This window comes from Miscanthus floridulus, chromosome 2 (assembly GCF_019320115.1).
Source record: "Miscanthus floridulus cultivar M001 chromosome 2, ASM1932011v1, whole genome shotgun sequence".
Classification (NCBI taxonomy): Eukaryota; Viridiplantae; Streptophyta; class Magnoliopsida; order Poales; family Poaceae; genus Miscanthus; species Miscanthus floridulus.
Genome location: NC_089581.1, coordinates 122,550,706 through 122,694,884, shown reverse-complemented (window position 1 = coordinate 122,694,884; position 144,179 = coordinate 122,550,706). Strand labels below are relative to the sequence as shown.

General features: G+C 46.0%; 5 protein-coding genes, 2 long non-coding RNA genes, 1 other non-coding gene and 1 pseudogene across 14 annotated transcripts in view; 5 read left to right on the top strand and 4 right to left on the bottom strand.

Moving 5' to 3' along the window:
- The window catches only part of LOC136539545 (NAC domain-containing protein 105-like), a 10,796-nt gene extending 7,769 nt beyond the window's left edge, over positions 1 to 3,027 (top strand). For both annotated transcript variants that reach the window (XM_066531510.1, XM_066531509.1), the window contains one exon: positions 2,485 to 3,027. In XM_066531510.1, the coding sequence (XP_066387607.1) occupies positions 2,485 to 3,027 (543 nt within the window). The remainder of the gene's footprint in view (positions 1 to 2,484) is intronic.
- A 34,873-nt stretch (positions 3,028 to 37,900) lies between these two features.
- LOC136528916 (lysine-specific histone demethylase 1 homolog 3-like) lies at positions 37,901 to 47,042 on the top strand. The gene is made up of 9 exons (XM_066521920.1): positions 37,901 to 38,315; positions 38,484 to 40,055; positions 40,161 to 40,302; positions 40,589 to 42,913; positions 43,009 to 43,102; positions 43,671 to 44,161; positions 45,166 to 45,828; positions 46,088 to 46,162; positions 46,393 to 47,042. The coding sequence occupies exons 2-9, from the start codon at positions 38,503 to 38,505 to the stop codon at positions 46,459 to 46,461; spliced, it is 5,412 nt and encodes a 1,803-aa protein (XP_066378017.1). The 5' UTR covers positions 37,901 to 38,315; positions 38,484 to 38,502; the 3' UTR covers positions 46,462 to 47,042.
- A 1,349-nt stretch (positions 47,043 to 48,391) lies between these two features.
- LOC136539544 (uncharacterized) lies at positions 48,392 to 49,848 on the top strand. The gene is made up of 7 exons (XR_010779714.1): positions 48,392 to 48,625; positions 48,707 to 48,763; positions 48,901 to 49,129; positions 49,218 to 49,289; positions 49,378 to 49,457; positions 49,525 to 49,611; positions 49,711 to 49,848. It is a non-coding gene; the product is annotated as an uncharacterized lncRNA (long non-coding RNA).
- Positions 49,380 to 52,097, bottom strand: LOC136539543 (probable lysophospholipase BODYGUARD 3). The gene is made up of 3 exons (XM_066531508.1): positions 51,507 to 52,097; positions 50,906 to 51,434; positions 49,380 to 50,002 (listed from the first exon to the last, which is right to left on the bottom strand). The coding sequence occupies exons 1-3, from the start codon at positions 52,039 to 52,041 to the stop codon at positions 49,681 to 49,683; spliced, it is 1,386 nt and encodes a 461-aa protein (XP_066387605.1). The 5' UTR covers positions 52,042 to 52,097; the 3' UTR covers positions 49,380 to 49,680.
- A 24,857-nt stretch (positions 52,098 to 76,954) lies between these two features.
- On the bottom strand, positions 76,955 to 78,412 carry LOC136539542 (heavy metal-associated isoprenylated plant protein 39-like). The gene is made up of 3 exons (XM_066531507.1): positions 78,215 to 78,412; positions 77,933 to 78,008; positions 76,955 to 77,833 (listed from the first exon to the last, which is right to left on the bottom strand). The coding sequence occupies exons 1-3, from the start codon at positions 78,221 to 78,223 to the stop codon at positions 77,442 to 77,444; spliced, it is 477 nt and encodes a 158-aa protein (XP_066387604.1). The 5' UTR covers positions 78,224 to 78,412; the 3' UTR covers positions 76,955 to 77,441.
- Positions 78,413 to 109,282: 30,870 nt separating this feature from the next.
- LOC136536979 (uncharacterized) lies at positions 109,283 to 109,744 on the bottom strand. The gene has a single exon (XM_066529095.1). It carries the CDS (start codon positions 109,742 to 109,744, stop codon positions 109,283 to 109,285), a length of 462 nt encoding a protein of 153 aa, XP_066385192.1.
- A 15,584-nt stretch (positions 109,745 to 125,328) lies between these two features.
- Positions 125,329 to 129,548, top strand: LOC136536978 (uncharacterized; annotated as a pseudogene).
- Positions 125,831 to 125,968, top strand: LOC136541055 (small nucleolar RNA Z247). Its single transcript, XR_010780160.1, has one exon. It is a non-coding gene; the product is annotated as a small nucleolar RNA Z247 (small nucleolar RNA).
- Positions 129,549 to 132,172: 2,624 nt separating the features above from the next.
- Positions 132,173 to 135,750, bottom strand: LOC136539541 (uncharacterized). 6 transcript variants are annotated; one of them, XR_010779711.1, is made up of 6 exons: positions 135,373 to 135,750; positions 135,216 to 135,301; positions 134,850 to 134,976; positions 132,768 to 134,732; positions 132,608 to 132,661; positions 132,173 to 132,381 (listed from the first exon to the last, which is right to left on the bottom strand). It is a non-coding gene; the product is annotated as an uncharacterized lncRNA (long non-coding RNA). The 6 variants fall into 6 exon arrangements; XR_010779710.1 differs by having other exon boundaries at positions 132,608 to 134,013; positions 134,181 to 134,732; XR_010779712.1 differs by having other exon boundaries at positions 132,608 to 134,274; positions 134,369 to 134,732.
- Positions 135,751 to 144,179: the final 8,429 nt, after the last annotated feature.

Sequence of the window (144,179 nt, the reverse complement as noted above, 5' to 3'; positions counted from 1 at the left end):
GCCCTTGCCCTGCTCCAGTGGCCTAACCTAAACCATGCCCTGCTCCAGTGACTTGGATCTGTGTTCATAAGTGCTTGTGCTCCTTCTCTAGTGAACTGTGCCAGTCTAGCCCTTGCCATGTTGAATAAAAGTGGGCATGATGCCTTAGCACATCTCCACCACCTCTTCTGCCATTCCTTCTTCTTGAACTTTTTCCTCCAATTGGCATACAAGTGCCTTGCACAATTCCTATGCTCCGCCAAAGGAGCCCAGTGCTGTATAGCATTAAGTATTCCATGTGTACAATGAACCATGTGAGATTAACACTACTAATTAGACTCGTAGGGCTGCAAAATAAATAGTTGAGAATATCATACCTTCTGTTGATCAAAGATGAACACCCAATCTTCCCCAGTACCAACTGATAAATCTCTAAACAATATATCACAGAACCAGTTCCACGTGTCATTGTTCTCTTTTTCGACAACTGCCCATGCAATGGGATACATCTGATTGTTTGCGTCTCTTCCAACAGCACATAGAAGCTCACCATTGGTGGCGCCTTTGAAAAAACACCCATCAAGGCCCACTACTTTCCTGCAGCCTGCAAGGAATCCTTTCCTGCAAGCATCTAAGCAAATATACATCCTCTCAAATATAGGCATCCTTTCTTGTACCTTCACTATCATAGTGCTACCTGGGTTGCTTCTCAGCAGTTCTAACTAATAATAAAAAAGCCTCTGGTACTGACCCTTTGTGGCATCAAGCATCTTCTGCAATACAATTTTCTTTGCCCTCTTGAGCGTTGCAATGCTAACATCAGCAAACATCTCCTCTTGGACTGTAACCTTCATAGCTTCAAGACTCCAAGTTGGATTGGCTCTTATCATCTTCTCATATCTCTCTGCTATTCTCCTTCCAGTGACCATTTTGTTATCTCTCCTTGGTGGACATCTATGTTCACTCTTGTAGCTTGAAATCTGCCAACTAGTTGTAGTGGAATTTGTGGACAGCAAACAAACCCAGGGACAAGTTGGCCAGTCACACTTCGCAATAGGGCAATAGTTGAGGATGCTGTGCGACGAGAACAAAGAACACAAGATAAGCTTTGACAAACGCGTGAAGGCGTGCATGAACGCCGAAGGAAAATTTTCCCTGAGCTTTGATCGTATTTTTCCTTTCCTCCAAAAGTACAGTCTGTCTTGCCTTTCCTCTGGAAAGTTTCCCTTTTTCTTTGTTCTAAACGCATCCCCAACATTCCTTTCCTCTGGAAACAAAACCTCCATTTTTCCTACGTTTTTCCTATGTTCCAAACAGGAACTAAAGTGATTCCATCGAAATCCATGTCTACCGACAACAACTACCACCACATTGATGATTCCAGGGAGGAAAGAGACAACCAACTCACCTCTGTGTCTTAACCCTTAGCGCTCGAACTGCATCAACACCACGAGGAAGTCACTGCATCGAACTCCATGGATTGGACGTCGGCACTGCGGTTGCCAGCAATGAGGAAGGCATTGGGCAGTGTCAGGCGAGGATGGTGGGGTGGCGTCGTGGGGAAGAGAGCGGCGTCGCGCGGAGGACGGCAAGGCAATGTGGCATGGACCACGGTGGGGCGACGTGGCTCGGAGGACGGTGGGGCGGCGTCGGAGGGAAGAGGTGCAGAGGCGCCGTCGCCCGTCGCGTGGAGTGGCGAAGGATCGATCTAGGGTTCGTGGTGGGACTTGCGGCAGGAACAGGAATGCCTAATGGGCCGACGCAAGGGCCCTTTTTTTGCGACTCGTTTTTTTCGATTCACGAACTGTTGAGTCGGCGCACAATACCACGGTGGAACAGGGCAGGGGGGTCATGTGCCCGGTTTTGTAAGTTGGATGGTCTCTTATGCCTGGTTTCATAGTTGGAGGTCCAAATTCATACTCCTTTGTAAGTTTAGGGTTGAAAAGTGTACTTTACCCAAGCTGGGTTTTTTTTCCAAACAAAGTAAAATAAAATAACTTTTCAAGTGGAGCTTCTTAAACCCCCACTCTCATACGGAGTGAGTGCTCGATAATACTGAAAATATTAGCTTCTCATACCTCCCTCTCTCGTATCTACTAGGAGAAGTTATTTTACGAAACATTTTTTTTCTAAAATAGCCATAGCTTCACAAGTGAAATTGCTCGTGGAGAGAAGCCAAGAAAAACCATTCCACCGATGAAGCAAAGTTGTATTAAATGGCGCATTAGTATTATTTAGCTAGCTAGGTCGCTAAAATAACATTTGGAAACACACATCCGTGCAGGGCCACTTAATTTTCCCAACTTGTAAAAGATTTAACCAACTAGGTCAGAGAATATAAGGCTTCGAGTTTTTTTAATATTTTATTTAATAAAGATAAAAAAAGATATATTTGGTGGAATACAATTTTATACTGAATGAAATTGTAGCAGCACTTTAGCTGAATTCACCACCATTGATACGCTGTTATCAGGTTTTTGAGGCAAGAACTGTATATGCACGCAGGAAGAAGGCTGGGTGGTGTGCCGAGCGTTCAAGAAGCGAACAATGCACCCACCACGGAGCGTTGCTGGAGCATGGGACCCGAGCTACCCGTACTACCACGATCCCATCGTCGTCGCCAGCGCGTCGCGCTTCAAGCAAGAGTCGCCCGAGCCGGATGGTGCGGCGGCCGCCGCAGCCAGTGCCGCCCTCCTGCAGTACTCCAGCCGCCTCGCCGAGCTCCCGCAGCTCGAGAGCCCGCCACTGATGCCGCACCAGGGGAGCCACCGCCGAGCCGTGGCTGACGGCGAGGGAGACGCCGCGGCGACCACGGACTGGAGGGCGCTCGACAGGTTCGTCGCGTCCCAGCTCAGTCCTGACGAGGAGCACTCCGGGCAGGGGCAGGGCTTGCACCAGGAATATTGCGGCAAGCAGCCGATGGGGACGCATGCCGGGGACAATGAGGACGCGTCGGACATGGTGGCGCTGCTGCTCCTCGACGGCGTCCGGCACGGGGAAGCCGGCCTGCTGGCCTGCGTGGCTGACCCTGCGTGCCTGCACACATGAACGCGGCAATATATGGCATTAACCCTGAACCATAGATGCATGGCAGCACACTATGCCCCGTTCGTTTGGAGGAATTCTGGAGGAATCTGGATAAATCTAGAGGAATTTATGAGAGAAAAACATAATTCTAGATAGAAAAAAGAAATAGATTAAGTCGACTTTAAGGACACGTGAACGGGGTAGCTGAATGCTAGCCTTCAACGTCGTCCCATCGTTTTCGTTTCATGCATGTCTGGATCACGTACTGGTCGTCTGGTCGTCTGGCAGTGGCCGTAGCTTTTGCCCAGCGACGCACCGGCCAGTAAGATCCTTTTCACCTGTGTCGTCGTATATTGGTATATGGTAATTACGTGTATAAAAGATAAGATAAGACAGCTACACAAATCGTAACAATCATGAATAATGCAAGAGACCAGAGGAGCATTATTTTGTTAATTACTACTCCCTTCTTTCTAATGGCCTGTTTGGATGGACTAGCTAAACTTTAGCTGGCTAAATTTATTAGCTGCTAGGTATCCAAATAGCTTAGTTAAATGCCCAGTTAAAGTTTAGCTAGATTTAGCTATTTAAACCCAGCTAAAATTTAGTTAAGTCTATTAGTTGGAACATCTAAACACCCTAGCTAAAGTTTAGCTAGGAAATTTTTAGTTTGCTAAAGTTTTACTTTAAAATTTTAGCTAGCTAAACATTAGTTGGGTGCATCCAAATAGTCCCCACCTCCTAAAAGTGCAAAGTACACTTCACCGGATGTTGATCTAAAAGGAAAATCTAAGCATACTTACTCGAAAAGTGTATAAATGAATCAATTAAAGAAGAAATCAGTAGTAGCAAGTTCTGTATAATATATGGTTGATTAATCTTGAGATGAAACTAAAAAGAGCAAATGTTGCGGCAATAATTGTGTGTTCTGGCGTAATAACTTTAAAGGGATTTCTATTTTTTCCTTATGAGAGGGAAGATTTGTGTTTCTCTAGATGAGAGATTTTATGTTATGTTTGCAGCATTTTATCTAGGTCCTATAATACCATATATGTTGTGTGGCTAGAGATCTATATCGAAGTCTGGAAATCAGACCTCAAAACCCTATGCTGGACCATGGTGGCTTGAGGCACGAGGAGCTTCTCCTCAGCCTTACACTCCAAAACAGGGCCAAATAACACTCCAGAGAGGCCCCTTCAGAGAAAATAACGAGGCCCCATCTATTGCCCTCTCCCGAACACACACCACTAACACCACACAAAAAAACAAAATGCGATCTTTGTTGGCTCCTGGCTCACAATAAAATTGTCTTCAAAAAAAAAAATCTTTTGTTATTGTTTTATTATCTTTTCAAGTTTGGATAATGATAGGGTGTCTGAATATTGAAAATTTTGAGCGCTTACTAATATTTCTTCTTGATGTATGGTATAAGAGTTTCTCGTGCTATAGATATGACCCCTTTTATCACTATATATGGATTGAGCTATAGATTATGGCAGCATGAAAGAAAAGAGAGAGAACAAACTTTAAAGTACCGTACTAACATTAATTGGATATATTTGCATATTTTAGTGTGTAATCTTTTGGATACTACATCAATGTATACATATCTACTCACCGCCGCCCATATTTGATTTGGGTGTAGTTTACGTGTGCTGAACATTAATGTGCAGACTATGATATAGGATGCATTTTTGGTACTACCACATATCATGCTTCCTCCATTTTCAAATTACAAGTAGTGTTGACTTTTCTAGATACATAGTTTTTACTATACACTAAGATATACGTTATGTCCAGATACATGCTAGAGAAAACAGAATGGCTTCTGATTTGAAACGAAATGAATACCTTTCATATTTTTTCAAGTTAATTCAATCCTAAATACTCTTTGGTATTGCCACGTATTGTCCCCTTTCATATAGTTTCACGTTAATATAGTTCTATGCTTTTTTGGTGCTATCACATATTGTGCCTTATTTAGTTTCAAGGTAATACACTTGAATGCATTTTTTTTGTTTCCATATATGCTCTGCTGTTTCAAATCTTTGCCGCTAGATGTCATCTTAAACATAACTTTTATTAGATTTAAAAGCCCTTTGATTTAATAGAGACATTTCGCGAAAAACAGATTTCTCAAATAGAAAAGGTTGCATTCATAATAGCATTTATTATTAGCTAGATTGAGCATCTTTCCGTGAACTTTTGGTTAAGTTACATGAAACATGCGCATCAAGTTTAAATCCTTGATTTGGTATATGTGTTCCTATATTTATTTTATGATGATCTAATGGAACTATTTTTTATAGTAAGAGACATACTGTGGCAGAACCGTCTGAAATAGCACGCTTACGGAGGCGCTCGTCTTCCACCAGACACTAAGCACCCCGAAAACAAGCTACAGCGGGCGGTATCCGTCGGGCACACCCAAGAGAGAACCCGAAAGATACATATTTTTTCCAAGGATCCAATAATGAGAACGAGTTACAATACAGGTCCATTTTTTACATCAGAGTTTCTTAAAAATTATATTATTACATTACCAAATGTCATAGTGCGGAAAGATAAACAACGGAATTTAAAATAAACATCTAGCGATAAGAACGAGGATCCGTCTGAGCCCACCAGAAGAATCCTCCACACAAAGGTACTTCTCATGCATCATCTGCAACAGGGGTAAATAAACCCTGAGTACACAATATACTCGCAAGACTTATCTGACTAGTGGGAATAATTTCCCGAATTGAAGGAACATGAGAAGCTTTATGGTTTGCTGATTTCTTTTAGCAGAAAGCAATACTAATAATGAGTCCTTATTTATGTTATTTTTATCAGCCATATTAAGTTATTATCTATCCAGTCTATATAAGCACCTATTCTACTTTCAAGCAAGAGTTGAGCAATCAGTTCTATTTTCATCATCTTCCATGTTTCAGTTCTTACTACGGTGCTAAACCGCAGACAAGTCGTACCGAATTTTCCGGCGATTCACGAATCAATGCCTCTAGCTGGGTACCCCGAAAACACACGCCCCGCTTGTACCCCAGGCACAAGCAGGACTAACCCATTACCCTCCTGTCCTGGGTGTTCAGGTCTCCGTCCAAACTTGGACTTCAAGCCCCCACTTCTGAGTACCGGACTCAGTGTAGTGCAAGGACCTCCACCATCCCCGCCTCTAATCAGTCGGTCTAGAAAGAGACGGATCCAGGACAAGAGAGCAACGAGTCTTTCCTGCACCCATATCCAAGTATGTGCTCGGGATAATAAGTCTGTGACTTGCCTAAAGCCATATGCAACGACCGGTCCTTAATTTACACAGACATGGAAACAGTGTAACCGAGCTATGCCCTGTTGGCCACAGAACACAACCTGTCGGGGACCTAATACCGGGGTGCCCCAGAAGGTGGAACCAATAACCACCGAACGTGAAAAACTTTTGGACGCATAAGGGCGCCGTCATCCCTTGCTCGAGTGACAGGAGTTTGGTTCCACCTCGCCCGACGCCTTTGTGAGATAAACTCTGCCTCGCCCGAGGGCTCAGGATTAATCTCCGTCTCGCTCGATGCCTTTGGGACAGACTCGGTCTCGCCCGAGGGCCGAGAGATAAACTCCATCTCGCCCGATGCCTTTAGGGCGGGCTCGGTCTTGCCCGTGGGCTGAGGGATAGATTCTACCTCGCCCGACCCCAAAGGGGCGAGGTCGGTCTCGCCTGAGGGATAGGAATTGGTCTCCGTTTTGCCCGGCGGCAAGGAACGAGTCTCACCCTGCTCCGTATCTAAAGATTGGATTCATCTTACCTGACAACTTCTCCCCATTCCCTCAAGATGATAAGTACGGGGCAAGACAAGACGTTCGGGTCAACCGTGGCTCCAAGGACCATACCCTACGCCCTGGCAGAAAAAGTACTGCTAGGGGATGACATGACAAGTGCTTTAGACCCTTTCAGACGCCGCAGAGCCCGAAAGGTTGTATAGGTGCGTGCTCCTCGCCCTGTAGAGTTGTAGGCGCCGCCTTCAGCCCTAGGACACGGAACCCAATGAAGATATACGACAACCACTACGCTCTAGAAAAGGATTTACTATCTCCACGAACGACGGATTTTTCGTCACCACGCTATGGACCCAAGGGAGCGGCGCCCGCTTCCCGACCCCTCAGGTCTGCCAAGTCAGAAGGCCTTGACCACGGCATTACGCTGGATCCCGACCCCTCGTCCCTCCGACAAAGACTCACAAGAACCAGAAGGCGTGCGGAGCAAGGCTAGGGGAGGCTAATAAGTCAAAACCAATGTGCTACAGCCCATACCCTGCGCAGGGGCAACGTTCTATGATCAACCTGACATCCTATAGAGACATCGACAGTATTGTAGGCACTTATCTTCCTTCGCACTCATCAGAATGAAGAAGGAGGATTGGGTAGACGTGAGCCACAAGAATAAGATAGAGCCCTCATCCTTGTAAAGCTAGCCCCTTCATCTATAAAAGGGGATGTGCTTCCTCCATCAGGGGGATGGACTCTTGAGACCGAACGATACGACACACAGATACACATAGTCAAGTGGCTTCGAACCTCTTGACCTACCTTCAACCCTTTCATCAGAGACTTGGGACCAGTCCCTCTCTCGATTGTTTGTACCCCTTACTACAGACCATTCACGGTGCTGATAACACGAGCAGCAACAAACTAGATGTAGGGACATTTGGCCCGAACCAGTATAAATCTTGTGTCCTTTAGCGCACCATCCGAGCCTAATGTGCATTACTATAAATTTACTTGCCGGTGCTCGTACGAAACACCGACAGTTGGCGCACTAGGTAGGGGCGCTTGCGCGTTCCAAATCAGGCCTCGGATGGCCACCCATGCAATCAGTTGGGCCCCGGGCGCACACGTGCGTTTCGGTGACCTAGATTTCATCATCACACTAGGAGGAGAGCTGGCGCTGACTCACTCAGCCGCCCCATCTCTCCCTTTCATCAACTTCAGCCATCTTAGGCTTGAGGGCCCACCAAGCAACTCCCTGGGAGTCTAGTCACCAAGGGAGGCCTCTCACAACGCCACCCTATGTCCGGAAGGGTCCATTCGGAGCGCCCCGATGGCATTTTCGTTTGGTCTCCGCAACGCTGCGGCGACCGTTGGCCGCCTTCAGGCGCTACGTATGGCTCAGTCACCCACGAACATCGAGTTCATGGGGGCGATTGAGCACGATACGGAGACCCTCTATGGGCTCCTCCATGAGGAGCCAGGATCATTCTCTAGCTCGGATTCTAGTAGGGGGAGCCACCACCCTTCCCAGGAATGCTTCATGACGTAGACCCCCGAGGGTCACATCGAAAGTGCCTCCAGGGAAGAGGTCACCCCTATGAACAACCCTGATAGTAGATCCAGGGAAGAGACGACGGCTCCATCTCGCCTAAGGATGGAGAAGCTGAGGGCTCGTCAGCACGAGATCGATGAGGCCGGGCAAGGGCTCGTCCGGGAGTACGTAGACATCAATCGCGAGATTGAACGCCGCAAAGACGGAGGGGGGGGCGCGCGCGCCACGGCCCGCGCCGTACACCAGAGGATCCTCACCGACGATGGGACCCTTCCTCACTTTGCCCGAGCCAACCAGAACATCGCCGCAGCAACCGCCTTGCTGCATGGCCTTCTAGAGGCCGCGACAGCCGAAGATCGCCGGGCCCACAGGGAGATTCGCACGTTGCTCAAGCATGCAGCGGCGCAGCAGGCAGAAAGTTCGTTGTCTCGATGACATGAACCCGACACCAGCCAGCGCACCCCCTCAGTGCGTCCCACTAAGGACGCGTCCATTCAACAAACACCGCCAGCTGGCAGGTAGCCCTCCGTCGTCCCAGTACATCAATGCCTCGGCCATGGCCGCGACGTACGCAGCATCATCGATGCTCAGAGACGTGCCCACGGCGATGATGGAGAAGCAGCACGCCACGGCTATCATCCCTGATGTGGTGGATGCTACGACAGCAACGAGGACCGAAGCCCGAGCCTCGGCCTGCCAGGCCCTCAGGCCTTCGGCCGACACATCCTTGTGTTCCCCCTAAGGTATCGACCGCCTACCAACATCCCTAAATATTCTGGCAAAACAAATCTCGGGCTTTGGCTCGAAGACTATCGGCTTGCATGTCAGGCCGGTGGTGCGAGTGATGATAATTTCATTATTCGTAATCTCCCGCTGTTCTTGGTCAATTCGGTGCGAGCATGGCAGGAGCACCTACTGTCCAATGCTATTCAGAGTTGGGCGGATCTGACGGAGATCTTCGTGGGCAACTTCCAGGGCACGTACAAATGCCCTAGAAACCCATGGGACCTCAAAAACTGCCGCCAGAAGGCCGATGAAACCCTTCATGGGTACATTCGGCGCTTCTCTCGACAGTGCAACGAGCTCCCTAACGTCGCCAACGCCGACGTGATACAAGCCTTTCTATCTGGAACAACCTACGAATCCCTGGTCCACAAGTTAGGACGCAGGGGCCCGCAAACTACCAAGGAACTCCTGGACATCGCCACCAGTCATGCCTCTGGAGAGGAGGCAGTCGAAGCCAACTTTGATCGCTCCGACGAAAAGATGAGGTGGGATGAGGACGCTGGCGAAGGTGCCTCCAACCGTCTCGCCAAAAAGAAAAATAAGAAGCAACGGCGCGACAACTCGCTCGTGGCCGCTGCCGACCGCAAAGGTGGCCGGAAGCCCGTGGAAGGCACTCCGAACCACTTCAAGAAAATGCTCGAGGGGCCATGCCTAAACCACGCCTTCCCGGCCAAGCATCTATACAAGGATTGCGGCCTCATGCGCAAATACTTGGCTGGGGGCCTCAACAAAGGGGAGCAGGGGAAGGAACCTGTTCCCACCACAGACGACATAGAGGAGAAGGACGATGCCTTCCCAACGCCGATCGGCGCCCTCATGATCTTCGGAGGATCAAGGGTCTACGACTCCCAAATCTAGAAATGCCTCTACGTCGTCCTCATCACCAAAAGGAAGCTACGCCACTACTTTGAGTCACACCCCGTGATAGTAGTGACGTCATTCCCCCTCGGCGAGGTCATCCGTAGCCATGATGCTACGGGAAGAACTGCAAAGTGGGCACTTGAGCTGATGGATCAGGGCATTTCCTATGCTCCCCTAACAGTGATCAAATCTCAGGTACTAGCTGACTTCATCGTGGAGTGGACCGAGGTCCAGATGCCACCAGCGGCCATCAATCAAGAGTACTGGATAATGTACTTCGATGGATCGCTGATGAAGAAGGGCGTCGGAGCAGGACTAGTCTTTGTATCTCCCCTTGGGGTCCACATGAGGTACATGGTTCGGCTCCATTTCCCCTCGTCAAACAATACTGCAGAATACGAAGCGCTCATCAACGGCCTACGAATCGCCATCGAGCTGGGCATCCGACACCTCGATGTCAGGGGCGACTCTCAGCTGGTCGTCAACCAGGGCATGAAAGAGTCATGCTACCATGACGCCAAGATAGAGGCATACTGTCAAGAAGTTTGATGGCTAGAGGACAAATTTGATGGCCTCGAACTCAATCACATCCCCAGGCGCCTCAACGAAGCAGCCGACACGCTCGCAAAAGCATCATCCGGTCGAGAGCCAGTCCCAACTGGCGTCTTTGCCAGTGACCAACACAAACCCTCGATACGCTACGTGGGGTTAGAACAAGCCAACGATGGCCCTTCTAGTCCGACCCCAAGGGCCGATCCGCCAACTGCTCCGCCCAACCCTGAGGTCATGGAGCTTGAAGAGGACCCAGTAGTGGAGTCCGACCCTCCCGATGACTAGAGAACGCTTTACCTCGACTACCTCCTCCACGACACACTACCGGCAGACAAGATGGAAGCCCGTTGGCTCGCACGACGTGCCAAGTCCTTTGTTCTTGTAGAAGGCGAACTCTACAAACGGAGTCACAGCGGGATTTTGCAACTCTGTATCCCTAGCGAACAGGTAAAACTCCTGCTGAGCGACATCCATGGTGGAGTCTGCGGTCATCATGCCACACCAAGAACGTTGGTTGGGAATGCATTCCGACAAGGTTTCTACTGGCCCATCGCAGTAGCCGATGCCGAGCAAATTGTACGCATCTGCGAAGGGTGCCAGTACTACGCTCGGCAAACACACCTCCTGGCCCAGGCTCTCCAGATGATCCCCATCATGTGGCCCTTCGCAGTCTAGGGGCTCGACCTGGTTGGGCCACTCAAAAAGGCACCCGGGGGCTTTACCCACCTGCTTGTCACCATAGACAAGTTTACAAAATGGATTGAAGCTCGACCAATATCCATGATCAAATCCGAGCAAGCCGTGTTGTTCTTCCTCGACATCGTCCATCGCTTTGGAGTACCGAACTCCATCATCACAGACAATGGCACACAGTTCACCGGTAGGAAATTTATTCAATTCTATGATGAACAACACATCCGGATCAATTGGGCAGCTGTCACACACCCCCAGACGAACAGGCAGGTCGAGCGCGCAAACGGCATGCTTCTTCAAGGCCTCAAACCCAGAATTTTCAACCGATTGAACAAATTCGGCACACGCTGGCTAGCTAAGCTCCCGGCCGTGTTCTGGAGCCTAAGGACAACCCCTAGCTGGGCCACCGGCTACACACCTTTCTTCATGGTCTATGGTTCCGAGGCCGTTCTCCCAACGGACCTCGACTACGGAGCACCAAGAATTAGAGCATACGACGAACAGGGGGCCAAAGCATCTCACCAAGATGCCATGGACCAGCTAGATGAAGCCCGCGACATCGCCCTCCTCTGTTTGGCTAAGTACCAGTAGGCGTTATGATGGTACCACAGCCGACGGGTGCGGGGTTGAGCCTTCAACATCAGAGACCTCGTTCTCTGTCTTGTGCAGAGCAACAAGGACCGCCACAAACTCTCCCCGCCCTAGGAAGGGCCCTACGTCATCGCGGAAGTACTTCACCTAGGCGCCTACCGGTTGAAAACCATCAACGGCGAGGTCTTCACCAACGCCTGGAACATCGAGCAGCTACGTTGTTTCTATCCTTAAAATAAGCTTACACTCTTCCTTATCAGATTTTGTCATAACAAAACCCTGATCCTTAGTGACTTCCGACCCCTGCAAACTGCGAAGGGTCAGACCTCACTCGGGGGCTGGTATGTGATCGTAACATATGACATATGTAATACAAATATTACACTTGCAAAAAACCTCCTGTGTTATATTTACAAACATTCTCTAAATTTTCCATTCGCCTCATAAACGAGTCCCAAGGGCTAAGATTTTGGGAACCAATTCTGAATACAACTGGTAGGACTGCGAGACACCCACGCCCCAGCGGCTGCAACCTCTTTGCTCACCAGTTCAATCAAAATTAGTTCGCCCACGTTCCTAGCTTCTTATGACTTAGACCATGAGATGGGTCGGAAAGCACTAAAATCATTCCCACAAAAAGGAGAAAGATAAAAAATTGCTTGCCATAAGCAAAGGATGTAATTTTGTTCATTTTTTGCACAAATTCGTCACTTACAAAGCGATTTCATTACAAAAAGGAACAATATACTTATAAATTCAGAGGACTGTTTACTCGGTGGCTTCCCCACAAAGTTATTTCATTATAGTCTCTGCTTAGCTCTACTACAAGTACTACTGTGGTCGCCGTACCACGCTCTCCATCAGCGACGCCCGGGGCATGTACACGGGCCAGCTCGTCTACTGCGGTCGCCGCGCCACGCTCTCCATCGGCGACGCCCGGGGCATGTACACGGGCCAGCTCGTCCACTGTGGTCGCCGTGCCACGCTCTCCATCAGCGACATCCCGATATCCCACCGCTTCACTGGATCCTCGAAGGCGCTACCATCTACGATGCCTTCGCCGAAGCGTCCGGGGGCTACGCCATCGTCGTCAGCCGCAACCCCGACAGCAACGCCTCCGCTGGAGCATCTAGGGATTACGCCATCGTCGTCAGCCGCAACCTCGACAGCAACACCACTGCTAGGGCGTCCGGGGACTACGCCATCATCCCCAGCCACAACCCTAACAATGGCGTATGGGCAGGAAATGCCTCCCGCCAAAGGAGGAGCACAGCGGATGACAGCGTAGTCAACAACGTACGACGCCCACCGGCGCCTCTTCTCCTTCGGTAGCAGCGACTCCTCAGCAAGGGCGGCACGCACCATCTCATCTATGTTGGATAACCTCTGGCTCGACATCACGCTCCAGATTCATGAGCGAATCTATAAGTTTTCTCTCTCTTTGGCATTACTCTTCCTCACTTAGGAACTGCCGTGACGCACGAACGCATTCGGTGGAAAGGAAGAAGAAGAAGAGATAGCGGCTCGGTGGCAGAAGATGAGGTGGGATGAGAACTCCCCTCCCCCTCCCTATTTAAAGAGGAGCCAGTGCAGCTAAGTAAAGGCGAAAGGTTGGACGAAAAACCCTCTCCCTTCTCCTCTTTAAATACAAAATCAATGCTGATTGATACCTAAGGGGACGCATCAAAACTGATGGGATGCGCCCCGGTCGACGAGGCATCCTCCCTGGTCAAACTGAACACTGCCTGGGTATGGCCCGCCACTGACCCACTCCGACCACGGCAATTAAGGCGCCCACATAGGCAGACAACCCTTCGCCTCCCTATGTAGGACCACGGGATGATCCGACGGCACGACCTTTTTGGATCTCCTGGGCCAGCCATTTGGCCAGAAGAGACGACGAATGAACATCCAAAGAAAGATAAGCATCTCAGCTTTCTTACTTTATGCGTTAAAATTCATTCTCAAGCTTCCGACCCCATCAAACGGTGGGAACACGAACATCACTCGGGGGCTACCGAGGATGTCTACCAGTCTAGACATCCTTCCCACCTGACCCCCTCCGTACACTTGAAACTAAGGATGCGAAATATGGGCATAAAACTTTGAGTAAAAACCGGATGAACTAGCAGACCCTACACCTCGATAGCTATGGTGTTTCTGTTCACCAAAAAAATCATGCTCAACGCCCCTCGCGTCTCCAGCTTCGACGTCTGCCTTCTCAGGAAGGGTTCAGAGGGGTCCGCCTATAGAATCTCCCCCAAAGGAGAAGCTATCAGGTTGCCCAAGCTAATTAAATGGCTCGGACTGCCACCGAGATATGAAAAACAAAGAATAGCGATTCTTATGCAGGTTACTCCAACCTCATCGCGAACATCAGGGTCTGAACCCTGCATGGACACATTTGGTAGGAGCTTTTCGCCACTCATACCGCCACGGTAACATTACCGACCTCGCCTTCATTTCGATTATATTATACATATGCAAAACATCCCAACGCTTCGTGTTGCATCACGAAACGGCCGTCGCCTCATTCGATATAGGCGACCACAGGCTGAGGTTCGAAGGTCGGTCCATGAAGGGCTCGAGGCCGCCTCATGCCAAATAGAGCCAGGGAGAAATAACCGAGACAAGCCCCAGCAGCCCTGCCCGACTCTGCTCAGAAGCGGACAGGGACGTCTCGACCTTTTCTCGTTCGATTCTAACCCCGAGCCAAACCTACAAAATCTCCATCGAGGAGAGGCCATCGGGCCACCGGAGCCTATCGAACGGCTCGAGCATCTGCCGGGAGGCAGGTTAAGAAGTTGTGGAGTGCCACCAGAGGGCTCTGCCGACCCCATCAGCAAATGATGGACCTAGATTACACACGAACGTACCCATTAGTGAGCTCGTTGAGCACGATACTCGAGCCGTCGAGGCAAGTGTCATTCACTCAGCCCCTCTGATTGCGAAAACTGAGGACAGGGTAACATGCAAATAACGGCCGACCCCTATCAGACGCTAACAAGGCTCGGGGGCTTGAGCCAATCAATACAGGGACACAGGTTCGAAGGCCCCACCTTGCCGAGCCCATAGAATCCCCAGTTGGGGATTTCTATTAGAAGACAGGGCGGGGAATATTACGATGTCATCCATGGACTTTGTCGACCCTGTCACCAAAACCACAGTTCTGATCTCTAGTAACCCCCGACCCCAGCAAATGTAGGGGGTCGGACCTTACTTGGGGGCTGGTTAAGGTACGGCTACCTCCTTTCTTTCTTTTGAAACAATCTCCTCGCATCATGACCAGCGGCATAATTCAGGGGAACGGATTGGTAAGATCGTAAAAAATCAAACAAAACAAAGTTATGATGCAAAATCACGAAACCGCGTCCAGACTCGAAAAATACCGACACTTGTCCACATATTACATATAGGTTGTTCTCAAAATTGTTCGACTAATTACTCCCACAGAGGGAGAACCATCTCTTTCAGATTGTCTGCTAGGTTTTTCGCAAGGGGAGCGACCATCTCCTCCATTTCCTCCAGCTCTTCATCCTCGTAGGTGGATGGGAAGCCTTCGCGCATCACCTTCAGGTTGATTTCCTTCTTGTAATGAGCGTGGGTGACGGTGAAGGCCTGGGTAATCTCGGCGTGAAAGGCACTCTCCTCAAGCTGGCCCACTCGAGTCATGATACCTGCGACATGAGCCGCGAGCGGGCTGGTCTCCACTAGCTCCGTCACATTCAGAGCATTAAGGACCACCCCGACCGTAGCTTGTAGAAGATCATGTTCATCGCTCTCAACCTGAAGGGCCCTTTGTGCATAGGCAGCCTCTTTTTCTAGCTTGACGGAGATGTTTTCAGCACTCAACCTTCGGTTCACCATGTCACCGAGCTCCACCCGGAGAGAGCAGACCACCTCGACATCCTCGTCCACCTTTTGCTGGAGGGCCGTGGCCCTACTCTTGGCCTTCCGCCAGAGGTCCCGCTCCATCTCTAGCTCCTTTAGGACTTCGCCGGCCTTCTCATTGGCTGCGGCGTTCCTCTATAGTAGCTTGTCTCGCTCCTTTTGGAGCCTGGCAATCTCCTCCCCATCCAGCTTAGACCTCGCCGACAGATCCTCAAACATCCCGTGAGCCTCCTCCGCATCCTGACGCGCCTGGGCCTCCCGCTCCTAGGCGGTAGCAAGCTGGGCGGCCATGTCTGCTCACAGCCGGGCCTCCTCGGAGAGGTGATCCCACTTCGCTTTCTGCTCGCGGAGGAATTGGGATTTATTCTGGCTACGAGCAACAAGAATCTAAAGAGGAAGAAGTCTGGTATCAGAAATGCGAAAACACAAAAACATGTGAAGAAAGAAGAAAGCCCAGCAAATACCTGAGTAGTAGGGATAACGATCTCACGGAGGGCTCCTCTGGCCTGGTCCAGGGCATTCAGCATGGTCAAGATCCTAATGTCAAGACCCTCCTGCTCCATGCTCTCAGAATGATCGTCGAGCAAGAAAAGAGCCGACGTCGGGTCCTGAGCGGCCATCCACTGGAGCGACGGCTCCCCCGCATAGGGGAGCGGCTTCCTCCTGATAAAGGAGCCGAGGGCGGCTCCCTCCTGACCCTATGTGGCACCACCGCCGCACTCGAGGACCCTCCGGCTGGACCCTCCTCTGTCTAGGCCGCTTCGAGCGCCACGGGCGGATCCACCTGGGCCCCTGGTGGCGTGGATTGCACTACGCCCTTGGGCGCCACCACGACTGTGCCTGGCTGATCTTGGCTTGGCGCGGTCACAACCACCTCCATCAGCGGTATGCGGCCCTCAGCTGGCTGTTCCATGTCCGCCATGGAGGAGGTCGCTCACTTAGTAACCTCCGTGGGCGTAGGAGCCACCACAGGCGCCGTCAGGTCAGCCAACGCGGCCCCGACGTCGGCACCACTCCTGCTCGAAATGGGGGTGACTTCAGGCGACGCCGTCTATCCCACTTGAATGACGAGACTCTTCTTGGGCGCCAGCCCTAGGGGGTGACCTGTCCGCAAGAACCTGCATAAAGGTAATAACCATTAAGTCAAAATATAAATGGAAAAAGGATGAAAATAGGGGAATCAGCAGCTTACGTTGACGTCCTCGGCCGACGAAAGTGTTTTGGGGACGGATCCCCAGATCCCTACCCTGACTCGTCTTGGCGGGACCATTTCAAGCCTGCCCCCTACTCTAGGGCAGGGGGGTTCATCTCGTCGGGTGCGGCACCGGAGCCGCTCCCTTCCATCGTCTCATCAGGAGCGGCACCGGAGCCGCCCCCCTCCATCGTCTCACGGGGCGTGGTACCGAAGCCGCTCCCCTCCATCGTCTCACGGGGCGCGGCACTGGAGCCGCTCCCCTCCATCGTCTCATCGAGCGCGGCACCGGAGCCGCCCCCTCCATCGTCTCACGGGGTGCAGCACTAGAGCCGCTCCCCTCCATCATCGCCTCGGGGTTGGCGGCAGCAAGCCCGCCCTCCCCCATCCACCGGTCCTCGGCCAACACGCCGTGCGAAGTGGCGGACTCACCGGCCTCCACCGACCTCATAGATTCACTTCCCTCCATGTGGAAAGGGAAGGGCCCCTGCACAGATGGGTGGCCACTTGTTAGCGTGTCCTCGTCCTCTAGGATGCCCCAATCCACGCCGATGGCTACCTCATCATCGTCGTCGTCATCATCATCATCGTCATTGTCCTCACTGCTCACGTCCTCTCCCCGATCCCGTGCCTCCTGCTTCAGTCGTTTTGCCTTCTTCATCTCCTCCCTTGCTTTCTTGTCCCGCTCGGCCGCGAGTCGATTCGCCATCGCCACAACCTTGTTCTTCGGCAGTGGAACCAGACTATCCTTGAAGACCAGCCCCCTCGGCTGGTCCCAACATCACAAAGCAAGTGTTAAAAAATGGAGATCTAGGAAAAAGAAAAGAGCACGAGAGAAGAAGGCTTACGAATTCAAAGAATCCAGGCTCCGGCCGCATTAGGGGGTGTCCAGGCACCGGATACACAATGTCGAGGACCCTACCTACGGAATCCTTTGTCGGCTCCATCGCCTCCTTAATGCGCTGCGCCACTTCTAAGAAAGGGAGCGCCTCATCAATGAGCACCGTCCCCTCGAACGATATCCCGGGCATCATCCGATGCAGGGGAAGCACACGCGCCATCAGTGGCGCCACCCTCCTCGCGTGGTAGGCGCCGATAATCCCTGTCCCCTTTACACCCTGATCCTTTAGGTCCTAGAGGGCGGAAAGAAGGTCGGAGATGTGTTTCTTGTCTTTGGACTGGACGCCCCAGCCCCACGACTCTGGAACATCCACAATAAGACGTCCAGTGTACTTCGGTAGGGTGGCACTCACATCATCCCTAACATAAAACCACTGCAAGTGCCATCCCTTGTTGGATGTCGCCAAACGCATGTATGGGTAACCCCTCGACCGGGTATGGCGCAGATGAATGCTGGCACATCCCATTGGTGCGTTCACATCTTTCCCCCCCAATCTTTCTCTTCGACAAACTAATGTTAAAGAAATACTACCACAGATCAAAATGGAGATTGATCCCTAGGAAACCCTCGCACAGGGCAACAAACGCTGCCATGTGTTGAATCCCATTAGGAGTTAGATGCTGCAGCTCTACCTCATAGTAATCCAGTAGCCCCCGAAGGAATCTATGCGCGGGTACCCCGAATCCCCGCTCATGGAAGATGGCAAAAGAGACAACATACCCTTTAGGCGGCACCAGCTCACCCTCGTCGCTAGGTAGCAGCCACTCCTAGACGGCGGACAGTGGGCGGAGAAGGCCACGGTGGATGAGGCCCTCCAGACACCGGGAGGTGATGCTTGATCTGCCATACAACTCCATTAAAGCAATAGGGGAGGAGGGCAGGCGCGAACTTGATGGCGGCTGCAACACGAACGCAAGCCGGTCGACGGTGGCAATGCGGGCGCAGGAGGCTGGGACGATTGGCGGCGGATGTTTCAGAATGCAAAGGCAGGGGAGCGAAATACGGAACCTTGGGGGCCAACCCCATGGTTTTATAGGGGGCGACGGACGCGAGAAGGGCAACCGTCCACCTCGATCTCTGGGCCTGCCATGCGCGCCACCGCGTCATGTCGCGGGACACGCGCCCGCAGTCCCTATCCTCTCACCCCAAAAATCTCGGCGGACGGTTCGCCTTCCCTAGGCGAATCCAGACTCTCTACCCACCTAGGAAACGCAAGCCACAAAGGTCTTTTCTTTTCTCTTTGGCCCACCTAGGGCCCAGAAGCTCGGCGGCCGGCCCAACTAAGGAAGGATCCGCGAACGATCCAAAATCAAGGGCAGAAGCACCAGTTAGGTCAGCCCTAAATCAGTTCCCAGCGAACAGGATGCCATGACCCACTCGGAAAAATATCCGGTGGATGAAAAACTAAGTCCTTCAGTCTTACCCGTGAAGGGACCGATACAACCCCCTGGGCGACTCTACTTGAATCATCCGGGGGCTCGGGGGCTACACCCATCAGGTGCGCTCATGCGCACCCTCTGGCAAAGTAACTTCGACGAAGTCATAAAAAACACCCTCCAGGTGGTTCTATATGAATCACCTAGAGGCTCGGGGGCTACTGTCGGGGACCTAATACCGAGGTACCCCAGAAGATGGAACCAATAACCACCGAACATGAAAAACTTTTGGACGCATAAGGGCGCCGTCATCCCTTGCTCAAGTGACATGAGTTTGGTTCCGCCTCGCCCGATGCCTTTGTGAGATAAACTCTGCCTCGCCCGAGGGCTCAGGGTTAATTTTTGTCTCGCCCGACGCCTTTGGGACAGGCTCGGTCTTGCCCGAGGGCCGAGAGATAAACTCCGTCTCGCCCGATGCCTTTAGGGCAGGCTCGGTCTCGCTCGAGGGCTAAGGGATAGATTCTGCCTCGCCCGACCCCGGAGGGGCGAGGTCGGTCTCGCTCGAGGGATAGGAATTGGTCTCTGTTTCGCTCGATGGCAAGGAACGAGTCTCACCCTACTCCGTATCTAAAGATTGGATTCATCTTACCTGACAACTTCTCCCCATTCCCTCAAGATGATAAGTACGGGGCAAGACAAGACATTCGGGTCAACCGTGGCTCCAAGGACCATACCCTATGCCCTGGCAGGAAAAGTACTGCCATGGGATGACAGGACAGGTGCTTTAGACCCTTCCGGGCATCACAGAGCCTGAAAGGTTGTACAGGTGCGTGATCCTCGCCCTATAGAGTTGTAGGCGCCGCCTTCAGCCCTAGGACACGGAACCCGATGAAGATATACGACAACCGCTATGCTCCAAAAAAGGATTTACTATCTCCACGAACGATGGATTTTTCGTCACCACGCTATGGACCCAAGGGAGAGGCGCCCGCTTCCCGACCCCTTAGGTCCGCCAAGTCAGAAGGCCTTGACCATGGCATTACACCGAATCCCGACCCCTCGTCCCTCCGATAAAGACTCACAAGAACCAGAAGGCATAAGGAGCAAGGCTAGGGGAGGCTAATAAGTCAAAACCACTGTGCTACAGCCCATACCCTACGCAGGGCAACGTTCTATGATCAACCTGACATCCTACAGAGACATCGATAGTATTGTAGGCACTTATCTTCCTTCACACTCATCAGAATGAAGAAGGAGGATTGGGTAGACGTGAGCCACAAGAATAAGGTAGAGCCCTCATCCTTGTAAAGCCGGCCCCTTCATCTATAAAAGGGGATGTGCTTCCTCCATCAGGGGGACGAACTCTTGAGACCGAACGATACGACACACAGATACACACAGTCAAGTGGCTTCGAACCTCTTGACCTACCTTCAACCCTTCCATCAGAGACTTAGGACCAGTCCCTCTCTCGATTGTTTGTACCCCTTACTATAGACCATTCACGGTGCTAATAACACGAGCAGCAACAAACTAGACGTAGGGACATTCAGCTCGAACCAGTATAAATCTTGTGTCCTTTAGCGCACCATCCAAGCCTAACATGAATTACTATAAATTTACTTGCTAGTGCTCATACGAAACACCGACACAACCCCTTACACCCTCCAATACCCAAACCACATCCCTGCCCGGTCACCATTTTCCTTTCCAACATTTTATCATGAGCGATCATATTTATCACCTATTTGCGAGTAACGGCAGATTACTCACGCTACCAATATCCTGAGCATAGGAACTACTCGACCTATACTAGTAGGACTCATGGGTAGTGAAAGGATTAAGATGCCCAAGAGGAGGGGGTGAATTGGGCTAATTCTAAATTTCTTTACAATAATTAAATCCAATGGTTAGCCCAATTAACCCCTTGTGCCTAGAAAGTGTTTCTAATGTTCTACCGCACAAAAAGTCTTACAACCTAAGTTCCAATCCTAACCCACTAGACTCACCTAGGTTAAGTTACCTGTCCATACCCCCTTAATAGTACGGCCAAAGGAAAAAGCAAAGTCCTAAACTACTTTTAGTGTCTCTTCAACACCAAACGACACTTAGAACTAGTCCATCCTTAACCTTGTCGTCCATCATTTGAAAACCAAAATAATTTCCACCGTAGGGGCATGACCACCATGATAGCCCAATCGATCTCCATTACCATGACCTAACTTAATTATCTCTACAAAACACACGTTAGTCATAGTAATCACGTATCGTCATTAATCACTGAAACCCAACTAGGGGCCTAGATGCTTTCAATCTCCCCCTTTTTGGTGATTGATGACAATACCACCTCGAGTATATGAAAGAGTTGAGGTTTTTTAACATGCTTGGTTTATATAAGCTTTTGACAATAAGAACAAAAGAGTTAGGCAAGCTTATATGACCCAAGCCAACATAATGTACTCAAAAGATATAAAAAAGCATGAGTACAAGTAATAAAGCTCATTTGCATCAGAGTAAAACGCGAAAGCAAAGCAAATGAGTATAGCACAAGTGATATGACATATAAATAATTAAAAGTAGAGAGCACACATGTCATATATCATGATCATGTAGATATCACTATCACATAAATATAGTTTGATGCATAAAAGTAAACACACGAATGCATAATAGTGTATCACACATAGAACTCTAAATGTAATAGATAATCTAATAGATAAACAAAGCTCCCCCTAGATATGTCGCTCCCCCTAAGACTAACATATTCAATCCCTCTTCCCCTTTGGCGTCAAACACCAAAATCTAAGGGTCGGTCGGCGGGGCTACAGCAGACGAGTCGGGCACTGAGGTACGAGGAGCAAGCTAGAACTGAGTGCCATCATCATCTGAACCAGAGCTCTAAGTAGTCTAACCCTCTGTAGCTAGAAGCGACGCTGAAGCGGTCTAGGTCGGATCAACAACTGGAGCTATTGTTGACTGTGCAGGTATGACTGGAGCAGCCGGCTCTGATGATGCCACTAAGGAAGGGAGCGTCTCTATAGTCTCAGTAATAGGTGCAACTATAGAAGGACCTGGGACATACAAACATGGTAGAGTAGGCTACCCTATCAACTCACTAAAAGTTGCTCCAAGACTCCTAGAGACTAAGGTATCTGGCACTAGTAGAGAGGAAGTCTGAGCCGGCGTGAAGCTCATCTAAAGAGGTGTGAATTACGGGGGCTAACACTAGCGAGACAAACCACTAAGACACCTGCTCTATAGGTGAAGCAAACTATGCTGGTGGCTGTCCCTAACTCTGAAGCCCACTAGGCTCTAAAGCTAGAGTCATAGAAGTGGTGGCAGACTAACTAAGCTGGGGTGAAGGCTATGGCTGTGGAATCCCAATAGCTGTCACTACATGCTGCATAAATCCAAGCAGTTATTGCTACATGAGGAGTTGCTGCTGATGCATGGCCTGCTGCTGCTGCTGTATGGCCTGCTGCTACCACTGAAACTCATCCTGTCGAGTCTAAAACTGTGCAAAAGTGGCGACAGTCTCCTGAGCCTGGTGAGCCTGATCCTGCCTCATCCGCTCAAGTATGGTAAGTAGAGCGGGGTCTGTCTATGGTGCAGGTGGAGCTGAACTAGAGCTACCGGCCTCATGGTCATGTCAACATGGAGGCATCTGAGGAATGTCCCGGTAGTCCTCATCTGAGCTGTCACTAGGGTCGCTCTCGACCATCCCCTTCTGCTGAGCATCAAGCTCCTCCTCCTCTATAGCTGTTATGCCCCTGATAGTCTCATCCTGCTGAGCTACAGTCTCTGGCACCTTTGGACATTAGCTCAGCTGGCTGGATGTCCTCACTACACTATGTCGGATCATCTGAGTCATGTTGTATGCAGGGAACTCTATAGTAGCACCACTGTACTCTGCCAGCATCTCTGGTGGCCTCACAGTAACTGCCCTATGGATCAAGAATGTAATCCAATGAGCATACGACAGCTGCCTATGACCCCTGAACCCCTCTGCAATAGTATCCTCCATCTCTGATAGAAGGAGATCCTAAATGTCAAACATTATCTATTGCATCAGAGTTCAGTAACCATAACTGTATGCGAGTCAAGCCCTCGCGATACCCCATCCTCGAAAGTAGTGTCCTCCTCATAATGGCATCAAGCACTCTAACAGTGGGAGTGAGATCACTGGTTGTCCTGCTAGACCCCTCGCCGAATGGCTTTGTGAAGCAGTGGCGGACTAGATCTATAGGGGGCACCATACCGCCATGAGGGCATCTAGAGGGCGTTGTCTGTCTATAGCAAACCTCATGTAGCCGGATAGGCTACTCCTAAAGCTTGAGTATCTCTCTAACCCTAGTGCCCGTCAGTCTATAATCTCTATCACTAAATACAAAGTGTATAAATCTATGTTGTGGGTCAATCCAGAGTGTAGCATAGAACTGACGAACCCAAGATAGAACATATAAGCATGTCCATCCAAGTAAATATGTTAGCCCTGGCAGGTAAGATAGGTAGGGGCGAATGTGCTCTCTAGCTACTGCTATAATGGTCTCAATGTTACACACCCTCTGAGATCTGAATACAGCCCCACTGTTAAGATATGCATTATAAAAATCTTCCTACAGAGGTGTGTAGAAACCCTCTGAAGCATGCTCATCCCGCCTCGGTGGAAACCACTGCTCAAAGTACAGAAATCTAAGCTACTAAACCTACTTGGCCGTGGCGGCCCTTAAATCCAAGTGGGTCACTAGAGGCGGACCCTGTGGTCTAGGCGGTGGACGTGAACCCCTCCGCTGTGTCTCTAACCTCGGAGTGACTGGAGCATGGGTACGACCATAGCGGCGAAGCTGTGGCTGAGGTGCCTGCTCTGTCTCCATGGCCTGCTCTCCCTCCTGAGTCTACTCTGCTGACTGTGGCTCCTGCTATGACTCCCCCTGAGGTTGACTCTCATCTAAGACAACTCACCATCCCACAACCATGATAGTCCTAGCTAGACCACCATGACGGCGTTCAACCTGCTCTAGTGCAGCTCTCGTAGATGCAGAGAGCTAATCTGTGATCTAGACTCTAGTCCTAGCACCTCCTACCTCTGCACGCTCTGTTGCTGCTGCAACTACAGCTGCTCTAGCTGCATCTGCATCTGGATACTTCTGCTTTTTTGTTGCAAGCTTCTTCATCGCCTTGCCTCTTGGATCTGTAGGCTGGCGAGGTGGGGGCCTTGGATCCTCATCACCAGGACCACCTCCAACATTCTTGACACGAGCCATCTGATGGATCTAAAAAGAACAACTGCCGCTGACGAAGATCAACTACCAACTGTCACTTCTAAGGCTTGGCCTTGATCCGTACTCGCGAGCTTGGCCCTGAGTTGACTGACAACTGCAAATAGGACCACAACGGCACCGACTCGCTGCACGATAGAATAGATAGGATATACAAATAATTACAATATATCTAAAGATACAAAATCCTAAGAAAGCAAGCAGTTAGGTGTGAAATTAGAACCGAGGGCTTGCTACCTGACGAACCGGCGAAACGACTAGAAGAGGAATGGATCGGGGAACCACCGAGTCGGCAACTGGTGATTAGGGTTTGCAATGGCGTGGATCAGTGGTACTAGATGGAGATTGAAATCAATGGTGAGGATGCAATGTGGGCGCTAGGGCATGGTGGCAGCACTGGAGCATGGGGGCAGCGCTGGTGAGGCGGTGCTTCTACTATGGGGGCTCGACGGCACAAGGCGCGGGTAGTAGCGGCACGGGTTGCAGTGGTGTGGCAGGGCGTGGCGCTAGCAGCGGCACTGGGCATGGGCAGCAGCAGCGCGGCAGGGCACGGCGGTGGTGGTTGTGGGTAGGGGAGGCACGAGCGGCAGCGCAGAGGACAGGCGGCATGGGTTGCTGCGGTGCTTGGACGTGGTGCTGGCGCAGGAGCAAGGCGAGCACGGCGGTGTAGTGGCTCGGGCAGGCACGATGATGATGTGGAATATGATAGGTCAAACACGCACGTGGTGATATATAGTGGCCCCCACAGAGTAGAAAATGAAACGGAGAAAAGAGTTTGACTCCCGCACATTTTCTACTGACCGGACGCTCCGGTGGCAGCGACCAGACGCTGCCACCCAGCGTCCAATCAATTCTAGAGAGGTCCAAATCCCCTAGAATCACGACCAGATGCAGCCAGAGTTCGGTGCAAGCTGCCTTCATCATCTTCAATTGACCGGACGCTGGATCGCCATTTGACAGGACGCTGGGAAAACACTATTTTAGCGTCCGGTCACTCCTTCTCAATAGCAGTTCACCTCCTGTGAACTGACCGGACGCTGGACATCAGAGTCTGGTGCAGCATCCGGTCACCCTTTTTCCAGCAAATCTTCAAAGTCCTTTGTACTGCCTATTCCCAATCAAGTCTTAACTCCAATAAGATCCAAATAAACACCAATTAGGACTGATGTGAGTGACCTCTCTCAAACCCTCAAATTTTTTTTCAAAATATTTTACCTTAGGCTATAATTCTTTTTAAGAAAATAGGCAATAAGAGGGCAATTGAAGATAAACAACAAAGCAACATTCATGCATATGCAATGCAATACTTGAAATTAAATCTAGTTGCTTGTCAAGTTTGATCCAAGGTTAAGCAACATTACGGCGGTTATCTTAACCATGTTAGACAAGCCCTATATGCATTACCAAAAATTAAACATGTTGTATATTACAATGCAATGCAAGAGACAACACAAGCTCATTTTTTAGTGAAGTTACTAAAATCAAGAACATTGAGCTCATTCCGCAATCGATAAAAAGTCGCCTCATCTAGAGGTTTAGTGAAGATATCCGCTAATTGATCTTTGGTCCTTATACATTCTAGTGAAATATCCTTCTTTGTAACATGATCTCTAAGAAAGTGATGGCAGATATCTATGCGCTTGGTGCGAGAGTGTTGAAATGGATTATTTGCAAGTTTTACCGCACTTTCATTATCGCACAAAAGAGGTACTTTTTCTAGAATTACACCATAGTCTAGCAAAGTTTGTTTCATATAAAGTATTTGTGCACAACAAGCACCCACGGCAATGTATTCCGCTTCGGCGGTGGACAAAGCCACACTATTTTGTTTCTTGGAGGACCAAGACACAAGAGATCTACCAAGCAAATGGCACCCTTCGGATGTACTTTTTCTATCAACTTTACAACCGGTATAATCCGAATCAGAATAGCCAATTAATTCAAATCTAGCTCCTTTGGGATATCAAAGGCTAATGCTTGGTGTGTGCTTAAGATACCTAAGGATTCTTTTTACGGCAATCAAGTGAGTTTCCTTAGGATTAGCTTGAAATCTAGCACACATACACACACTAAACATGATGTCGGGCCTAGATACGGTTAAATATAACAAGCTACCAATCATAAAGTGGTAGAGAGTTTGATTAACCGTGTTACCTCCCTCATCTAGGTCGAGATGTCTATTAGTTGACATTGGTGTCTTGATTGGCTTACATTCATCTATCTTGAATCTCTTGAGAAGATTATTTATATATTTCTCTTGAGAGATGAAAATCCCTTCTCTCATTTGCTTGACTTAAAAACCAAGAAAGAATATAAGCTCTCTAATCATTGATATCTCAAACTCCTTCGACATCAATTCACCAAACTCTTTGCAAGAATCTTCATTTGATGATCCAAAGATGATATCATCAACAAGCACTTGATAAATGAAGATGTGCCTGTCAAGCTTCTTGGTGAATAGTGTGGTGTCGACCTTCCCAATAATGAAGCCATTCTCAATGAGGAAATCCCAAAGGCGCTCATACCAAGCTCTTAGGACTTGCTGAAGCCCATATAATGCCTTAGACAACCTATAAATATGATTAGGATATCTAGGGTCTTCAAACCTAGGAGGTTGATCAACATAGACTAGTTTATTAATAAAGCCATTTAAAAATGCACTTTTCACATCTATTTGATATAGTTTCATTTCATGATGTGATGCATATGCAAGGAGGATACGGATGGCTTCTAGTCTTGCAACCGGTGCAAAGATCTCTCCAAAATCTAAACCTTCAACTTGAGAGAATCCCTTTGTAACTAGTCTTGCCTTGTTCCTCACAATAACGCCTTGATCATCTTGCTTGTTGCGGAACACCCACTTTGTTCCAATGACTCTTGCACCTTTTGGCTACTCTTCAAGAGTCCAAACTTTATTGCGGGTGAAGTTGTTCAACTCTTCATGCATGGCATTTATCCAATCCGGATCTTGAAGAGCTTCTTCTACCTTGGTAGGCTCATAGCAAGAGACAAAAGAGTGATGAGCAATAAATGAAGCAAGTTTTTGTGAGTGAGTCATTACACCCTTTGATGGACTCCCTATGATGAGATCTTGTGGATGATCTTATAGTAGAGGTGTATTTCTTCTATTGACCACTTGAGGAGGAGGTTGTGGAGCATCAATATCTTGTGCTTGTACCACCATTTGCTCATGGGAGACATGAGTATCTTCATTTTTTACTCTCCTATCTTTATCATAATCTTGTAGCACACTTGATGAAGAAGGTGGATCAATTACTTGTACATCATCTTCATCATCTTTAGGCTTGATGTCTCCAACCGAAGTGTTCTTCATAGCCTCCCTCAATGGTTCATCACCTACATCATCAAGATTCTCATGTGCTCCTTAGGAGCCGTTAGATTTATCAAATTCCACATTATATGTTTCTTCAACCAAGCCAGTGGCATGATTAAATACTCTATATGCTTTAGACTTTGATGAGTAACCAACAAGAAAACCAATATCACAACGTCTTTGAAACTTCTCTAGGTGTTGTGGCTTCTTGTAGATGTAGCATTTGCAACCAAACACCCTAAAGAAAGGGACGTCTGGCTTTTTTCCATTGAGCAACTCATAAGGTGTCTTGCCAAGGAACTTTTGAAGGAATAGGCGGTTAGATGCATAGCATGCGGTGTTGATAGCTTTCGCCCATAGAGCTTCGGGGGTGTTGTACTCATCTAGCATTGTTCTTACAAGAGTGATCAATGTCTAGTTCTTTCTCTCAACTATACCATTTTGTTGAGGAGTATATGTTGCGGAGACCTCATGCTTGATCCCAACTTCATCACAATAGGTTTCTATGTTTGTGTTGTCAAATTCTTTCCCATTGTCACTTCTAATCTTCTTGAGCTTCACTTCAAATTCATTTTGTGCTATCTTGGCAAACTTCTTGAAGCAAGATGCAACTTCAGATTTGTTATGAAGGAAGAATACTCATGTGTATCTTGAATAGTCATCAACAATCACAAGATAATAAAGATTTTCTCCCAAACTCTTATATGTTGTTGGTCCAAATAAATCCATGTGAAGGAGTTCTAGCACTCTTGTGGTTGACATGAAAGCTTTTGTTGGATGAGTATTTGCAACTTGCTTGCCGGCTTGATATGCACTACAAAGTTTGTCCTTTTCAAACTTTACATCCTTTAACCCTCTCACCAAATCATTCTTCATTAGCTTCTTGAGTGAGCTCATCCCAACTTGAGCAAGTTTTCTATGCCATAGCCACCCAAGTATTGTTTTGGGAAATAGACATGTCTTCAAGTTAGCATCTTCGGAGGTGAAATCCACTAAATATAGGTTGTTGTATCTAAATCCTTTGAATATCACTTGATCATCATCCTTCTTAGATACAACAACTTCCTTCTTGGTGAACAACTATTAGAAGCCAAGATCACACAATTGTCCAACGGATAGCAAGTTAAAACTCAATGAAGCAATATATAGCACATTTGAGATAGAATGATCATTTAATATTGCCATTTTATCCAATCCTTTAACCTTGCCCTTTGAATTATCTCCAAATATGATTCTTTCTTGTCCATTTACTTCTTTATCTAGAGAGGTGAACATACGAGGATCATTGATCATATATTGTGTGCAACCACTATTAATAACCCAATGACTTCCACCGGTCTTGTAGTTCACCTATACACAAGAGATCAAGCTTTAGGAACCCAAACTTATTGAGGCCCTTCACCTTCTCAACAAGTGACTTTGCAACCTAAATTTTCTTAGCCCTATTCTTGTTGGGAGGTCCTAAGAACATGACTTTCATTTTTCCACTAGAATCCTTTCTAAGCATGTAGTGAGCATTGAAGGCAAAAGGTCTAGCATGCTTGGGCAAGGGTTATGGTGGTGGAGTTTGGCACTCATGGGCAAAGTGACCTTCTTGTCCACACTCAAAACATCTCTTTGGCTTTGGCTTTGACTTGTGTTGTTGTTGAGCTTGAGCCTTCTTCTCTTGGTTTACCAAATACCCAATGCCACTTCTATCTATCTTCATGATGGTGTTCATAAGTAGCTCACTTTGTAGATGCTTGCCTCTTGTGAACTTGCTCAATCTAATCTTAAGATGCACTTTCTCCAATTTGAGCTTCTTGTTTTCTTCCTTGAGAGCATTATTGTTTTTCTCTTCTTTGAGCTTCTCATTCTCAAGGATCAAATCACCATCATGATCAAGAGTTTTTTAGCACAATATTGTTATGGATTTTGATTTCTTCAAGATCTTTCTTGAGCTTTTCATTATCATTCTTGACCTTGACAAACTCATCATAATCATCGGCCTCAACCACTTGCTTGCCCTTGCTACTAGAACTTTGCTCAATGCTCTCAATGATCAAATCATCACATGATGTAGCTATATCAATCTTAACAACATCGTTAGTAGCATCATGTGGCTCGTTGGATAAGAATTCTTGAGCAATAACAAGATTATCATGATTGATCTTTAGAGTTGTATATTTTTCTTTTAGCTTGTTATGACTAGTGATGAGCTCATTGTGTATCCTCTTAAGTTTATCATGTCTATCTTTAAGCTCTTTCTTAGAAGATTTGAGCTCCTTAAGTTTGGATGATATAACATCATTTGCTTCTCTAAGCTCAATACTAGCCTTTTCCGCCATATCATATTTTGCTAAAAGTGAATCATTCTTAGCTTCTACCTTTTCATTCTTAGCTCTAGTCTTTATAATGATCTTAGTGTATTGTTTTAGCAATCTAGCAAGATCATCATAAGAAGGTGATTTATATTCATCATCATCACTATCGCTATCATCATTACTAGCATGTTCATCACCACTACTATCATCATCATTTGATATATTGTGTTCACCCTTGGCCATAAGGCATAGGTGTGTAGAGCTTGATGGCGGTGGTGGCGGTGAAGATGATGAAGAGTCAATAACAATGGTGGCCACCTTCTCATTGTCACTATCATCATCGAATGACCCACTAGATGAATTAATGTCCGTGAGCCAATCACTGATGATGTATGCCTTTCCACTCTTCTTCTTCTTGTGGAAGTCCTTCTTCTTGCCATCTCTCTTCTTGTATGGCTTGTTTTTCTTCTTCTCATCTTCTTCTTCATTACTTGAGTCATCTTTCTTGCCCTTATACTTGTTCTTGAACTTGTCTTTCTTGGGCTTGGTGCATTGATGTGCTAGATGACCAAGTTCTCCACAATTGTAGCAATCCATCTCGGAGATTGGCTTCCTTCTAGAGCTAGTGAAGAACTTCTTTTTCTTGTCATCGAACTTGATGCCACTCTTGTTGAGCTTCTTTATCATCTTGGCGGTTTTTCTCACCATGAGAGCACGACTTGCATCATCAACTTCATCATCACTTGAGCTCTCATACTTAAGTCTTGCTTTGCCCTTCTTTTGGCTAGCTTTGAATGCTAAGTCCTTGTCTTTCTTCTTGGTAGAGGATGAGCCATCTTGTGGCGTAATGTGCATATACATCTCATGAGCATTAATCTTTTCCAAAATTTGTGTCGGTGTAGCAGTGGAAAGATCACCTTGATGAAGCACGGTCACAATATGCCCATATTTGTCAATAGGGAGGACACTCAAAATCTTTCTTTCAACATCGGATGGTTGCATTTGAGTGAGTCCAAGCCCATTGACTTCCTCTACAAGAACATTCAAACATGAGTACATCTCATTTGCATATTCTTTAGGAAGCATCTCAAAAGAGTTAAGCTTTTTCATGATAAGATGATAGTGTTCCTCACGCTCACTCTTTGTTCCCTCATGGAGCGCACAAACGTCCAACCATAGTGTATGGGCGTCTTTGTGGTTCCTCACTTGGTTAAACACATATTTGTAAAGGCCTCTAAAGATGGTGTTTCGAGCCTTTGCATTCCATTTCTCGTAATTTACCTCATCGCCTTGTAGGTTTATAGCATCCTGAGGTTTTGGAAAGCCTTGTGAGGCGGCTCTAAGTATTCCAACATCTAGAGCTTCTAAGTACGCCTCCATGCGAATTTTCCAATATGGAAAATCATCCCCCTCAAAGATAGGAGGAGGTCCATCCCCGTGAGACATCTTTCTCTAGGCGGTTAAGCCTAAATACGTGAGCACGAGGTTCTGATACCAATTGAAAGGATCAAGATGCCCAAGAGGGAGGGTGAATTAGGCTAATTCTAAATTTCTTTGCAATAATTAAATCCAATGGTTAGCCCAATTAACTCCTTGTGTCTAGAAAGTGTTTCCAATGTTCTACCACATAAAAAGTCATACAACCTAAGTTCCAATCCCACTCTAGCATGACAATTCTATAAATATAAAGACAAGTATTGAATTGCTCAAAGTAAATGCTCAAAGTAAAGAGAGGAGGAGGAACACAGCAATATTTTGCCGAGGTATCGGAGAGTCGCCACTCCCCACTAGTCCTCGCTGGAGCACCCACACAAGGGTGTAGCTCCCTCTTGATCTGTGCAAGGATCAAGTGCTCTCTATGGGTTGATTCTTTAACACTCTGTCGCGGTGAATCACCCACAACCGCTCACGACTTGAGTTGGGTCATCCACAAGCACCGCCGGATGATCATCAAGCTCCCAATCACTACCAAGCTGTCTAAGTGATGGCGATCACCAAGAGTAACAAGCACGGACTCTCACTTGACTACGACAAGCCTAATGAGAAGGGTGGATGCACACTTTGCTACTCTTGATCTCACTAATGAGGGCTCTCTTTGGGATTTTCAAATCTCAATCACCTCACTAGGACCTTGCTCTTCTTGGCACTCTCAAAGGTGTTTCTCAGCTATTAGAATAAGCAAAAGTACCCCTACACATGAATGGAGGAAGTATTTATAACATGGGCTGAAAAACAAACCGTTATGTGCCTCTGCGGGGTGACCGAACGCTTCGGTCATGTTGACCGGACGCGCCGGTTAGTTCACCCCGAATTTCAGTGATCAAATGGTGACCAGACGCTGGACAACGTCCAGTCAGCACTGACCGGATGTGTTCGGTCGTGATTTTCCCTCTCTAGAACCTTACTGGAGTCGACCGGACACTGGCCCTCAGCGTTCGGTCACTTCACCTCTCAGTATCTGGTCACTTCTAGACAACTTCACCTTGATCAAATGAACTGACCAAACTCTGTGCCAGTGTTTGGTCACACCGAAGCCAGCGTCCGATCAGTATTTGACCCTCCATTCACTTCCAATTTTCGATCATACGTGAATGAAGTTTGCTCCAATAGATCTAAGGGCTTTTTAGGAGCTACCTAGTGCTAGGTTTAGCAAAAGTGCACCACACCTAACCCACTAGACTCACCTAGGTCAAGCTACCCATCCATACCTCCCTTAATAGTACGACCAAAGAAAAAAGCAAAGTCCTAAACTACTCCAAGTGTCTCTTCAACACTAAATGATACTTAGAACTAGTCCATCCTTAACCTTGTCGTTCATCCTTTGAAAACTGAAACAATTTCCATCGTAGGGGCATGACCTCCATGATAGCCCAATCGATCTCCATTACCATAACCTAACTTAATTGCCTCTGCAAAACACACGTTAGTCATAGTAATCACGTATTGTCATTAATCACCGAAACCCAACTAGGGGCCTAGATGTTTTCAGGTAGATACATTTATGCATGTAGTTTTCATAAAATGCCTGTAACTTAAATGCACATCACACACACACACACACACACACACATATATATATATATATATATATATATATATATATTAAGTGATCATAAAATATGAGTTATACACCGGGGCTTGCCTTGGGCAGGCGACGGGTCAGTAAGGTCAGCACCAAAAGGCTCCGGGGCTCCCTCCTGCACGAGGATCTCCTCCTCATACTCCTCAATGACTTTGTCATACTACTGTTCATCGATGGGCATGAATTCTATTAGCTCGTGATCTATATGTATGAAAATGACGATGCAATCCTTAGTAATATAGCAACAACAACTCTTAAAATAAAAGTACATCTGTTTAACTACTAAGCTAGTGCTACCGACTAAGGTACTAAGTTATCTATTGTTATCAATAACAAGTATGAAGTATGGCATACATTATTATAGCAACTACCGATATTCTTACTCCTAATGCTGATTTACGCTATATATAATAAAGCAAGGATAATAGCTACTCTATTTATCAACCTACTCTAAGGCTACAAAATTTATAGCAAGTACATAATAATCTAGTGGGCCTACTGTAAAATTTTCATAGCTATAGCTATCACCAATTTACCACAAAAATTCCTACAATTATTAATCTACATAATACTGAGCTCTCTAGTTTGAATTTATGACCCCATCATTGTCATAGCTCACTATAATCTAACTGTACTAACAAGTAGATGGTGTTTTTGTAAACCTAACAAAATTAGTTTCATTATTTTTGGATAATTACATAATTTACTATAATTTATTAAAGTTCGGGTAGAAATTATATTAAATAAACGTTGGTAATTTACTAGAGAATTGAAAAACGAATTCATCGCGTGGCCCACGAGCGACGGCTCGGCCCACCCCGGCTTTCCACCCACGTGCATGCGCAGCAACCGGCACGGCCCACTCGGCGGCGCACGACACGGCCCATCTTAGGCGCCCCACAGCGGAGCCACGCGTGGCTGGCTCTTTAGCAAAAAAAGCCCCCGTTCTCTACCCTATTCGCAAAACCCACTTGAGAACTATTTCACTGAGTCACTGAGTTCGCATCTAGGACCCTACTTCTATTCGAATTCACATTTTACGAAGCCCATGGCCGGACTAACAGGGTCGCGGCCTCGCCGGCCCAAACGCCGGCGAGCACAGACCTCTCCGGCACACACCAGCACCCCCATGAGCTTCTACGTGCCACGCGCAACAGATTGAGGTAACAAACGCCAAGAATGGCGCACCACACAGGCGTGGCCACGTGTTGTGGCGAGGTCTAGCCGCGGTAGCCCGACGCCGGCGAAACCACCTAACCGTATGCCTCTACTGCTACTCGGTGACCATCTGCAGGCTAAGAGTAACCACTTTGAAGCCCTAATCGAATCCCTGCTGTGCCCAACCGAGCTGGCCACATGAGCGGCATCAAAGCCAGCTCGTTGACGGCCGCCCCTGTGCTCCAGCAAGCCTCGACCTAAATTGACTCACCCATCTATCCTAGGAGTAGGAGGGTCTTACCAGCAATGCATAGGACGCCTTGGATGCGGTCGTAGGGCATGGCAAGGCGACTGGCCACATACGCGGGGTCGCTCTGGTTCCTGATGAGAGCGGCGACGACATTCCTGGTGACCCGTGGCTCCACCGGCGGAACCACTACACGAGCGAGGTCACCAAGTCAAACACTACGTAATGCACAACCTAATTGAAACAATGAAGCACCACGCGACGCCCTAGCCGTGTGCCCGCTCCGGCGGCCATGGCAGACCGCCGCGAGGGAAACGCCCCGTCTCACCTCATTGTAGGCCAAACGAACGTCAGGACGACTCCGATCAAAAGCTAACTATCCGAGCTCGTAGTGTGCACGGTTAATTGGAAAATGGTGGAGTATGCGAGGCCAATTTGCAGGGGCGACGCCTACGGACTTATGGTGGCCGGCGACGGTAAAAATTCAACTCAACACCCCTCCCTTGTACCACCGCAATAGTGCCCGGTTAGGCACGAAGCTGTCCTTCCACTCGACCACCAGACGTGCTCGGTACACGGAAAGGGGGCCAGCACATTGGTTGGCTTTGGCGCGGCTCGACCGCCCGACGACCTTCCAGGCGATGTGACTGGAGCTTTTGACGTGGCCTCGTGCGCAAGCGTGAGAACAAGGCAAGCAGGGCAAGCCTACGCGCCCCGCACAGCCGGCGTCAATGGGAGCAATAGCTGTGCGGCAGCGCCGGACGACGCATAGTACGAGTGACGTGACGATGAGCAGCAGCTTTGGGCAGACGCGATGGGAAGGGGCAGAGCAGGCCGGCCTACCAAGCCCAGCGCGCGTGCGTGCCGTGTTCTAGAGCGTGGCAACAACATGCAGTGGACGACAGCGCGGGCCAAACACCGAGAGCCAGGTGGTGACTGCGCACAGGCGCTGGCCTTGCTTAACACGTGACCTGCACGCTTTTTAAAGCTATTCAAAAACTCAAACCCGACGATTCCAAAGTCAAACTAGTTATTCTACACTCAAGAGGGTACCTAGGGCTGTCGAACTAAGCCAAAGCATCACGCCACTTCTTAACCCGATCGCTCTACAAAAATTGCCGAACATGGCTTCGTCGACCCATTTATAGACTTACGTGAAATGACTAAACCTCCAACGGTTTCGCGTCGAATTCCATTTTCGAGCTACTTGATGTACTAGCTAGCGAACCTCGTCCTCGACCGCACGTATTTCATCGTCGCCTATGAAGTTCGGGCTACCAACTTTACTACGTTCCGTCGATGCGTTTCGTAGCATTTCCGTCCGATAAAAATTCATTTAGAACCCTAAGTGATAATACGTGACACGAAATATAACATTCGTTTCTTGTTTTAAATGAACGTTTCAAGTTCCGAATATCTATCTATACCCTATATTACACACATCTACACACAAGTTTAATGCTCATGCAGTGTTTTAACAAAACAGTAAAGTGTAACACCAAGGGTGTTACACGTACCCTTCGCTAATCACACTTTTATCAATCTTAAGACATATTGGCTTAATTTTTCAAAAGTGATATGGGTAGGCTATGCTTGTGTGCACATATTTATATAGGTAAGTGCATATATGTACTTGTGAGCATCTACTTCTTTATTATTCCATATAATTTGGTTTCGATAGTATTATTATGATATGTATTGTCTGTTGTGTAGAGTGTTGGATTTTTTCTATGTTATGAGATGATGTAAGTTTAGTTTTTTTATGCAAGTTGTAGCAGTGTCCCCTTCCATTCAATGTTATGAGATGCTGTAAGTTGTAGCTTTATCTCCTTTCATCTTATGTTTTCTTTTTCGCAATTGCTTCTTTCTACACGCGCGTACGGAGACATTCGGTGTGCACGCACTAGAAGCCAAACAAAATTGCACACGGACTCACATGCTGTCTCCGTTGCTGGAGAAGAAGAAGAAGCCCGCAACGTTAGGGTTTGGGGTTTCGGGGATTTCCATGCTCTCCAAGCTTAGAAGAAAGCTTATGGGGAGGACGCTTGACCAACGACGGTAGTGGCGGTGGTCGAGACGGCGGTGGAGGGCAGGGCGGTGGGGGCACCGCTCGCTGGGCAGTGGGAGAGAGGCCGGTTGGACGGTGTCGGCGGCGGCAGACGTCCATCGGAGAAGAAGGGGAGAAGCTTGGGATTAGCATAGCGGTGGCGGAGGCGGCGGCACGTTGCCGGAGCATGGGAGGTGGTGGAGGCAGGGTTCGCTCACGCCGGATCTGGAGGCAAAGCTTAGGTTAGGATTGGCCATGGTCGAGGGCAGCGCGAAGGCAACATGGACGTTGCCGGAGTCAGACGGGGTGAGAAGGCTGCGGGGGAGCGCATGAGGAAGGAGGAGGTGTCTGCGTAGGGGGAGGAGGAGGCGTGCTGATGGAGTCGTGGGCGCCTACGCACGTGGGACATAGTAGAGTTCTTTCTTTCTTTTTATTAACATCATGACAAATATCCTCAGCCTCTCAAAAACAAGCTCTACATTTAATATTTACAACGATGTATAGCTCCATGGTCACTTGGTTAGTCCCTTGGTCTTGCCTTGAGGCTCCAACAAGAATTGATTGCCTACCACTTCTTCTACTAAGTGCTTACCAAGCGGTATATATAGCAATTTCCTAGAGTATAACCATTGTTGATATATTTATAGTTTAAAATACATGATGGGTTATGGAATTAAATGAACTTTAGCCTCTAACTTGTTGTGCTTTGGTCTATACTTTTGGACCTACATCACTTTTTTTTTTGCCCCGATGCTCTATTCCACGAGATTTGCACGCCTACAATCTCTTTTTGTCGTTTTATGCGCTTCTTTGGAGTATTAATTCTGCAAAACCTTGACCGATATATTTGTAAACATAATACGTTACGCTTGTCTCCTTTCTCTTCCCGCGCTTTACTACACATCCATGCAAAAATAGTAAAACGAAATCTTTCACTGTCTTCTACGCACATTGCAAGTTAACACGTCTACAAAGAAAGAACATCCACATTGTCACTATATCATCAAACACAATATTATCATTATCATATATAACATATAAACGTCTAACCTAAAACACCTCATAGTAGATATATACCAAGAACTTAAACCTATTATTTTTCTAGCAGAAATAGACACAAAGTAACTAATGCTTTTTGAAGCCATCTCCACACATATTGCGCTAACATATACAAAACCGTACACATGTTTTTTATTCGGAAAAAGCTGGTAGAATTGTGAAAAACAGGGTGTGTTCTCACACAGAATTGCAACAAAAACCGAAACACACAGCCAAAGCATAAACCGTATTAATCCCCCTCTTTTTTCCAGTCCTCCGCCACGCTTCCTTCCCCCTCCCCCTCGCCGAGCAAACATCCGGCCCTCGTCGTCGCTGCCGACCTCGCCCGCGCCGCCGCCGAGTTGGGGCCGATAAATAAAGGGGAGGTTAACGCGCTACCCGTCGCGACCTCGGGTAGCGCGCGACTGCTCTCCTCATCGTCTTCGCCGCCGCCCTCGTGCGCCCCTCCTACGCCGCCCCGAGGCCGTCCTCCCCTAATCGCAGGGACGCCCCCGCCACTCGCGCCGCGACGCCCCCGCTCACCGCTCTACTCCCGCCCGCAACTCCGGCGCCGACCTCGCCCCCCCCCGCCGCACCTCGGTCCACCGCCGTGTCACGGACACGGCTCCCCGGAAACCCCAGCCTTTGCCTGCGACGAGCATCTGTCAGGTATGCCCGCCCCTCCCTTCCCTTCCCGCCGCACGAAACCGACCACCCCAAACCCTAATATAAGCATTTTTTAATCGGATCTGACCCAATTGCGTTGTTATACATGTATTGTACCTAACAATGTTTTTGCTAAAATTATCGGGTGTACACACCCATGCCCTATACCAGCTCCACAGTGTCAGGGGAGATGGAGGACACCTTGGCTAGTATAAGGAAGAAATTGAAGAAGCGGAAGAAAGGCAAGGATAGTAATGACTTTGGTTCAGTGGCTGAATGTGGACCTGAGGTTCTGACATTGGTTCAACAGGAAGATGTACAGGGTGTTGTTGATATAGGTGATGGTGTTGCTGATGAGAAGAGCAATTTAGATGTCTTGAAACTGGAGGGGAGTGATGTTTCTGGGAATTGTGCTCAGGGTTTGGATGATTTAGGGTTGAAAGACTCCTTGTCAGTGCTGTTTACGAGATCTGGTCGGAAGTCATGGCAGGTCTCAGAGGAGGCAGAAATCATGGAAGTTTCTTGTTCGCATGATGAGGATGGTCTTAACAAGGGATCTGGTTTGGCCCCAGACACAGCTTCCAAGGGCACTAAAAGGAGAAGGCGGCGCACAAAGGAAGAGATGAAGAATGCTTGTGTACAGGATCGGAAAGCCTCATTGCCTCGGAAGGCAAAGGCAAAGGCAAATGGTAGCAAGTCTACTAGACACTTTAAGGTTGGTGCTGGTCCTGGGCAAGCTTTGGGAGGATTGTCTTCTGTTTCTCCTGAACTGGAAAAGTCTGTTGGGGAAGAGAATGCTGCAGATGATGGATTATTTCACCGATCATCAGCTGAAGAGCTTCTACGAGATGTGGAGGCCAGCAAAGCACTAAAGGATGGATCAATAAACTCTTTCAATGGGGTCACTGATCACTTTGAAATCTCAGCTTGGGCAAGCAATCACCCTGGGCTGGAATCTTATTCAGGAAATCTTGATGAAAAAACATCTTGCACAGCAGCAAATACAACCAATGTTGGTGTTTCTGATGCACACATATGTTCCCAAACGCTAGGGAAGGAAAGCAGCGACGATGTTGATTGTTCTCAAGGCAAGTCACCAACATCAACCATAAAAAGGAAAACTGGTCTAAAACCAAAACAGGTGCCTGGGAAATCTGTTCGACGAAAAGAGGGAGTGTTATCTGTTGAAGCTGATAATAAACCAACTGAGACAACAGAAATTATTGAAGCAAATACTACTATGGTTATTGAGGAAAATTTGGATCAGCTGCCTGTTATGGGGCCCAAGGATTCTTGTTCTTCACATGACATTGTTGGAAATAATCCTATGTGTCTAGGTGCAGACATGGCAGCACAACCTGTGAAAGATGTGGATATAGTTGATGTGGCAGCACCATTGGATTATGAAGTCAAGGAGAATGCATCAAAGGTGAAACTGAAACGTGTTACGCGATGTTCCAAAAAACGCAAACATGGTGACATGGCATATGAGGGTGATGTTGACTGGGAAACTCTAATGCAAGATCAGGGGCTGTTCTCAAATCCCTCAGCAGTTTTTCCAGATCAGTCAATAAAAACAAAAGATAAAATTAAAACTTCAGAAGTTTATGAGGGTGGAGGTGATACTGGTGTTGCTGCAGTACGTGCTGGCCTAAAGGCAAAGACTATTACACCGATTGAGAAGATAAAGTTCAAGGAAGTTTTGAAGCGCAAGGGTGGCTTTCAGGAGTACCTAGAGTGCAGGTAGGTTAATGTTTCCTTCTTACCATATTAATATCAAATTTCTGTGCTTGGTGGCATTAACCCTGCATCATGATTTTCCTATATCTGTTTCTTTTTGTATTCCAGGAACATGATACTAAGTCGCTGGAGCAAGGATGTTAAACATTTATTGGATCTTGCAGACTGTGGTGTTTCAGATGTTCCTTTGAAAGATGAGTTGCCGCATCAAGCACTTACTCGTGATGTGTTTTTATTCTTAGACCAATATGTAAGTTGAGTTGCCGTTAATCTTCATTATTTTCCAAAATTGCCTTACCAAATTAAGCCATCAACTTCCACCTACCATTAGCTGCAGCTATTGCACCTCTTTGATGACTTTCTGAAAATCATTGAGCATATGTTTCGCTTTTACGTGCAACCAGCTTATAGAGCTTATAGATGTCCAATTTACTACTAACCTTATTACCTTGTTAAAGATTTTCTTTTAGTTACTATGTTTTGCTGAATTAGAAAAGCGCCTGAATGATTGCACCCTATATGTCATCAATTTTCAGGGCTACATAAATGCTGGAATTGCATCAGATAAGGTGGCAAAGGGGCACGATGACACTCCGTATGAGGTTGTTGAAGTACCCAAGCTAAATGAATCACCTCAAATGGAATCAGTGAGCATTCAAAATAGCATTGTCTCTGTATCACAAAAGAATGAGGATTTTGAGTGTGGAACAAGCATTGAATGCTGCAGAACTGTAAGTGTTAAAAACACTGAATGTGCTTTGGTAGAAGCATCAAATGAAAAGAATTGTCCCACTGTTCACTGTGGTGCCCTGGAGTTGCTACCTCACTTGAAGTCTGAAGAACATCTGACGGAAAAAAATAATCTAGACATCTCAACTGAAGTTAGAAATGCATCACTGCCATCCAGCAATTTGGATATCCAATGTACGTTATATCTGGATAGTTCTGTTGGAAAAGCTGAAGTCCCTCATCAACAAGAAGCACGTGAAATTGAAAATAGTGGAAACAACTGTCGAAGTGACAGGGTTGAGTTTGCTGTGCATGGCAAAAGAATAATAATTGTGGGAGCGGGCCCTGCTGGTTTAACTGCTGCTCGCCATTTGCAACGTCAAGGTTTTTCGGTCACTGTTCTTGAGGCACGAGAAAGGATTGGTGGCCGTGTTTATACAGATCGCACATCACTTTCGGTTCCTGTAGATTTGGGTGCTAGCATTATTACAGGGGTGGAGGCTGATATAGCTACTGAAAGACAGGCTGATCCATCCTCTTTGATTTGTTCTCAGCTTGGTCTTGAACTTACTACGTTGAATAGTGCTTGCCCTCTGTATGATGTAGTAACTGGTGACAAGGTTCCCTATTCTTTGGATGAAGATTTAGAAGCTGAATACAATGGCCTTCTTGAAGAGCTGGCGCTGCTTTTTGCGCAAAATGGTGACAGTGCAATTGGTTTATCCCTGGAGGATGGACTGGAGTATGCTCTTAGGAAGCATCGTGCAACTCAACCTATGGATTCTGTGGAGCAGGATGGCCACTTGAGATTTATGACAAATTCTGGAGCTGTAGACATTTCCGTAAGTGCTTCAACAGGAAAGGAGATAGATCATTGTGGAAAGAATGATAAGATAGATGTCCTCAGCCCTCTTGAGAGAAGGCTTATGAACTGGCACTTTGCACATTTAGAGTATGGTTGTGCTGCAACGCTGAAATCTCTATCCCTTCCATACTGGAACCAGGATGATGTATATGGAGGATTCGGAGGTGCTCATTGCATGATCAAAGGTGGCTATGACACTGTTCTACGGAATCTTGCTAAAAGACTTGATATTAGGTTAAACCATGTTGTAACTGAAGTACTGTATGGACCTGAGGAGTTAGGTGCTAGCCGTAAGGATGGGAAATATGTCAAGGTTTCCACTTCAACTGGAAGTGAATTTACTGGAGATGCTGTGTTAATAACTGTTCCTCTTGGTTGCTTGAAAGCAGAGACAATCAAATTTTCACCTTCCTTGCCAGACTGGAAAGTATCTTCTATAAACCGGCTTGGGTTTGGTGTTCTAAACAAGATAGTATTGGAGTTCCCTGAGGTATTTTGGGATGATAATGTGGATTACTTTGGTGCAACTGCAGAAGAAACAGATTTAAGAGGACAGTGCTTTATGTTTTGGAATCTCAGAAAGACAGTTGGGGCTCCAGTTCTGATAGCTCTACTTGTTGGGAAGGCTGCTATAGATGGACAAAGCATCAGTTCTGGCGATCATGTTAACAATGCTATGGTGGTTCTCCGAAAGCTTTTTAGGAATGCTTCTGTACCAGATCCAGTTGCATCCGTTGTGACAAATTGGGGACTTGATCCCTTTAGTAGAGGTGCTTACTCTTATGTTGCAGTTGGAGCATCAGGGCGAGATTATGATATTCTTGGAAGGCCAGTTGAAAATTGCTTATTCTTTGCGGGTGAAGCAACATGCAAAGAGCATCCAGATACTGTTGGTGGTGCAATTTTGAGTGGTTTGCGAGAAGCTGTTCGCATCATTGACTTACTGAACACTGGCAATGACTACATTGCTGAGGTAGAAGCGCTACAGACTTACCAAATGCAGTCAGACAGTGAAAGAAATGAAGTCAGGGACATGTCAAATAGACTTGAAGCATGTGAACTTTCTACTGCTCTAAGTAAGAACTCATCTGATGCAATGTATCCAATTGTTAGCAAGGAATCTTTGCTGCAAGAAATGTTCTTCAGTGCAAAGACAACATCAGGGCGCCTACATTTGGCTAAGGAGTTATTGAAGCTTCCTACGGATGTTCTTAAATCATTTGCTGGGTCTAAAGAAGGACTAAATACGCTAAACTCTTGGATACTTGTAAGTTGATTAATAAGTTGTTTCTTTAAGCATTACATGACACTGGTACTTTTCCTATATTGAAGTTCTTCATGTTTGCATTTTGATTTTGGCAGGATTCACTTGGGAAAAATGCTACTCAACTACTGCGGCACTGTGTGCGTTTGCTTGTGCTTGTTTCCACTGATCTGGTAGCTGTACGTTTATCAGGTCTGCGCAAAGCTCATTGTCTCCATGTCCCTTTAAATGGCGTTAGGGAATGTCTCTCGACATAAACAGATTTGCATGTTCCTCCCTTCCAGCCTTATCTTTGGAAGGGTACAAAACCATAGGTTATCACATTCTTATTAGGAATCTAATTTACCTTACCAATTATCAAACCCCTTCCTAAAAAAAAAGGGCAGACCCAGTGCCAGAGGCTCCCACATGAGTGGGGTCTGGGGAAGGGAAAAACCGAGGCAAGCCTTCCCCCCCGCAAAATCTGCGGAGAGGCTGCTTCGAACCCGTGACTCAGTGAGACAGCTCTCACCACTGCACCAGGCCTGCCCTTCAGCAAACCCCTTCCTATTGTACTTTTTATGTATTTGTTTATTCACTAGTTCGATCAAAGGAGAACAAATAAACAAATATCTGACATTACTGAGAGAAGAGTATCTAAGTGCACTACTACATTGATCTATGTTTGTTATAACTAGTGTGTCCCGTGGATGTTTGTATAAGTTATTAGCCATTGTAGCCTGGCGACAAACCTGATTCTTCTTTTTTCAACTTCATGCAGGAATTGGGAAGACTGTAAAGGAAAAGGTTTGTGTGCACACAGGCCGAGATATTCGTGCTATAGCTCGGCAGTTGGTCAGTGTGTGGATTGAAGTTTTTCGTAGAGAAAAGGATAGAAATGGTGGACTCAAATTGCTGCGTCAAATACCATCAATTGAATTGAATAAGACCAAGAGTAAGGATCTGCAATCAGGAAAGCCTGCCTTACGTGTGCCAAATGAAACTTTGGACAATAATAAAGTAGTTTCCCAGCGCCAGCGTACAAGATTTGCAAGTAGTCGGTCACCACCAAAGACAAACAAGAAGTATGAGAGCAAGGAAATGAAATTGGAAACTGTGACAGCTGCTATGTCCAATGGCAAGTTGCTTTCCCAAAAGCAACCACATGGTATTGAATCTAAGGTGGAGTGTGGCAATCCTATGTCCGAGGAAGAAGCTGCTGCATTCGCTGCTGCCGAGGCTGCTCGAGTTGCTGCCATAGCAGCTGCACAGGTCTGTGACTAAAATTTTCTTTTGATTAAGATTTGTCCAACCAATCAGGTTTTAATATTGACCATTGACCATCCTTATCGTCTCTGATAAGAACATTATCCATAAAAAGCTGAGAAAGATTGTTATCTGCCTCTCTATATTAGAGCAGTTTCATTACCTGACACCACAGAGTTGGCTCTTTATATTATCACAATTTCATTACCTGCCACTGCGGACATAGAAATTTATGCTAGTTTAGTCGTTATTAAGAAGGTGGTCCTAGCTCAGTTGGTTGAGGGTATGCCCAATTTCAATTCCTCATCGAGGTGAATTTGTGTGCCTATTTTCTTAATATACAAAGCCAACATTGTTCCTCGTAGGTTGCTTTAGTTTTTTTAAGCGTTATTTATCTGTTTCAAAATTCAGGGCGTGTATTTTTTGCTAGACTTGTTGCATACTACATGGTGTGTTATTGTGTACTGTGTAGCTCTGAATGCAAAACTACAGAGGCATTTTCATTTTTTTCCTTATTTATAATAATCTGTTCCCCTTCTTTCTGTTCATTTATCACCAAGCGAAGCACTTCTCTCCAGTATTTTTAAAAGGAACTAGTTTGGTCATTTCCATGTTATTTTCTTGAATTTATAATCTCCTTATCTTGTGCATGTTTTTGGGACATACCTTGCATGCAACTATTAGAGCAAGTATATTTATCACTGTTGATCGAATATATCACTAAAAATGGAAATTTAAAAATTAAACATGGAAATCGGAGGTTTAGAAAATTCAAACTTGTAAGCAGTTTGATCTGACTAGTTTATCGTTTAGATTCAGTAACTGAGATAATCAATAGAAATTAGACAAACTTTGAGGTGGCCAATGGCCAGTTATGGTACATAAGGCTTGAATTAGAATTAGAGTTGCATATACAAATATTCTAGTTTGTGGTGTTGGTCCAGAATAATGAACATGTTCTACAAAAGAAAAGGAAAGCCGTCTAACTCATGACTCCTGTCTGTTTTTAGGCATATGCATCTGTAGAGGCAGAGATAAGTGTGCCTCGTGAGCTTCCAGAGATACCATCGTTCGAATCTTTTGTGATTCGTGATCACCATTTGGACGAATCCAATACAAGAAAAAGAGCATTGAAGGATAATTTTGGGAGACTTGAGTGCATATCAGAAAATGATTCCAAGAATGTCAAAGCTAAGGATTTGCCTGACAACACTAACTGCGCTGATGCTGACAGCTTGAAAATGTCTCGTGATAATTGTATTCAGCAGAACCACTCAAATGAGACAGCTTGCCTAGCAAACACTGATACTGGTGTTGTATACGGTCAGTTTACGAGGGCATGGGTGGATACTGATACAATCTGCATTGATGGTGTCAAGGATCCTCTAGCCATTGAGAGGTGGCAGGCACAGGCAATGGAAGCTGATAAAGAATTCTACAGTCGGATACGCATACCTGATGAAGATGATTCAAGTAGTCAGAAGCAGACATGCCGTAGTTCTGCCTCACAGGGTGCCGATAGCAAACCTGCATCTGAGCGGCAATCAAGAGGTGTGGAGCATATAAAACAGGGTCTCGTGAATTTTATAGCCTCGCTGCTGATGCCATTATATAGAGGAAAAAAGATCGACCGAGAGGGGTACAAATCAATCATGCGCAAATCTGTTAACAAGGTATTATACCATGTAGATATGTTTTAAAAATGTCTCTTGATTTTTGGGTTGACAACTTGAAAACTTAGTTTGGTAGTGGTAGTTGGTTCATACTTTAAAAGTGTTCATTTTCCACATAATGCTGCATGTGTTGCTCTATTCTCTTTTAGTGTTATTTCCATCATTGTTCTGGGATCTATTGAGCATTGTTGCCTCGTGAATTTAGGTGATGATCAGTAATAATACTGACAGTAGTCTCTGTTTTCTCTGGCCTCAACAGATCATTGATACATGCTCAGAAGGAGAGAAATCGATGACTACTCTTGAGTTTCTTGATGCTAAAAGGAAAATTAAGGTACAGCAGTGTTCACTTACCAAAGTTTTATAGTTCTATCCAGACCCTTGCTAATACTGCGTAGCTCTGTATCAATGATGAGCATTATTCTGTTGACTTCTGCCTTATGGCTTGGGCTTCTGGCCACAGGAGGAGCCATTCTGCACCGTGATAATGTCTTCTGATAATTCTTTTACATTAATTGGGACAATGTTATGTGTTTTAACTCATGGTGTTTACCATCCATGCAGATTGAATCCTTTGTGAACAAAATGGTTGACAAGCATTTGCATGTTGTTAGCAAGTCTGCCAAACCTTAAGATTCACATGTGTAGTGAGGTGTTTTGTGCAAAGGAATCTACTCTCTTTTAAAACACCAAGCTATCAATCAGTGATTGTTGATCCAAGTGAACTAAAACCTCACTTCAGAAGCCAGCGTGGCTCATCAGTGTCGCCGCAAGATCAGCAAGGGCACCTATTACCCAAGACTATAAGCGTGGTCCAGAAGAGCATTGACCAGATCAACACCATGTAATTCTGTACTTAGATAGGCATAATTTCCATCATCGTAATTATAGGTCAGTCAAAGGTTTAGACCTCTGTGCACTCGACAAGCATGTTGTGCATGCAGTAAGCTTGGATGCCAAGTTAAGTTTCTGTGGCTTGATGAAGTGGCATATGAAGATCCTGGATTCAGCGTGGTCTCATATGCAGTGAGGGCTTTTGCGCCTTTCATGGCGATAGTTGAGTCTAGCCTAGCGGATTAATCCTGTTCGTTGTTCAGAGTTAACTTCACCAAAGTAGATCCTCTTCTCTCTTTGTTGTACAGTTTTGCAGTTTCTAACAAGCGTTTAACTTATAGAAAGGCTGCAGTTTGGCAGAGATTTGCAGCCCTTGTATATCCTTGGTTGCTTATAATGAGCCCCCTTGATGATTCTCGAATGCTAAGTGATTGCCCCATAAAAAGATGTTTTGCCCCGAAGTTCCCCAGTTGATTTGCGTCTCTCCATATGTTATAATTGTATGATATGATTGATTTTCATTCGACTCTCCCAGCTGATTGAAGTTTTTCCAGAATCTTCGCATGGAGTCAAGGGAGACAGAAGTCTGTCTATTCAGTACACACTGCCGTTTTGTTTTACTTTTTGACCTTCCAGTATATTTCATGTTTTCTTTTATATACAAAGGCATCATGTTTCTATTCTTTTTGTATCATGTATCTGGAGCTCTGACGGTAACTTTACTTTCTCCTCTTGGATGTGCTTCAGATGTGCAAGTTCAGGATGTTTACTACTCCCTTCGTTTCAAATTATAAGATGTTTTGGTCTTTCTATAAGCATTGTTTTTACTATGCATCTAGACACTGTATATCTAAGTGCGTAGCAAAAGCTATGAATCTAGAAAAGGCAAAACGTCTTATAGTTTGGAATGGAGGGCGCAGTACCATGCATCAGGTTTCAGTAACTACATGACATGTTTGTTTCTCTAATATGTTTTGGATGTTTTCCCAAGCTAAGTATTGCTCTTTGTTTTTTCTTGAGACCCTGTAAAGCTCTTTGTTTTCTTTCTTTCTTTCTTTCTTTCTTTCTTGAGACCCGGTAAAGCTCTTTGTTTTTTTCTTCTGGAGACCAGGTAAAGCTCTTTGTTCCCAGGGTGTATCTGATACTAATTCCTATTGAAGTTCTTGTCTAAAATTTTTGGTCCCACAAGATTCGGTAGCATAATCTTCCAGAGCTGGTATCTAAGTTTTTTGCCCAGTGATTTCTTTTGACTTAGTTAATTACTCGGCACAGCTTTCTCTTGATGTATTATTTTTTATTACTGTGCCTTCTCACGTGTATCTTGTGTGCTTTAATGTTGCAGCAGTTTCCTATGCTCTCCCTGCTGGACAAGGGTTAATGGGCCAGTAGGAAACGCCTTAAGGGCTTAATTTCAATATGCTCCATAGAAAATCCGAGTCCAGGACTACAGGTATTGTGTTTCAATCTCCAGATCTAATCTGAACCATTTTATTAAATAGCTTCTGTAACTGATATCATTTACTTATCATTGCTTTTCTGAATTCTTGTGCAGGACAGACGTGTACTGAGGTAGCTGCTGCAAGTGTCATGAACGGCAGGCGTGCTACAGAGTTGCTTACTTGTTCTTATGCAGGCAGGAAATCTAGATGGTGCATAAGGCCACTGTCCAGGGCTTGTGGTCCGTCACTTGCCTTGGCTGGGTGGGGGGTGGGCACGGGAGGATTGATGGAACACCTATGGAGAGCACTTGTATTGAATGAGCAGGCTTAAGCTCACTGTAGCACATTATGAAATCTTACATGTCTGCCCTGCATGAGCCATTCATTTCAGTCAACTCTTGCTACACTGATTACCCAGTAAATTACTTGCTGTCGCGAGTTGTTTGGTTTGCCTCGTTCTGTTGTACAGGCAGGCTTGGGCAGCTGTAATAAATCTGCACAAGTACAGCAAGCTGTGGCCCGAGGTGGGGGACTGTATCTGCGTCTTTTATCTTTAATACGTCCTCCTGTGGTACTCCTAGGCTCTTATGATCTCTATATACCAGGTAAAGATCAGGAAAGCCGAGTGAACAGTTGATGGGAAGGAGTTGGACAGTGCGCAGGTATATTGATTTTGCTATGCTGTGAGAACGCATGTATAGTTATTTTTGGAGCATGTTGGGGCCATTCATAATTTCGTTGCATCATTTATGGAAACCATTGAGGCGACGATGAATTTCTTAGAACAATATGCTCACAGGGTACAGCAAGGTATGGTGTGGCACTGAATCTCTGCAGGTTGACGCGGAGACTTTATACTATCTCAGAGGCCAGATCTGAGGCGGACCGACCACTCGTAGCCACTGCATGGGATGATGGGAATAAAGTGGTTCCTTGGATCGTCTGTATTGATTGGGTTCTTTCGTAGGATTAGTACTGAGATGGAAGCATCGAGCATGCAAGACGTCAAAAACTCCTCTTCAGTCCTGGTACGTAGCGTGCGTGATTCTTAATCCTGCGTTTTCATATATGATTCATTTTTCATTGTATATTATTATATATTTTTATATCTTTCAGGAGTTCACGTGTAGCAATGCAGTAATAAGAACAAAAAAGGGGAGGAATAGACCAAAAAGCGGAGAAGAAAAGGTACAAGCTCCACAAATCGGATCATGTCGCTTTCTGTTCAGGAATTACAACTGAAACAACTAACCATTTATATCATAATTACACACAGGCCAGGCCAGGCAAGAATTTTTCTCGGCCTTCAATATGAAAACCTGAGAACGAGTCGAAAAAACAATGAACAAAAAAAAGGTAAATGTAATTAAGTACTCTTCACATTTCTCTCGAGCCCGTCTGCCCTTACACTTCCTTCCTGCAGCCTCCATTAGGAAACTCTCGTTGTTGCTTGTTGGCAGCCATCATCTTCTTCTACGAAGACCCATCCTTTTGTTAACCTGATTATGAGGTTTGTGGTGTTCTTAACACTCCTTTTTGTGGCTTCTTCACCATCCTATAAATTACCCGGCCAGCAATCTCACCGTTTCCTGTCCCATATCTCCTCCAGCTCCCTGGCCAGGTCCTTCTGGCGTCCGACGACAATGGTGACGTGGTCCTTGCCGTCGATGACCTTGACCTGGGCGCGCGGGATCTTGCACTTGACTGCGTGGCTGCACTGCACGGGGAGGAGCTCGTCGTCGCTGCCGTGGTAGACGGTGACATTGCAGGTGAGCTGGTCCCTGACCACCTCGAGGCACCTGTCGATCTTGCCCGCGCTGCCGCAAATGATGTTATGGAGGGTGTGCCACGACGCGATGTGGGTGTGGCAGAAGAAGCCGTCCATGAGGTAGGTCCGCACCCTGCCCGTAGGATGGAGCACGACGAATGGTTGGTTGGTTAGCCAAAAATATATAACCGTGTCTCTCAAACAGTCAAACCAAACCCTGCTGTGCTTGATTTAGTTGCTAGCTGGAGCACCCCGCTGGCTACATCTGAATATACAGAGAGATGAACTGTATCCACTCCTTTTATGGCACCCTTAACCAAATCTTGCTGGAAGCGAGCGTATTGGACAATTAATGGCCATTTCGTTTTTTTTTCTTACGCTGCTAAATAACCTTACCTTTAGGCATTAATACGATGATGAACCCTTTTCGTGAAAAACAGTTATTGTTCGTATGTTGGTTTTGGCTCGGGCTTATCAGCCAATCAATAGTGTTTTTTTCTCACGACAAACAAGCATCAGCCGGGCTTATGAAACCAAACGTTGAATCACCGAAGAAATACAAACAATCTTAAACCATATTCATGGTCAGTGGGTGGCCATGCGGCCATGCCACACGGCACCGGCAGATGGCCCGCCGGCCCACCACTCCAACGGCTGACCGCGGTCAACTGGTTCCTATGCACCCTATTAACTGCCATTGATCACATCGACGCAGCGGCGCAGGCTGGCCCCCGCCGGCGCTCCTAAATGCTGCAGTGCGAAGAGAGTGGAGTACCCTGAGTGAGATCCTATTGATGTGATCTCCTCCTTTGCGACCTTGATTAGTCGTAATAAATTCCGTAGGTTTGTGCAGATCAAACAAAATCAATGGAAGATGGCCATGCGGCCGCATATCGTGAACCAGTACCCAAAACCTCTTGCAGGATGCAAAGAAAAATGCCGTTGAGCCGGTCGGTCGCTGACCTAATTTCACCTCACTGAATTGGATGCGTTTTGTAAAAAATTGCCTTGGATGATTCACGTACGTGACACGTACCTGTAGAGGGTGAAGACGCGGAAGGCGAGCTCCCAGAGGCGGTGGTGCTTGCAGAGCACGATGCTGACGGTGCGGCTGAGGTGCTCGTACCAGCACGCCACGGAGGCGCCGAACGCGATGGGCGGCCACACCCGCCGCGGCGCCACCGTCCGGAGCACGTACCGCGTGCCGACCTCCCCGCGCGGCACGGGAAAGTAGGGCGGCGCGACGAGCGTGAGGGACCTGACCGCGGCGGGGTGCTTGACGGCGAGCGCGAGCGCGAGGATGGAGCCCAGCGAGTGCGCCACGATGTGGAAGGACTTGATCCCGTGGCGCTCGATCACGGACCGCTCGATCATCTCCACGTGCTCCCGCAGCGTGTACAGCGAGTCCGCCGGCTTGGGGCTGCGGCCGAAACCCAGCAGGTCCACGGCGAACAGCCGACGCCGGGACCGCGCCGCGGGGCTCACGTGCGGGAGCACCGTCTCGGTCCAGAACCCCGACGACGAGACGAACCCGTGGATGAACAGCACGTCCTCCTCCGTCGACGCTGCGATCGAGGCATGGAGTGTGTGTGGGTTAATTAATGCTTAAATAATGGCGGGAGGGCGGGCGGGCGTACCTTGCGGCGGCGCCTCGACGTGGACGAAGAGGCGGTCCGTGTCCGCCGGGTTGCAGTTGGCGCAGTGGCAGTCGGACCACCGCGGCGACGGGTACGGCCTGTGCTTGCCGTCGCCGCCGCCGACCTTGCCCCGCAGCATCTGCACGATGGCGGAGTGCACGGTGACCCCCGGCACCGGCGCGCGCCGCGTGGAAGACCCCGACGCCGCGGCGCACTCGAGCACGGAGGGGCGCGTGTAGAGCGTGTCGGAGATGTCCTCGAGGTGCAGCCTGGTGGCGGACAGCATGCTGACCACCTTGGAGCCTCCCCGCTCCGACACGACGATCTTGCCCGTGGCCGCCGACGCCGGGGACGCCGACCGCGAGGAGCAGTAGCAGGGCCGCCACGCGCCCTCCACCACGTAGTCCGCCACCTTGTACACGACGCACAGCAGCACCTCCAGCGCGTCCAGCAGCAGGAACACCACGAAGCTCACGGCCTCGTTCGCCGCACGGCCGGCGGACGCCAATGCCGACCGCGCCGCCGCGGCGCCCATGTCCACGACGCCGGCCACGCCGAACGAGCACCGAGGCCCGCCGCCAGGAACCAAGGCTCTAGCAGCAACGCAGTGGTGGACTGGTGGTAAAGAAGGGAGGCAGGGGATGCAGCGAGCGGTGAATTGAAGGTGCTCTGGCATTAAAGCGCAGGGGTTGGTGGTCGTTGAACTGACACGGCCAACTGGTGCGCGCGGGGCTTGGGCTCTGGGCCTCTGGAGCAACCGAGTGGAGTAGTAGGCGCAGGCAGGCAGGCAGGCAGCCCAAGTAGGCTCAGCTCTGCGCCTGCACCTGTTGGAGAGGCCATGCAGTATGGGGCTGTTTGGATTGATGACTGCCAGGCAAGAAGCTGCCCAGGCATCGATCTCCACCCCTAGGCGTCCAAAATCGGACGCCTGGGGGAGCTCCCTGCGCCAGGCAACTTTGCCAGGGCAGTAACCAAACTAGCCCTATATCTGTTGGTGCCTGGCAGTAAAATAAAAGAAAATTTAAGGTGAAATCAGATACTAGTTTCACTTTGGGACCTTTCACTTTCACCCATTCGAGGTAGTACTACTCCTAACTTGCAGTTGAAATTCTTTATAGTACAGCACTCCTTTTTCTCCTTGAAATCGGAGGCCAGGTCCAAGGAAACAAAACAACGAGACAGCGAAAGCACAAGCGCAACATTTTTGTGAGCCAGCACATTGTTGTTGGCGTCGCCGTTGACGCTTGTGCGCCGTGATCGGCAGTCACGAGGCGTAGCAACAGCAGCATCTGCCTAGGTTCCCCATCGGACAGGACTCTTTCAAGGTTCAGTAGTTGGTGTTTTTTTGTGTGGCCACATGTTCTGAATTTCTGACGGTATTCACACGTACGCACGCTCCGATCCAGCCTTTTCGTCTGCTCCATCTAGTGCTCGGTGTCCCCAATGCCCCAGCTGCATGCAGGCTGCTTTCATCGCAGACAAGCTGGTGCGGCGGAGTGCACCACCGCGGCTAGGCCTCGGCGACAGAAACTCGCCGCGTGTGCATTTCTGTTTTCTCGGATATAGGGGGCTCCAAATACGGTTTTCAGGTACACGAGATCTCAACCATATTTCGGCAGCGTACATTTCCTGAGGCGAATTTTGTCAGCGTACATTGCCGAGCATTTGCAGCGTTCTACGTACGCACATGGCTGCGTAGTGTGTGCAGTGTAGTAAATCTATGGTGTGCCTGCTGGACTGGACCGGAGGATCTTGGTACGAGACCCTTGTAGCCTGGGCGTCTAGCACATTCCTGATTGCACTAGTCCGAAAAACACGTGGCGCTGTGCTGTGCTCCAAGAGCAGGGGAAAAAAAAGAAGCAGCTTCCGTGCGGACACGTACAAGTAAAGCCATTATGCACGTACAGGTTTACTGTAGAGTAAGTACTTCTGTGTTTGAGTAATTGAGCGAACTCTCCCGTCTCCACAATCTCAACATCCTTATGTACATGAGCTACTAGCTCACTGCCAGGAGTTAAAAGATGGGGGAACCTGAAACAACCAGATTGACCGGATGCAACGAGCTGAACCAGATTAGAGTACCAACCGGTACGGACTAAGGACACGGTGATCTTACGTGATTTTACACTTGTTTAGTAGGTGAGCTAAGGCGAGAGGAAAGCTGAGACGAGCGGCCCGTGTAGGTGAGCAGGAGCAGGAATCCAGAGGCCCTGGAACATTGTTTATTGGGGGGAGCTTCGTCGACTCTAAGCTCAGCTCGAATTCAGATCAAACTGTTTCTAGATTTAGGTTGCCATGCGGCGAAAGAAAGTTGGCGCAGGAGTCACCGGCTGAAAGAGATCGATGGCATTGGTGAGCTGACTGTCCGTGTGCGGTATTATACTGCACCGCGAAGATCTGTAGGTAATATAGATGGAAAAATTCGCGTGATTCGTGTGTCTGCGTGTCTTGCGTGCAAGGCAGCAGGAGTTTTTGTCATTTTCAATTTGGCAATTGACGAATTGCTGCCTGTGAGTGAGCAGCGTCTAGTCAACCAATGGCGGAAGACAAAATAAAATTAAGGTACGGCGAAGTCAGTAACGTCACCGGCAACTATAGATGACCGAAAAGGCCAGGCACTATGGACGGGCATGAGCTCAACCCAAAAAAGCACGACACTAGCACGGCATAGGCACGAGAGTCATAGTGTTAGTGTCGGCACGGGCATAATCTTAGGCCGTGTCTAGGCCACAGGTACGACCCGCAATGCCGGCACGGGCATGACATGGTTAATGGGTCGACATGATAGTTGCCCAATTATTTTGGATCGTTGGATTGATTTGCATTATTTTTTGACCTTAGTTATAAAAGCAAGTCCCTCCTCGTTCTCTCTCATTTTTACCTCTCCCAGCCGCCGTTCCTTTTTGCTCGCTTCTGTCCCGGCTCCCCCCGTCTTGCTCCCGAGTCCCAACCGCAGAAACATCAAGGCACTCCCTCCCCTACTCGTCTTCTCCTCAAGGCCACTCCTTCCCCCACTCGTCTTCTCCTCAAGGCGCGGCTACAGTGGCGGCGGCGCGAGGCACTAATTCGGCGGCGCAACGGCGTTCGCGCGGAGCACGGCGGCGACGACGATGACTCTGGGGCGCAGCGATGCGGTGGCGCGGCGTGCTTGGCGCTGCGGCGATGAGACAGCCTCGACACGGCGGCCACAGGCGTTGGACGCGGCGGCGGTGCGAGTCGCGACGGCCTCGAGCTCGAGGCGCTGCTGCAGGCCGGCACGGGCACGTCGGACTGCCGTGCCTGGGCCAAAGACGACGGCACGGTGGCACTATCCGGCACGGCACGGCTAAGCTACCATGCCGCATAGTGCCGTGCCTGCACGTGCTCGTGCCAGTGCCGGGCGGTCCGGTTGGCCATGTATACCGGCAACACATGGTATATTGGTTTCATGCTTACCCTGATTTGTTGTGAAAATATTTTTTTGGTATAGTAATTCATCAATTTTTTTTGAATGAAACAGGAGGGGTTGCCCCCCACTGAGCTTTTATTGAATTTGAAAAACTTAAAAACAGTCTTACGGTGGAGCTCAAGAAACAAAAAAAAAAAAGAAACAAAGAAGATCTGACGAATTACACATAAACTTCTAGCCATTGAGTTAACAAAGGAGCTAAGCTACTTTTTGCTTTAAGTATAACTAAAGCAAATTCTTGATGAAAGATCCGCTTGCAATGATCAACAGAGGGTTGTACATGCTTGAAGATTGCATCATTTCGAACCATCCAGATTAACCAAGACATTGTCACTATAATTTCCATGAAGAAAGGCTGCTGTAACTGTGCTCTAAAAGAAGCTAGAGTACCAAATGGGTCAGAAGAGTTATGTATAAGCAAGCCCAAAGTGAACCAGCAGGATCTTGAGAAAGAACAATCTAAGATCAGATGAACCAGAGATTCTTCCATGGCTACATAGCACACAGTTATAATCATCAAGATGCAATTTTTTTCTTCTTAGAATTTCTCTGGTACTTAGCCGATCCTTCAGTAACAACGAAAAGAAGAACTTTCTTTTATTTTGACAGCAAGACTTCCACAACCAAGAATATACTAGATGAACTGGTTGATTCCCAATAAGATGCTTATATGCACGTCTGGAAGTGAAGGTGTTTGAATTCCAAACATAAGAGCATGAATCGAACCCCTCCTACAAAGTCACATTCTGCACAAGGACTGACAAATCAATAAACTACTGATAAGCTTCCTCAGAGAGTGGCAAATGGAAGAGAACATGAGGCTATGCTAACTGACAGAAACACTGAACAGTGATGAATTTATCTTTGGCAAAAGAGATTCCCACACAAGATTGACCAAGGGGATATCCACTCTATTAAAGAATTTGTGCAAATTGTTTAGTAACAAACTCTGATTATGTGTATGTAAGTCAAGAACCCCTAGACCACCACATTCTTTTGGAACACAAACCATTAGCCAAGCTGCATTTGGAGGTTTTCTATTTTTAACATCAGAACCATGCCATAGACAGTGCTTTCTGAACATATCTATTTACTTAACAACCGTTTTAGGCAATAGATAGGTGGACATTGCAAAGGTAGGAAAGGCACTGAACACTGCATTTGTTAACTGTAACCTGCCAGCTTCATTTAGGAAGTTAGAAACACTCACAAACGGCTTTCACATCTTAAAACCAGTGGCCAATAATCAGCCACAGTAGGCCTGGTTAGACTTAGAGGTAGACCTAAATAGGTGAATGGCAAAGAACCTTTTGTACATCCCAAAGTTTTTGAAAGGATTTTAAGTTTAGCATCATCAACATTGACAGGAACCATCATTGACTTTCCATAGTTAACCATTAGCCCTGTAGATTTAGCAAAAGAATTCAGTAAAGCTTTGGGAAAGAAAAGCTCTCTAGCATCTGCTCTCATGAAAATTAATGTATCATCAGCGTACTGCAATATTGAGAAATCTTGATTGTGTGGCAAAACTAGTGGGAGAGAAAGGAGACCATGTTCCGATAATCAACACCTTAAGCAAGACCCTAGAAGCACAAGAGAGGATCCAAGATATCCAGCAAAGTCCAAGCACGAAGATGGGAACCAAGCTGGACGCAAGATCGCGAAGAAACGAGCTCGGCAGAGGTGACCGAACGCGGCCCTATGAGGACCGGATGCGTTCGATCAGTTGCTTGGCAACAGCAGGAGTCAGCAGCAGCGACCAGACGCTGAGCGAGACAGTGAACGGACGCACGGACTTTACTGTTCATCGTCAACGACAACGTTCTCAGCGTGACCAGACGCGACGGTAGGACGACCGGACGCACCAAGAAGTAGTGTCCGATCATGTCCAGAAAGGTTCCAGTGCGGCGCCAGCGCGACCGGACGTGTCCGATCTAGTGAGACCGGACTCGGCCCAGAGTCCGATCAATACGCACGCTCCAACAGTTGGTAGGACCGGACACGTCCGATCGGGACGTCATCAGCGTCCGGTCACTAGCAGAAAGTTAGGTCTCAGGTCCAACGGCTTGTTCTCACATGTGGGGCTATAAATAGACCCCCAACCGACCATTTGAGGTGAGGTGAGCTGAGGAAACATACCAAGGGTGTTGATACACCATTTTAGTGATCTCCACTTGTATAGTGCTTAGTGATTCATTAGGTGATTAGTGTAGGTGCTTTGCGAAGTGCTTAGGTTGATTAGACTACCGCTTATGCGCTTTCTCTAGGTTTAGGCCTAGTGTTTAGTGAGGTTTGCATACCTCTTACCACTCAGTGCTTTCACGCACCATTGTTGTATATGGAGGGGCTTTTAGTCTTGCGAGATCACACCAACCGCGTTTATGGTGTGGCCGTCACCGTGTACCAAAGGGAACAAGGTTCGCGACGGTTTGGCCGGAAGCTTGATAGTGAAGACGACGGGGAGCAGTTCGGGAGAGGCTTGTCGGAAGGCACACCGGAGACCTACTTGTACGTGGGGAAGACCCAGGGCTATCCACGGAGTTACCCGACCGGGAGCTTAGACCTTGCGAGGGAGTTCTTGCGAGGGGCTCCAACGAAGACTAGGGAGAAGCTTGCATGCTTCTCGATACCTCGGTAAAAATACCGGAGTCGTCGACGGGAGTTTGCATATCTCTACCTTACTCTTTAGTTTCCTCATTTACATTACAGTCTTGGTTTGTGCAAGAAAATCTTAAATATGCTAGGGCTTGCACTAGCCAACAAAAGAAGCTAAAAATGTTGCAAGAAAAGCTAGATAGTTCACAAGAAGTATATAAAACCTTGCTTTAACAATATGAGACATTTGCTAATCTCAATATTGAACTATCTACTAAAATTGAGTAACTTGAGGCTAGTGCAACAACAAATGAATGCACAATCAATGATGAGCAACTTGTAAAGAAAAATAAAAAATTAAAAGAAAAGTTAGCTAGCTCACAAGATGCTTATAAAAGTTTGCTTGCTAAAATAGAAACCATGTGCAAACATTGTGATGAGCTAACTAATAAAGTTTCTAATTTTGAAACCGTTAGTACAACCCTCAACAAGGCACCTAAAAAGAAAAGTTCTATCTTTGACATGCTGTCGGGTTCATAAACCCGGGGTCCCTCGGGGACCGGCTTTCACGCCAAGGCTCGGCCCAAGCCGACAACACGTAACTCATGGGCCGGTCCAAGAGTCTAAAACAACAGGCCGGAAGGGCGGCCATGTCACCGACCGAAAGGTCTGGCCAAAGAGGAACAGCGCCAGCCCGTCGGCTGCTTCGGCCCATCTCTCCGACCGGAGCGTTTGCTTCGACTCTAGTCGCCACCGGACGGCCTCTCCGATCGGAAGGCCTCGCCCAAAACACTACTTCTAACTCCGACCCCGCGTCTCCGACCGGGGATCGCAGGAACCCTGCTCACCGCTCTTCTCCGACCAGCGCACTCAGAGCCGACTGGAGCCATCCGACCGGGGACGCCCGCTCGGTAGGAACCAGAAGACGTGCGGAGAAAGGCAAGGCAAGGCTCACAAGTCAAAACCACTGTACCAGGGACCATACCCTGCGCAGAACAGTACTCTGCAGCCACCCTGACACAAACAGTATTGTAGGCGCCGACATCTCTCTCTACAGTATTATAGGGGCCGCTAAAACTCCCACACGGTAAGGCCCCCCACGTGTCTCTAGGCATCGATAGCGGTATGGGCGCCATGATTTACTGTACCGGGTGAACATAGCGAGACTCCTCACATAACTCTAGGCATCAAACAATATTTGCAGATACCGACGTCCACCATCCCTGAAAAAGGCAGCACGACCTCTATGATATTCTACAGTGACATCAACAGTGTTGTAGGCGTCTACCATTATCTTGTACCCACCGGTGTGGGCAACAAGGCTTGATAGGTGTGGGCAACAAGGCTCGGTAGCATACGTACCCTCACCCTCTCACTTGTAAAGCCATCCCTTTTATCTATAAAAGGGGACGTGCCCCTCCAACAAAGAGGAGAGAGCCCTTCTTGAAGATAACCAACATCGATCAAGTTCATCAGCTCACAACCACTGAACCGCCGGGTTTGTATCCCAAGCACACGCTTGAACACTTAGCTCATAGCGTAGCTCCTGTCGCTCTTGGCCCTTCCGACCGGAGTTGATCGGACCTATTGTACACCCCTTCTTCTTCCTTCTCGTTTGTAACCCCACTACAAACTTCGAGCACCTATGCTTAGGAATAAAGTCACCGACCGACCCCAACTAGACGTAGGATACATTGCCTGAACTAGTATATATCCTATGTCATTGAGTGCTAGGCCACCTCCGATCACAACATATAGCAAAACTACAAATATTCACTAGTTGGTCACTTTCTACACCGACACATGCCTAAAAAGGATGCCTCTACTTCTTGCAATGATTTATGTTTAGATTCACCCTTGTGCAACTAGGTTTGTGTTGAGAAAGTTGTTGTAGATACATGCACACAAGAGGTCGCAATGGAGAATGAGTAACTCAAGCAAGAAGTGGCTTGCCTTACCAAGGACTTGACTCAAGTAAAAGGCAAAATGGAGCAAGCCCAACATCATCAAGATAACACCATTAAGGGAGTGAAGAAGCTTGATGAAAGACAAACCGTGGTTTGTCACATGTGCCACAAGGAAGGCCACAAGTCCTATGAGTGTAAGGTGAAGAATGGGGGAGGAGCTAAGAAGAAAGAGAAAAATAAAAAGGAAACAAGCAAGCTCTCCAACACCTACACCAATAAGGTGGACAAAAAGGCCTCCACACCTTATCTCTCTTGAAGAAGAAAAATGACAAGGTGGTGGCCATCAAGGTGAACAAGCAAGCCAACAATGGGGCCAAACACATTTGGGTGCCAAAGGAGATCATTTCCAATATGAAGAGCACCAAGAAGGTTTGGATCCCAAAAGGAAAGTGAGAAGTCCGATGGACTTCGGGAAATTTGGAGACTTGGTAAAGTATGGGTGCTTTTCATAGGGTGCATCATTATGGACAAGATAATTGCTAAGTGGGTTACTGAATACTATGAACCTAAATTCCCCTTTCCATGTTATGTAACTAGATTTAATTTCTTGCAATTTCAATTAGCACCTAGACCATTTTCATGCCTAGGTTTGTATTTACATGCTTAATCTTTTGTCTTGCATACACTAAGTATATCTTATGGGAGGCTTGCTCGGTTTCACTCTTAACCCTTGGAGCAAACCTACATGGTTTAATTGTTTAGGAGCACGACACATAGTTTGTTTTACAATTGTTCATCTAATATGTGCCAAAGTCCAAATTATAGATAATTTCTCCCGAATACCACTTTTAAAAATGATTCTCACATTCATGTGATGTCATCTTTCAAGTGATATTTTTTATTCTAAAATCAATGTGCATGAGACCTACAAGTATACCATACTTGTGTGCACAAATTTAGGGAGAGGTTACTCTACAAGTTGGATGCTTTGAGACTAACACCTTTTCAAGCTTATTATGTGTGTAGTAGTCTCATTGCAAGGAAAATAGAGTCCCTGGAGTTAAGCATCATACTTTAAATATCCGCCACCTATTGCAAGTGGTATAAATCAAATTGGTTTCCACATGTGGTACTTCTAAACCGATATCATCATATTGATTTCACTTTGGTATTTATATGCTTTCTCCATGCATTATATAGATTAAACTCCCTTGAGCATTAATTTGCCAATTATGCATAAACAACATTCTTCATCATATATATGCATATATTTAGGGGGAACTTAGTCTATGTAATGTGAGAGTCAAATTTGGTGACCTAGTCCACTCCACATACAAAGGATCACAAAGTTTGACCCTCCCTTGTGCTACTAATGTCTTCCTTTTCAGTGTTTGATTCCAAAGGGGGAGAATTTATAGGACCAAAAGCAAGCCCGATCATAATAATTTATAAGTGGTAATGGTCTGAGAAAGGAAAGATAGTGGATTATGGAGTTAGAGTGAGGCTTAAATCCATAATGCCACATGGGAACATTTGTAAGGGCAAGATAAGTTTCCAAAGATGTTTACGTGTGGTATCTTTTAGCATCATATAACCTTGCCCTTTGCATTGCATCCTAGCAAGTAAATAGTTTTTAAATTCCAAAATTTTTATTATTTGCTTGCTTTGGTCGTGTTGTCATCAATCACCAAAAATAAGGAGATTGTAAGGAAAATTGACCCTAGGCCCATTTACTTTGGACTTTGGTATTTGATGACCAACACAACCAAATTGCACTAATGAATTTATAAGTAATTGTTTTGTAGTTTAATAGGGTGCAAAAGTGACTTGGACAAAGGTGACATGGTGATCCAATGATCAATACTTTAAGCAAGACCCTAGAAGCACAAGAGAGTATCCAAGATATCCAGCAAAGTCCAAGTATGAAGGTGAAAACCAAGATAGACGCAAGATCACAAAGAAATGAGCTCGGTAGAGGTGACCGAACATGGCCCTATGAGGACTAGACGTGTCCGATCAGTTACTCGGCAACAACAGGCATTAGTAGCAACGATCGAACGCTGAGCGAGGTAGTGACCGGACACACAGACTTCACTATTTATCATCAACAGCAACGTTCTCAGCGTGACCGGACGCAACAGCAGGATGACCGGACACACCAAGAAGTAGCATCCGATCATGTCTAGAAAGGTTCCAGAGCGGCGCCAGCGCGACCGGACGTGTCCAATCGAGTGAGACCGGACTTGGCCCAGAGTCCGATCAACGCGCGCGCTCCAACGGTCGGTAGGACTAGACACGTCCGATCAGGACGTGATCAGCGTTCGATCACTAACAGAAAGTTAGGTCTTGGGTCCAATGGCTAGTTCTCACATGTGGGGCTATAAATAGACCCCCCAACCGGCCATTTGAGATGAGATGAGCTGAGGAAACGTACCAAGGGTGTTGATACACCATTTTAGTGATATCCACTTGCATAGTGCTTAGTGATTCATTAGGTGATTAGCGTAGGTGCTTTGCGAAGTGCTTAGGTTGATTAGACCACCGTTTATGCGCTTGCTTTAAGTTTAGACCTAGTATTTAGTGAGGTTTGCACACCTCTTACCACTCGGTGCTTGCGCATACCATTGTTGTACATCAGAGGGACTTGTAGTCTTGCGAGATCACACCAACCGCGTTTGTGTTGTGGTCGCCACCGTATACCAAAGGGAACAAGGCCTACGATGGTTCGGCCGGAAGCTTGATAGTGAAGACGACGGGGAGCGGTATGGGAGATGCTTGCCGGAAGGCACACCGAAGACCCACTTGTGCATGGGGAAGGCCTGGGGCTATCCACAGAGTTACCCGACCGGGAGCTTGGCCCTTGCAAAGGATTCCTTGCGAGAGGCTCCAACGATAACTAGGGAGAAGTTTGCGTGCTTCTCGATACCTCGGTAAAAATACCGGAGTCATCGATGAGAGTTTGCATATCTCTACCTTACTCTTTAGCTTTCACATTTACATTTCAATCTTTGTTTGTGCTTTACTTTCCTATCTTAGTGATAGGCTAGTTGATAGGTTTGGAACCTAGGTTGCATAACTCCTTTTTGCGCTAGAGATAACAACACACTAGCAAAACCATAGTTGTACATCTAGATAGTTTATCTTTTGCATAGGTTTTTGCTAAGGATAGAAAAAGAGGCTATAGTTTAGAGTTAGAGTTTTAAGTTGTCTAATTCATCCCCTCCTCTTAGACGTCATGGTCCCTAACAACCCCATTAAGTAGAACAGCTGAAGTGCCACTACTAAAAATTAGATTCATCCATGCTATCCATCTTGCTAGGAAACATTTCTACTCCATAATCCTTTTCATCAAATTGTGTTCAACTTTATCAAAAGCTTTTTCAAAATCCAATTTTAGAAGAATAATAATTTTATTTCTAGATTGATGGCAGAGATGAAGGAACTCCAGTGACCAAGCCAGACAATCTTGAATACATCTGTGCTTAATGAAACCATATTGATTGGTGTGTATGATTTTTGGAAGGAGCAGCTATAATATGTTGGCCAAGATATTTGTGATGATCTTTACAGAGGTGTTCAAAAGTAAAATTGGTCTAAAGTTAGCAACTCTGACAATATTTTCTTTCTTGGGGACCAAGGTGATTAAAGAGCCATTGATACTTTGTAAACAAATGTCACCATTATAAAAAGCAGTACACATTCTATAAAAATCTTCACAAATGATGGACCATCATCTTTTCACAAAGTCTGTATTGAAACCATCACGATCAGGAGATTTAACAGATGGTAAAGACTTGACTACAGAGTCAATTTTATCTTTGGTAAAAGGTAGCTCTAGAGAACTGTAAGGTCGAGATGGCGGACTAGAGGGAGGGATTGAATAGTCCTTTCTAAAATTAATCACGTCGGCTAACCAAAATAAGTGCGGAATTAAAACTATCGATCTAGCCAAGACTACACTCCTCTATTTATGTTCTCTAGCACCTTCCAAAGATACTAATTAAGCAAGAAAGGTGCCAGGCTAGCTAGAGCTAACCTAACTAATTCTAGAAGCAAGGTCACATAAACCTATGCCACTAGTACTTTAAGTAACAAGGGAGCTCCTACACATGCTAGTAAGCAAAAGCACAAAGTCAACTAAGCTCACTAGCAATGCTCAATAACAAGGCAACCAAAGCCAAATTAGAGAGCGTAAATACTTAGCTACACAAACTAAGCAATGTGACTAACAAGGTTACATAAACCAAATTAGCCATGCAAAGGAGCTATTTCTATGCTACACATAAAGATGGCAACGGGGCGGGTTCGGATCGGGTGGAGTGTCTGGGCACCCAAAACCGAAACCCGAACCTAAAACCCGAACCCGCCCCGAAAATCGATTCGGGTGAAAATCCATCCCCAAAACCGAAACCCACGGATCCCCGAAACCCGACGGATTAACCGAAACCCGAGGATATTGTACAGAACATGCAAGTAGCAGCTACATTTGTGTCCAGCCATTAACAGAACACACTGTCCAAATATTACAGTCCAAAGTGGCAAAGTCGAAACAAAAGATATTACACACATATACAGACGTACATGGTACAGAAGTTAGTCCAAAGTGGCAAAGTCCAAACATCCAAACAAATATTACAGTCCAAACATTCATCAATTACAGTCCAAACAAATATTGCAGCGCCACAAAGGTAGAATTGGAGAAGCAACCCAAGTTCAGTACAGTTCACATATTACAGTCCAAACAAATAACAGTACACACTGTCCAGATTATTACAGAGTTCATCATTCATCAATTATGTTGGAGTCATCTTCATCCTGTGAAATAAAAATAGAGAGTAGCTCATTACTTGAATGTTCAACGCATTGTAAATTCACAAATTGAATATACAAGGAAACAACAGCACTACCATTTCTTCATCTTTTTCATCAAGACAAGTCATCAAAGCACCAACAAAAGTAGAATGAGACCCTGCATTGATGTGATTTTCACAAATTAGTTATATAACTTATATGGAATGAAAACCACATACTTATAGAAACTGCACTTACCTAACATGTCATTATGAGACCATGCTTGCATACACATAAGTGCCTCAATCATTGATGGTGCAAGCCTACTACGATGTGGACTAATTATTCTCCCACTAGTGCTAAAGGCTGACTCGGATGCCACCGTTGTCACAGGAATAGCAAGGACATCACGTGCAATTTTTTGTAATGTTGGGTATTTGAGCCCTGCATGTTGCCACCACTGAATGATATCTAACTCTTGTGTCCTAGGCAGCAGTGGCTCTTCCAAGTACAAATCTAACTCTGTTCGCACATAGGTGGAGGTCACAGCTGGCTGTTTGGACATGTAGTCATCAAAAGTGTCAATCCAATCTTCATCATCCATCTGCTTTGCAGCACTTGGTCTAGTTTGAGCACCATCTGTTGTGGCAACATCCTCCATACAATCTTGGTATTCCAAAACCAGATTGTATAACAAGTCTTTCACTTTGTTGACAGCTTCCATAGCTACACTTTCTGACCCATGAATTTTGAGAAAAAGAGCATTCAACAATTGTAATTTAAACCTAGGATCTAGGACAGCAGCAACAGCCATCAAACCATGCACATCTGACCAATACTTGTTGAATTTCTCTTTCATTTTAATAGACATTTCTTCTACCTTAGGAATTTCACTGCTTTGCCACTTCCTAATTGTCAAAAAAATGTTGCATATTTTGGGGAAGAAAAGGTTGGCTGTGACATATTTAGTTCCTGATAGTAGCTCAGTTACATCATAGAACATCTTTAACCTATCACAAAGCTCTCTAGCAAACTTCCAATCATCTTGAGATGGAACACAAGGAGCACGAGAAGCAAGGCGCTCAAAAACATCTTGGTAAACTAGTGCAGTGCTAAGCATAATATAAGTAGAGTTCCATCTAGTTTTACAATCAAGAGCAATTCTTTTCTCATATTTTCCTTTCATTTGTGCTGCCATTTTCTCAAACTTCTCATGTCTTTTAGGAGTGGCCGACCAGTATGCAACACTATCACGCACATTATCAATTCCCTTCTCCATTACACTCATTCCATCTTTCACAATCAAATTTAAAATATGTGCAGCACAACGCATATGAATTAATTTGCCCTTCAACATACAAGAGAGGAGTGGTAACTTGCCTTCCACAGCAGCCTTGTTCTTTGCAAGGTCATCACCATCGGTGCCAATCAAGGTCTTCATGAGGCTATCATTGACACTACAGTTGTCAAGAGTTATAGTGGACAGATTCCTCTCAATATGCCAATCTAGGAGAACTTCATGAAGAACCTCTGCTATAACCTCTGCAGTATGTGGTGCCGGAACATAAATAAACCTACAACAATAAGAAAACTTTTTAGCTAATACGAAAACTTTTCTCTGGTGGTTTGCTGTCCACAAAAACACAAAATGATGTGATTTATTATTACCTAATAAGAAAACTTTTAAGCTTCCAATCTTCATCTAGAAAATGGGCTGTAACTGCCATGTAACCTTTTCTCTGGTGGTTTGCTGTCCACAAGTCCGTAGTAACAGCAACACGAGCACTCAATTTTTTGATGTAATTCACCATAGATTGCTTCTGCACTTGATACATATCCAAGATATCCTTCCTAATTGTGTTTCTAGACACTACCTTGAATGCTGGCTGCAATGCAGCACAAAACTTGCGAAATCCAACATAGTCCACCATGGAAAGAGGAAACTCATGGACAATAATCATTAAAGCAAGTTCTTTCCTAGCGACATCTTGATCAAACACATACTTCTCTAATGTGACAGTGCCATCTTGTGGGTTTGCAGATAATTTAAGAGTAGACTGTGTTAAACCTTTTCTAGTAGCTCTGTCCTGACATACAGCAATGTGATTCTTTAAGTGGGTTGTACCATTTCTTGTCTCCCCACCTAAATGTTTTTTGCACCATTTACATTTTGCTTTCCATACCCCACTTACATTAATCAAATCAAAGTCTTTCCATACTTCAGATCTTAGCTTCCTCTTACTACCAACAGGAACATCATCTTCTACCTCTACCACTGAATTATTACCTAGAGTTGCAGAATCAGTTGCCGGTGCTGCTGAATCGGATGGCGGTGCTGCTGAATTGGCTGTAAGACGTGGACGAGAACCCACAGATTGAGATGCAGCAGCAGCAGCTTGAGATCCACTTGAAGCACCAGGAGCCGACATTGCTCACTTCCTGACAAATACAAAAGGGAAATTCGTGATGAGCATAGACATAAGATGGGCTAACTTCTCAGCAAACTTTTCAATGGCTATTGACAATAAGAAAAGCATAAGAAAGTGGAAATCACTTCAATTTACGGCCATTTGCAGCAATGAGCCAATGAGAGCAGGTTTCAACAGAGCCAATTGCAGCAAATATGGAAAAAAACTTTTCTGAACAACATATGGAAAAATTGCATATATCCTTTGGTGTTAGCCAATTGCAGCAATGAATTCATTTCATGTATAGAGAGAATTGCAGAAAACAAAATTTCCACAAAACTGCACAAACATATATGCCAATTGCAAATAGCGTATAATTGAAGAATTTTACATCTTAGGGTTTCAACAGAGCCTTTAGCATGGCACCCATGACTCCATGAGAAGTACTATGAGCTTAAATACTAGACTCTGTAAAATATACCATCAGTTTGAAACCTGATGCCAGTGAGCAACATCTACGCTGACACCAAGAACAATTGGCATGCACGCCGCCTAGAATGAGACTTACAGAGAGCTCTCAACTATAGGCAGTAATCTGAGAGACTGAGACCGTGTCCATGCAAGTAAGCGCAACAAAAATCAAAATGTCACATCTCTATAGATCGATTTCATAAGCAGTAAGCGAAAGAAGAAGACGGCCGAGGAACCATACCTAAGCGACCGCATACAGCATAACAGCAGCAGGCGCGGCGTCGACTGCGGCCAAGCACCGGCACACCAGACGCAGCTCCGGATCAGCTCCCGCGCAGCCTCGCTCCAGATCTTGCCCCACCAGCGGCACCACAGATCCGGCGTCGTCCCCACGCCCCGCACCTGTAGACCGTGGCGGCACCACAGATCCAGCAGTGAGGAAGCAACGGAGAGGCGGGAAAACGAACGGATGGAAAGCGGCGGCTGAGAGCGAGGAGGGCAAGAGGACGGACGGCTCACCTCTTCTGGTCGGCGGAACGGCAGGAAGACGGAACTCGAGGCTGAACTCGTTGCGCGTGAGAGCAGGTTGGACTTGCCGACGCCGGAGTCGCCGATCAGGATGCGCCGCCGTACCTGCGTGCGGCCGTGCGGGGAAGGAACGAGCCGCCGACCCGCTGTCGCTCGTCGCCCGTGCGTGGATGTGGCTGTGCGGCTGCAGCGCCTGGGTGGATCCATGGATGCGGATGACTGGATGAGGGCTGAGGGAGTGAGGGACTGAGGGTTGGCCGGTTGGGGGCTGAACGAATCGTCGATTCCACGCTTATATACTTAGGGTTCCTAGGTGGGCTTCTGGTGGGCTGAAATTTCCGGAGCCCCGATGGAGCTCCACGGGTCAATTTTAATATCCGCCCCAAAACCGCGGTTTTTCGGGTATCCGAACCCGCAAATCCGTGGGTGAAAACCAGGAACCGAAACCGAAAACCGCGGACCCGAAACCCGCGGATATCCGCACCGAACCCGAACCGCTGCCATCTTTAGCTACACAAGCAAGAAGATAACTAGTGAGCTACATAAGCTAACTAATTACAAGAGCAACTACACAAGCACTATGTATATAAAAGTAATCACAAGCTTATGTAAAGGGATTCTAAACCAATGAGAAGAACAAGGTTGACACGGTGATTTTTCTCCCAAGGTTCACGTGCTTGCTAACACGCTAGTCCCCATTGTGTCGACCGCTCACTTGGTGGTTCGACGGCTAATTGGCATCACCCGCCAAGCCCGCACGTTGGGCACCGCAAGAACCTATCCCAAAAGTGAGGGTAGCTCAATGACACGCTCAACTAGAGTTGCTATTCATGGTTCCCGTGGGGCGAGCACAATGCCCCTCACAAAGCTCTTCTCCGGAGCACCGCACAAGCTTCTTGCGGGCTTCGACGGAGACCACCACTAAGCCATCTAGGAGGTGACAACCTCTAAGAGTAACAAGCACCACCGGCTTGCAACTCGATCACCTAGTGCCACTCGATGTAACCTCACGATGCAATCGCACTAGAATCGCTCTCTCACATAATCGGATGATCACTATCAAGCATATGTGAGATGGAGGACTCCCAAGCACTCTCAAGCATGGACACAAAGTCCCCCGAGGTGCTCTGCACCAGCCATGGCTGAGACCACCTTCTATTTAAAGCCCCATGGGCTAAACTAGCTGTTACCTCTTCACTAGGCGTTTTTTGGGTTGACCGGACGCGCCGGTCATATCGACCGGACGCTGGACCTCAGCGTCCGGTCAACGGATGCTCGCCACGTGTTGCCTCCGTTCAACCTTAGTTGCTTGATCTCAACGGTCAAGTGATGACCAGACACAGCTGCTCAAAGTGACCGGACGCATGACCCCAGCGTCCGGTCGTTTCCAGTAAGCTCCCAGAGCTGCCCAACCGCGACCGGACGCATCCGGTCTGTCATGATCGGACACAGCATCAGCGTCCGGTCCTTCTCTAACTTCTCTATGTCGCCTACATCACCATACTTCAACCTGACTGGACACACCCTATCAGTGTCCGGTCACTCCCAGCGCCAGCGTCCGGTCGAAGACCGACGCCTACACGCTCTTTGTAGCCACTATCCGGATGTAGGACCCCAGCGTCCGGTCACCACATGACCAGCGTCCGGTCACCACGTGACCAGCGTTCGGTCCACTTTGTGAGACCTTGTCTTTTCTATATAGGGCGCCGGTGGCATCATTAGACTGTCCGCACTCTACGGGTGGACACTCCGCCGGTGGAGTTCGAACCCTTGCTTCTGTTCCTTCGCCGAGTTGATCCATATCAACTCCAACTTCATCTCCTTTGTAAATGTGCCAACACCACCAAGTGTACACCACCATGTGTATGTGTGTTAGTATTTTCACAAACCTTTTCCAAAGGATTAGCCACTCAACTTGCCAGGCCACTCAATTCTAGCGACGATGCAAAGTTAGATCACTCGAGTGGCACTAGATGACCGATATGCAAACAAGTTTGCCCCTCTTGATAGTACGACCATCTATCCTAAACCCGCTCATAAACTTCTCTACACACCTATGACCGGTGAAATGAAATGCCCTAGGTTATACCTTTGCCTTACGCATTCCATTCCATCTCCTCCAATGTCAATGCAACACATGCACCAACACAATCAACAATGATATGATCCACTTCATATCATCACATGATCATATTGGTTCATCGATCTTGACTTCACTTGCTTTTCACTGTTGCCTTTGTCCATCGGCGCCAAGTCTTGCTTAAGCTTCACCGCCACGCGGTCCATCACTCCAAAGCCTCCAACCTGCCCTTCACGCTTGCAACCAGTCTATCAAGCCAAGTCTTGTCTTGATCTTCTCCACCTTGATCACATGACTTAATGTCATGTCTCATTTGCAATGAGCTCCTTCATCATCACATGTGTGAGCTTTGCAACATCTCCAAGCCATTTTCACCTTCATGGCATATGTTGCTCACACATATGAACCTGTGGACTAATCACCTGTGTATCTCACATAAACACACTTAGTACACCTAGGTTGTCACTCAATTACCAAAACCACACAAGGACCTTTCAAGAACGCAAATCAACAGTAGGCTGCATTAGATGATCAAGGTTGAAATGAATACTAGTGAACTCGACACATCCAATCTCTCTTTAAATGCCAGCCAAATTAATTGTGCCATCTGCTGATGATAAAAAATAGCCACCATTCTCATTCTCTAAGACTAGTGATCAAATTTCATATATACTTTATTGTAGCATGAGCATGAAAAAATTTAGTGCTTGCATCACTAAGAGTCACCCATTTAACTTGACCCCTTTGCTTCCAATAAATCTTCTGTGGTTTCAACAGATTTTGCAATTTTGACTCAAGCATACTTTTGAAATTCCACTCAGGAATAGACCAATCTTTGAATTCCACAATGACCTACGGGAAATCTAGCACAATTTTCACATTACTAATAGTGCTTTTGAGATTAGATAGGGTTGCCATCCAGACTTTAAGAGCCATTCTCAGATTTTTGAATTTTGCTGTCAGAATTTTGGCAGCATCAGAAATGTGAGTAGGGGCAGTCCAATGCTGCTGCACAACAAAGAAGAAATCAGGATGTTCCGACCAATGGTTCTCAGACCTAAAGATTGATCTTTTGGGGATTTTAGTGGAAACTGAGATGGCTTAGGGGGTATGGTTAGAAGTTTCCATGCTTAGAGGGTAAGCATAGGTGTTAGGATAAGACAGGGTCCAAGAAGGGGAAGTAAAGAACCAATCAAGTCTTTCCAATAGAGGAGATTGTTGCTTGTTGGACCAGGTAAATCTTGTACCTTTTAGAGGAATATCAATCAACCCCAGATAGCTAATAGACTCATTGAATAGATACATATCCACATTACCCCCAGGCTGATTTCTATCATCAGGTGATCTACAAAGATTAAAATCACCAACTATCAACCAGTCCACTACATCTGGCATATCAATATTTTTGAACCATTGGAGAAATTCTCTTTTTTTAGGATGAGAGCAGGGAGCATAGATGTTAGTTAGGATCCAATGAGCATTGTCATGCAAAGAATAGAATTCCATAGAAAGAGCAAACATATTTTGGAAAACAAGGTTGCCATTAAAGAAGACATATTTCCAAAGAACAATTATACCACCAGAAGCTCCCACTGAGGGGAGGTAAATATATTTATCAAAAGCAGGTGGATAGATGTTTCTTACAAATAGATCATCAAAGTGCTATCTCTTTGTTTCCTGAAGACACACTATATCACAATGACTTTCTACAATTCTATCACGGATTGCATTCCACTTTTTATCTGAATTTACACCACGAACATTCCAACACAAAATGACCCAATCTCTATGACTCATGTTTGAACAAAAGTAAAGAGAGTCAAAGTCCTAGGCTTAACAAAGGACTAGCTACTGATCTCCTCCCTTATGTGGAAGCTTGCTTGCCTTCTTCTTGGCTCCTTTCTTACCCACAGGCTTGGTGCTAGATGGCTTAGCATTGAGATTAGCATTAGAAAGATCTTCATGGTTGATGTTGTAAAAGGCAGCCCTAAGAACTCGAATTATTGAAGTAGAGATTGCAGGAGGAGTAGCTGAGCAGCCCAGACAACTCTTATCTTTGCATCCTGAGGTCTTGAACCCCTTGTTCAGCTTCTTGATCCTCAAGCTACGACGGACATAAACTTTAGAAATAATAGATTCTTTGCCTTTTCTGGTACGTGGGGTTTGCTTAGCTTGTGTAGAAGAAACAGTGATGTCAGTTATAGAAGAGGCAATAGCAGCAGCATCAGATGGTAACTCTTCAGTGACAACAGAGGTTGTTTCAGAGTTAATACAAAAAGAAATTGTAATTGCAGGGTAGCTTTTTGGGAGATGGAAAGAAGAAGAGTTACCTAAAGAGGATGCTTTGAAAAATCCTAGGCAGGGGATTGAAGGAAATCCTTGGCCCAATCAAAGGTATTAAGCTGCAAGAGATTGAAGGTGAAAAAAATCATCTAAGAATCATGAATTACAACTGAAGGAGATGGCACAGAGGTCTGGAAAAAGAATTTTACCTATAACCAAAGAACTTCAGGACTAGGCTTGAAAGATGGGGTGGGCTCCATCCATGGGAAGAGTTGAGGATCAGGGGTTGCCTGAAAAATTGAAGCAAAGCCCACATGCAAATTGTCTTGGTGGAAAGGATCCTGGACATTGTCAGGCTCATTCAGAAAGCCCAAAAGATCTTCATACTAATCCTCTTCTAGAATGAGAGGCTGCAAGTTCTCAAAATTGGGAAAAGAAACAATTTCCACTTGCTAAATTGGTAGAAGAGCAGGTTTTGGTTCATTCTCAGAAGCATCAGTTAAATCATCCATGGCCAGCACTTGAGCATCATCAACATTCTGAACCTGTTCCTCAGGGCCATCAACATTAAGAATCACCTCTTTTAGAACATCGGGCTACAGAGGGATGACATTTGGAACAGGATCCAAATCAGGCTGAAACAATAGACCCATCAACTTGAGCTACGTTCTGTTGATTGGGCCAAAGGTCCCAGCCCATAGCTTGAAGGTTCTCTTGATTTGGGTTTGGTGCTGCAAAAGGGTTGAAGTGTTGTGCTGGTGGTTGAGGAGGACCCTGTCCTGGTTGCCTAAAACCAAAATAGGCAAAGTTATTGGGCTGCACACCATTGTCATTATCATCAGGACCAGGTGGGAGATCTTCATCTTGTGGCAGACCACCAAGGAGTGTAGCTTGAAAAATTTCACATTGGACTGTCCAACTATCTTCAAGGTCTTTTGTAAATGTAAAAAACCAAGGAATGGACTCCAATCCACACACTCTAACTCTGAGAAACACTCCAGCCATATTCTGATAATCTTCTTCCCAAACTATTAACTTCCCAAATTCAGAAATAGCCTTATCAACCAAAGCATGACTCCACAGATCAAGATTGAGACCAATCAAACTCAGCCAAACCTCATGTGTCATAACTGTTGTCCTATTGTTCCAAGCTCTATCATGAACAATGAAAGAAATAGGTCCATTACCATAAGGCAGTGGGCTATTGTGAATCAAAAGGTCTCTCTAATGCATGTAAGTGAATTTGACATAAGCTTGTCCAAATAGACAAGGTTGGATGACTCCATATGGAATAGAATGCCGATTCAGAAAATCAATCAAGACATCTCTGATAGTGTCAAAATCAAACTGCTCTTGAGGTAAAGGATTGAAGGTTGCTATTGCCAAGTCATTATGCTATTTATGAAGTCTACCCATGATAACACGCTGTGCATCAGAGGTCTACCAGGTACCATCACTCGCTGAGCACTATGCGGCAAGAAAGGCTATGGATCAACAAATTGGAAAGCCATCCTCCCCTGTAGATTGGAGGGAGAGGTCGATGAAGTAACAGTAACGGGGGTTTCTTGAAACCACGCTAGGTGGCGACTTAAGAATAATGCCAAGGGATGCACAAGTGAACTCACCAAAAGAAGAGTAGACGGGTGGTGATGAGCTCGACGTCGCCGGTGATGAGGGCAGTGCCGGTAGCTCATCCTCAAACTCTGGAGCCGTGATCTTCTAGGTACGGCTCCAACAAACAGTGACGAGGGGGAGGTGAAAGTCCAAGGCAGGACTTGGAGAAATCAGAGAAAGAGGCGAAACATGCTTCTTTGTAGCCGGTTTTGGGCCTTGTCTGCAGCGAGTGATTGCTAGAAGGATTACCGGTGGAAGGAGCGCTATTACCAGCAGGTGTATTGAAGCGGCACGAGGATCGAGGAGGGAAGCCACACCTTCCAGGCTGATGACCAGAGAGACCACATGTTTGGCACGGATGGCCATAAGTATTGGCGTGTTGATGGGCTGGGCCAAAATTTCGAGGCTGTAAAGAAGGGCGCAAATAGGAAGGGGGAGGGCCAAGAATCCCCTTAAAGGCTGGATTTAAGACATTATTAACGACAGGCTTAATTCGAGTAAAGACCGACCATTTCGTTGTTGGGCAGCACGAGATTGAAAATTTGAATTTTGATGATCGTGAAGAACACGCCCCTGACCCAAGCGTGTTAGATTGGCTCCCGAAAGGGGATTAGAACTAGAATTCCTTCTAACAATCTCAACCCATTCTGCAGATTGTTCTTGTAACCAATTCTTATATTCCAAAGCATAAATTCGGACCACCACCATGCCAAAGGTGGAAGAAAATCTTAAAGCTAGCACATTCAAAGGAACGAAGCCGATAAATATGAAATCCAACTTCCTGAGAATGTACTGAGAATAAAAAAACACGGTCCCCAAGAGAACGGACTCTAAATTCAGAAGGGATGCCACAAATAACAGATTGCAGAATGCAAGAGACTGAACCCTTTGTTAGACGAAATTTGCATGTCCAACAGAAAAGACAAGGAAGAACTCCTTAGGGGAAAGAGATGGATCAAAATGGATCGGAGCATTGAAATAGCGGATGATTTTTGCTTCCACCACCCTTCCAGGCCGGCGATCGAGGACGGAGAGATCCATAAAGCTACGGATCACCAGGTGTTGTCATTGTCGCCGGTGGGTGAGAGGGGAGGGAGGGTGGGTGCGCTCATGGTGTTTTTTGTTCCAAAATATTATCACTTTCATGCGTATAGTAACAGTGAGCCATATTTGCAACACCACACCAACATCCAATTGTTGGATGGAGAGAGTAAATAAATACTCAAATTTATGTGTGCCTTTTTGTGTGCTTTTGCAATCTTCTTCTTAAAATCTATTTATGTTCTTCATACGCATTTTTCTTTTTGTTGAGGATATATAAGCAAAAGCAATCGTGCGACTTATCTTGATGTTAAACTTCTTACACCTTTCCTACTAAATTTTAGTTTAGGGAACAAATGATATTTACATGGAAACAAAAGATGTTACAACACGTTGTTTTCCTTTTTTTAGCTAAGTTATTACAGCACGTTGTTGAATGGACGCAGCGTGACATGCAATGTCTGAGGAGCCGGTTCCAGGCTATATCAATTATCACCTATCAGACGGACTGGGAGGCGCTGCCAACGCTGGCCATCTGGCCCATTAAGCGATCAATACGAGCGGCCCAATAGAAAGATAAAGCCCAAAGAGTACTAACGATTCGCCAGCTGCCCAGCTCAGCTCAGTGTCGTCTTCTTCCTTGTGTTTAGATTCTATCTTCCAACAAATCCATTTGACGACGGTCCTGATGATCAATGATCATTTTACTGTTGGAGAAAGACAGCATGCTCAACCGTCGTTGGTATGTATGATGAATTCCTAGACCCACTGCAGTAATCGTGCCCAATTTATTAGGACCTACAACCGGAACAGTTCGTTGTGAATTTGTAAGTATCCTTCCATTCCTTTTCAGATAATAATTTCAGTGCTCAGCTGCTACAGCATAAGGAAAGAGGCCAAGTAAATTTCGCAGCATGTTCAGTTTTAGGTTTTGATGCACCCCCCGCAAATGAAAGTTGACATTTGGCCAGATAAGCCTGAAACGTCCTGATCATCCGGGCTGACCGGCACCCAAATGTTTCAGACAAGAGAACGAGTGGTTTTGGTTGAGACCATCCAAATTTTCCTTCGTCACCTGACAGTTGCCACGCCTTCACCTGCACTCCATTTCGTGGATGGATGCAAGTAGGCACACCCGTGTGCGCAAACGCCCCTATCCCTTTCATCTCCTTGGTAGTATTTCCATGTTGAGGGCTTGTTTGGAACGCAGGAATTTCACAGGAATCGCACAGGAATTTCACAGGAATCAGTTCAATTTCATAGGAAAAACGCAGGAATGGGAAAAAAAAATCCCGCATTCCAAACAGGCACTGAGTGTTACCAAAAATTCCATCCCGTTCTTCAGATGTGCTGGACCTGATGGCTGATGTCAGAAGAATTGGTGAGCTCATGCATCTTTGTTGTTTCCTCTGAAGATTGTAGCAACAGGCATGCGAGTTGTACTAACTTATACTAAACCTTGTTGCGGCCATTAAACTACGGCTATGGACTAATTGATACTCTAATGTAAAATATGAGAAATCTAAGCCAGAGCATTCAGCTGTTTGAGACATTGAGTGAGCGGTCTTGCTGAAAGCTTTGGGCGAACCTGCCTGTGGAATACTGGGATGTGAATCTGGCTCCAAATGGGTGTGCTAAATGAAGTCAATAATACATATAGCTTGCTGATCTGATTGATGATTCGTATTATACTGGTTCCATGACATCCAATATGTTTGGCCACTACGTGATGCAATTTTCAATTTTCAAGTGAAAGATAGTAGAGGTGTGCGTGGGACGGTGGGTAGGTTTGCTTATCTACGAGACTATATGACTATGAGAGAGTGAGAGTGAGATGTGTGAGGTGTCGGCTTGGCACTCTGTTCCCAGTTGCTATCTTTTAGCATATTTGTGTGTGTTTTTTTCTCTGTCTTGATTTGAAACTTGCAATTCTTGTGTTCAACTTGTCGTAGACCAATAAGTCTCAAGAGAGGCCAGTGAAAAACATTTCTTAGTTGGCATTACGTGGCGTATCAAGATTCTGTTTCTCCGATAATCCAATTTTTGTTGGGCGGGCTGTGAATATCATGACCTGACAGGACTAAGACGAAGAACAAAGTTAACAGTGATTTTGAACATGCGACAAATTGCTCATATTACAGATATACATCACTTCTGTTGAAAAAAAAAGTAATACGGACAGGTCCCTAGCATATAGTCATAGGCCCTCGCAAAAAAAGTATAGAGTCATTGGCCCCACTTGTCAGTCTAACTATGGATTTTGTTTTCCATGTCATTCATGATGCTGCGATTGAGCAAGCGTCAACCGGTAATAGCATATTAAGTGAGTTCACATATATTCACACAAACATGCAAAAAAAAACAAAAAACAAAAAAAATCAATACTCTAAAATCCAAAATTGTAGCTACAAATCATCATTACAGCTCTGGTTATACCAGAAAGCAAAGTTTCACTTACACATACCCACGTCATACAGGTAATACAGACACGCTGGCAACGCATCCTCCATGTCCATGGCAGCATGCATGGCCACACGAGTAGGCGCTATGCCTATGCAGCAGCCTAGACCTCGATGTAGAAGTGAAATCGGCACACTTTTTCTTCTTACTACGCGTCACAAAATGCACGGTCCAACACTACCTTCACCTTCTTAGCTAGATCGTCCGTGCCATAAGGTGTGTACGCATATATACATGCACACAGCTCGTAACTAATAATCGGGCAAGCTTAGCTTAATTACCTCATGCAGCAGCCAGAAGCAGAATGGTTTAGCAGATGGTGCAGGAGTTGGGGTTCTCCTCCATGCTCTGCACGTAGTAGTGGGCGGGGGTGGTCATGTGCGGGTACGGGTAGTAGTACGCCCGGTACTGGTTCATCAGCTCGGCCAGGATCTGCTGCTCCGTCGGCGGCGCCACCTTCTTGCCGTCGCCGTCCTTGTCCTTGTCGTCGCCTTCCTTCTTCTTGTCCCCCTCGCCGTCCTTCTTGGCCTCGCCGTCCTTCTTCTCCCCTTCTTTCTTCTCCGGCTCCTTGGCCGGGCCGACGGAGTCGATGGTCGCTGACCACGACGCCTTGCGCAGCTTGCTCACCACGTTCACGGGGTCCACCATGCCGATCACCGTCATCTTGTGCGACGCCATGTCCACGGATATCTCGTCGATGCCTGCACAGCACACAATCAGCAGGACACGGTTGTAAGGCGTCGCTGCTCTCCTAGACGCGCGATCAGAAACAGCAGAGGAGAAGAAGCTGCCATGATTACCGGTGAGCGCCGAGACAGCCTTCATGGCCTTCTGCTTGTCCTTGTTGTCGTGCAGGTGCAGCTTCACCACGATTTTCTGCATCCAAAGTCCAACAGGGAAGCAGAGATGAGCAGAGTGCAAAAGCAGAGAGTCCATAAGAGAAAAGCGAAACGAATCATTTCTTGGATTCCAAAGCAGGATCCTCCCCATGCCTCTGGAAAGGCGACCAGCTTTGTGCACACGTACGAATGGCAGAAAGAAATCAGATCACGATCAATGCGAGCAGCACGAGCGCGCCTTACCTTCGACATCTCGCCGGTCGCCGGGGTGTGGTGCGAGCACTGGCCGGCGGCGCACCAGAGGAGGCCTGCTGCAGGCAAGGAGGAGGAGGGAGGATGGGGGTGGAGACTGGAGAGCAGGAGAGGAGGAATAATGGCGCGGAGAGGAGTACGGGGGTCAGACCGACATAAAAAGCAATGGTGGAGAGGGCGGAGGCAACACTAGAGTGAAGCTGTAAGTAAAGCAAGCATCAGCTGTGGCTCCTGGGTGTGTCACGTTTCAAAAAGAGAAAGGAAAATAGGGAAAGGGAAAGTTGGTGAGGAGCAAATCTTGGTTCTCTTCCACCCTGTTGGCTCTCTTTAGTTTTTTAATCACACCCACTAGTTCATCAATCTGTGCTTCTTTTGAAGCAAAATTACATAACATAACTACATAAGGGTTAGAAGTAATTGAATGAATTTAATACTTATAACTAATCAAATTATTTATCTTTGCGTGCTCTCTTTTAATTTTCTAACACAAATGCACATAGAAACACTCCCTACTACGTTCAAAAATGGTAATCATATTTGACCAAGGAAAAAGTCAAACTTTATAGATTTTGACCAACAATTAGTTGTATTGTATTAAAGCTTAGAGCGTGCCATCGATTTTATATTATATTACAAATTAATGGTCAAAATCAATTTTGTATGACCTTTTTTCTGGTCTAATACGATTACCGTTTCTAGACGGAGGGAGTACTTTTACATTATCTCTTATAATAGCACACGGATAATTTCTATGTGGCTACGACACATTTATCAAACATTATAGTTTTCCTTTCCTTTTGCATCACACATCAACGTGTCTTCAATATGTGGTTAGGTGAAATCTTAGCTTAAGTTATATGAGCTCTTATTACATCAAATGTATCGTCACATTGTGAGTCAGGATTTTTAGCTTTCAATTTTTTATCATATTAGTTTGGAAGAAGTCTATTTTGAGCAAGGAACTATCATCCGAGTTCAGTTTTCGCCATCAAAGTCTTAACCTAGGTATCTCTGGCCATTGAACTATGAAAACAAGATAATTGTGGCACTTGACTGGTTTCAAAAGTGGTTTCACCTATATCAATATTTATGATACGTCATAATTTATAGTACATCTATTTTGTGTTATAATTATTAATATTTTTCTGTAAATTTTGTCAAATAGTACAGAGTTTGACTAAAGATGAGTTATACTCATTCTTTTCATGACGGAGAGGTAAAGCTATGCACCAACCAAATAGAACATTCAACCTTTTTCATAGGCTACGTATAACCCAATATACCTTGATATGCTATCGCATACAGGACAGAGTTCAATACGAAGTGAGGCATTAAATGCCAAGTGATGAAAAATACTCCATATGTTCTAAATTATAAGATGTTTTGGTTCTTTAGATACATGGCTTTTTCTATATATCTAGACAGTGTGTATATATAAGTCCATAAAATAGACTATATCCTAGTCAAGTCAAAACATCTTATAATTTGGAACGGATGAATTATATAACATCTTTGCCTAACAGTGTAAAGTTTTAGTGAACGGTTGTTAGGGCACAGAGAACCCAACAAATATATAGGGTTTAACAAGTTGTCCTTGCGCACTTTGTTTCGATCTTAATCAAGCATTCCAGCAAAAACATTTGAGGTCTACTAAATTAGGTTTATCATACTATGTCGGTTTATTCTAAAGACTGGTTACTTCGAACAGGGGAATATACCAAACATTGAATATATGAATTATTTTTCAATGAGCTTGGTGGGCCTCAACACGAGCTAAAGGGTGTCCCCAACAGCTAGATATTTGACTAGCTATTCTAACATGAACACGAAAAATTAAGAGAGAGTAATCGCTAGCGAAGAACAAATAGCTGATCTATTTCACGTAGTCCAAAGAATCTAAGAGATGAATATGTGGGTCCAATAGTACAAAGAAAAATAAGAATATATAAAATAGTCTCTGCTTTTGTCTCTCATATTCACGCAAGCTAGCTACGTAGCTAGCACCGTTACGGATGCCCTAGACCTAGGCATCAGGACTTCTTGATGAGCATGATGCCAACGCTGTTTGCACACTGTTTTTCTAAACCTTTTCCCGCTGTCTCTCTCACCATATAGACTATAGTCCCTACCTTTTCTGACGTGGCATGATAACGTTGAGGTGGAGGGATTAGTTTGCCGTTTGCAACCTTATGTGCTGTTTGGATCCGGCCCGCACGGGCCCAGCATCAACTGGCCCTGCAATATGAAACGCAGCCGTGTTTGTGTGGATTTGTTTCGCCTCAACGGGAGTTTCAGATTCTCGTCATTCCTGCAGCCACTGGCAAAGTCGACGTAGCAAGTAGCATGACACGAACACATGGACCGACAAAACATGTATGGATGTTGTGGATTGTGTCCACTAGCTTGTGCCTTTCTGGAGTTGTACAATTTGAAATGTGGAAGTCACGGTGCCAAGAAAAAATGTATAAGGGCATCCGTTCCAAATTATAAGTCGTTCTAAATTTTTTTAGAAAGTCAAAGCATCTTTAGTTTGATCAAAATCAACTTTCATAGGATGGAGGGAGTAGCTATTTCCTCTGATTCAAAATAAATAGAAATAGAACTGTTTCTATTATAAAATTAACTTTGATAGTAGATATGAATAGCGTAGCTATATCAACTATGCAAATTAGATAATGGCCCAGTTCGCTTCGCTGAAAAAACAAACCGAAACACTGTTCCGGCTGATTTGTTGTAAGAGAAACACACTGTTCTGACTGAAAAAACAAGCTAAAAAAGACAGATTACAAAAGAAACGAACAGGGCCAATACAAATAAAGTTTGTAATAAGGCGGTATACACAGCCATTGCAATAAGCAAAAAAGAAAGAAAGGAGAAAGAATAGTGATACCCAAAAAGCTTTTAGCATTTGGGTCTCAATCAATAATCAGCTCAAGACCACCTGTCCACTACAATCTGGATACGGAGAAATAGTATGATGTATTTGAAAGATCTAGTTTGGTTTGGGTGAATTGATGAAACCATAAGTGCTAACCTAGTTTATCAAAATGATCAGAAGATAGGTAGCACATTCCAAGTGGTGAAGCAAATGAAGATTATGACATGATAATAGTGATGCCATGGTGATGATCAAGTGCTTGGACTTGAAAAGAAGAAAGAGAAAAATAAAAGGCTCAAGGCAAAGGTATAAGTGGTAGGAGCCATTTTATTTCGGTGATCAAGACACTTAGCGAGTGTGATCACATTTAGGTTCGATAGCCGTACTATTAAGAGGGGTGAAACTTGTATCGAAATGTGGTTATCAAAGTGCCACTAGATGCTCTAACCCATTTCATATGCATTTAGGATCTAGTGGAGTGCTAACATCCTTGAAAATATTTGTGAAAAAGAAAATGCTAACACACATGTACAAAGATGATACACATTGTGTTTAGCACTTGGGAGCAAAGGTAAGAAACTTCACCGGCGCCCTGTACAGAAAAGATAGGGTTTCACATAGTGCACCGGACGCTGGTCTCAACTGGACTGGAGCGTCTGGTCAGTGGAAGCAGTAAAGACGCTGGCGTCGGTCTTCGACCAGACGCTGGGTCACTTTGTGACCAGACTCTGCGCGGGCTGTGTCCGGTCCCGCTGACGTGGCAGCACACAGAGAAGACGGTGAGTGACCGGACTCGTCCGGTTAGGCGTGATCGGACATGTCTGGTCGTGAATTTCCACCTCTAGAAGCTTACTGAAAGTGACCGGACGCTGGGGTCCTACGTCTGGTCATGATCAACCGGACACGTCCGGTCGTGACTAGAACCTTACTGGAAACGACCGGACGCTGGGGTCCTGCGTCCGGTCACTTGGAGTAGCGTGTCCGATCACAACTTAAATATACTGATGACCGTTGAGATCGGGCGATCAACGTTTGAAGCAAGGGACACGTGGCGTGCATCGCGCGACCGGACGCTGGGGTCCTGCGTCTGGTCGTCCCGACATTTTAGAGAACACAGAGCTAACGACTCTATTCGTGGGGGCTTTCTATTTAAGCCCCATTGCCAGCTCTAGCTTACTCTCTTGGCCATTTATATTGACATAGCAACCTTGTGAGCTTAGCCAAAGCCCTCCCACTCATCTTCATAATTGATTCATCATCTTTGTGAGATTGAGAGTGAATCCAAGTGCATTGCTTGAGTGTTTGCATCTAGAGGCACTTAGTGTTCGTGTTTCGCTGCGGGATTCGCTTGTTACTCTTGGTGATTGCCGCTACCTAGACGGCTTGAAGCAGCGAGGATCATCGAGCGAAGAGTGGTGATTATCTCCGGCTCCGATCGTGGTGATTGTGAGGGGTTCTTGACCTTTCCCTAGCGGAGAGCCAAAATGTACTCTAGTAAATTACTCATGGCTTGTGTGATCCTCATCTTGTGTTGGTTGTGCGGCACCCTATTGAGGGTTTGGCGTGTGATGCCAATTAGCGCGTGAGCCTCCAAGTGAGTGAATCGCCACAACAAGGTCTAGCTTGTCGGCAAGCAAGTGAACCTCGGTAAAAAATCTTTGTGTCATCATTTGATTCCGAAGTGATTCGTCTTCATTCTTGTGATTGATATGTTCATTCCTCGACATGGTGGTATATCCATCTTGCTCTATCTCTTTACATTACCGCAAACTAGTTGTCAAGCTCTTTAGTGTAGCTAGTCGTGAGAGCTTGTTAGTTTGGTTAGTGTGGCTCTTTAGTTAGCTTTTGAGAGCATACTAACATAGTGTAGCAACATAGCTATTGTGTGGATAGAGACTATAAAATAGAATTGGGTAGGTGGCTTGCAACCCCAAGTTTAGTGCTAGCGCAAAATTCGCTTCGCCATCTTATTGACTAATTATTTGTCTTAGTGTTGTTGTAGAAATTTTTAATAGGCTATTCACCCCCTTCTAGCTATTAGGACCTTTCAGTATTTCCCCTATCCTCTTCTACCACAAAGTGTCGTGATATGGCCAAAGCCTCTAAAACTTTATCACCCTCCTACAATAGAAGGAAATGAATGTAAATCTAAATTCTAAAGGATGGTCATTGCTGTTGTGGAAGCCGCCCAATGGACTAGCTTGGTTTTCACTAGTGAGTCCCTTTCAATCCAGACACATCCATCCCCGCAAGACCGTTGCGACCATAGACATAACACTGTCGGCCAACTCCAACAGTTAGTGCTAGTAGTGCCATTCAAGATGTTGAGGGTTAGCCCAACTGCCACCATGAATAGTGGAGAGACGACTGGCAAGAGGAAAGCCCCAACAGTCATGCTATCATCACCAACACTTACTGAAGGACCATGCAAATGTACCGACAAGGCAACAACCAATTGTCACCAGATCTAAATCAAAGTACATGACTTAGATGTGGGGGCGAGGGAGAGGGAAACAAGGCAGAGGAGAGAGAAGGGATGTCCACTGCCGCTATTAATAGTAATAGCGACAATGACCATCTAGATTTAGTGTGGCATTCAATAGAACACGCTAAATCAACATGGTAAAAGGGTCTCTAGATGGATAGAGGAGGTGAATAGGCTAATTAAAAGTTCCATCAAAGTACAACACTTAGGCACTAGTTAGACAATGCGATGGACCTAATAAGCACTATGCCTAACTAGCAAGCAAGCCAAAGCAAGAGCTAGCACAACACAATCTAGTAGTGAAGCTAACAACTAGCAAAACAACTAGAACAACAAGCAAAGGCTAAGCTCAAGCAACCCTACACAAGTCTAGTGAGAAAAGGTAGACAACAAGCTAACACTAGAGCTAAAGCAACTACATAAGCAACAATAACATTTTGCAAACCACAAGTAGGCGATGATACAAGACATTTCCCTCAGGTTCGGTGACTCATCGATCACCTATGTCCCCATTGAGACATGTCCAAGGATCATCAATCCTCCACTAGCTCAACTACCCTCAAGGTAGGCTCCACCGTGAGTGCTAGACTATGAGCCTGTTCGATCATGAGGTATATCACAACCCTTGATTCCACTATAGTTGCTCTTTGTGTCCCCCGCATGGATGATCACAACAAGCCCCAAACAAATCCTCCTATGGAATGCCTCACAATCTATAATTGAGTGCTTAAACAAAGTCTCTGCGGCTCCGAGCTATCTAGGTGGCGGCAACCAAGAGTAACAAGAAACTCACAGCAACATGCTCACCGGAGAAAGGCGCCAGAAGCTTTAATGCCAAGTTCAATGACTAGTTGAAACTAGTCACTAACTGACCTTTTCTCTAGTGGTACTTCTCTAGTTGCATCGGAGTTTTTTTTTTCAGTGGCTTCAAAAGACACAAAACACTACACAGAGCCTTCTCTTGTTGTTACTCAGGCGATCTCTCTGGTGGTCACCACCGGAGAATTCCAGAGCTAAAAACAATCTATGCAGCATTGTTTTGGGGGCATCAAAACCCTTCAGTGGTATGCACTAGAGTTTTCGGTGTCCCCCTTTGAATCTCCTGCACATGCCTTTGTCGACGGCCACTACGTGTCTCTAACATATTCTCGGGTGCCCCTTCTTTGTTGAGCACTAGAACAGGAGGCTAACATAGTTAACTCTACTATTTTTTGGCATGTGAACCCTAAGCTCTAGTGCCCCTCACACTGGGAGCATCAAATTTTTTCAATGGCCTTAGCACAGTGAAAAACAACATTCAGACCAAGACAATCGGGGGCGCCTAGCCTCTTGCGACCCAACTCTATTAGTCACTCGACCTATCCAGTGAGTGCAAAAGCACTCCACCAAGAGCCCCTCCTAATTTTTTTTTCAAATGCGCTAACTCCAAATAGATTCCTATAGGAATACCAATACCTTTAGAACTGAGTTAGCATTTTCAAAACATTTTTCAAAGGTTTGCACTTGCTTCCTGACACTACCACTTGATCTAACACATATGCATTGTTAGTCCTCGCCTAGTGGCACTAAACAACTGTATTAGCCAAAGTATTCCCCTCTTTATAGTACGTCTATGTATCGTAAACCTGACCATTCACTTCTCTAGACACCTTAGAGGACAAAAGCAAAGCCCTCTAGGTTATAGTTTGCCTTCGGGCTCTTGCTTCCATACTTCTCTGATCCACCTCCATCATCTTAAATATCATGAGTGTTGACCTTCTCACCACATGTTCATGCCACCTCTTCTCCATGGCCATCACCTTGCTCAACACCATCTTGTGGACTAAGCACCTAATTATCTCATATAAAAAAGCATTGGTCCACCTAATGTTTTCAGTCAGTTACCAAAACCAAACCGGAACTTTTAACGGTGCAAAATAAGGGGATAGAGTGGTACTATATTGCTACATATTACATTTAGTACTCCCTCCATTTCATTTTAGGAAGAAGCTCATTCTAGATCCGTGAACAATGTACTTTGTCTCCTTAGCCCCATGAATAGAAGCTTCGCTTGACCCAAACAATTTCAATTGGTCCATGCTTTCACTAATGAGTTCTTTTTTCTCTTTTTTTGTTTCTTCATATTTTTATAAGGAAAGGTTTTATTAAATTTCAAGACAATTGTAGTGAGTTGATACAACCATCTTTGATTTATTTACATAAGTTGAGTTTTAAGTTCAGATTTTGAGGGGCGTACGTAGGATATCATAAATTTGTCAAAAGTACACTAATAGTTTACATTATTACTTCACTTGTTATGAACATATAATACTAAATTTTACTTTAAAGATACAAATTATATGAAAAGTAATTAATTATGAAAAATGTTAAACCTAGTTTTCTAACAAAGGATTCCATGTCCTTTATGAACTCATAAAATTTGAACTTCAACTCAACTTGTACGCAGAGAAATGAAATATAAATCTCCTCAAAGCATAGATTTGACTAATTGAAATTGTCTTTGGTAGTAAGTTTTGAGCTAGAAAATTCAGAAGTGTGTTCCTCCTTTTTATCACATATTTCACAAATAGCAATTAACCTAAGTATGTACTCCCTCTGTCCCCAAAAGAATGCAATTATAGAACAATGTCATGTTTTAGTATATCAAGTTTGACCAATTATAGATAAAAAAGTATAAATATTTATAATGTCAAATAAATACCATTAGATAAATTATGAAATGTATTTTCATAATAAATTAATTTGGAGCCATAAATGTGAATACTATTTACTAGAAACTTAGTCAAACATGAAACACACTAGCCGACACACAATCCATAGTTGCATCCTTTTGGGGGTAGATGTAGTATAATTTTGTTGCAAACAATTTTACCATTGGATTTGTATTGAAAAATAGTTTTAAATGGTTAGGATTTTGTAACTATAAATTGTAAAGGAAATTATTGTCTAAAATACATTTTTTCTAACAAAAAACTAGTTGTATTAACCCCATCAAACATATTTATTATATATTAGGGACCTATATATTATATTCTAATTTCCAAAACAGGGGGCAATAATTCAAAAATGATTTGCGCGCTAAAGCTACCGTGGTTCAATATTTATATAGTTTTATTTATACTAGCAAATTTGCCCGTGCGTTGCAACATAAAAAAACCTATTAGTTGTCAATGAAAAACAATGACCAAAATAATACATATATATATTTATGTTTTATCATTTTTTATAAAATTCCATGTCAATATATAATGACCGACATCTATAATACAAGTTAATATTAGCAATAATATGATAATGTTCTATTAAGCCAGTGTCAATTTAAAATATCATCTTAATAACTTTTTCTCTGTCGCAAACCACAAAAGTGCTTAAACTTAACTATAGAATAACTTTAATTTTCATAATATGCAGTGTTGCTATAGTTAAATAATATTGAGCTCTATGGCTTTCTTTGAGAGAACTCATAAAATATGTAATTCTAATATCTGATTAAAATCGATAATAATTTAGTTGATGACGTGTCAAGGATTTGTTTGTTCACCAGTGGCAGAAATTTTGGCACTTTAATATTATTATTATTATTATAGGTATTGATATAGATACACCCATGCATACTCTCTAGATACCTCCTGCATGGTACTAATTCAGTATACCTCACTCTACTGTGAACGTGTATGTACTCATAATCTACGTCTAATCATATTCCATATTCCCAAAACATATCTATAATAAAAAAAGAAAATGTATGAACGCGTATAATAAAAAAAGAAAACGTATGAACGCGTACGTGCTCCCATATATATATATATATATATATATATATATATATATATATATATATATATATATATAGAACTACTATCCTGTAGCTGGCTACAGAATAACTTATTCTGTAGCCACTTTAAGTTACGATAATTACTATGTTATTTTACGAGATTATAGTAACTCCTTACTAAGTGGTTTAATATAATGTTATGGTAAATATCCCCATGTGTTATAGTAACCTAACTATCGTAAATATGTATTTATATTATGGTAAATTAGTATATAAAATTATAGTAAATGGAGGTGGTTACAGAATAACTTATTTTGTAGCCGGCTACTGAATAGCCTCTCCCTATATATATATATATATATATATATATATATATATATATATATATATATATATATATATATATATATATATATAAAACTACTACTCTACAGCTGGCTATAGAATAACTTATTCTGTAGTCACTTTGGGTTACGATAATTACTATGTTAATTTACGAGATTATAGTAACTCCTTACTAAGTGGTTTACTATAATGTTACGGTAAATATCGTCATGTGTTTTATTCTGTAGCCACTTTGAGTTACGATAAATAGAGGGATGTACTGTTCTATAGCTGGTCGCAGAATAAATTATTCTGTAGCCACTTTGAGTTACGAAAATTACTATACTAATTTACGAGATTATGGTAACTCCCTTATAAGTGATTTACTATAGCATTATGGTAAGTATCATATTGAATTATAGTAACCCTTATATATATATATATATATATATATATATATATATATATATATATAGGGAGAGGCTATTCAGTAGCCAGCTACAGAATAAGTTATTCTGTAGCCATCTCCATTTACCATAATTTTATATACTAATTTACGATAATGTCAATATATATTTACTATAGTTGGGTTACTATAACACATAGGGATATTTACCATAACGTTATAGTAAACCACTTAGTAAGGAGTTACTATAATCTCATAAATTAACATAGTAATTATAGTAACTCAAGGTGGCTACAGAATAGGTTATTTTGTAGCCAGCTATAGAGTAGTTGTTCTATATATATATATATATATATATATATATATATATATATATATATATATATATATATATATATATATATATATATATATATATATATATATATATATGTGTGTGTGTGTGTGTGTATATATTCAGTAGCCAGCTACAAAATAAGTTATTCTGTAGCCACCTCTATTTACGATAATTTTATATACTAATTTACAATATATATATACTTACCATAATTTAATATGATACTTACCATAATGCTTTATTATTCTGTAGCCACCTCTATTTACGATCATTAGTATGGACATATACTCCCTAGCTAAACATGTACATGCGTCCACACATACTCTTTGTCGTAGGGCAAATGGACATATATACGATCATTAGTATGTGGTGCGGTCGTACTAATGTATGCAAATATATTTCATTTTGTTTTAAGTATAATATTCAGGTACACGTAAATATTTCTTTTTCTTGTGTTATGTATATACTAAATAAATACCATTTTTATATATGGCATGTAGTCATCACCTTAAAAAGGGGAAAAAGTGTGTGTGTGTGTGTGTCTATATATATATGTGTGTGTGTGTGTGTGTGTGGAGTGCCTGATCCTAATCCGTAGAGGATTTGGTGGTTGCTTTTGATAAACCCGATTAGAACAGAGGTCCCCGTGGTTGAGTAGATATGGGTGGCAGAAAAAATATCATGGCAGAAACTTTGCCAAGTAAAATAAGATTTTACCTAATTTATTGTCTATTTAAATTAGGATTCTTATTCATATTCGGTTTATTGTTCGGAGAGATCTATTTGTCATAATTATCTGGGGTCATATAAGTCTAGACGGAAGAAACTCTCGACAGGGGTGGTGGACGAAAAAAGGTCGAAAATTTTACCTCTCTATTATTAGTATATAGATACAGATATAGATATACTCGTTTGGTCGGCAATGCGTCGAGAACATAATCCAAGCAGGCACCGTACGCGTGCAGTATGGATCATTTTTTCCACGTTTGCATCGTGTTACCTTGTACCGTTGTAGGTGCCTATTGCTACGTACTACCTCTCGGATAAGTAGTCATCGATCGGTGTACGTTTCTGCGGCTTCAGGTTTCGTTCGTTCACCTGTCGCTTCTTCGAACAGGAGGCTGTGGCCTCGGTCGCCTATGATGATGTGATGATGATATATCCTACTAATTGAGTTCGGAAAGCAAGCAGGGACAGGAACGTAGATCTTCAGCTTTTGCTCACAGAAGAGGATGAAAGAGAGAAACCGTGCACGCTAACACGATGTCCACGGCCGGCCTACGATTATTTGCAAACCAAAATCCCGAAGAGATTGAAATTTGTAAAATTCTGAAAGAGAAGTATACATGCCGACGACACAATTAGAAAGCTCTGGAACCCGACGATGAGTGGGCCGGCGGCCGGCCAAGCTAATCGGCAGCCGTCCACTGAGTCCGTGCGTCCTTTCCGTCCTCACGATCGAGTCCGTCACCGTCGATTCGTCGCCGTTTTCTCTGCGGTCCCATGCATATGCATATATGCATGTCAACCTGGCCGTGGCCAATGCGTGGTGCACCGCGCGCCGCGCCGATTCGATCGGCCCCTGCTGGCGACCGGCCACGCAGGCGTTGCTCGTTGGGCTGCTGGATCCGGTCTCGGCTTTTGTTCGTCTTTTGCTGGTGCGTGTGAGCCAGCCACCAATTCACTTGTCCTCTGCCCGGTCTTGTACGTGCACGTTCAGTCAGGTCAGCTGTCGTAGACGTAGAAAACCTGTGTGAACCGTCGTCGCCAAGCTCGGATTCGCCATTTCGGCAACGGCAACGCATAGACTCAAGTGAAAACTAGAAGCTTCTTCTACTTATACTGCTATGGCATCCGATCTGACCACATGTCCAACTAATTAGTGCTTGGTTAACGTTAGGCTCCAGTGTCTGGCTATGCAGTTCTACTGATATTAGAGTGGAATCAGAGATATGCTGTGTGTGGCACTAGACTAAATTTGGGGGAGAAAATGACGTTTGCAAGCCGAGACAATTTTGGCCAACTTTCTCCTTTCTAGAGTTCTCCTAAAGTTTGTGTTTATCCTGCGCTACATATTTAGCTACGAAATGTAGGTTAGCATTTTACAAGTAGGATTCAGACCAGGAGGGAGGGCACTGTATCTCTCACTTTCACGTCTCCATCTCTCTCTTTTTTCTTCCAGGCTTTATCCCTTTGGGAAATATGCTCCGCATCATCCTGCAAAACGGGCAGGAATGGGTTTCTCCGGTTTCAAGCGCCTGATCCGACAAAGGCTTCAAGCGTCGGCTTTGGCATGCGTTGTGGCAGATGGTGTGATGACCCTATCCCACGTTTTCGTAGAGCAAGAGAAGAGCAATGGTAAAGGTTTTGAAAAAAAAAAGAGTTGCCTTTTAGCTGAAGCTTCACCTCGCTCTTCTCTGCCTATGTGGACAGCAGCTTTTAGCTGAAGCTAATGCTAGTAACGGCCCATGTTGAGGCTAGCCTAAGAGCAAGCCCAATAAACTTGGCTTATAGCCAAGCAATGTCATTTGGAGATATCTATAGACAAGGTATACAACGACTTGCCTTTTGTAGTATTCAAAACATTTTTTTTAATCATGTTAGACCCAATCCGTGAGCAAAAATAGGACCCATCTGACACAGTGCTCCTATGATCTTGGGAGGCGGTTACGGCAGGCCATGTTCTGGGAACTGCGCAAGCGCCGGGTATCGAAGCTGGCAACAAGTGCTTTGTCTTTCCTCAATTCTCTCATCCACATTGAATTTTGCTCAGTTGTCTTGGCTATAAGCATGCGACTTACTATACTTGCTCTAAGGACGTTCTTGACGGCAATCTCGGAGCTAGCTTACTTCCTACATGGAGGGAGAGAATAAGCGCAAATCTCGTTGCCAGTGACGAGTTCAGCGCTAGCTTGCATGGTTCCTCGTAGAACATCTAGCTAATGAGTTTTGCTTCTTTTTTTTTTATTGTGCTCCGTGCCATATCAGCTGGTGATTTGACCGGCTCATTGGGGACACCCTAAGGGAATGACCAGTAGAGAAATATAATAGTAATGGTTTCATTTAAAAGTAGTACATTTTGGTTTGTCATTAGATTTCTTGGTTCTAAAAAGTCTTCTCATTCCTTGTGAATCAATCTAGTTAATTTTCGTGCTATGGTTTTAAATACCCACATTTAAGTTTTGAGTCGTCCGAAGGCCTCACCGAGATTCTGAGTTCTTAGTTTAGTGTAAGTCCACTGGATTATATTATTCTATTTAAGAATTTTGTTTTAATTTCTACGTGTTTTTGGATCTCTCATACACTAATATTACACTAACTCTCATCAACTTAACTAGTCCATGCTTAATTAGAGTTAATGACTATGCTTCACACCTGGGGTGGTACACCAACATCGTCTGACATGACGTGGCGAGCTAAGGCGCTAATAGCATGAGCGACATGCAGGAGGAGATGTGACCTCGTGTTGAGGCTTATCGTGGAAGGAGGAGATAATGTGCAAATGATAGGTCTTATGTTTTTTTTTGAGTGTTTTGCCATGTCATTTCCACATCAACATAAACATGTGTCAAAATTGACATATCAACGTACGGTACATCATGAGAAAAACACATTAGAACATGTCAAGAAGATAATTTGCATGGTTTCAAAAATTAGGGAAGTGCTAACAACAGTTTTGTAACACCCTTGGTGTTACACCCTAACAACCTACTTAACCATGTCATGAGCATCATGTTTATGTGGTAATGCATGTGATAAAGTGTGTAGATAAATTTCTTGTAACCTAAAATGAATAATAAAAATGCTAAATTAAAGTTGATTCAATAGCTCATGAATATCAAGTAGAGTTGAAAATCAATTTTTATTGAGCAAAAACATTATAGAACATGTGTGTGGTACCTAAATAAAGCTTGAAGAACAAACTTTGTAGATGACAATGCAACCTTTGCTGTAGAAAAATAACATTGCTAGCCAATACTTCTAATAGCCTAGAAATGAAACTTGGAATCAAAATTCGGCTCAAAGACTTGGAAGATTTTTAAGTATATAGACTTCAAGACAATGCCATGTTTGGAAATTTATTTTGTGGAATTGAGTTAAGAGGTGGTGTCATGTTTTAGCACGGGTTGGTAGCCTGATATGCCCTCTTGAGCATGGTGAAGGTGGTTTGATTCTAAGAGCAACCGTTTAGTTTTTATAGACGCTATAAAATTCGTGCACGACATGATTTCGGGCTGGTTGGCCGGGTGGGCACGGTCACCACGTCCCGGGGGCGTGACGTCGCCACGCTAGCTCGCCCCGCGCGCACGCACGCTGCCGCGTGTGGTGGGCCGAGGCCGCCTCCGGCCTGGCCATGGCCTGGCTATATCCGGGCGCTACGGGCCGCTACGTTGCTGCTCTACTCGCCAAAACGCCGCCATCACCACCGCTGTCACCTTGCTGAGCTGCCAGGGCGCAGTCATTGCCGCCCTTGGCCGCTGTCGTGCGATGCTGCTGCCACAATGCTGCGCTGCTGCTGCTTGCTTTGCCACCGCACGCACGTGGGCTGTCCCAGCTGCTTGTGTCGTCGCCTCGCCTTAATGGCGCTGCGGCCGCGTAGGCCGTGCCCCCACCTGCCTCCCTACGCGCACACGTGGTTTGGCCGTGTTGTCGCGTAGTAAGTGCGCGGACACTGCCTCAGGTCCGGTTGACCGCTTGCCGTCAAGATGAGGACGGCCAGAGCTCGAACCCATCTCTTCTCCTTGCCGCTTCCGCCATCGGAGCCGCACCCCACGCAATTAGCCAGCGAGAGATCACCTCAACCCAATTCAGCGTGTCCGCGGTTCCATCATCAAGTCCTCTCGCTGCCCGACCCCACCTAGCCTTGAAGCGTGCACGACCAAGCTTCAATTTGGAGTCTTCCCTACCGCCGTGCCGATAAGGCCACGCTCAGCCATAGCTGAGGGCAACCCTCCACCTGTCCATCCCGAACCCATTCTAGTGCACCGCTAGCTTTGCTTCCATCCCCTCTTCACCCTGCGCGTCTTAGCCAAACCTCTACCGCTTCCTCGACGTCGCTAACGCAACCGTGTCACCGTGGTGCGTCGCCACCTGGCTCGGCCGCACGTGGCCAGCCCTCCTCCGTCATCCTCCACTCCAACCATCACCTCGGCCAAACCCGCGGTAGTCTCCTGAGGCTCGCTCGCCAACCACCTAGGCCTATAGTTGCCCGACCTCACCGGAGTAGTTGCGTCGCCGTCGCGGATGGCCGTGCGTCGCTATAGCCTTCCCCGATGAGTCCCGCTACCCCTCACCACCGTCTAGTGTAGCCACCAAGGTCGAGGATGGTGACCGACCCGATAGGTGGGTCGGCACAGGTCCTAGGTGGCCGGTGCGGCTGCGCCGTGTCAGCGTTCGCCGTGTCACCGGGGTGCGCATGGGGGAATTCTAGAAAGGCCAGGGAGTTCAGTGAGAGTGTCTGAGAGAGGGGGAAATAGTATTAGGACTTAGGTGTGATTTGTAAGGAAACCGAGGACTTTGTTGCAAAAGTGCCAGCGCTCGTGGACTCCCCCGCCGTGGGCCACCTCTCGCGCGGGCCGCGCGTCATGGGCCGCGCAGGGAATTCATTTTTCTTTTTCCTAGGGAATTAGTAATAGCTTTCTAATTTAATTTCTGAGCTAATCTTTGGTAATTAATATGAAATCATGTAGGTGTCCAAAAATTATGAAACTAATTTTGTTAGGATCCTAAATCATTGTCTACATGATAGTGTAGTTAGTTCATACATATCTATGTTGATGCGAAGGTCTATCAAATCATTTGAAAGTACTTAATATTAGTAGGATAAATATTGTGGGAATTTTTGTGGTAAATTGGTGATAGCTTTAATCCTAAATTTTTTATAGTAGCTTCATTGTATTATTATGTGCTTACTGTAATTTTTATAGCCCTAAGATAGCTTGTTTATTAGGGTAGCTAAATATCCATTAAACCTTTAATATGAATAAAAGAAGAATATTGACTTATGAAATAAAGCACTTGTTAGGGTGAGCTTGACACTTGATTTGATAGAGCTGATGGTTAGCTTAGTATCTTAGCCATTAGAGCTAGCTTATTAGTATAGCCTATGTGTTCTTATTTTAAGAGTTGCTATTGTTTAAATATTAAATTATTGCATCATCATCGCATGCATATAGAGAATGAGTTGGCGCACGAGTTCGAGGAGATCGTCGAGGCGAATGAGGAGTTGCAGAAGGAGGTCCCGGAGCCACCACTGACTGACATAGTTGACACCACGCCTACCCAAAGCAAGCCCCAGTGCATAACCCCTATTTTTGGTATACACCGTATATATATATATATATATATATATATATATATATATATATATATATATATATATATATATATATATATATATGTGTGTGTGTGTGTGTGTTGTGCATTTACGTTGGAGGAGTTTTATGGAAACCACATGCATATATATATCTATCCTAAGAGTCTTGCTAGTGCAGGTTTGAGTAGCTGCTATGCTTAGGTTGTCGGTAGCGTGAGTAACCTACCGTTACTCATAATAGGTGATTATTATCACTCTCATTTTAAAATGATGAAAATAAAATGGTGACCGGGCAGGGATATGGCATGGGTTATTGGTGGGTGTAGCAAGTTGTGTCCCACGACCATGGGGCTTAGCTTGGTTACACTGTTTTTCCTATCCGTGTCGATTGAGGACCGTCCATTGCTATGGATGGTAATCATGTCATAGACTTATTATCCTGAGCACATACTTGCTTATGGGAGCGGTAAGGCTCATTGCGCTCTTGTCGTGGGTTTCGTCTCTTTCCAGACCGATTGATTGGAGGCGGAGAAAGGTGGAGGTCTAAGCACCATACCAAGACCGGGTCTCAAGTGTGGTGGCTTAGGGTCCAAGTTTAGACGGGGACCTAGACCCCTCGACATGAGTGGAGTGGGTTGGTCTCATTTATGCCTAGGGAACAAGCGGGGCGTGTATTTCGAGGTACCTAGCTATGATACATTGGTTCATGAATCACTATTTCTATGAGACGGTACGACTTGGCTATGGTCTAGCACTGTAGTAAGAACTGAAAGATGAAAGGTGGTGAAATGGTTCTGATTGCTCAACTCTTGCTTGAAGGTAGAACAGGTGCTTACCTAGAATGGTTAGCTAATAAAGTAATCATGATTGCTAATAAAACTTGACCCTAAGGATGCACTATTAGTATTGCTTTTCGCAAATAAAAGAAATCAGCAAACCATATTTCCTATCATATCCTTGAGAGTCAGGAAAATATTCCCACTAGTCGGGTACGTCTTGCGAGTATATTATGTACTCAGGGTTTATTTTACCCTGTCGTAGGTGCAGCTTGAGGATTTAGCTCTTGTGTGGAGGATTCTTCTAGTGGGCATAGATGGATCCGTATATCGTTTTCACTAGATGATTATTACATTCTGCTGTTTAATTATCGCACTCTGAACTATGGTATTGTAATAAATAATTTTCAAGACTCTATGTTGTATGAAGTGGACTAAGTATTGTAAGCTCATGCTCATTATCAAAATCTAGATGTAAAATGTGGATTGTTTTGAGTTCTCTCTTGGGGTGTGCTCGACGGAACTACCCGTTTTAGCCCATTTCTAGGGTGCTTAGTGTCTAGTGAAAGACGAGCGCCTCTGAAAGTGTGTTATTCTAGGTGGTTCTGCCACAAGTTTAGGGAGTTAGAAAAAGACTTTTTAAACATTTTGTCATTGGAAAGACTAATAATAGGAGTACACCACCCAAACAACACACACATCATAGGACAATCAACCCACCCTACGACTACTAGCAAAGTCACATACATGCCCTTCTTTTCTGCCACCGCCTCCTCACTTCCCCACTGCTCTCACCCTCACTCGCTTTCCCCACCAGCATGAGCGCCATCGCTACCTCCTCCTCCTCCTAATGGGGGATTGAAGGCAGCGAGGAGGGACTAGCGTTGGGACCATCACTCGTATGCAAGAGGTTCCACAATGTCTTCGTCCATCACCTTAAAGCTAAGCACATTCTCGACGCTGTTGTCAACAACAAGGAGCAGACCGCGGGGGGCATGTGTCACCGTTGTTCATCTCCACCTCATGGCTCCTCATCTTATGATCCTCTGCACCTCTCTCTGATCACGCCCGCGCTGACACCCAAGACGCCCTCCTTCGCAATGTCTACATTGGGGGGAAACCTAGGCTACTTTACCAATTTCATAAGATGATCCCCACAAGGTTCCCTTAGCACGTGGAGCACGTCCGAGACACGATCAAGGTATATCACCTACATTTCCTACTATTATAGTATCACTTTTACTATATAAATCTCCTAACTTACCTAGCTAACCCTAGGTTTAGTTCATCCATCACTTGTTTGCTAGCTTATTACTTGATCAACTCTCATGTACTTTACCATAAACGGAGATAGGAGGGAGGCACTTACGTCCATGCCATGACCCTCCCCAGCTCGGACCATGACTACTTTTATCTAGTTAATTAATTAACTAGCTCTATATCTCTTGCTTTGTGAGCATGTTTAGCGCCTAATTCATTAGTGTACTTTGTCCACGTGCATGATCAACTTTGATGGTCCCAAACAAGAGAGGGGTGAGAGTGGAGAAAGGGAGAGGACCAAAATGAGTGGAAAGCCAGAGCCTCCCTCCACCTTCCCTCTGTCCTCCTTTATAGGAGAGGTGGGAAGGGAGGTTTTCATTATTTCCCTTGGGGCTTCAAATTACAAAAAGGTCTCTAGGGGCTATAATTGGGCCATAAACATTATCTCACAAAGTCCCCTAGGCTATATAATTGGGACCTCACACACTAATGGGGTCCCTAACATATGATACACCCGCAATAGTAGCCGCTCAACTATTCGATTTTGATTGGAAGTACAAAATCAAATAGCTAAAGACAACCAATTGTGGTCCAATTACAGTTCATACCCAACACACATCTCCTGCCTACTTAGAGATAGTCAAGATATGATTCAATCTTTGGCTAAACTTCAGCAGCGATCTGCATATGAACCTCCATGACCCCATCTTTGGCAGCTTGGAACTTCGCATAACCTTAAGCCCTCGATACCTTCCCTTCATAATTGAGCCTTTGTCAAAGAAATTGATGTAGTGGAAATAGGCGAAGTAATTGATGTAGGCGAAGTATTCGACGTAGGCGAGGTAGTTGTACATGATCATGACATGTCTTCAAGACACTCATGGGTGCTAGGCAAAGCCTTTGTCTTCGAATAGATTGCTTGTCCAACATAATCCTCACTGGCCCCACTTGGTTGGCACTTGTGAGAAATTATTTCATGTGCTTGAAGTTAATGATGTAGGCATGGTTGTTGTCATATATGTCATAGGTGGTGATCTCCTTGCTCCAATTGATGGTGAAGGCAAACTCGAAGGTGAATATTGATGTTTTACCACCGATAGCCTGCCACAGGGGTACTCGGGACAGTTGTTCGAGCTTCGACGAATAGTGGAACTCGGCGGTTACGCAAAGAGACTCACGATTTATACTGGTTCGGGCCCTCGACTTGGTCGAGTAATAACCTTACGTCCAGTTTGGCGTTAGCCTATTTGCGTCGTGTTGCTTTTAGTATTGGGTGTGTTCCAGTCGTTTACACGGGATATCCTCACCAGCCCTTTATAGTCCAGGTGCTAAGAGGAGTTGTTTGTGTTCTACTCGGATACAAAGCCAGAGTCCTAAGCTATGCTTTGGGCGCCTTTCCTTGTATAGTCCGAATTGGAGTTTTGGTCTTGCACGTTGCTTTGCTCCGTGTTCTTCTTGGCGATTGGGCTGTGGGCCTTGTTACCAAGGCCCACTTCCCTATAGTATGGTCTATGGGGGGCCCATAGGGTTCCCCATCGACAAGCCCCTGAGCATTTCATGATTGAGCTTCAAGGGCCGAGTTGTTGTAGACTTGATCTGGTTTCTTCTTGAGGTGAAATCTTGAGATGGTCTTCTTTGATTCTTCTTCTGACTGATGTGCACTTTTGCTGAAAAAAGTGCACTCAGTGAGTGTAGCCCCCGAGCCTCAGCTGTTTGGCACAAAAACCTAGAGGGTCTCTCTGTCTTGATGTCCTCCGAGTTCTTTTTCTTTGAGTGCAGCGAGTGCAATTTTTCATTGAGTGTAGCCCCCGAGCCTCTTGTTTTTGGTACAAAAAGCTGGAGGGTCAAAAAATTAAAAATGTACTTTTCTATGGTGGGTACTTGTAGCCCCCGAGCCTTCTCCGGGTTCTTCTCTGTTGAGAAGAAGCCGGTAGAAGATTCTTGATTTGTACTCCTTTGGTCTTTGTTGTTTGCTGGTCTTGGTTTGGAGGTAACTATATCAGTGTGCTCATCCATAACGTGGTTGTCTCCCTGTTCATAACCTAGGATTTGCTTCATCCTCTGTAGTTGTGATGTATCTAGGTTGTTGTTTATTCTGCTAGTTATATCGAATCTTGGTGCGAAGGGTTGCAACCTCTAATTCCACTGGGTTCTTTGCTGCCACTCTAGAATGATCTCATTTGCTTTCTTTGTTGAATTTATCAGATCTTGTACTCCATTATAATCTCAATGTTCTCCGAGTGAAAGAAATAATGAATAAGATGGTTTCTGCTGGAGTCCAAGTTGTCTATTACTGCATCCGAGGTCTTCTCTGTATCTGCATGCTTTGGCTGCAGTGTAGTATTGTTGCTGACTTGTTGTATCCTTTTTCTGTGTTGCTTCCTTGTGAATGGTTTTGGCATCTAACCGTTGAGATCTGAACGGACCGTTGCTTTCTTTTTCCGTTGTGCATGTCATTGATTGCGGAATGGTAATTTTTGGTGACCGTTTTCACTTGGGTCATGTGGGCCATGTATTTTTCCCTTTATAAAAATGACTGCCCTATAACTGTTGCTCCACTTGCCTTTGCTGTAAAAAATTCCCCAATCTCAGCCAAAACCCTAGCTCTGTTGTGCCTTCGGTCCCCTGTTATTTCCATCCAAATCTTGTCTTTGCTTTTCTAAGATGGTGGCGAAGAACAATAGCAAGAATAAGAACAAGTCTGTCGATGAGGAGGCGGCGCTCAAGGTGATCGAGAACACCAAATTTGTTGCGATGCGGAAAATGCAGAGGCAACTCCCCAAGCCGTCAACTTCGGAGGCGGAGTTGGATCTACTTGTTGCTCATGGCCTTCTTCAAGAGAAATGTCTCTCTAATTTCTCTGGTCCTGGTGAGCATGATGTCTCTTCTCCCACTCTGAATCAATCTGTTCTTTTTGTTCCTTTCGTGCGGGCGGGGCTCTGTTATCCCCTGTCCGATTTCTTGCTTGAGTTTCTTGGATCCTATGGGATTCAAATCCATCATCTTACCCCTAACGGGGTTCTTTTTCTTTCTACCTTCGTGCATTTTTGCGAGGTTTTCGTTGGAATTCCTCCAAATCTTCTTCTTTTTCGTCATTTTTTCCATGTGCGTTTGTTAGACAGAAATAATACTCCTTTTCTCGACTGCTGCCTTATCCAATCCCATCAGGGAGTTTCTTTCCCTTCTCCTACCCTCTCTGATTCTATCAGGAATTGGGCAGAGAAGTGGTTTTATATTTCAAAACCTGCTCTTTCCTTTTCTCATGATCTCTCTATTCTTCCCATTCCCCTCCATATCTAGAAGGATAAAATCTCTTCTGCTGAGCGTGCTGCTCTAAAGCCTGTGCTCGCTCGAGTTGCAGTGCTTAAATAGGCAAGCTTGACTAGCAATTGTATAGTTGCCAGTTTCTTACGTCGCCGGGTGCAACCTTTTATGCAGAGGGTGCATTACGGCTTTGAATATACTGGGCCCTCAGATTCTTCCTGACTTGTTCCTGATGTCGAGTTGCCTGAGGAGGTCGTTCTTGAACGCCTGGGGTGTATTCTGTGTGGGGTCTCTGTAATGCCTGCTCGTGTTGAAGAGTATGATGCTGCTCATCCTCCTCCTAAGGTAAGTGGTACTCTCCTCCGAGTTCTTTTGGGTTCTTGCACTTCGTATTCTTTTTTTTTGACTTCTTTCTTCTTCTCTTGTAGGGTTTTGGTCGGGCCTTTAGGCTCGAGGTGGCTATTGTCGTAGCTGGAGAGGCGGCTGCTGAAGAGCCCGCCGAAGAAGGAGATGAAGATGATGATGCTGTTGCCGGTCCTATGGTAGTTGCTGCCATCGGGCTGGGTTCTTCTTCCGCTAGGTTGTCTACTGGCTTATTTGTAGGTCAACACTCCTATGTTGAGTATGTTCCTGATCCTCGGATTGCTCAATATATCTTGTTATCTAGGAAGCGGTGGACTGAGGCTACTTCTAAGCAGTCGTTGCCTAAGAGGCGACGCTCAACTCATCAACATCCTCCAACAGGTAATATTCTCGTAGGTGAGCTTGTGCTGAGCTTTTCCTGAGTTGTTTTCCTGGCTTTGTTTTGATTTGTCTTGCTAATCCGGGCTCTGTTTGTTGCTTTGATAGATGGTCACTTTGTTATTGTTCATGAGGAGGAGTCTGATGATAACGTTCCCCTTACTCCTTGCCCATAAGTTTTCTGCTGTAAATTTCCTTGTGCTTGTCTTTTTACTTATTTTCTAAATAACTGAATTGCTTTTTTCAATATAGTCATAAACCGGCACCCTGTGCCCCTTCTGTGACAGTTGTGTCTGCTTCTGTTCTAGAGGCCATCCCAATCCCTTCCTTTGAGGTGGTTGAGGATGATTTGTTCAATGTGCCACTTCCGAATCTTGGCTTCTCGTGGGTGGCAGGTAGCTTCAAGAAGGTTATCAAGTAAGCTCTGACTTCTTTTCTCTTTGTCCTGATAATTTTTGCTTCTGTCTTTGATTAATCCGGGTTCTTTTTCAAATACAGGCCTTCTGAGGATGCCTCGTCTTCTCTAGCCCTTGGTGTTGAAAAAGCTTTACAAGAATCTGTTGTTTGTGAGCTCTTGTTCTGCCTTGCCTTTCTGTCTCTTGTATAATTTATGTATTCTATATCCTTGTAGACTTATAATTCTGCTTTTTGTAGCTTCTCCTCCTCGTGTTGCTCCTCTTGAGCCACATGTTGAGGAATAGAATGTTGGGGCCCTGGTGTCCTCTCAGGAGGAGCACTAGGTTGTGGATACTCCCTCGGGCATTTTTGCTGCTGCTCGTCTACCACTTGGGTCGTCTCTATTGTACTCCCTCGAGGCTGCTGCTCGAGTTGATGTGGCAGTGGGTGTGCGTTCTGATAACTACCCTCCCCCTGCTTCTGCTGCCGATGCTGATCGGCCGTCAGCATCTGGGCTGAGTACTCTTCTGCTAACTCATTTAGGAGAAGAAATGGCTCAGCTTGGTCGAGTTGAACGGTTGGCCAAGTTGGCTTCCTCTTGGGAAACCTTTTCTGGTGCTTATGGCGCTGAGCTTAAGGTATCCGAGTTCTTTTTGACTTTCGATATTGGTTTCTTCTGCTTCTGTCTCACATATTTTTGCTTTGCAGTCTTTACTTCAAGATCAGGATGTCTTGTTCGGTCCTCATGAGGCGCAATTTACTGCCATTGCTGAGGCTAATTTGAAAAGAAAGGAAGATGAGCTGGCTCAGGCTAAAGTTGTCCTTACTTATGAGAGGGAGCAGCGTGCTCTGACGGAGGCCGCCCTTAATGCCAAGGTGCTTGATGCTGAGAAGGCGCGTGATACCGCTCAGGCTAAGAATTCTGACTTGAAGGAGAGGCTAGCTGGTAAGTTAGTCTTTTGTTGATCGACTACTTTCCCTTGGTTTTGCTCTTTTTTTCTTTTCTGAGTTGTTGATTTGCTTTCTTTCAGCTCTTGCTCGTGAAAAAGAAAACTGGTTGAAAGATAGGGAGGCGATGACTGACACCCTCCGTACTTCACAAAATCAGGTTGAGTCTGTAAGTACCCTTGCTAATTTAAAACTGAAAGAAACCCAAGATATTCTTGCTCAGGCAAAATTGATACGATCTGGTGCTGACCGAGATCTTGTTCAGGCCATAAAATCTGTTTGAGATCTGCAAGCGAAATTGAAGGCTACCCATGAGCAATTCTGGGCTCTTTATGCTGCAGTCGCTCCAATCATTGCTTCAGTCTATCGGCGAGAAGACAGAGATCTGGGCCTTGGAGGCATAATACCGGTGCTTTCTTCCTGGTTTTATGATTTTGTAAGGGGTGGCTTTCATCGATGCATCAACAATGTGGTTTCATATGTCTGGGTTGTTGCTCCTGATGCCCCTCTTGAGTGGATTACTAAAGCTTCTGTAATGGCTGAGTTTTCAAGATAGTGGGAGGAGGCCAAAGTAGAGCTTAGTGGTCTATCAGACCAAATCTTGGAACAGATGAATGTGCTTCCTACTGTGCCTCCAGCTCCTTAGACATTTTGTGTAATGAAGTTATGGTTTCTTGTAATATATACTTGTTTCTGTGAATATGATCAAGATTTGCCCTGCTTTTGAATTTGTCTTTGTCTGATATGAGCAGGCTTCGACTTGTTTTTCCTTGTGGCTTTTTCGTGCTTTGCCATAGCTTGTTTCCTCTTGGTGATGTAGTAGAGTTGAAGGAGTTGATTATACTTTTCTTGGGGTAATCAACCGATTTGTACTGTAGATCTGCGTCATTCTTGGGGCGGGGTAGTTTTGAGGGTAAGCTCCTGAGTTGTACTTGTTACTTGTGCCTACTTTTGGGGCGAAGTGGTCGACCATACTGCTCTTGGAGTAAATGGCCGAGTTGTTTTTGCTGATTGTTTCGCTCTTGGGGTGAAGTAGTCGCTTGACTGAGTTGTAGAGTTGATTGCGCTTGTTCTTTGTGTGTAGTGCTTGATTATACTGCTCTTTGGGTTGGCGACCAAGTTGTTGGAGTGCTTGTGCCGCTCCTTTGGCGAAGTAGTCGATCGTACCGCTCTTGGGGTAGGTGACCGGGTTGTTGGAGTGCTTGTGCTGCTCCTTGGGCGAAGTAGTCGGTCGTACCACTCTTGGGGTAGGTGACCGAGTTGTTGGGGTGCTTGTGCCACTCCTTTGGCGAAGTAGTCGATCGTACCACTCTTGGGGTAGGTGACCGGGTTGTTGGAGTGCTTGTGCCGCTCTTTTGGCGAAGTAGTCGATCGTACCACTCTTGGGGTAGGTGACCGGGTTGTTGGAGTGCTTGTGCCGCTCCTTGGGCAAAGTAATCGATCATACCGCTCTTGGGGTAGGCGATCGAGTTGTTTTTGTAGATAGTGCCGCTTGTTGGGCATAGTAAATGATCGTACCAGCTCTTGGGGTAAGCGATCGGACCCGTATAGCACAACCGTTTCTGGGTTGGCTGTTTGTAGGGTAAGTAAGCAATCGTACTAGCTCTTGGGGTAAGCGATTGCATCCGTTTAGCAACAACCGTTTCTGGGTTGAGCTGTCTACAGGGCTACCCCTTTTTCCCCAACCTGATTACGGGTTAGTTCTATCCGTTGGACAGGGCTGTCAGTCGTACCATCTCTTTTTATGGTAGAGTGACAAATGCTAGCTTGGGTCTCCTTACCCAAGAAGCTATTGGCCGTTGGCCATTAGTCAAACCATCTCCATATGGTTGAGTGACAAAATTGCCCATGTAGCGCAACCATTTCCGGGTTGGTTGTTAACAGGGATGCCCCTTTTATCCCCAACCTGATTACAGGTTGGTTTGTCGGTTCGACAGGACTTATATCTGAAGTTGTTCTTCTTGAAGAATTTCCACTTTATTTCTCTTGAAGCTTGAGTACAATATGTTGTACTAATTGTAGAATCTTTTGAGTTGGCTGATATGCCAAGTATTCTTCACTGGTATTTCATCTGGAGTCATCGACTCGTATGTGCCGGGTCCTGTTGCGTTTTTCACAATGAAGGGTCCTTCCCATGGACTGAGTAGTTTGTGTCATCCATCTTTCTTCTGGATTAGTCATAATACTGAGTCCCCTGGCTTTAGTGATCGGGGCTGAGTACTTTTGTCATAATGTCTTTGTAGTCCTTGCTGATATCTTGCATTTTGGATTATTGCACTGTCTCTTATTTCTTCTATTGAATCAATTTCTAACCGCCTTGTTTCTTTGGCTTCGCCTTCTTTGTATTGTTCTATTCTTGGAGATAGCCATATCAAGTCGGCTAGTAGTACTGCTTCTGATCCATAGACCAGAAAGAAAGGTGAGTAGCCGGTGGCTCTGCTGATCTGGGTTCTTAAACCCCATACTACTTTTGGTAGTTCGTCGATCCATTTTCCACCATAATCTTTCAAATCTTCATATAATCTTTGTTTTAAGCCTTGTAATATGAGTCCATTTGCTCTTTCGACTTGTCCATTGGCATGTGGGTGTGCTACTGATGCAAAGTCGATTTCTATCCACAATCTTTTGCCTAGTATTGAAATTCTCTTGCTGTAAATGGTGAACCAAGATCCATGATTATTCTGTTGGGCATGCCGAACCTATGCATGATGTCTTGTATGAATTCCACTGCCTTTTCTGCACTGTATTTGACCAAAGGTTTATATTCAATCCACTTTGTAAATTTGTCAATTGCCAGAAATATGTATTCGAAGCCTCCTTTTGCTTTTTTGAGTGGTCCTACTTGATCCAGCCCCCAGCATGAGAACGGCCAAGCTGGTGGTATGCATATCAAATTATGAGCGGGCACATGTGATTGTCTGGCAAACATTTGGCAATTTTTGCATGTTTTGACAAGTTCTTCTGCATCTTTGAGTGCTGTTGGCCAATAGAACCCGGTTATAAATGCTTTGCCGACCAGTGTCCTAGAGGCTGCATGATTTCCACAACATCCTGAGTGGATTTCATCCAAAATTTTCCTTTCCTTTATCTGTTGGAACATATTTAAGCAGTACTCTAGATGATGCTGCTCTTTTGTATAGTTTGTCTCCCACCAGAACGTAGTTTTTGCCTCTTCGTATAACCCGGGTTGCTTCTGCTTTGTCTTCGGGTAGTTTCTTCTCTTTGATAAAATCAATGTATGTTTGATTGGTCTAGTTCTTCTGCTTGATCTATTTCCATTGGATCTGTTGTCTCCTTCTCCTTTTCTGTGTTCCTGGGTTGTTTGGTAGATGGGGTTGTGAGTTCTTCTACAAATATACCAGGTGGTACTTTTGCTCTATCTGATCCTAATTTGGCTAGCACATCTGCTGCAACGTTGGAATCCCTTAGTACATGATGGATTTCGAGCCCTTGGAAAATTTTCTCCAATTTTCTAACTTCTGCACAGTATGCATCCATATTGTCTTTTATACAATCCCAATCCTTATTGACTTGATTGATTACTACAGCTAAATCACCGTAGACAAGTAGCCTTTTGATCCCAAGTGAGCTTGCAACTCTTAGACCATGTATTAATGCTTTATATTCTGCTTCATTGTTAGTTGCCCGCCAAAGTATTTGTAGCACATACTTTAACTGTCTTCCTTCTGGTGATATGAATAGCACTCCTGCTCTAGCTCCTCCTAACTTTAGGGAACCGTCAAAATACATTTTCCAATGATCAAGTATTGGTTTGGGTTCTTTTTGACTGATTTCTGTCCATTCAGCAATGTAGTCGGATAATGCTTGAGATTTGATTGCTGTTCTTGGTTTGAAGTCTAGGTTGAGAGCACCAAGTTCTACTGCCCATTTTGATATCCGACCTGTTGCATCTTTGTTACGTAGAATGTCTTGAAGTGGAAAATTGGTTACCACTGTAATCTTGTGTTCATGGAAATAATGTCTCAGCTTTCTTGATGATATCAACACTGCATAAAGTAGTTTTTGCACATGTGGGTATCTCACTTTTGATTCTGTTAGTACTTCGCTTATGTAATAGACTGGCCTCTGCACTTTGTAAGCGTGTCCGGGTTCTTCTCTCTCAACCACAATTGCTGTGCTGACAATGCTCTTGGTTGCTATAATGTATAGCATCATGTCCTCTTTGCCTTTTGGTGGTGTCATTACTGGTGATGATGCCAGGTATTCTTTTAACTTTTGGAATGCTTCTTCTGCCTCTTCTGTCCATTCAAAATTTCCTACCTTTTCAATAATTTGAAAAAAGGTAGCCCTTTTTCTCCTAGTCGGGAGATGAATCTGTTTAGTGCTGCCATGCATCCTGTAAGCTTCTGTATGTCTTTAACTTTCTTTGGAGGTTTCATATCCATGATGGCTTTAACTTGCTTTGTACTTGCTTCAATTCCTCGGTTGCTGACTAGAAATCTGAGTAGTTATCCTGATGGGACCCCAAAAACACACTTTGTGGGGTTTAGCTTCCACTGCCATGCTTTTAGATTCTTGAAAGTCTCCTCGAGGTCTTCTATCAATGATCCGGGTTCTTTTGTCTTGATTACCACATCGTCAATGTATGCTTCTGCATTCCTTCCGACTTGATTCCCCAAACAAGTTTGAATTGCTCTTTGATATGTTGCTCCTGCATTCTTTAGCCCAAAAGGCATTGATTTATAGCAATATGCCCCAAATGGTGTAATGAACAATGTCTTGCCTTGGTCTTCTTCTCTTAGAGATATTTGATGATAGCCTGAATAGCAATCTAGAAAGGATAATAGAACTAATCCTGCTGTTGAGTCAATGATTTGATCAATCCTTGGTGGAACATATGGATCTTTTGAGCAATGTTTGTTGAGGTCCGTGTAGTCAATGCACATGCGCCATTCTTTTGAATTCTTCTTCTCAACTAGTACCGGGTTAGCAAGCCAATCCGGATTGATTATTTCTCTGATGAATCCCGCTGCCATGAGCTTGGTGATCTCTTTTTTGATTGCTGCTTTTCTGTCTGGAGCGAATCTTTGTAGTTTCTGCTTAACGGGTTTGGACCCTTTGTTCACTTCAATTATGTGCTCAGCCAACTTTCTTGGGACCCCTAGTATGTCGGCCGGCTTCCTAGCGAAGATATCTTTGTTGTCCCGAAGAAAGTTGGTGAGCGTGAGTTCCTATTTGGGATCGAGATTTGCACTGATGATTGCCATCTTCTCTGGGTCACCAGTCAACAAGTCAATAGTCTTGGTAGCAGCTTCTTTTGGTGGTGCAAAGTTGCTTGGCTTCTTAGCCGGTATTTGAATCTCATCCGGGTTCATTTTGTTGGCTAGTAGTGCAATCTCCTTTCCTTCCTTTATGTCTTGTAATCTTTTGGATATTTGTACTGCTTGTACGTCGCAATCATGTGCTTTCTTTAGATCTCCTTTCAATGATAATACGCCCTTTGTTGTTGGCATCTTGAGTAGTAGATATGGATAGTGTGGCACTGCTATGTATTTTGTTAAAGCTGGTCTCCCAAGTATTGTGTGGTAGCATGATTCAAAGTCCGCAACTTCAAATTTGATGAATTCCGTCCGGTATTTGTCTGGTGTGCCAAAGGTGACTGGTAGGGTTATCTGTCCAAGTGGCATAGCTGCTCTACTGGGTACTATTCCATAGAATGGTGTGCTTGTTGGTGTCATTAGTCCTTCACAATCCAGATTCATCCTTCTGAGAGTATCTGCGAAAATTATGTTAAGCCCAACTCCTCCGTCGATGAGTACTTTAGTTACTGCCACTCCTATGATAGTTGGACCTAGTACCAGTGGGTAGCATCCTGCGTTTGCTGCACTGGTCCATTGGTCTTCTCTTGTGAAGTGGATGGGGTACTCTGACCAATCTAGATATCTTGGGGTGGCTGGTTCAGCTGCCATGATGGCTCTGTGAGCTAATTTCTCTTGCCTTTTACTTCATGTGTTAGGAACACCTGAGAATATTACTGCTAATTGGCATTGGGGTTTTTTGATAATCTCCTTCAGCTTTCTTCTCCTCCTTCTTGGATTCTTCTTGCTTTTGCTCCGAGTTGTTTTGATTCCTATTTTCTCTCTTCATGAATTGCCGCTAAAAAGTGCTGCATTCAACTAACTTGTGTCTAGTTCCTGGGTGTATGTGACATGGCATGTTCTCTATGTTTTTCGGTGCTCTTCCTCGGTAGTTGTTGCTCTGATAGTTGCTATTACTGTTGTACCCATTGTTGTTACTGTTGTTGTTATTGTTGTAGTTGCCATTGTAATTGCCATCGTTGCTGTTGTCATTGTATCTTCTCTTGTTGTCTGTGGTTGCCACCATGTTGTCCTGCCTCGACCTTTTGACTTGCTGTCTATAATTAGGTCTTCTATTTTCTAGATTGTCCCTAGCAAACCGATGCCGGGTTCTTTCTTCTGATGAAATCAACTTTTCAACAACCCTCTTGAAATCTTCATTTGTTCTTGGGTTCTCATTGAAATAGTCTTTGTATTGCCAGTTTGCTAAGATTCCTTCCGCAAAGGCTTCTATCACTTCTCTGTCGATAATGTCATGGACTTGAGCCCTGAATTCTCCGAATCTTCTATAGTATTCCCTTAGACTTTCTCCTCTCCTTTAGCTTACTCCTTTCAACTTGACTACGATCATTGGATGGGTAATAATGCCTGCAAAGTTGTTGCAGAAAGCTTCTTGCAAGTCTTCCCAATATCTGATTGATCTTGGCCTCAATTTGTCAAACCATTGTAGTGGCATTGCTTCGAGGGCCATTGGGAAAAATAGAGCCTTGATGTCGTCATCTCCTCTGGCTAACTCAATAGATTGGGAATAAACTCTTAGCCATTGTCTTGGTTCTACTTTGCCATCATACTTGGAATGATTTGCTGGTTTAAATTTGTGTGGTAGCTTCAATGTTTGTAGTCTTCCTACGAAACAAGGGAATCTGTCGTATGGTTCTGTTCTTCCGTAGTCTGGTGATCTTGCCCTTCTGTAATAAGACATGTCTTCTTTTAACTCGGACTCTCCGTAGTCATCTTCTTTGTCAAATCTTCTTGATATGTCTTGGTAGCGTTGGCTCAATTCTGGTTTGCCTCTTTCTTGTTGCTTTGAGTAATGTTCCTGCCTTCCATTAATATCAGCACTCTCTACTGGTCCTAGCCTTTGAAAACTTGATTTTTTTGGGTGGTTGCTCTCCTTGTGGCTCCTGTGGAACTTCTTCGTCGGGTTGTTTTTCTGATCCCCCGACTTCTTTCTTCTGATCTTCCTTTGTTTTTCCGTTATTCATGAGGATGTGCAACTCCTTTGTTAATTCTTCAATTCTTTCCCTTTTTGTACTTTTTGTGGCTTCTCTTTTTGCCTTCTTTCTGTTGTATTCTGTTAGTTCTGCCTTGTACTTATTCCAGATTTGCTTCCTTTGTTTAGCCCTGTTCCTTCTTCCAGCCTTCAATTTATTCTTCTTTAGTCTTGCTAGCCTTTGCTCATCATTTTTGTTACTGTCACTTTTCTCATCCAACGAGATGTCGCCTTCTGATTTGCCTGAAGATTTTATATCTGGTATCTGTGGTGGTTCCAGAGGTTGTTCTAACTGCTCCGCCATGTATACAGTGTACCTCTTCCGAGCTCTTCTTGTATGGTATTTCATCCTTTGTTTGGTTGAGCTGTCGGTAGTTTCTGAGCTGGATCCGAGTTCTTTTCCCTCTTGATAAGGTAGTTCTTCAATGTACGTGCTAGTCTAGGCTTTGCTTGAGGTGAAAGAACCCGGCCAATGCACCACACAGTCTTGTGGGGTAACTGTCATGATCATCCCTTCTTGTGCTCCCTCTAGGAGAATTTTTCTTGCTGAGTTCATCCTGTCTTGGGTAAAGTGTTGGTAGATTGATGTCGTGTTGTATAGTCTGTACGTTCCTGAGTTCTTTTTGGAGTCGTACGGGTTGTATTCCTTCACGATTGTTGTTGCGTCTCCGAGTCCAATTAGGCTTGGCTCTTTTGCTGTGAAGATTGTCTTGGAGTCGGGTTGTATCCCTTTCTCAGAGTCGGTTTCGTATCTGCTTTCTTCTTCATTCCGAGTTGGATCTGAAGTTGAAAGTTTCGTCATCTTCTCGGCGAGTTCATATTCATCTTTGTCATCAAGTTCTTTTTCTTCTCGAAGACGAGTACATAGCTTGCCGTCGCCGTTAGCTTCGTAGATCCAGGATCCGAAGATGAAGGTTGTTCCCGCCAAAAAAGCCATCTTGAGGTCAAGGTCCGCCGAGCTCTCGAGAAAAAAATTCGTCGAAAGCCCCTACCTGGCGCACCATCTGTCGATGTTTTACCACCGATAGCCTACCACGGGGGTACCCGGGACAGTTGTTCGGGCTTCGACAAATAGTGGAACTCGGCAGTTACGCAAAGAGACTCATGATTTATACTGGTTCGGGCCCTCCACTTGATCGAGTAATAACCTTACGTCCAATTTGGCGTTAGCCTATTTGCGTCGTGTTGCTTTTAGTATTGGGTGTGTTCCGGTCGTTTACAAGGGATATCCTCACCAGCCCTTTATAGTCCAGGTGCTGAGAGGAGTTGTTTGTGTTCTACTCGGATACAAGGCCAGAGTCCTAAGCTATGCTTTGGGCGCCTTTCCTTGTATAGTCCGAATTGGAGTTTTGGTCTTGCACGTTGCTTTGCTCCGTGTTCTTCTTGGCGATTGGGCTGTGGGCCTTGTTACCAAGGCCCACTTCCCTATAGTATGGTCTATGGGGGGCCCATAGGGTTCCCCATCGATAGTGACGATGGTGATCCCCTCGTTCTAGACTGATGGTGAAGGTTAAGTCAAAGATGTTGATGGTGTCGAAGTCTGTGGAAAAACCCCTTGCCGAGAAGCTGGCTTAAGAATTGTTGATGACAATGAAGTCGTTAGCAAAGCCTCTAGCCGAAAAATTAGCGAAAGAATTGTCGATGATGCCGAAGTCGTTGGAGAAACTCCTTGCAAAAATGTTATCGAGGTGGCGCGTTGATGCCAAAGTTGATGGCGAAGCCCTTGACGATGTGTTCGTGAGGGCATAGTTGATGACACTGTGGTAGGGGGCGAAATACCTTGCTGATATGTTGGTGTCGGCGGTGTTGAGTTCGCCAAAGTCGGTTGTGAAATCCTTGCCAAGATGTTGGTGTAGGCGGTGTCGAGTTCATCGAAGTCGTTGGTGATGCCCCTTGCCGATATGTTGGTGAAGGCGTGGTTGATGATGCCAAAGTAGGTGGCGAAGCCCCTCTCCGATGTGTAGGCGCATAGGCATAGTTGATGACGCTGAGGTAGGTGTCGACCTCCATACCTTTTGGATGAGGGGCAAGGAGCAGAAAAATGATCCCCTCGGTTCTTTTAGATTACTTTGGCGCTGGCCCCCATACCTTTTTGGGCAAGGAGACAAGAAGCGGCAAAACAAGACCCTCAACGCTTTTGGATTACTTTAGCGCTGACCCCCAAACATTTTGAGGCATGGGGCGAAGAGTCACGAAATGAGCACCACGCCGCTTTTAGATTATTTTGGCACCAATCCCCCAATACTTTTTGTGGCGAGGGGGCTAGAAGCGGCGAAATGAGCCCCTTGACACTTTTGGTTTACTTTAGCGTTGACTTATAGTCAATGGTCACTGAGGGTGAAGCCCCTCATTGGGATGTTGGCAAAAGCTTAGTTGATGATGGTGGTGCCAATTGTGAAATTAATTAAAGCATAGTTTGCAAAACATAGATTCACATTTTGCTTCTATAACATGTATTCTTTGTGACACGAAGTTACCGGTCTCTATCAAATCATATGGCATTATGCTTCGCTTGTACATATTTTTGGCAACGCGAAGTCACTGACTCTTTTAATATAATTTTGTACATAGAGATTGAAAAGGATGCATGCAGCAATCTATGATTACTAACTAGTTTTGATCTCAACAAACATGTTTTTGCCGATATTGGGGAGCCTTACGATGCTAAGGCGCCCCTTTTGGCTCATGTGAAGTGCTCATGCGGTAAATGGATGTTATGAATGAATGTCATGATGCATATGATGGATGCATTCACACATATAAAAATAATGGGAAAGCATTTTCATTTGGCTTTGCCCTCATGAATCTTTGGAGGGTCGAAGTCTTAAGCCCTTAGACTTTTTGTTTAGCTTCGCTCTCACGTACTTTTGGAGGGTCAAAGTCTTGAGTCCTTAGGCTTTTTGTTTAGCTTCGCCCTCAAGTATTTTCGGAGGGTCAAAGTCTTGAGCCCTTAGGCTTTTCATTTAGCTTCGTCATCGCGTGTTTTGGAGGTTCAAAGTCTTGAACCCTTAGACTTTTCATTTAGCTTCGCCCTCATGTATTTTTAGAGGGTCGAAGTATTAAACCCTTAGACTTTTTATTTAGCTTCGCCATCGTGTATTTTTAGAGGGTCGAAACGAACATTCAAAACCAAAAGGTTTTACTAGGCAACAAGCAAACAAATAATAAGATTTTGAAATAATCTGAATTGATTTATCCAAAAGAAATACCCCATGAAAACACGATACTCGATCCCTTCACATCGTAAGGTTCGAAAGCTCAAGGTATGGAGCTTTTGGACCATCGCCAATGACAATCAGAGAATCCACAATATTTCGAGAGGACTCATGAAGTAGCTTAGGCGATGTTACGATTTTGGCGAATATATCATAGCCAACTTGGAATATCAGTTGTCTGCGAATGGCGAATACACTCGCCATCTCGGGATACCATCGGTTGTGGGCTATATATGAATGTGTTAAGGGTGCCCGAACAAATCGATCAAGAGCCAAAACACTCTTGTGGCTTTTCGTTTGCTCAAGCTGTATCCGCAAAAATATAAAGCACGTATGTGCGCAAAAAGATAACAATTTCGTTTATCTCAGGATGAAGATAGATTGTATATTATGCAGCTAACAGCGAGATGTGATGACTTCTTTATTAACAAAATGTAGAAAATTGCACATTATGCAGTCGACAGCTCGTGCAGACGCACCCTACGTCTCAGCTTATGCTGCGGATAGTGAAGTAGTGAAGGTTACACTACTGAGTGTTTAATAATTTAAGTAAAAAGTATGATTTTTATTTGAGTAATTATTTTGCACGCAAGTAAAAACATAGAAATACTTAGTATTCGTTGCTGGAATGCTTTGCTGGCAAGCAGCTGAACGGGTTGCCGCATGAAATAAAAGGGAGTGACTAAAATAAAGCTTAACAGGTCATAGCGTTGCATTAGTTTACCTGAAGATTTTAACAAACTAACCAGGATGCAACTTGATGTTAAATGTAGAAGAAGCTCCTCAAGAGAGATGTTAGGAGATGCAATTTTATTTCTATATGAAGCCAAGTATTTATGCGAGTTGGTTGATTGTGCGAAATTGAAGCAGTCTTTGCACTAGCGATCCGTTACTGGTGCAAATTGGCAACGGAAATGAACTAGTCTGTGCTACGACGTCACTGGCTTCCCAGTCACAATATGCTCCTTGCTTGCCAGCGAATATGAAATATCGTTCCTTGTCAAAAAAAAAAAAAAAATTCGTTGCAAGGTGCTTCCAGTAAAAGTAGAGGTATCGCTGTTTCTAAAAGATAATATCGAGCCTGCTTGTTCAACACCGATCTTTATCATGATAATTTTAAGGCAAGCCAAAATGTGGATATACCAATATTAGAGCAAGCCAATTTTTTTGGTAAGACAACCCAAGGTTTGTACTTGGTTTGCTACAGGTAAGAGAAACAAAAATATTGTCTTGCCAAAATTTTAGAAGGAATTGCCAATGTTTTGGTGCCAAACCAATTGCATGCCAAATCTTTTAAACTTGTCCATGTTTTGGCTTGGTAAAAATTAGCTTGCAACCAAGCAGCCCATGGTCTCAAAGGTCGTCTGAGTCCCTACACTACCCGCACAAATTATACAATTTTCCAATATATGGACATCTTTATATGTACATGATATATACTCTTATCTGGTATGACTCTGTACTATAGTATCTCAGAAGCACCGTAGGAGCTCTTGTCACAAAGATGTTGCTTTGATATGCTGATCACCTCATCTTGGATGGACAGAGGTAGCAAAAGAAATGCGACTCTAATAAAAGTCTGAACCACCAAATCCATTTGAAAGATGCCTACAAATCAGTACATGACATTGGATATTGATTACCTGATGACTTATACTATGGATCTAAGAGCGCCTAAGAGTCTTAATTTTGGGCTCTATATCTCTTTTAGCGACCGTGCAAAGCACGTATTTCATTAAGAGATATCAGAAATCAGAAACAAACAACAATACAGCATGGTAAGCCTAGGCTCACCGATGGACCAAAGCTATCTTGGGTTCTACATCATCGCACAGCCTCGTTCTCATCATGCGCTCCATGAAGTAGTGCTACTGCCAAGATTAGTGGCGGATCCAGAAAAAATTATATAGGGGGCTGAAGAATGAGCAGTGGACGAATATGTTAGACGATAGGATTATCAGTCTAGGTTCATTGTATGTGTGCAAGGCTCAACGTTGTTGAGCAGGCGCCGGTGTACATGCATATAGGATAGATATTGTCGGTGCAGAAAGTGACCAACTAGTAAATATTTGTAGTTTTGCTGTACGTTGTGATCGGAGGTGGCCTAGCACACAATGACACAGGATTTATACTGGTTCAGGCAACGTGCCCTACATCCAGTTGGGGTCAGTCGGTGACTTTATTCCTGAGCCCAGGTGCTCAAAGTCTGTAGTGGGGGTACAAACGAGAAGGAAAAAGGAGGGGGTGTACAAGAGGTTCGGTCGGCTCCGACCGGAAGGGTCACGGTCGGAACTAGGTGGTCTTGTGGTTGGGAGTGTTGATGTCGATCTAGTGAGTCTGAGCTTGAAGAAGTCGATCTCCCCTGGTTGGAGGGAACGCATCCCCTTTTATAGATGAAGGGGATGGTTTTACAGGTGAGAGGGAGAGAGTACGGATATTTCTAAGCCCTGCTGCCTACGGTGATGAAAACTCGATAATGGTTGAAGCCTCCCAATACCATCGATGTCGCTGTAGGATGTCAGATGTGTATGGGAGGTCGAGCTATCTTCTTCAGGAAGGATGACGCCGGTACCTGCAGAATACTTTTGGATGCCTAGTGGCATGTGAGGAGCTGTGCTATGTTCACCTGGTATGGCAAATCCTGGAGCCCATACCGCAATCGGTGTCCAAAGACACGTGGAGAGGGCTTACCATATGGGAGTTTCTAGCGACCCCTACAATACTTTGTGTCAGGGTGGCTGCAGAGCACTGCTTCATGCAGGGTATGGTCCCTGGTACAGTGGTGTTGACTTGTGAGCCATGCCTTGACTTTCTCCGCATGCCTTCTGGTTCTTTCCGAGCGGGAGTCCTTGGTCGGATGGTCCCCAGTCGAAGAATAGCGATGAACAGGGTTTTATATGAATCCCGATCGGAGACACGGGGTAGGAGTCGGAGGCGGTCCTCGGGTCAGGCTTTCCAAGTGGAGGCCGTGCGGAGCCGGCCAGGGCCTGACGCTAGCGCTCCGATCGGAGAGGCCGTTCGGAGCTGGCCTGAGCCTGAGCTAGTGCTCCAGTTGGAGAGATGGGCCGAAGGCGGCCTGGGCCTAAAGCGAGTGCTCCGGTCTGTTGAGTTTAGACTCTTGGGCCAGTCCAGAAGAAGAAAAGGTCGTTCTTCTGGGCCGAGTCTTGGCGTGGAAGCCGGTCCCCGAGGGACCCCGGGTTTATGAACCCGACAGGAGCCCCCGAGCCCCCGGGCGATTCGTATAGAATCGTCTGGGGGATTTTTGTCTTGCCGGCGGGTGCGCGTGAGCGCACCCGCGGGTGCAGCCCCTGAGCCCCAGGTGGTTCAGGCTGAACCGGTTGGGGGTGTTGTCTTAGCAGACGTTTATGCATGTTTTTAGTTTGAGACAGAATTTTGTTTAACCATGACGTCGTTGTGCAGCCGAGGTGTTTTTAAGCGCGGGGATTGGATTGAGACATAACTTAATGATCCCGGCGTCGGTGCACGCCGGGGATCGGATGAGGAAGTTTTTAGTTTTTGAAACAAGCCCTGGCGTCGGTGCGTGCCGTTGAACGAAAATAACTTAGTTTCGGATGCAACAGAGTTCGATCTTTGGCATCGGTGCACGCCGTGGGATTGGGGAAGGTGGAGTCGCGAGTAGACCTAGGCGTCGGTGCTCGTCGTGGATCAAAAGAGTTAGTTTTAGTTAGTGAAGCCGTCTGAAGCCATTACGCAAGTTAAGGAGTCACGGTCCCAAGCCATAGCCGGATGTCGCCTATCCCGTCGACGCGAATTAAGGAGTCATGGTCCCAAGCCATAGCCGGATGTCGCCTATCCCATCGACGCGAGTTAAGGAGTCACAGTCCCAAGCCGTAGCCGGATGTCACCTATCTCGTCGACGCGAATTCGGAGTCGCGGTCCTATGGCGTTTAAACCCCCGAGCCTTGTTGGCCCTTCGTGGGGGCTATGAGTCGTTTTTGCGCTACCCCATCCAGTTCCTCACAACTGGAGGGGCTGAGTTTCGTCGCCTGTCCTGATCGCTCAGGCTCGAAGACTAGCTCGGTGAGCTCGCTAACGGGTGTGATCGAGTGGAATCTAGGTCTGTCATTCATGACGGGGTTGGCATAGCCCTCTTATGGCATTCCACTACTCCTTTACCTGTAGCCCGATAGATGCCTAGGTCGTTCCATAGACCGACTCAGGTGGCCTGACGGCCTCTCCCTTAATGGAGATTCTATGGCGAGAGGTTCAGGATCGAACGAGAAGGTTGAGATGACCCGGTTTGCCAGACCGGGCGAAGGCCGCACGGTGCTCATCTATGGTTTTCTCCCCTAGCTCTATTTGGTTGCTCATGTCGAATGAGGCAAGCCACTGCTTTGTGGTGCAACACGGAGCGTTTTGGTGCATTTCGCTGCACGTGCGATGCTTAGTTCTCGAGCCCCCGGGCGGTTCATGCCCTAACCGTCCGGGGGGGTTCAAGCGTATGAGATGAATGTGCGTATGGATGTATGAATGATTTGTAATGAAATAGAGGGGCTTTGATGGTGTTTTACCTTGAAGACTGGAGTGACGAGGTTCGAAGAGCTCCAGTCGGAAACGCCCATCCGAGACCTGTGCTTGTCAATCGTGGGTTAGATCTCGTGTGAACAGTTTTTAATGAACATATGCTTACCTTGATGACCTGAGAGATGGGGTTCAGAGAGCTTCAGTCAAAAATGTCCGACCAGGACCCATGCTCGTCATTCGAGATAGAGTCGGCATGGCCCGCATGGGGCATCCCTTCACTTCCTTCCTGTATCTCAGGTACTTGTCCTGAGTGAATCGATCGACTCAGGAGTCTGGTTGATCTATCCTAGGTGACTCAATCGACTCAGGGAGGTCTGGTTGTCTCCCGACAGAGATTTTGCGTGGTGGCGCCTGCACGACTGGAGTGACGGAGTTCGGAGAGCTCCAGTCGAAGACGTTCGGCCGGTACCTTGGTGACCTGAGAGACGGGGTTCAAAGAGCTCCAGTCGGAGCCATCCAACCAGGACCTGTATCTCAGGTGTTTATCCTGAGTGAATCGATCGACTCAGGAGGCCGGTAGGTCTCTCTCGGTGGAGACTTCGCTGTTGGATCTCTCTAGGTCACGCTTGGGGAGATGGGGAGCCATCCGTGTGTGGTGACGCTTCAGTTTTCGTGCCCGGCGTGAGGTAGTGGCTGGTCGTGCGGTAGTGGTGGGCCATGTCCTGGTCGTGTCCCGTCTAATTAGGAGCTATTTTGTCGTGCTGGGCATGTCTCGTCGATCAGGGGGCATCCCATCTGCATTAAATGGAAAGGGAGAGAGAGAGAGTTTCTCTCCCCGCCGCTTCGCCTTCTCAATCGGCACGTCCTTTCCTAACCGCTGCCCCCTTCCTTTAAGTAGGAGAAGAGAGAGGGTGTTCGCCTCGTTCTTTTGCCTGTTCGTTGTCTGCGGCCGCCGCCTTTCTTTTTCCTCCTCGTCGAAAGTGTTCCTGAGAGCTGTGGAGGTTTCTAGGAAAGGAAGGGGGAGAGAGCGAGGGAGAAGAGGAGAACTTACTGATCCTTTTTGCAAGCTGGAGCAAGATGTCGGACTGGAGGTCGTCCACCATGAGGAAGTCGGTGCTAGAGTCTTTCGTCAAGAAGGGTTTTCTACCGCCATAGGAGGTGGCGCACTGGAGGGTCCCTGGGGAAGAGGAGTTCCCGCGACCTCATCCCGGCGAGGTAGTGTCCTTCCTTACCTTCCATGAGCGCGGGCTAGGATACCCCGCGCACTGGTTCCTGCGCGGGCTCCTTAATGAGTGGGATTTGGAGCTACAACACCTCAATCCGATGGGGGTGTTGCATATAGCCGGTTTCGTCACCGCCTATGAGGCTTTCCTCGGGATGGAGCCACACGCGGACCTCTTCCGGTGATTCTTCTCTAGGAGGACCTTGACGGTGGGGAGCTCGGTCGAGGCCACGCCGGTGGGGGGTTTCGCCATTTAGAGGAAGCCGAGCGCAGGAGGTTCGTACCCTGCATACACCCCCTATAGTTCCAACTAGGGGTGACATGGGGAGTGGTTCTACATCAGGAACCCAGAGGCAGCGCCGTTCTTGGCATTTACCGATAGGAGGCCGGAGGAGCAGGAAAGCTGGTCATGGGGTTGTGGCCGTAAAGGGAGGCACAAGGTGGAGGCCATTGAAGAGGAGCTCCGGAAGCTCGTGAGGCACGGCCTTGATGGAGTGTGGGTGTTCTACACTCTCTACCACCGTTGGATTGCGTCGTTGGCAGAGAGGACGCAGCCGATGTGGGAGTTCGATGGCCGGTCGGACCCGAACCGCGTGTGGCTGGAGGAGTTGCTAGATGATGAGGTCTAGAGTTGCGTCGGCCGGGTGTTGCAGCTGAGGCCTAGGGAGAAGGTTGCGGGAAAACCCATACCGCTCAACGCCTCGATCACGTCCACGTTGGTGCGTTCCCCTATTTTTGTTCATGCTTCTTCTCTGCTCTTTCCTATCTCTTTGATCTGGTTCATTCGTTCCGTAGGGGCTTGGGAGGTATAAGTCCTGACCACACCTTCCCAAGGGACCAGAGGGCATGGCTCGGCAGACCGCTCAGAAGAAGGCGGCTGAGGCTCGGAAGAAGAAGAAGAATAAGGAGATCCTACGGAAGCAGGTGAAAGAGCAGGAGATCATCCGGCGCACGAGGGCTAGGGAACATAGGAGCGACGTTGAGTTGGAACTCGCATCAGACGATCCTATGGATCTGGATGATATGGTCTTCTTCGACGAGGAGGAGAGCAGGGGGTCGTTGCGACCTCGGCGGAGCGTCGTGACACCGCGACATCATCCACTGGTGACGAGTTGGTGGTCACGCGTCGTGTGGCAGATCCCTCATCGAGGAAATGCGCAGTGGGCGCGGACGTCGTCGATGAGCGGGCATCGAAGCAGACGCGGTCACCGCACCCCTTGACAGCGTCGCCGGCCCCGCTCCCACCTGTTGTGGATGTGGTGGAGCAAGGCGGGCGGTCTACTGAGGGGCGGACTGACACTCGTGCGTCGCTCAGACCGGCGCTGACGCATGACTCACGACGGAAGGAGGACCTGCCTATTGCGAGCATAGTCGAGCATGCCGAGCGATCTAAGGGGCGGACCAGGGAATGTGTGCCGCATGAGTCGCAGTTGGAGGATACTGCGCTTGTTGCTCCGGTCGAGGATTCCCGAGCCGGGGGTCGGGATGACCCGCAGGTCGGGCAGGAGCCGATAGGGATGACTTTGCCCCCTACCAAAGTAAAGGAGCATGGGGCATGGTCCAGGAGTGGTCCTCGACGCGCAGGCGCGTCGAGGTCAGGGTTAGCCTTCAGAGTTGTGCCGCTCGCCACCCGGTATGTCTTTCTCTGTTTTCTTTTGGTTTTTCGCTGGCTGAGCTTTTTGTTGGAGTGTGACTGACCCATACCTTCCGTCAATGGCTCGGGGATGCTGGGGATGAGTATTGCCCTGACTGCCATGCAGGAGACCTAGAAGCCCGTTCTACAGCGTGTCATAGCGGCAAGACCTTCTGTTCCGGGGATGGTGCCCTCCGGTTCGGCTGTTGAGGAGGCGGCGGCTGTGGCGTCGGTGTTAGCGGCGATCCTAGTGCCGATGGCGGCGGTGGCATCGGAGGTGACTCTCGCAATGGAGGCAAGGGAAAGCGAGCTTCCTACCTTGCCGGGTAGAGGGTCATGTGGCTCGCCCTTGCCGTTGGAGACAAAGGCGCTGAGGGAAGACATGGTCGGGCTGGGGTCAGGACACCCAGTAGCAGCCTAGGTCGATGAGGTGGTGGAGATCCCATCTGATGACGAGGCGGATGTCCTAGTGGAGCCATCGGTGCCATTGCAGCAACCCATCGGTGATGTCACGGCGGAGCCATTGGTGCCATCGCGGAGCCTAGCGGTGGTCCAATCGGTGGCTGGGACCTCTGGCGGGCCAGTGGTGTCACCGCGGGACTTGGCGGTGGCATGATTGGAGGCTAGGCCCTCTGGCAAGGTGTCGGAGGGTTACCTAGAGTGTCCCTACCCTGAGCATCCAGCGAGCGCGCGGTTCATCCTTCGAAACTCCTAGGAGCGTCAGCTCTGGGACATCTTCGGAGGGCAAGGGCACATCGCGGTATCAGAACTCACCAAGCTGACCGCGTAGCTTGAAATTGCCCGGAAGCGGGCTTTGTTCGCCCGGTAGTTGGTTGAGGGTGACATGCATCTCGTGGCGGAGGTGAGCTTCTGGTACTTGTCTTTTACCCCTGAATCCCTTGTCGGTTGTTTTTAGCGTGCTTACCTTTCATAGGAGATAAGGAAGACATCATCCCGCAAGTCCCACTTCCTTCGGTCGGAGTACGCCCGGATGGCCGAGCTCAAGCATCGGGCGGAGTCCACTTGCTGCGAGTCCTAGGACCGGGCGGCCGAGGCAGTCGCGGCGTGGGCGGAGGGGTAGCGTGCGGAGGAGCGGGCAACTGCAGCCGAGCAAGGGCTCAAGGCGGCAAGGGCCCGCCAGGCGGAGACTGAAGCGAAGTTGCGGGCGTCCCTGGCGAACACCGAGGTGGCGCTTCAGGAGGCCTTGGTGGCCCTTGATCTAGAGCGTGCCGCCCTGGAGTCGGCGGAGAAGGCCCTAGAGGTGGAGCGGAGGGCCCGATCGGAGGCAGATCAAGAGATGCGCGCGCTCCGTGGCCGAGTGATGGAGACTGAGGATGCGAGTGCCCGGCTGTGTGAGCAGGTGGCCCGGCTACATGAGCAGGTGTTCTAGCTGCGTGAGCAGGTGGCTCGGCAAGCGGAGGATCTCTCCACCCTTGAGGCTTCTCACGTCGGTATGTCCCCTTTCTGTTTTTTGTTGTGTTGGCTTTTCCCTCAGTCTGTTCCTGAGCTCGTTGCTCTTCTCGTAGAGCTGGGTGGAAAAGTGGAGGTGCTGAGCGGGACCTGGAGACGACCAAGGTGATGCTTGGCCGGTGTATGGAGGAGCTGGCCAAGTCCCATGAGGAGCATCGTGCTCTTGAGTGGGATCTCGACCAGATCCGCAACGTTGCCCAGCATGTCGTCTCGGAGATCTTTGGGTCGGCGTTGAGCACCAGCGCACCCGCTATCCAGCTGGCGGAGGTCCCGAGGGAGGTCTGGGATCTCATCAGATCTGGGCTGTTCTACGGAGCATTGGGGGTGCTGACTGCGGTGGGGACGCACCATTCGCACCTAGACTTCACCACCATATGTAGCGGATATGCTGAAGGTATGAGCATGGCGGGCATCCAGTCGATTGGGGAGCGCTTGCTGCCGTACGCGCGGTCGGTGGCAGATCAAGTCTCCATCGAGTGGGTGATGGATGTCCGCCACGAAGACCTAGCCAAAAAGCGCATGGAGAGGATGCTGCAGAGCTTTCAGATGGCAAAGAGCCTGGGTCGGAGGGGAATGTCGCCTCGGTCTTGGCCGAGCCGGATGCCGTGCCGTCGGGAAGTGAGCAGCTTGAGCCTTCATCGGTTGCACCATCGTTGGATGTCGTCAGGCTAGCCTAGTAGCATGCAAAAATAATAGTAGTTAGTAAATGTAGGAAGTTTTAAGTTCGTGGGGAAGCTCCCGTGTAAGACATTCGTGGTGTGTTTTAATGACTGCAATCGGTTTTTTGCTTTTGTAATGGAGTTGCTCCGTTCGGGGAAGCTTGTTCCCTTTCGTTCCTTAGTTCTCCCTTGGCATAATTTTGTTTTAAATTTCTTTCTCTCTTGTACCTGCCTGTTTGTTCCGTGGGCTGCAACTTTACAAGCCCGGGGTGTGGCCCACGAGGCTCGGCCGGTCGTAGCCATAGGAAAAGGTGGGGTGCGATCAGTCGGAATGTTCTAAAGCAAAGTTACGTAAGGTAAAACAAAGGAATGAACTACCCTTTTACTCAGGTAGGAAGGAGTTTCTTTATACAAAAGCAAAAGAGTACTTAAGGTAAAAAACAACAAAGGGGTAGTAGAGCCCCCAGGTGGAGACCCCGAGCGCTCCGAGCCAAATAGTGTTCGGGTCGGGGTGCTCTTGTAGGAGCGTTCGCTAAGTAAGGTAAGACTGAAACTTAGGAAAAGAAGAAAAGACATAGCTGTTCCAAGGTCCTTGGAGAGAGCATCGTCGTCGCCCTTTAGTCGGTAGGCTTCCGGTCGGATCACCTCGGTCGTCTGGATCCTTGTCCGCTACGCCCCCTTCTTCCCTTGGCCTGTCAGCCTACCTCAGCAGGCGCCTGAGGAGCTAGCAGTCCTTGTAGAGATGGTTGATGGGATAGTTGTGGTTGGTGCACGGGCTCTCCATGAGCTCGTGAAAGTGGCTCAGAGGGCCTTGCTGGGGCTGAGTGCCCACATAATCTGCCGCGGCGGCCAACACGGAGTTGGCCGGTCGGTGGCGATCCTTTCTGTTCTTCTTTCCCCTCTGTGTGGAGGGGCCCTCGTCTTGATCCTAGCGCTTGGCCTTACCTTTGTTGCGGCCCTCGTTGAAGCGTGGCAGAAAAGGCGCTTGCTGGGGGTGTTGGACAAAGGTCCGTGGTTCCAGGCTGTCAGGGCTGGAACTTCGGTCGACGCTGCGCGCGTCTTGGTTCGACCTGAGCCACGCATAGATGGGCGGTCGACATGGGGTGGTTGTCAAGTCAAGACGAGGAGCGGTTGTGGCTTCTTGTGCCGCAATCGGTGGTTGTGGCGATGACAGGGTGTAGTGCCCTGTCTGCTGCGTCCCTGTTCCCTGAACGGGGAGCAAGGTTGTGGGTTGGTGTCATGATACGGAGCACTCTGCTTGCTGAACGACGGTGGTCTCCAACAGCGCCTGGAGGTTCTGGTGGATTGCCCGTCCGCGAGGGTCATTCAGCTCAGGCAGGTCACGTAGGAGCATTGCCGCGGTGACAACGTTCTGACTAGCCCGAGCGAACTGCAGGGGATTGGTCCCCTGAACTAGGGCGTTGTGCTGGGGCTGACAGGCAAGACCCTGAGTGCCGCTCACCGGTCTATGTGCATGGGGCACAGTGTGGTGCGCCGAGCGCGTTGGTGCAGTTGGTGGCTGATGCGGCCACTATCGTCGTAGATCCTCCCTGTGCTCATGTGTGAGCTTAGGGGTCCCCACGTGGGGGCCCGGTAGGGCATGGGTTCGGAAGGACTCCGTTACCCCCAGCGGCTATTCCGAGGCATCCGCCGCAGCATACTCCTAGGACCGACGGTGGCTAGGCACCACGTCGCCGATGCTGGAGCCATCACTCCCGATGTCGTCATCCATGATGTCGAGGAAACAGGTGGGAGCATAGCTCACCATCCCCATGAACTCAGACATGAGGGGGTGTGGTGCCAGCACCTTTTGGAGTCCCCGGGCGTATGCGTCCGTGGAAGACGCAAGGCCATAGGGGAACCGGCCGTATGGTGGCTGCGATGGAGACAATGGTAACCCACCGGGTATTTGGCGGAAGATAGAGCATAGTAAGTAAATAACAGCATGTATATTACTCACAGCGGGGTTTGAGCAGAGAGTTTGCTCAGAATGAAGCGCAGATGCCGCGCCGTTGAAGTTGCGTGTCCCAGAGTCGATGGAGGACGTCCCTCCGACGGGTGCCGGGTCACGAGCCTCCTCGCGGAGGTGGAGTATGCCGGGTCATGGTCGGAACTAGGTGGTCTTGCGGTTGGGAGTGTTGATGTCGATCTAGTGAGTCTGAGCTTGAAGAAGTCGATCTCTCCTGGTTGGAGGGAGCGTGTCCCCTTTTATAGATGAAGGGGATGGCTTTTATAGGTGAGAGGGAGAGAGTACGGATATTTCTAAGCCCTGCTGCCTACGTTGATGAAAACTCGATTATGGTTGAAGCCTCCCAATACTGTCGATGTCGCTGTAGGATGTCAGATGTGTATGAGAGGTCGAGCTATCTTCTTTAGGAAGGATGACACCGGTACCTGCAGAATACTTCTAGATGCCTAGTGACATGTGAGGAGCTATGCTATGTTCACCCGGTATGGCAAATCCTGGAGCCCATACCGCAATCGGTGTCCAGAGACACGCGGAGGGGGCTTACCATATGGGAGTTTCTAGCGGCCCCTACAATACTTTGTGTCAGGGTGGCTGCAGAGCACTGCTTCATGCAGGGTATGGTCCCTGGTACAGTGGTATTGACTTGTGAGCCATGCCTTGCCTTTCTCCGCATGCCTTCTGGTTCTTTCCGAGTGGGCGTCCCCGGTCGGATGGTCCCCAGTCGAAGAATAGCGATGAACAGAGTTTTCTATGAATCCCGGTCAGAGACACGGGGTCAGAGTCGGAGGCGGTACTCGGGTCAGGCTTTCCGAGTGGAGGCCATGCGGAGCCGGCCAGGGCCTGACGCTAGCACTCGGATCGGAGAGGCCGTTCAGAGTTGGCCTGAGCCTGAGCTAGTGCTCCGGTCGGAGAGATGGGCCGAAGGTGGCCTGGGCCTGAAGCGAGTGCTCTGGTGTATTGAGTTCAGACTCTTGGGCCAGTCCAGAAGAAGACAAGGCTGTTCTTCTGGGCCGAGCCTTGGCGTGGAAGCCGGTCCCCGAGGGACCTCGGGTTTATGAACCCGACAGATATCATCCATAGTTTGTTGTAATCATGATCTTGTTGTACAAGCCACACAGGGGACTGTTCCCTGTCCTATATAACATGAAGCCGAGAGCCCAGGAAGGGTCATCTCGTTCCACGTTCCACCCATTTTTACATGGTATCTAGAGCCTCTTTCCTCACGGATTTGATCCATGGCTCAATCTTCTTCCGCTGTTGCTGCATCGCTCTCGCTATGGTTTCTTCCCATGATGGAGAAACTCAACCGCGGCAACTACGCGATGTGGCGCACTCATGTCATGTCGTCCCTGAAGGGCGCACAGCTCACCGAGTTTATCAAACCCTCGGCGAAGCCACCATCGGAGTTCCTCTCGGACATTTCGAGCGGCGACAAGCCAGACAAGAATGCCGACCCGCTGCCGAACCCCGACTATGAGAAATGGGTGGCAAAGGACCAGCAGGTCCTCAGCTACCTGTTTTCATCGTTCTCCAAGGAGATCTTTGCCCAGGTGTCGTCAGTGGAGACTGCGGCCAAGCTTTTGGGCTACCATTGAGGGCGTCAATGCCTCTCAATCCCGTGCGTGTATCATCAGCACGTGCATGGCCCTTGCAACGGCGTCCAAGGGGGCGTCGCCGATTGCTAATTATTTCACAAAGATGAAGGGCCTCGCCGATGACATGGCATTGGTAGGGCGCAAGCTGGAGGACGAAGAGCTCGTCTCGTACATCCTCACCGTCCTGGATCTAGAGTACAACCCCGTCGTCTCCGCGGTCACCACCAGGTCGAACCCATCACTGTCGGTGAGCTTTATACTCAACTAGTTAGTTTTGAACAGTGCATGGAGATGCATGGTGGGGGATCTCAGTCCTCTGCAAACATGGCGGCCAAAGGAGCCCTCGGTGGCAACCACAACAACCCCCATGGCCGTGGTGGCTTCAAGCGCGGTCAGAAGGGTGGTTGCAGCGACGGCCATGGAGGCAGACCAGCTGTCACTACCAGCTATGCGGCAAGGATGGTCACACCATGCTGAAATGCTTCAAGAGGTTTGATGCCTCCTTCGCCGGCCCGCCCAAGAAGAGTGCCTCATCTGCGATGGCATCGTACGGAGTCAACACGAACTGGTACGTCGACTCGGGCGCCACCGACCATGTGACCAGCGAGCTCGAAAAGCTCATTGTTCGTGACAAGTACGGTGGCCATGATCAGGTCCACTCCGCAAGTGGTGCAGGTATGGAGATTGATCATATCGGTTCTAGCATTTTGCGTACCCCAACTAGCAATATTCATCTTCGTAAAATCCTTCATGTTCCTCAAGCTAGTAAAAATTTGTATTCTGTTCATCGACTTGCATGTGACAATAATGCCTTTCTCAAATTTCATCCAAATCAATTTTTTATTAAGGAGCAGGGGACGAGGAAGACCATCCGTAGAGGCCTATGTGAAGGCGGCCTTTACCTGTTGAAGTCGAGTCCATCCAAGTCGAGTCCAAATAAGCAAGCGCTTGGCATCATCAAGCCGTCTACTACCCTGTGGCATCATAGATTAGGCCATGCTTCCACTCCTGTAGTCCAGCAGGTCCTTAATCGTCATAGGCTTCCATTTGTTAAGAATTCGAATAAGAACATGATCTGTGATGCATGTCAGATGGGCAAAAGTCATCAATTGCCCTATCCTAGATCCACTAGTGTGTCTACTAGTCCCTTGGATCTTGTTTTTTTTTGATGTATGGGGCCCTGCCCCCTCTTCTATTGGATGTTATTCATATTATGTTAGTTTCATTGACGACTACAAAAAATTCACTTGGATATATTTCTTGCGTCACAAATCAGAAGTATTTCAATGCTTCCGTGATTTTCAACAACTTGTAGAAAGACAATTTGATCAGAAAATTCTAGCTATGCAAACCGATTAGGGTAGTGAATACTAGTCCCTAAATTCCTTCTTTAAGTGCATAGGCATAGCTCATCACGTGTCATGTCCACATGCTCACCAGCAAAATGGGTCAGTTGAACGAAATCACTGTCACATCATAGAGGTTGGGTTGTCCCTACTCGCTCATGCTTCTATGCCACTAAAATTTTGGGACGAAGCTTTCTCTACCGCCGTATTTCTTATTAATAGGCTTCCTTCCAAAGTTATTCACAATGAAACCCCACATGAGCGTCTACTTCATCAACAACCTGACTACTCTTTTCTTCGTAGTTTTGGGTGCACGTGCTGGCCGAATTTGTGACACTACAACACTAGGAAGCTAGAATTCTGCTCCAAACAATGCGTTTTCCGTGGACATAGCAACTTGCATAAAGGCTTCAATTGTTTAGATCCATTTGCTGGTCGAGTATACATTTCGCGTGATGTTGTTTTTGATGAGCATGTATTCCCTTTTTCCTGTCTCCATACAAATGCTGTGACGATCATTCTCCGTCTCCTAACCGTGGCGCCAGCCATAGCTCTTCTGTGGATGCAACAGGGAAAAATGGTGCTTCATCTGGTGAAAATCCGGCTAGAAACGATCGTCAGTGTCCTCACGATTGCCTTCGGGATCCGAGTGCGCCAGCGTCCGCTCGGGTAGGATCTTCTGTGCCTACATCAACGCCACACGCCTCTATGCCACTGATGTCCCCGCCTCAGACGGATCCGATCGAGGGGGGGGGGGGGCGGGCAAGATCTGTCGCAGCAGTCTACCTCTGTGTTGCCGGCGGGATCTTTGTCGCTTGGATCCGCAAAGACCAATGATCCTGCTAGCACTCCTGTGGCGTCAATGGGTGAACAAGCTCCTTCACGTCCGGCTACGCATCTCCAACACGGTATTCAAAAACCTAAGATTTACACTGATGGTATAGTAAGATGGGGCATGTTGGCATCTTCTGCAGCTGGTGAACCGACCTCCATAGATGAACCCTTGCATGACCCAAAGTGGGTGACGGCTATGAATCATGAGCATAGTGCTTTACTACAAAATAAAACATGGCACCTTGTGTCTCCTCTCAAAGGAAAGAATATTATTGATTGTAAATGGGTTTACAAGATCAAGAGGAAGGCGGACGACACGATTGACAGGTACAAAGCATGCTTGGTAGCCAAGGGGTACAAGGAACGCTATGGGGTTGATTATGAAGACACATTTAGCCCGGTAGTCAAGGCTGCTACTATTCGGCTTATACTATCAATAACAGTCTCCAAAGGTTGATTTCTTCGACAGTTGGATGTGCAAAACGCCTTCCTCCATGGTGTGCTTGAGGAGGAGGTATATATGCGTCAACCCCCTAGATACCAGGACATGAAATCATCCAAACTATGTGTGTAAGTTGGATAAGGTCATCTATGGGCTCAAACAAGCGCCACGTGCTTAGTATGCACGCTTGTGTAGCAAGTTGGAACAGTTGGGTTTCACACCGTCGAAGGGGGATACCTCACTGTTTTACTATAACAAAGACAGACATACCATGTTTGTGTTAGTATATGTTGATGACATTATTGTGGCAAGTTCTTCACAGGAAGCGACTGATTCTCTGCTCAAAGATCTTGAGAGGGAATTTGCCTTGAAAGATTTAGGGGATCTTCATTACTTTCTTGGCATTGAGGTGAAGAAGTCCACGGATGGTTTGGTAATGTCTCAAGAGCGGTACGTTGCTGACATTGTGAAACGTGCTGGTATGGACAAAAGCAAACCTGTTGATACACCCTTGTCAACTTCAGAGAAATTGAGTGCGACTGAAGGTGTCGGTATTGGGCCCGAGGACTCTACCAGATACAAGAGCTTAGTTGGGGCTCTATAGTATCTTACCCTTACAAGTCCAGATATATCTTTTGCAGTAAACAAGGTATGCCAATTCTTGCATGCCCCCACTACTGTGCATTGGAGTGCTGTGAAAAGAATACTACGGGTACGTGCAAGGAACTCTGAACATGGGACTAAAGATCCGGAAATCTAACTCTATGATGGTCAGCGCCTTCTCTGATGCCGACTGGGCAGGTTGTGTGGATGATCGAAGATCAACTGGTGGGTTTGATGTGTTTCTCAGGCCGAATCTTGTCTCATGGAGTGCTCAGAAACAACCCACAGTCTCACGCTCTAGCACAGAAGCAGAATATAAAGCCTTAGCTAACGCAGCGGCAGAAATAATGTGGGTTAAGAAGTTGTTGGCTGAACTTCGAGTTCCTGACTCTTCAGTGGCTCGGTTGTGGTGCGACAATGTTGGTGCCAAGTATTTGTCAGCCAATCCAGTCTTCCATGCTAGAACTAAGCACATAGAGATAGATTTCCATTTTGTACGGGAAAGGGTAGCTCAGAAGCTACTGGACATACGTTTCATTCACACTGGTGATCAGCTCGTTGATGGTTTCACAAAGCCCCTTGCTGCATCCAAGATGAAGGAGTTCAGAGTCAATCTCAACCTTGTTAGTGGCTGAGATTGAGGGGGGTGTTAGACGATAGGATTATCGGTCTAGGTTCATTGTATGTGCGCAAGGCTCAAGGTTGTTGAGCAGGCGCCGGTGTACATGCAGATAGGCTAGATATCAAAGAGTTTATGATCTTGTTGTACAAGCCACACAGGGGTTGTTCCTTGTCTTATATAACACGAAGCCGAGAGCCCAGGAAGGGTCATCTCGTTCCACCTACTTTTACAGTATAGACCAACATAAGTCCATTATGTCCCGTACAGCTATATAAGACCAATGTATATAATAATTTTAAATGGTTTTATATATGAAAACATACAATGATTTGAGTATAATGCTATTTTTAGTTTTTGACATTTTGAGTTCATTACAAATGATAATTTCAATTGAAAATTTCTGTGTCAATCAAGCTAACATGGACTAAATTACAAATAGTCAAAAATTGCAAGCTAACATGGATTATCGTAGTTCAATTCCTTTTGTATAGCTAATCATCGATTCCATAGGACGATCAACCTTGAGACCCTGGTCGGCATGATGAGAACGACGTAGGAGTATGTATGCATGAAGAGCAAGTGATAGATTGGATAGGAAGTGAGAGAAGAGCAGGTGATGGGATGGTAAGTGAGAGAAGGCAATTATGTATGTAAATCTCCTTGGTTGAGCGTTGATGGGAAATTTGTGCGCTATTAGCTGGTGCAGGGTCAACTATTGAACTGAGCTTGTGATCGAGATGATGCAGATCTGCCATCTCACGTTCCTGGAACAGCCCTTCCGATCCATTTCGCTTCTGTTGCCCAGGATCATCAACGCTCCAGATCACTCAGGATCGCCATTGGACGCTTCTCTTTGGGTCCCAAGCCAAGGAAGGTTTGGTTCGTCGTGCACTGCTGACAGCTTAAATGTGATATATAGAACATCTTAGATCCGACGTCGGGAGTACATCTACTACCGGTTCCAATCCAAGATGTTCAGAATAAACGCGTCAAGATGTTCAGAATATATGCGTGAAAGATCGATGGGCGTCGATCGCCGGCGCCGGAGAACCAAGTCGCCCAATGACTCGGCGCTGATGCGGACGGTGACACCGTGGCAGCAGTGCAGGACTGCAGGCTCTACCTTTCACGTGAGACCGTGAGTGTTAGGAGCAAAGTGAGTACTGTCATTTCAATTAAAGGGGAAGAAAAGGTGAAAATGGCGTTCTACTTCTACTAGAACCTTCAAGAAAATACTGTCATTTCAAAAGGTGAATACTGTTATTTTAAAATGAACCTACTGAGTCCATTATTTACCAATAAAAAATTAATTTCTGTTTGACGCACTTGAAAATAAAGTGACCGAAAGCATATTGCCCATCTTTATCATCCATCTCTTATTTGAGAACTACTCTCAAGTATAATACCCATGCTAACACTACGGCAACATATAACCATATAAATCAAATAATCAAAAGACATATATGTCAAGTTATTAAGCATCACTAAGATATATTTATGATTATGCAAATTAAATGAGATAGGTGAATGCCCGTACATTACCAGGACAATAATTTAATTAGCATTTCGAGAATCACAACTGATGTTCCCGTGAACTAAAGGGCACCCACTACAATATGACACCCCCTTTTGCAACGTAAATATATGTTGCTAAAAGTCTAAATATGCATCTATACCGGCGCATCTAATATATGTTACCTAAAATGGCGTTGCAAGGATCTTTTGCAACACTTATTTATGGGGAGAATTCCTTGTGTGCCATTAAAAAAGATCGCAATGCCCTGTGTGTCTCTGGAAAAGTTCAGCGGTCTTCAGCGCCACTGCTCTAACTTTTTTATGCCCTCCATGCCACTGCCGTCAGTTTTGGCTCTAACGCCGTCAAACTGCAGGTGTGAAAAGACGAAAATACCCTTAAGTCTAAATATGTCATTAATTTTTTGAGCATCTTAACGACTTCAATGAAAAAACTCAAAATTAGAAAGTTGTAGATCTCGTCGAGATCTATAATTTTCATATAAAAATTATCTTCATTTAATTCCGCAAAAAATATGATTTGATATGATTAATATATCTTAGAAAAATCATATCTTTTTTTGTGGAATTAAATGAAGATAATTTTATATAAAAATTATATATCTCGGCGAGATCTACTACTTTCTAGTTTTGAGTTTTTTTATTTGAAGTCGTTAAGATGCTCGAAAAAAATTAATGACATATTTAGACTTAAGGGTATTTTTATCTTTTCACACCTGCAGTTTGACGACGTTAGAGCCCAAACTAACGGCAGTGGCATGGAGGGCACAAAAAAGTTGAAGCTGTGGCGCTGAACTTTTCCAGAGGCACACAGAGCATTGCGATCTTTTTTAATGGCACACAAAGAATTCCCCCTTATTTATGTGTTGGTAACACAAACTAATAACCACGACAAAGTTACAACACATGATGATGGGTTATGGCAATACTTATGTGTTTATATAAACCATGAGGAAACAACTTTTATGGTTTGTTGCAACATATAGATTTAATTTGTTGCAACACTTATATGCGTTGCAAGGAATAAACCATTTGCTCATTAATATCATAATTATTTATTGTTTTGAGACAAATATAGAGACCATGCCATCCAACACAGAAAATAAGCACACTCAGACATAATATAAAGAATTTGTTGCATTACAATGAGTATCATTCACATAATTCATGATACAATTTGTGTTTGCAGTACAAGTTCCTATATTCAAGTAAAATATAAAACATAAAGGGGTCCCTCATAGAATGCCAGCAGCCCTCCTTTCTCCTTATAGTCTAGCATTCCACTGATCTGATCATCCATTTATCTTCTTGTCCTAAGGTAAAAATTGGATTACTTTAATATGACATTTATGAGATGTGAAATAATATTAGTCCAAAGTGATGTGACTCTGCAACAATACTAATTGTTCAGGCAAGGCATCATGTAACTAATAAGATGCAATCTGATCAAGAAAGAAACCATCCAGAATTTTTTATCTGGACTACAAGAATGGCAAGCCCATAGAAAATTAATAAACATGAGACAATAAACAGCAGTACCTGTGTTGATCCGGTATTACGGATCCTGGATATGATCGCATTTGCTTGATTCACCTAGACATAAGAAACTAAAAAATTTTCTGATCAAGAACTTCACAGGTGCGATATGTGCAAAAATGCCAAAATGCCAAAAATGCACACATGAAAGCAGATACCTGACCTTGGTGGACTTTAATTTCATGAAGCTTGTTCTTCAGTTATCTCGTAGCTCTATATCAAAGTACAACAACAACAACAACAACAAAGCCTTTAAGTCCCAAACAAGTTAGGGTAGGCTAGAGTTGAAACCCAACAGAAGCAATCAAGGTTCAGGCACGTGAATAGCTGTCTTCCAAGCACTCCTATCTAAGGCTAAGTCTTTGGGTATATTCCATCCTTTCAAGTCTCCTTTTATTGCCTCTACCCAAGTCAACTTCGGTCTTCCTCTGCCTCTCTTCACGTTACTATCCTGACTTAGGATTCCACTACGCACCGGTGCATCTGGAGGTCTCCGTTGCACATGTCCAAACCATCTCAACCGGTGTTGGACAAGCTTTTCTTCAATTGGTGCTACCCCTAATCTCTCACGTATATCATCGTTCCGAACTCGATCCCTTCTTGTATGACCGCAAATCCAACGCAACATACGCATTTCCGCGACACTTAGCTGTTGAATATGTCGTCTTTTCGTAGGCCAACATTCTGCACCATACAACATAGCAGGTCTAATCGCCGTCCTATAAAACTTGCCTTTTAGCTTCTGTGGTACCCTTTTGTCACATAAGACACCAGACGCTTGCCGCCACTTCATCCACCCTGCTTTGATTCTATAGCTAACATCTTCATCAATATCCCCGTCCCTCTGTAGCATTAATCCTAAATATCGAAAGGTATCCTTCCTAGGCACTACTTGACCTTCCAAACTAACATCTTCCTCCTCCCGAGTAGTAGTGCCGAAGTCACATCTCATATACTCAGTTTTAGTTCTACTAAGTCTAAAACCTTTGGACTCTAAAGTCTCCCGCCATAACTCCAGTTTCTGATTCACTCCTGTCCGGCTTTCATCAACTAGCACTACATCGTCCGCGAAAAGCATACACCAAGAGATGTCCCCTTGTATGTCCCTTGTGACCTCATCCATCACTAAAGCAAACAAATAAGGGCTCAAATCTGACCCTTGATGTAGTCCTATCCTAATCGGGAAGTCATCCGTGTCTCCATCGCTTGTTCGAACTCTAGTCACAACATTGCTATACATGTCCTTAATGAGCCCGACATACTTCGTTGGGACTTTATGTTTGTCCAAAGCCCACCACATAACATTCCTTGGTATTTTATCATAAGCCTTCTCCAAGTCAATAAAAACCATATGTAGGTCCTTCTTCTTCTCCCTATATATCAAAGTAGATTAGAAGTTTTGCATTTATCTGCACAAGTTAGGAAAGTAATTGACTTATAATAATCACAAGGTAAAATCAGTAATTTAATAACACACCATCTGTAGAAACAAAAAAAAGATTACGGTAGAGCAAATCATCTACAGAAAATGAAAGATTACGGGAGAAGGCAAAACTATGGAATCGAGATAGGTGACCTGCCAAACCATTCGCCTCATCTGTGCACATGCAGAGTATGAGGCAGAGCACCTCTGATCTGCTACTCTATCATGCGACCAACCAGTGACTTCCCTGCATATAGGCATATAGGCTACTGCAAATACCACACATGCATGAACAAACTAATTAAAATGGACCGAAACAGATGAGTGATTTTCAGAAGTACTACTGTCGATGGGAAGTTCACTCGGATCCTTGTTTCAGTCATTAATTATTCCATCTTCACTATCAGGCACTATTGGGACAAAATAAATGCCTATTCAATCATAAACCACATTATCTGAGCTATATTTCCTGAAACAATTGAATTAGTCGAAATGAAGTGAGATACAGTAGAATACACCTGTTCTGCAGAGAATATAGCACATCTGTAATTATCAGGCATCTCTCAAGAAGTTTGTAGTCAAAGAAATGCATCACCTGATCAATAAATGCCCAGAAAAAAAATAAAGCTGTTGTTACAAGGGCTAACAGATTATCTGAACCAGTCCAGTCTTCACTCATTTTTAATATTTATCCTGCAGAAACATCTGCACATGAACAAAAACTGTTTCTAAGATATGAAATTATGAAACTGCTAACAATGAACATGTATATTTAATCCATTAGCAATATAACCATAATAAATCTACTCTGTATGTACAAACCTTTCTTCCATATAATCCAAACACCTTCACATGGCAATCATATGATCTCTCAGCCATTCACCCTGCCTGTATGGTTCTGTTTAGTGCAGTATAGCTCCAATTTCTTGTGTACAAACAAGACTGTAACCTAAAAAAAAATCAGTAGTTCAGACAATTGGAAGACGCAAGTAAATTTCTTCTAACTGTTTTTTTCTCAGATTCCCTGATAACCTAACTTGTTGACAGTTTAAAAGGTATGATATGGAAAAAAATAGTGATTAGTGAATCTTTTTTGTGGTATCTCTGTGAAGCATTCTATCGAACACATAGTGAACAGATTTTTGTGCTGACACAGAAAGAACCAAAGGAGGGGAGATAGCACGTGACCTTGTAGATCAAGGGAATAGCGTCAGATTGCTGACAGAATCCAAACATCGGAGATGAGGTAGCAGTCGCCATGGTCAGCTTGGTCACTGCAGGCACCACGCCAGAAAGTGTACAGAAACACTAATCTTGTGAAGAATTGAGAGGGGAGAGACCATACCTGGATGCATATCTTCACGTGGAGATGCAGGATTGGAGTAGGTTTTGGATCGAATAGCAATGACAGAGGTTGTGCCATCCTCCAGCAGATCCCGCCGCCTCCTTGTGCATGCTCACAGGCACAGCCACCGGATCTGAAGGACCTTGTTGAGGGAGCCCGATGGAGGAAGATATCGGAGAGAGAGGATGGGATGGATCCCCAGATGACACCTACGTCCGCCGCCGCCTACGGAATAGATGAGTAGCCGGCCACGTCTCCTGACTCGTCTCCGGCCTCTATGTAGGGTTCAGGCGAGAGGAAGAGAGAGATGCACGGGCCGACGGGCGTTGGGGGTGAATGGCGTCGCGGAGAGGCAGAGTGGCCTCGGGGAGAGGGAGAGCCACGCGTCGTGCGTCGCGCCGGGGAGAGTGGAGAGTCTCGGGTCTCGCTCCTATCGCGTGCGCGGGACGGGAGGAGGTACGAGTGGTCCTTGCAATCAGGTTCAGTGCTTGTTTAGTTCTAAATTTTTTTTTTCCAAAGAGTGTTATAATAGTTATCACATCAAATCTTACGATACATATATGGAGTATTAAATATAGATGAAAAAAAATTAATTACATAGTTTGGTTGGAAATTGCGAGATGAACGTTTTGAGCCTAATTAGTCCATAATTGAACACTAATTGCCAAATAAAAACGAAAGTGTTACAGTAGCCAAATTTCACGCACTCATTAAATTTGAGCTAGTGAGAGAAAGAATATACGAGAGTGTGATCTTGTCTCTTGTTTTGAAGGTTGACTGGTTTTAGGTGTAATTTTTTTTTATACGTGTAGGATAGCTAATGACGGTGGTGGTGGTGGACAGTTATGGGCCTTTTCTTTTGAATTTATTAGTCAGTTTATCAGCTAGAATCTACAGTATTTTTTTCTCATAATAAAACAGCTTCAGCCGAGTCGGTTTTAATATCAACCGAACAGGCCCATAGTGTAGAAAAGTTCACAAGCAGTGTATTATTAGTGGTAGAGATTTTTGCAAATGGCTACGCTTATATCCGCTTCTTCGAGTGGTAGGATACATGTCCTTTAACAAAAACTTAAGATGTTGATCTCGACTCTCTCGAGATCTCTCAGTTCAGCCTTTTAAAATTTGAATTATGTGTGTTCGTTTTCATAATGATAAGGCTAACTGGGTAACTGAGTATAGGGTTTGAGAGTATTGTGATTCAACGAATAAAAGGGACAGCTCGGGCTATGTATACGGTATACTCTGGTATGACGTTATCGACTTTCAAATGTAGTACAGAAGTGAAGCCCAGGCGGAAACTCATTTTAAATCCATGGCACTACTCTTGTAGTTGTAGTCTAGTGAAAAGCTTCAACGGACAAAGAGAGTGAAGCCCGGGCACTGTATTGCTAGGCTAGTTCATCACCCTCGGACTATCTCCAACAACATCACTCAAAATACAAGACTTATTTTATATTTAGGTAGTGCTATAGGCAAAAAGTTTAGGGGCTCTTGTGTTCTTGTTTCTACTTTGTTGTGAAATTGTGATTTTACCCTTGTTTTTCTAACTTTGTGATTTTGCCCTTAACTGTTCACAAGTCAACGCGATTTTGCCCCTGGTCAACGGTAAAAACAGGGGCAAATTCGCGTTGACCAGGGGCAAAATCGCGTTGACTTGTGAACAGTTAAGGGTAAAATCACAAAGTTAGAAAAACGAGGGCAAAATCACAATTGCACATCTGTGTAAGGGGCAAGAACATCATTTTCCTAAAAGTTTAATAACCAATTTTTGTCTTCTCCAACAATAGGATCTGAAAGAGAATTTTTTTTTGCAAATAAGTCTACAGGAGAGAAAATACTCATATTTGGGTTGTGACTCTGCCACAACCCAAAATAGATCTCGCATATAGGTATTCTATTGGAGACCAAAATAGTACCATTTTGAATTTAGGTGCCCATATAGATTACCTATTCGAGACAGTCTCAGACATGAACAACTTTCTCCGGGCTATAATGATGGGATACCCAAACACAAAGGACGGTGGTCCAATAAACTCGTAGTTTAAGAGGACTGGGCTGACCAGAGATCGTATTGTGCCATCAAATCTACTACTGTACGTGTGATAGAACCGCCTAATCTAATGTCTCATAGGAGTGCTTGTCTTCCATTAGACACTAAGTACTCAAGGGAGGACACCAAATTACTCGGTTCCGTCGGGCATACCCCAAGAGAGAACGCGAAAATCCATATTTTTCTATTAGGATCACAAATGAGAGAATAAAGCTTACATCATTCTTAACCATTTCTTACATCACTTTTAATACAACATCAGAGTATAATATTTATTGTTATAACAGAGGAATATAATCATATTAACAGAGTTATGAATAATTTAATTGAATAGCAGAATATAAACATGTGAACAGAGTTACAACAAAAATAAATATCTAATCCTAACATGATGAAGCATTAATATATAAACTATGACAATAGATTATAACTTTTATTTATAAAAAATATTTAGTGAGAGTTATAAATAAAAACTACAATCGCAGCGTAAAGGAATCCTCGTTGAGCCCACCACGAGGTATCCACACACACAAGAGTCAGCTCTAGTATCCATCTGTCACCTACAACAGGGGGAAATAAAACCTTGAGTACTCAATTGTACTCAGCAAGACTTACTCGATAGGAGAAAAGAAAATACTCCAAGGATATGCTATGCTATCTGGCTTGTGGGTTTATTGCATCTGCAAGAAACATTACTAAGCGTGCGTCCTTATATTCGATTTTTATTAACAGGGCATTAGTTTATTAACTAACCATTCTATGTAAGCACCTGTGCTACTTTCAAGCAGGTGGTAAGCAATTAGATTTTCTATTTCCATCTTTCATCTTTTAGTTCTTACTACGGTGCTAGACCGTCGACAAGTCATATCGGAACGCCGACGATTTACGAATCAATGCCTCTAGCTGGGTACCCCAAAAACACACGCCCCACTTGTACCCAAGGCACAAGCAAGACCAACCCACTACCCTCCTACCATGGGGTCCAGGTCCCCGTCCAAACTGGGACTCTAAGCCCCCGCCCCTGAGTCCCAGACTCAGTGCGGTGCAAGGACCTCTTAACCCAAAAACCACCTTGACAGTCGATCCGGAAAAGAGTCGAAACCCATGACAAGAGAGTAACAAGTCTTCCAAGCGCCCATACCCAAGTATGCGCTCGGGATAATAAGTCTGTGACTTGTCTAGAGTCTTATGCAACGGTCGGTCCTTAACCGACACAGGCAGAGAAAACAGTGTAACCAAGCTATGCCCCATGGCCGCAGGACCCAACCTCTTACACCCACCAATACCCAAATCATATCCCTGCCCGGTCACCATTTTTCTTTCCACCATTTTATATATTCTAAGTGATAATAATATAGTAATATATTTTCTATCTCTCGCGAGTGATAGGCAATCACTCGATTTCTACCGGAGTCCTGTAGCATAGCAATCTACACGACCCTGTCATACTAGTAAGACTCATAGGATAAAGATATATATGCAAGTGGGTTTCATTCAACTCCTTAAAACTTAATGCATAAATATAATTTAAAGTGCAGAAAAGTAGGGGTTATGCACCGGGGTTTGCCTGGGTAAGATTTGATCAGAAGTTAGCTTTCTATCATGGCGACATGATCTCCAAAAGCACCATTTCTCCAGCAACTCCCGATGACTCTACGATCCATCGACGTCCCTATTATGATATGCAATGCGATGCAATGCAAAGACGTAATTAATCGACTGCAACCGTGACTCATAAAATACGATTTACACCTCTCAAGTTAATGAGCTAGTTCTAACGACGACCGTACGTAGGCTACATATCCAGGTTGTCGAATAATGCGTTAAAGTACGCTATATATTCAGCTAGTTCTAACAATGACGGATGTGGCCCAGCGGCCTGGTAAAGGGCACGGCGGCCTTGGCGGGAGTGGCACACGGCTGACCCAGGCGTAGGCGGACCAAGGACGACAGCGCGACTCGGCCCTAGGCGCGCGCGCATGGCCTAGGCGGCAAGCGGACCATGGCCTAGCGCGAGCAGGCCGGCCCATGCACGGACGAGCGTGGCCCAACAAGCTAGTCCACGCGGCCAGGGCAGCGTAGTGGCAGTACTTTTGTAATGAGGTCCCTATACTTTCTCTAAATCAACTAAGACCTTATTTGTAAACCTATGAGTCTAACGTTTTTGCAAAAAGAACACGATAAAAAATGTTATTTATGTTAGGGTCCCTCTTCTACCTCAAAACAGAGCACGTTCAGAGGACAGCGGCCAGCGGTCCAATCCAGCCGTGCGCTCGCCGATGGCGGTGGGGAGGCGGCCTCATAGTTTGCCCAATGCTGGGCGCACCCGTTGGAGGACACGGCTCGACTAGAGCTAGAGCATGGTGCCCTAGCCACGTGCGCCGACGCTCAAGACCGGGCGGCTCCACGGTGAGGTGGTGGCGGCTGTGGGGCAACACAGGCCCAAGCATGCTCACACACGCAAGGGTAGGTGAAGGAAGCGACCGCGCTGGCAGGGCGGCATGGCGTGCTCATGCGCGCGGTGGCAGTGGTGGAAGTGGCCACGGCGGTGCGCAAAGCATGGAGGTGGAGCAGCACGGTGAGGAGGAAGAGGAGGGGGCACTAGTGCTTCATGCGAGCGTCCGCAGCAGGGCAACCCGGCGGGTGCGGCCTTGGTGGGGTGGAGCAGCGTGGTTCCACGTAGCACGGGCACGCTCGCCCGTAGGCTAGGCGATGGCGGGCGGAAGGCAGAGCGAGGAGCGAGGTGGAGACATGCATGGGCATCGTGAAGCTATGGTATGTGGAGGAGGTGCCAAGGAGGGGCCGCACGGGGAAGCTGCAGGTCCAACGCGGGCCGTGGGCTTGCACGCTCTCGCGGTGCGCCATGGTGGCATGGGGCATCGGTGGTAGAGCATGGGTGCCTCAGGGTGGCTGCAGGGCATGGCGACCGAATAGGCAAGCTGGGAGGGAGAGCAGCACAGGCGTACGAGAGGAAGGCGAGGAGCCACGCACGGCTCGGGAGCGCATGCACATGTGGTGCCGGGTAGCGGTGTCGGTGGCTGGCCATGGTGGTGTTGCGGTTGCTGTGGGCATGGGAGAGGCAGCGGAGAGGATAAATGAGGGCGCGGGGAGTAGGCCAAGGCGATGCGGGCGCTGCCAAAGCAGGGGCTTAGCTCGGCATAGAGGCAGACAGCAGTGGCAGGCAAGGACAGTCAGAGACAAAGGCAAGCAAAAATAGAGAAGGAAGGAGGAAAACAACATGAGGGTTCAGCCAACTTCATTAACGTAGGGACAATGCGGCGTGCTTCAGCAGCGTTGCAGAGTGACGAGACGATGCGAGCAACAGGTAGAGACAAGCAAGGTAGGCCACAGGGGCAAGGGGACAGAGCGAGCAGCGACTCGGCAAATCCTCCATTAAGGCGCTCCCAAATAAGGTCGTGAGAAAGCAAGCGCACGTGGCCTGCTGTGCATCCAGTACAGTAATAGTACCAAGCAGAGAAGAGAGACGCAGAGACAAGCAAGCAAAGAAACAGAGGGCGTCGCATGACTCTGCTGGCTGCCTACCTGCGCATGTGATGCGGAGGTGAACAGCGATACGTCGTCGGCACTCCAAAAGATCTAAATCCTATCGACTTCCATCACTAAACTTTTCACACGACAACTCCCACTCCATACCCAGCCATAGAACAAAATATTAGGGTGTTAAGTAATTATTTTTGCGCAAAACAAATTGCCACAACAACGCTTTAAAATATAATTTTTGATTTTTACCGTTGACGCGAAAAGCTGGTTTTTAAATTCTAAATTCGATTTTTGAGCTATCATATATATATATACTATTGAATAACTTTTACTTACCAAAACAAGAGTTGCATTTCATCTATTAACTTGTGCTCCAGATTTATTCAAGAACTAAATACAAGCTATATTTATTTTGTTTATAAAAATTGTTTTTCATGCTTAATCAAATAAACAAGTCATTCGCCTTTTTATTTGCTATCAGGCATTTTTAAACAAAAGCCAAATTTTAAAATCTAAGAAAATCGTTTTGGAAATTTTTCTTAGGCCTAAATCGCGGTGCTAAACAAGATCGTAACACAGGGTGTTACTACCAACCCCCTTAAAAAGAATCTCGTCCCGAGATTCGAAGCAAGAAGCAGGAGAGGGGAAACACGATTACATTACATAGATCTAAGATTACACGACTTCAAATACTAACCCACATGGGGATTTAGGGATACATGGTTAAGAGCAACCTATTACAACCAAAGCTTAATCCAGAAGTCGAGACAAACGAGGGCAATGGAGAAACAACAAGATAATGAGTATTCAAAACATGGCGTATAACCAATAGACCCAAAAACAGTCGACAGAGAAGTCAAACATCGTGAACCCTAAGATTGACTAACCAATGGTAGACTTGAACTTCTTCAGAAACTAGATCATTTTTCTTCTCAGATTACACCATCACCTCAGACTGACGAGCCTAGTTCTTTGGATGACGAGTGGGTCTCGTAGCTCTGCTCCGAATACGAGGGGAATGGGGATGAAGAAGAAGAGCAAGGACCAAGGAGATCTTATAGTGGCAAACAGAGATGGGGTGCAACACACCGGAAGTGGAGATAGCATGGATAGGGTACACAGACGGTTCATGCTGTGGAGATAAGGTTAGACATGGTGCGCTTCCTGCGTGAGTAGCAGAGAGAGGATAAGGAGAGGAGAGGAGGGGGGTCTGCTCGATGAGGCAGGCATACGGGCGGCCATGTCCCCAAAAGAAGAAAGAAGGGAGGGGAAGAGAGGGGGTCCAGTACGAAGGATGAGGCATGGGGGTCGTGAGCCGATCGGATGCTGGGGAAAAGGAAAAACGCATAGTGCACAAGGACGGCGAGTGCGGCATGAGGCTGCAGCCACGCGAGAAGGGGAGCTAAAGGGCCCGATACAGACGACGTCCGTAGGGCACGCAGCAAAATGACCCATCATGTGTAGTGCGATCAACTAAACATAGGGCTAGGGACATGACGTCCACTTAGGCTTTTCCAAGCACTCCCTACTACCCAAGACTAACTTTCCTTACTACTATTCTTTTTCTTTCCCTTCCTTGTCCACCATGTGTACCAACCTCTGTATGAACTAAGAGCACGACATACACACTTCCTCCAAAACCACCTCCTCTTATTTTACTAAAGAGAACACTATTTCATCAACCCGTTGTGGATTTCCCCTTTGAACACCTATATATTTCCAAGGAGAATATTTTGTAGCAAAAGCAGTACGGCGGTTGTGGGGGTATTAACCCCTATACCTTTATGGCTAGGCTTGGGTCGGCCTAGACCAGGGGGTCTGGCCCACTAGAAGATGACGCGTGGCCTGGCTAATCTGTTTGGAGTCCCACGCAAGGAATCAAGGCAGATTTGAAGATCAAGCAAGATCCTGGTCGGTTAGAATAGGAATCCTTATCCAGCCACCTATGGTAATTGTAACCGGTTAGGATTAGTTTCTAGATCTGTAACCTTGCCCCCTAGACTATATAAGGTGGGTAGGGGACCCCTCTAAAAAACATCTCACCTTGACATACAGCAATACAATCAGACGCAGGACATAGGTATTACGCCTTCACGGCGGCCGAACCTAGATAAAACCTCATGTTTGTCTTACGTCACTATCTTGTTTGTGGCTTGCGCATCTATCTGTCGATAATCTACTACCTCGGGCATACCCCTAGGTAGACTATCGACCATATTTCATCAATAGTGGCGCGCCAGATAGGGGGTGTGCGTACTGCTCTCTAGGCGAACAAGATGGTCATCATCCCCGGTTCCATGGCTACGCCGAATGGCCTCACGTTCACCATCGGCCAGATCACCTAGACCACTGGCTCCAACAACTTCATCACCATGACCACGGAGGAGGCGCGGATTCAATCTACATCGACCACTGCTTCATCTGCATCGGCTACGGCTCCGACCACGGTGGATCTAGCTCCGGCCATGCCAGCATCATCTTCAGCCACGCCGACAACCCATCGTCCGCTTCCTTGCTATAAAGGGAGGCAGATCGACAACACCAACCTGCTCGACTCTATCGATCGGGTTGGCACCAAACTTGTTGAAACCCTAGCTCTGATAAGTTCGATTCAAAGTCAACCTAATGAGCAGGTAACCACTACCCACAATAGATCTACCCAACTAGCTTGGGCCAGTCGTCCTGCACAACTCGGTATGGATCTCGTGGTCACATCTACTCCTAAAGGGTGCTCTGTTTGTCGCTGGCCAGCCCCCGCGACAGGTCTCTGGCTCTCCGAGTACGAAGCCTCAATGGAGAACTACCAAGCCTAGCCCTACGGTCTATGCAACTTTGTCAACATGGTCTGGATTGAGGATTATCAAGAAGGATCGGTCCACACAGTTCAAGAGGGTGGCTCAAGCTCCTCGTCCGGCATCGCATCTAATGGCTCCGTCCACACCGAGCTCCAGCATCATGACAATGAAGGTGTTGAATACGATCTAGATGTCCCAGACCATGGCCTGGGGTTCCCACAATTCCCATCCTTCCCACCAAGGCAAGGAGACTTGATCAATGTTGTCAGTAATGACGAACCACCAATAGTTGGCAAAACAGAACAAGAAAGGCTAGCACGCAAAGCATGCAATATTGACTGGTTCAATCACCGATAAATCAAAGCCAAGGCAGAAGAGGAGGCATGACGCATAAAGGTCCAGCCGTGCGACCTTAACAATGCCTTTGACAGGGTGGGGGACAAGCAGGTCTTCAGGAC

Bases quoted from the DNA above. Each gene is read 5' to 3' on its own strand.
- LOC136536979 (XM_066529095.1), bottom strand. From the start codon at position 109,744: ATGGCGGAGCAGTTAGAACAACCTCTGGAACCACCACAGATACCAGAT.
- LOC136539543 (XM_066531508.1), bottom strand. From the start codon at position 52,041: ATGGGCGCCGCGGCGGCGCGGTCGGCATTGGCGTCCGCCGGCCGTGCG. The intron at 51,435-51,506 runs GTACGCCCGCCC...CCTCGATCGCAG, and splicing joins CGTCGAGGCGCCGCCGCAAG to CGTCGACGGAGGAGGACGTG. The intron at 50,003-50,905 runs GTACGTGTCACG...TCCTACGGGCAG, and splicing joins CGCGTCTTCACCCTCTACAG to GGTGCGGACCTACCTCATGG.
- LOC136528916 (XM_066521920.1), top strand. From the start codon at position 38,503: ATGGAGGACACCTTGGCTAGTATAAGGAAGAAATTGAAGAAGCGGAAG. The intron at 40,056-40,160 runs GTAGGTTAATGT...TTTGTATTCCAG, and splicing joins CAGGAGTACCTAGAGTGCAG to GAACATGATACTAAGTCGCT. The intron at 43,103-43,670 runs GTCTGCGCAAAG...AACTTCATGCAG, and splicing joins GGTAGCTGTACGTTTATCAG to GAATTGGGAAGACTGTAAAG.
- LOC136539542 (XM_066531507.1), bottom strand. The intron at 77,834-77,932 runs GTAATCATGGCA...TGTGCTGTGCAG, and splicing joins GGCTGTCTCGGCGCTCACCG to GCATCGACGAGATATCCGTG.